The sequence below is a fragment of the Populus trichocarpa genome, chromosome 10 (assembly GCF_000002775.5).
Source record: "Populus trichocarpa isolate Nisqually-1 chromosome 10, P.trichocarpa_v4.1, whole genome shotgun sequence".
Taxonomy (NCBI): domain Eukaryota; kingdom Viridiplantae; phylum Streptophyta; class Magnoliopsida; order Malpighiales; family Salicaceae; genus Populus; species Populus trichocarpa.
In genome coordinates, this window is record NC_037294.2 from 12,975,370 (window position 1) to 13,083,325 (window position 107,956).

Here is a 107,956-nt window from a genome sequence, read left to right on the forward strand (position 1 = left end):
AAAGAAGAACATGCTTAAGGAAGGAAGGATATATATATCAAAATTTTAAAAAATATAAATTTAATATTTATTTAAATAAAAAAATTATCAGATAAAGTTTATGGATATAAATATTGAATAGTCTTAATTTATTGTTGTTGTTATTATTAATATGATGAGCCGATGATAGAACAATAGCAAGGCCCATCGTTTATTCTTTGATGATGCGGTGAATCTTTAATGAGCTGTTGTTTTGGAAATTTGGTGGAATTAGAAAAGGTTAAACCGGGTTGTTCGGCTTAGGATCTAACCACCGGGTTGATCAATTATTACCGGAGGTGGTACGTGGTTCCTGTTGAACCCGCCCGGTTGAGTTTGATTCGACAACTTTGTTCGGGGGAAACGAGTTACGAAGGAGGATGCAAATCATTCTATAGCAGGATAGAACTTGGAAGTGCCGGTAGTGTTAAGAGAAACAAGTTATTATCAGGTACCTCATATTACCGTGAAATTGAATCAGCTGCCCTGTACGATATACAAAGCCACAAATACTGAGAATCTTGTTCCATCCTGTTTGGTAATGAGGTTATTGTTGTGATTGTTATTTTAAAAAAATTATTTTATAAAAAATATTTTTAGTTAAGATTGATTTGAAAAAATATATATTTGGTTAAAATTATAGTTAAAATTGAGGCTGAACAAAAAGTAATTTAATTTGTTTGGTTACAAAAATGCTTTTTAAATTTGAGGTTATAAAATAATTAAAAATATATTTAATTTAAATATTATAGATTTAACAACTGTTATTACATCATGAAATAAATAATATTGATATCAATTTTTTTTATTATTCCATTAAACTATATGCAATGTCATCACATACGAAATCTATCAAACAATGACTATATTTTCCATGGTTTCTTAAGCACGCAACAACAAAAATTTAATTTTTTGTTACGTCATCAAGCGATTTTCTTCTAATTTTTTGAATGAAACACAATTAAAATAAAAATAAAAACTGAATTCTTTTTAACTGGGTCGGACCCGGTAAGAACATAATTGGAATTGCGATTAAATTCCACAAATGTTACGTCATCATGCGATATCTTTCTTATTTATGTAGTGTTATTAAATAATATTAAATACTAGTTTTTCAAGTAAAACTCAATTTTTTAATTTTTTTTTTACAATTTCATTGTGTATAAAATTCATTCGACAAGAATTACAGTTTTCATGATTTTTTACGTGTGCAATAAAATTAGATAAAATATTATCATGAATAAAATTGAGATTACAGTATAAGTAAATTTAATTTTAATTCACCTTAAATTAATTTTTTTAAAAAACAAAAAAAATACTATTCATATTCACGTTCACGTGAACAGTGCAAGTGAATTAATTCACTCGCACTAGTTTTTCAAAATATATATATAAAAAACTAAATTTTTCATGTGTACAGTGTGAGTGAATTTTAATTCACTCACACTGATTTTTTAAAATAATAATAATAAAAATTATTCATGTAAACACTGCAATTGAATTTTAATTCACTTGTAATGTTAATTTTAGTGAACAATACGACAATGAAGTATGTACACTATTGTGGTTCGTCTCTCACAAAATGCTGCTTTTCCAAAACATCCGGTAACATAGTGAGTCCAACCAGCAGTTTTTTCTTCTTAATCAAATGTTTTTAGTGTGGCTGCGGGTAAATTTACCCGCAACCACGTTACGGGCAAATATTGGTCAGGTGCCTTTTTCGGCTAAAAGAAAATTAAACCATGAATGCTCAATTCTCTTCCCGTTTTATAATTTTTCAATGGAGTTTATTTCATTTTCTAAACGCTGATTTTTACAAAGCATAGTAAATTACTAGTTAATCAGCATTCGTTCGTATCGGTCACATAAATAAAAATTTAAAACATAAAAAAATAATATTAAAGCCATGGGAAATTCTTAGGTGATGTTATTAAACTTTATTAAATGGATCAATCTTGAAAACTTTTAAATTAACTCAAGTTTTAAATTAAATTATATGAGAATTTTACTGGCATGAATTGGTTAATTTCACGAGTCTAAAATAACCTGAATGACTAGTAAAAATATAGTTTGTTTATTAAAACAATTTCAAGATGACAATTCTATTTTTAAATATTAAGAAAACTATATATTAAGTTAACCTCAGTCACCCAGTGACTTGGATCATGGATTGTACAAGGTTGAAAAACGTTGTTTTTTAAACTTATTTAATTTAATTATATATTTTTTAAAAAAATAAATGCTTGTAAAATTAAGAATCAATCTAATATTGAGATATTTATTTGTTATTGGGATAACCTTATAAAAAAATATCAAAATATCATAAAATTTATTTTTTTAAAAATAAAATATTAAAAAATAAAAAATAAAAAATAATTATAAAAAAATATGGACCCAGAAAAAAAAACACAACAAATCTGATGGGCTTGTCCACTGGGCAAGCCCATCTTATTTCCTCCTCTTTTTTTTTTTTTTCTCTCTTTGCTTCGATTTTCGTGTCTTGCTTACGCTATTCCTCCTTCCAAGCTTCGATATTTTTCTATTGTTCAATGTGAGTCCATCCACTCTCGATCTCTAGAGACATGAAGAATCCAAATAATATATCACAAAAACACTCACCGATTTGATGTCCAGATAATTACTTGATATAGTGGCGAGTATAGAAAAATATACCAAAACAAATTATTAATAATAAAAAAATTCTAATCAACATAAAAGACAAAAATCAAATAATTTTTTTTTAAAGAATGAAGCACACATAAAAGATGAATAGCAAACTTGAAAAGACATGTATTTTGTTGAAACATAAGGTGCTCTTTTAATTTTAAATTTTTTAATTTCATGCCCTTTTATTATAGAATTTGTTAAAACAATTTTTTTTTTATAAAACAAATCACTGATATATTTTTTTATATCACAATAACCATATAAAAAATAAATTATCAACTCAAAACCCCAACCACAATTCAAAAACTAAATTGAAAATAAAAAAATTCAATTTGTAAATATTACTTAATAAACACTGGGAATAGTTAAGATGCTTGACCGTTGACATGCGATGAACAAATTGATTTAGAGTCAATTTATTTTTGTATTTTAAAAATATTTTTGTAAAATTATTTGCATTAATTTTTTTATTATTTTCAGATAGTTTTGATATACTAATATCAAAATTATTTTTTTAAAAAAAAATATTATTTTAAAAATACTTTGTGAAGTTAATGATGTGTGAAGTTGCCAGAACACTTGCTAAAAAATGTACATCTCGATCTCTAGTCCTATTTCGCTTTCATCCTTATAATTCGACTCGCCCCACCAATCCCAAAATTTGTAAATGTTCTAAAACTACCGTTCATAATCACATCACTAATGGACTCTATCTACATGGTTTCCTTCTTATGTGTCGCTTGCTATTCCTGGTCTCATGAACTCTCTTTATAATTTGTCAATAATCTTAAGATATTCTATCATTTACATGCACAAAAACAAAGGGTGAAATGAGAGGTCTAGGGTAAAATGAGCCCTTGTTTCTTCTTTCCTCATTAGCCAGGGACAGTTATATTTCTTGACAATAATAGTGAGGGTGACCATTTTGCACACCACTAAAATCATCCTCCTTAATTTACATTGTGGAAATCAAGGGTGGGCTGAAAAGTATGCAAGTAGGCCTACTAAGGGAGCATTGATGTATGTCGTGGGCTCTGACTCTTGAAAGAACGGCCTGGAATCTGGAAAAGCATCCGTGACGTTAGGCCCACCAACAACCGCACCAACATGCACGTTGGGGTTTGCATTTGGACTCAAGAAATAGCGAGACCCCTCTTTGCACCTAATGCGAGCAGGGTGCGCTCGCACTGATGGCAACGAGCTGCCCCTGTGGTGGATCCTCTGTGGATAACGTGGACCATATCCGACCATGTATGACATCCTCAGTGGATTATCTCCAAGAATATAGTCCACCTGCCACGACACACAGGAAATGCATTATCTGTAAAAGGTCTTCCCTTACTATCTTGCATTTTCTCTGATGACTAAAGCCAGTTTCATGGATGGACAGACCGTCCCAAGAATTATCCCAATACAAACTGATCTAATGAGGATGCGAACTGGACATTGGGGCCTTTTCTTTTTCTCTGGTTAATGGAGAACGAGGGAAAAGAAAAGTTACCTGACGTTTGGCCAATTGCTTGAGGAGGGCAGGGGATGCTGTCTTCTCACCACATGGCACGGCCTTATTGGCATGGCTTAGATAATTAGAATACGCCAGAAACAGGAAAGACAACGACGTTACATGCTGCATGTTACTCCCTCCAGCCTTGAAGATCAGCCCACCTATTTCCATTCAGACAGAATAATTTAATAAGCCGCAAATACCTTGCTGAAAAGTGACATTAATTCTCTGGCTATTGGACATAAATGACAAACTTGTTCATGTGACAATGTTCTTTTTTTCACAGAAAAGGAGCTAGTATTAAAGCTTAAATCTTGTGTGTTGATTGGGCAATAGAAATTGTGATTATATAATATTGCATACATTTATAAAAATGTGAAGAGAATACCTGGAGAATATTGAACTTGAGAATGAGAGATCCCAGGTAATATAGAACAGATAAAGCCGTCTGCATTGTGCTTGAAAGACTCGAAATATTCTGCTCTTCCCATTAAAACCTCCTGTTATAAATAAATTGAACAGAAAACTTTAATATTGTATCTAAATATTAAGTTGTCTGATATTTTAGGCTCTCCATGAATATCGCAGCTTTATTTATCATGTTACGAGAAAATTCATTCATGAACACAGATATATAAATCTTTTCGTTTCCTCCAGACTCTCCAGTCACCTAATATTCAAAGTTCAGCTAACAGAATTACTAAAAAACCTACTTGACCGAAATAATGGAAATCTCTTGTCAAAGAATTGTCACTTTCATTTTCAGGAAAAGCGGACGTCGAAGAGATAAAATGGCTCAGAGTATGGGACGGACATAGACCCAGCCTTTTGGCACATGCTCCCGCCAGGAAACTAGTGATTTTGGGACCCACGAACAGCTCAAATCTTAAAAACCGGACACGTAAACTTTCAGGGCACTTCACGTTGGCACCTTCCGACTTTGATTAATTGTTTTTGAAAGGGATTTTTTATTAAAAATATTTTTAAATAATATTTTTTATTTTTAAAATTTTATTTTTTATATAAAAAAATATCCAAAAACATGATATCAATTTTTTTCAAAATTATGATCAAACTGCAATTCCAAACAGGTTGAAGAGAGGGACAGCACCACTCTGATGAATTCTCATCGAGATTATTTTATATTCACTTCACATGAAATGGTGCAAGTCCACATGAAAACCAGAACCAGATATAATCATGTGCAATCATCAAAATTATAAAGCTTTTTATCATTGTTATCAAGATTATTTTATATTCACTTCCCATCTTTTCATATGCGCACAAGGATCTAAAAATAGCTAGCAGGGTCACCATTATAACGACGACCCCACAATAACATGGCTCAAGTTTTGCAGAGTTCATTTCCCTTTGATCTAGGCTTTTATCTAAGCCAAACGTATCTAGCATAAGACTTTAAACTGTTTCTAGTTGATCTGAAACTATGGGTCCAACAATGTGCCGAATCCACACTACCCTGCCCCGCTCTAAACATGTTCATTACTTATCGTCGCGTGATACACGTAGATTTTCTACTTTATAATTCGGTTCTGGATAAGTAAACATTCCCCACATACAAAACAAAGACACAAGACAAGAAGAACAGTAAAGCTTAAGAAGACAAGAAGGTTCGATAAGGAATAAGCAGGCATATAGAAGCATATATGGTCCATAAAATTATACAATTTTTAACACCTCCATAAAATAAGATGATACAAACATATTAGTAGTATGTACGAGCTAATGTGAGGAGCTAAGAAAGTTGAAAAAAATTTACCTTGGAAATGAGGACGTTGATGCCAGCGTGCTTGTTATCCCAACCAAACTCATTGATGGTATCTCCAGCATGCAATATGACCTCGTTTTTCACTATGTACTCTCTGTATCTGCGCCTGCGTGAAGCCTTGTGCAACCACACTGCTCCCCAGAGCAACTCGTCCTGCAATATTATATTTGAAATTCACAATGAACATCAATCTTGGTCCTTTATTTATTCTCAATGCTTATCTAATGCGGTACGGCGGTTGCTTACCTGGTAACCATTCACGTCACAGTAGAAAGGGCACACTGCAGAGTGCAGGCTACTACTGTACGCACCCCGGTGGCTGTCAGCAAAGTCGAAGACCTACAAAGAAACCGTTTCACACGAATACACACGACACAACGGTCAATTTCTCAATTCTCATGATATATATTCCAAAATACGCAAACGTCTAAAATGACAACCTGCTGCCACAAGCCTTCACCAACCCGTAATTGGATAATTTCAAAACAAGTTCAGGATCAATGTTTAAAATGGCAATTGTTTAATGTTACTAAACCACCCGAGTGCCTCATTCTCAGATAATAAAATTAAAAGAATAACCTTTTATTTATTTTTTTACCAGCACAGGAGAATATAAATCCCAGTGCCTAAGCAGTTGTGCATCATATAAACATACAAAAAAATTATTGATCGTACAAGTCTAAGCTCACCCCCTTAAACTATTGTCCTTTTATTTGTATCATTTTTTGGTTTGGTTCCACATTATCATACCACCGATCATTGAAACGTATAGCAGGTACAAATGCAATCAATACACAACCCAGTTCGAGATAAATTCTTTTTCTTAGCCACATTAATTTGTCTTAATTATTTAATCTCCACCTTGCTTAATTTTCCAAAGGAAACCAATTGTTGAATAGCTATGTCACGAAAGATGCACACCACCACTACTTCTAAAACACTGTGTGATATAGACTATATCTTATAGAAGGTAACAATTATGGCATGTAAACAATAGTAGAGAAAACCTTTATGTGAAAACCACAGAATAATTTCAAAAACAGAAAAGCAAAACAGCACCAGGTGAGAAATCTGGAATCGATAAAAAATTGAGCAGAAAGTGAAATATCAAGAGGACAGTCTACAAGCACTAGAAAGCGAAAAGAAGCCAGGCGTGAAAATGACGTACCCTAACGGCCCGATTGAGAAGCAACCTAGAGTAAGCAGGGTCACGTGAACGAAACACAATGGACGCAGCGGCCAATGCAGCGGCAGTTTCACCTGCAACGTCAGACCCTGGGTGAGACCCATCGATTTTATACACCGTTCTCAGTGTATCCATGTCCTCTGGCCTCTCCCAGCAGTTATGATCGGAATACGCGTCACCTAACTGAACATAAACGACGTTAGGCACCGCCGTTACTTTTAGTAAGTAATCAGTCGCCCATTTGACGGCCTTAACGGCGTTTTTCAACTCCGGTCCCATGTTCCTTCCGAAATCGATAATGCTCCATGACAACAACGTCGTAGTAAATGCCATTGGGAATCCAAACTTTATGTTATCCCCGGCGTCGTAGTATCCTCCCGTCAAATCCCTCTAAAGAAAGGTAGAAAAAATGAAGTGAATTAACCCACTGATTAAAACAATGCAACAATGCAAGTTAATTGACGAGGAAGTTGTTATGGAATGAGAGTAATTACGCCAACAGAGGACCCGTCGTGCAAGGCGGAGTCGCGGCGCCACTTGACGCGTTGATCTGGAGGGAGCTTGCCGGAGCGCTGGCCTTCGAAGAAGAGAATGCTCTTGCGGAGAGCGTCGTGGTAGTCATGGCCGCCGCCTATGACTTGACGAGAAGTGAGGAGTAGTAATAAGAGAAATGCAGTGACGCGAAAATTTCCCAGAAAAGTGATTAGGGGTTTTCGCGCCATTTTCTCGAGGGTGGAGCAAAGATGAAAGGTGAAGAAGTGTTATGGGTTTTGTAATCGAAACAAAAGAAGGGTGTTGTCAATGGATTCAGGATTATGAACTGGTGAGTTGGCACCACGTGGATGTATATTACTGTATGGAATTAGAACTCCGATGCAAAACATGCTTGACCGGGTCAATTCGGGTTGTCGGGCAAATGGTTGCCCGAAAAAAGCCTCTTAGTAGGTGCTCTTAAGAGGTTCGGTGGGGTCACTGCGAAGCAGGGATTGATAAAATGGAGTGTCCATCGGACCAATAACGGTCGACACGTGTATAAGTGAAGGGCGGTAACCTTTCTCTATTTGCTAAAATCATTTATTAACGTTTAATTTATAACTCGTCCGGAAAAATAATTTAAAATAAAAAATAAATAAACAAATTTTAATTTTTAAAAAATTACTTTTAAAATTTAAAAACAAATAGGTTATTAATGTGATTTAAAAAAAAACACATATATTTTAGGTGATTTTTAGCCCCACTTTTTTAATCGACGGTAGATTTATCGAGATATAATTTCAACCTAATATTTTGTTATTTTTAGCTTAAGAGAAGTGTTATTAAATATTTGATTGTTCTAATAATCTAGGTGGTGCCCAGTGGTAAGAACGTGAAACCAAGAGGTTTGCTTTCTCTGTGGTCTCAGGTTCGAGCCATGTGGTTGCTCATATGATGGCTACTGGAAGCTTATATAGTCGTTAACTTCAGGGCATGTGGGATTAGTCGAGATGCGCGCAAGTTGGTCCGGACACCCACGTTAAACTAAAAAAAAAATATTGGATTGTCTTTTAAAATTCGCTTAGATAGTTATTAATTTTAAAACTATAAAATTAATATTTAAAGTACTAAATTGGTTTAAATATTCACATTAATAATAATAATAATAAAAAAATTGTTGATGAATTCTAGGTAGGTTGTAGATAGCAGAAATTGTTCCAACTCAGCAATCAAGATTTATGGGTTTGGTCGTATTTAAAAATAAGAAAAACACCTCCACTGAGTTGTTTAAAGTCCAGTGGAACTCGTATTGGACAATAAAAAAAGGAAATAGAAAAAAATAATAAATGAAATCGCTTCAAATAATTACAAATTTCCTCCAGTTTTTCATCGAGTATCAGACACGCACTCTTAACTTATAGTAGTGTTTCTTCATAGTTAATGCCATGAATGAAACACTTAAGAAGATAGGGATATAACTAGAATGATGGCTGGCGTTTCCATGGACTCGGAAAATGTTTTTTAACAAGAAAAATAATAATGCAAGAGCGCTGCTACTGTATTGTTTTAAAAGAAAGAATCTATATTAATTTAATTATATAATATAAAGAAATAGCGACAGTAAATAAACCGAATGTTAAAAAAATATGATAATGATAACAGCAAGGAAGAACAATTGTCATTAGAAAAAAAAAAATGAATTCTAAGATAATCCGATATTAGAGCTGGACAAGAATGAAAAAATAAAAAACAAACCAACCTAAGCTAATATATGAAATTCACAATCCGGGCAAGGTCAATTCTTAACCATTCAAATATAAAAGGTTAAAATAAAAATATAAAATCAATCAACAAGAATAAACATAAAAAACTGAACAAATGTAAATTCGGGTAAAATCAATCACCAACAATTCAAATGTAAAAGATTAAAATAAAAAAATAAAATCAATCAACAAAAACAAGCATAGAAAAATTAAACAAATGTAACCCTGGGTAAGGCCACCAAACCTTATTAGTCAAACCATGTGAACGAGATAATCTAATAAAAGATAAAACTATAAAAATAATAAAGCTTGATCTAAAAAAATATAATTTTAAATAATAAAATCAGAAAAAATATTAAAATGTAAAAAATACCTGAATTAATTGATTAAATATATTATAAAATTAGGATAATCGGATTGAAATGAAAAAAAAATATAAAGACTGTTTTTAAAAATAAATAATGTCGAATAATGTAACTTAAAAAAAATAAGTAGAAAAGAAAGCTACTGAAAGGAGACGTCACCTCACATGAAAGGATGGACCAGCTACTTTTTATTTATAAAAATTATGTTATATTTATGAAAATACTAAATTGCCCTATAACCAAATCCATTATAATAAAAAATGAAAAACAGGGCGAAGAAATGAAGGCGTTACTGGATGCCAGTTAATATTTTTTTTGCTTCTAAATGTAACCATGTCATTTGATATTGCTTTGGAAATCAGGAAAATTCAGGTAGATTTTTCAAACTCTAAGTTAATTTCTTCAATTTGTACTATGTGAAAATTTTAGATCCGCTCAATTCCTTATTAATATTAAAACATAAAATCAAAAAAATAATAAAGCATTACCTTTTAAAAGCAAGCTTTGTTAAAATTTTCAAGAAAAGAAAAAATATAATTATATTATTTTAGTAAATAGTTAGATACCTTTTGTTTTCCAAGTAATGTATGAAATTATATGGATGATTTTTTTATTTAAAAATTTATTTTTAATATTTTCATTACTAAACAATTTAAAATTATAAAAAATAATTTAAAAACTTTTAAAATATGTTTTCGATGCAAAAATAAAAAATTAGTGTTAGAGAGTTTTTGTAAATGTAGTCACAAATTATTTTTTAAAGTGTTTTTTAGTTATAAATATATTACAATAATAATTTTTTATATTTTAAAAATTATTTTTAATATTTGTATATTAAAATGATTTAAAAAATATTAATTTAAAAAAAAATATTTGAAATATTTTTAAAAGTAAGGGTGAAGGATGTGTAGGTAGATAAAGATGATGAAAGGGAATGATTCCAAGGCGTCAGATAGGTTGACTGTTGGAGTTTCGGGACTGGGAAACATGTGGGTTTTCCGTTGGAAAGTTAATCTGTCAATCCATATAAAAAAAATAAATCCGTGAACTGTGAGAAAAAGGGAGATAAGTGAACGGCGCCGTTAGAATCCCTGAGCTTTCGTGGAAAAATAAAAAATCAAGGTCCCAGGTCATCTCTCAAACCATGATGAAATTGGAGAAAACACATAGTTAATCACTGGTTGCCCGCGCTCAACTACGAGCTAGACCAGTTATTTTTAAACGTAAAAAAAAACATTTAAAGATGTGGATAATTTTTTTAGTAATGCTTTTAAATTCAGGAAAACAGGAAAAATTTAAAATTCAATTTATTTATTATTTAACACGAGTTTTCAATTAGACAATATAAAAACTAACTCGATATAAATTAACAAAAACATGGATCAACTTAAAAAAATAAAAAAATAATATTTTTAAGTAAGTTGATATTAAAAGAATAAGAATTAAATTTGATAAATTAAAAAAATTAAAGGAAAATTCAATTAAAAACAAAATAAACTTTGAGAAATGAATTAAAATAAAAAAATAAAGTAGCAAATAAAAAAAAATAGTTTGAAAGGTTGATGTGAAAATGAGAGTAGCAAGCACAAATTCACAAGAGGAAAGACAAAATAAAGAATAGAGAAAAATAAAAAGATATCTGAGATGCATCGAAAATTCAATGACTACATGCACTACACAAGAAAAAAAAAGATCGAGATGACACGAATAACGTGACGGTATAATATTTTTTTATCTCTATAATCTACTGCAAGTATCGACAATATTTTACTTTTTATTTTTGAAAAATACTACACTTCTACTAGGACCAAAAGATTATTATAAAAAAAATACTGAAATGAAGAATTAGCCTCACAAGCCAATTTTTTTTAAAATCTAATCAAATAGTAATAGAATTATTATATTATAGCAAAAAAAATATAAAATACTCAATAAGACCCTAAACCATAGTTAAATAATTATTTATTTTCAAGGATAATAAATTATTTCACTGTATAAAAAATAACAAAAAAACTAAAATACCCCTTAATAATTCTAAAATAAGAAACAAACTAAGTAAAAAGACTATTTTATATTAAAAAAAAAACAATCTATCATGAGTTTTTTTAAACAATGAACCACCAATTCATTATTACAATAAAGTCATGTATTTTTCCCACATGTAAGGTAGGTAGTTATTGTTTGGCCGGAAGGATAAAATAACCCAGTTATTGAGTAAAAGAACCTTCGTATCCTGTACCCCCTCGACTTGCCCGTTTCTGGTGCACGCATCCATTCAATTCAACTCGAGCAAGCAGTTATGGCCACTCTCACTAGTTCCACGACTAATAAAATGATCCGAACCCTTGAATCCAACTCGAAACAAAACTTGACTCGTGCCCATGCCACGCGTGTTCGATGACTAGGCAGTGAACAGATAGTCATCTTCCCATCGTAGAAATAGTGGCTTCGTCCATCTGGGATGACTCCATTGACACCGCAAGACTAGTGATATATGCTTGAGCCACCAGCGATTTTCGTCCCACTTCTTCGCATGCAAAGTACAGCAAGCAAGCTTTTCTGGGGCGTGTAGCTTATTACTCATGCCACGCCGTGTAATTTTTTAAAAAAATTAATGCGGGTGTTTAGCTAATTTGTATATATCCCGACTAATTTTATAGGTTTTAAAATTAACGATCATGTAAGTCTTCAATAACCCTAAAATTTATAAAACTCGAACCGGTAATCTCTATAAAATAAAATTCAGGGTTTGACCAGTTAAACTACACCTTTCATAATTATATAATTATTAATACTTATCTCATTAGATCACTTAAAAAGAGATAGATAATGAAAGTAAAAATCACATCTCAAATCACTGAAAAAAATAAAAATATCTTAGATGTGCTAAAATATATATATATATTTTTATGTTTATCTCTTTCTCTACAGTTACTCGTGCAACACTCTAAAAATTTCTCCAACCAGCCTCGCATTTCATTCACATAGCAAATCTTATTGCGATAATAATTCATGATAAAATCTGATACAGTAAATTTTAATCGAAATTAATTTGAATTTGAGTTCGGACTGTATCATTCTCATGTAGATCTCTCTCTCGTGGAGCAGGCGTTAGTATTTACTCATGGAACACCCTAAAAGTTCTCTTTTATTTATGGGCTCAATCCAAATGGTATCTACATATCTGTATTTATTTTACTCGAGGAAATACCAATTAAATGTTGGGTGGCATTCAATAGGGATTTTAAATTCAAAATTAAATTAAATCTAACAATTTTTTCTCATGTTTTTCTCTACATTTTAGGAATAAAATGAGAGAATACAGTCGCAAATGTATATAGGAAAGCGTATAACTGGAAGAATTTGATAGAATATAGCACCACATGGAAGAAGAAGGTCTAGCTTGTAGCATCGACCAATCAAATGTTTAAGATCTAAGAGGATGAGTTTCCTATTTAGTCATTAAAGTTTAAATCTTAAACTTGTAATAAGAAAATAATTTCCTGAGAATGAGATAACATGACCCTAAGGAGCTGCAGTGCAAGGCTCTAAGTGGGCCGCTGTATGACTGTATAGACCATGGGCGTAATTAACAACGGCGGCAGAAAAGGCCCATCTTACACGGGCCATTACCCATGGGTAATTGCCCTGTGATGTCTCCGAGTTTACAGGGCGAGCTGAGTATTCAACTCCAAAAACTGAACCAAGGTCTCAAAATATAGTCATTAACTGTCATAATCATTATGTGAAGACAAATGACAACCAAAAAAATATTGTAAGTGGCAGTATTAAAACGCGACAAATCAAAAGTGCTAAGAGAGTTGTAATAAAATCAATTTTTTATTTATTGAAATATACCTTTTATTATAATATTAAAAACTCAAATAAATTACGAGTAAATTTAAACAGTACAATTTTGTATAGGAAATATTGATATATGTTCAAAATAAAGTATCATGATGAGGTGCTCTAAACCCTTTTTATTTAATAAATCATGAAAAAAATAAAATCATATGACAATCAAAATACAATATCAACTGTCATAGTCTTGTTCAATAAAATTAAAAGAGAGAGAGAGGACATTGTCGTCTGGCTCAAAAGCTAAAGGCAAACTATCTACTGAAAACTGAAGCTGTTCCTTGTCTGCAATATCTGGCTTCAACGCCACGATTGTATCCTTTCACTTTCAAAACTCTATTGCAGCAAACTATTTAAGAACACGAGTCTAAAGGAGTTATGTTTTTTTTTTTTGAACTTTATTTGTCTTTTGAAGAGCGCTTAGATAACAAAGGAATAATATTACCAGGGTTGATAGTTCGTATCATTACACTATTAATACTGAAAATGAGGAATTGTTCACAGTATATACACACGAGACTCAAAATCAAATAAAATTGAGATGATCAACACACAAAATTAAAGCTGTTCGGCGTAGCGCTTAACTCTTGAACTAGCCGAGTTAAGCACTCAATTTAGCAGGCTGATTAGGAAATCAGGTACACCTGAACATGGAGTTCCCATCCTATCCAGCACAGCCCATTACTGCTTTCTACAAACCTGTTAACAAGAGTGCGTAAGTTGCTCATTCATATTAATCCCTAACTTCCGCAGGAGATCTTTAATTAGGGCAAACTATTTGGGATCTTCTTGATCACGAATCCAGGAAGGAGTCTAAAAGGAAAAGGAAAAGGAAATTAAATCTACAACTAATCATACGCCTTTTTTCAAATGTATAACTGTTAAAAACCGTGGACATGTCCCCTCATTCACGGAGTCGAATTCGCCCCCTCTTTTTCTTGACAATGATGTTGTGGGGCATTTGTGCACAGAGTACCAAGGGACAGCTTTTCGATAACATCATGAAGGAAATGCGTGGTCTCTGTATTTTTACAACAAAATCTCAGGGGTCTTTTGAAGACGAGATTGTTACCCTTTTTGAAAACTTGAACTTCAGCCATTAGCTAGACCAAGTACCAGGGCCCCAGATGGTTTCATTTCACATCCTAATGAATTCATTACATTACATATGCTTTTAAGTGAAGATTATGTTTCTCCTCTTCCTGTCCACACATCATTCTCATCAGTAATGGAGTGTCGAAATTATTCTGAATCGAGTCAATTGCGCCGTTTCGCCCGTGACAAATATGTATTTTCAAATGATCTGGTTAACATCCTGATTCCCCACCCCATCCTTTCAAAGCTAGCGTTTAACTTACACAGAAATGAAACTGTTCTCGCAATAATTAGTTCATGTGTTCGCAGGAAAATAGAAGTCAAATCAAAACCTTGCCTACATGCGTAAAATCTCTTAATAGTTCTCAACGAGGAAATTATTTCATCACGGAAACCCCTTTAATTACCCATTGAATGAGATTCCACCGCCATGTTTATCAAAGTCTTTATTTGGTTATAACAAAAAAGAAATGCATTTTTCAAAGATTTTGGAACAATTTTAACATATTTCTGAAACATTCAATCGATCATGGCCAAATCTCTATGCATGGGAAAGCCATTTCTTTGGTTTTCAAAATAAGATGCTGTCGTAGTAAAGTGGTTAGCTAGAATACACATCTATCAATGTAAATTTAATTGTAAAATCAACTATGCTTAACTAAATATCTCTATTTTTGCTTCCTAGTCCCACCATCCGGCCGGTAACTCCTAATTAACATCCCTTGCAATTATGTATGCACGTCTTGAAATGAAACCTTACAGCTCTAGAAATGAATAAGATCCTAGCTAATTAGCTAGCAAGGTAGAATAAGTTGAAATATATAGATCAGAAATTAACATCTGTGCATGTATATAAATCACGTGTCAAACCCTTTTGCTTGCTTCACCTGAACCACGCTGTATGTTTCAAAATCTAGAGGAGCCATGCTAGAGTAGTGAAGCATAATTAATGAAATAAGCCTTGTTACCCATGCAGCACAGTGCTAGAAAATATGAAATTTGCCAGAGCAGAACTTTCACAGCATGAATTCAAGAATTTGTTCTCCTTTCCTTCCTTGACTGGTCAGGGTAAATAAGAGTTCTGGAAGTTGCAAATTTGCTTTAGATCATAGCTCCTAAAGTCACTGCTTTTGACCGTCTCTTGCTCAAAGCAGAAATGAAACACCAGGCACATCGCAATGGAGTATGGGACCCACCCACCTCCACAAAAGGCACAGGAAAAGTGCACGCTGCACACTAATTGACGGATGGGCTGGTAAAAGGTTCCCAACTGCCTAACCACCAACCCATGAAGTTAACCTCCTGTAGAAAAGCTGGTCGGCTAAACCGATTAATCCCCCATTAACGCCAGCTACTGTGACTAATTAAACATAGCAGCACACCAAATTAATACGTAGTGGTTTCGTGGACCCAAACCCAAACCTCTTGATTCCTTAGATATGATTGCCTATGCTAGTACTCTTTGAAAATGGAAAAGAAAAAACTTCTTTGTTGTTGGGATCAATGTTCAGCCATGGTTGAGCGGTGGAAAATATAACATAGCCAAACCACCCGAACCAGGAACACCGGTGAGTAAAAACAGAAACTTCTGGTAAGACTAGTTTTGCTCCGAACAGAATTATACGTAATTCTTCTCCTCGATTGCAAGTGGCTCCGATCTTTCCAGGATAAGCTATTTACTTGTTATACAAGTAGCATCTAAGTGGACGATAGCAATAAGGTGTACTCCATTAATTATGTTCCACTCAGCGGCCGCAATCCTTGAGCTAATGGAAAATAATCTGCCATGCCCACCACACTAATGCTTTCCCACTGCACGCGCGATTCCTTGCCTTCGTAGATTACATTAAGAATCGCCTCTACAAGATGGACCTCCTAATTTGACTTAATTTACCAAAACATAACTGATCTGTGAATGCAAGGCAAATTTATCAGGCCCAGTTTCCAGATTTTACGTCACAGTCTTACCCTTGTTCACACACGCAGTTCAGCGCTTTGTGGTCATCTATCAGGTATATGCGGGCACCCTTCAATAAGCCAAACTTGCAGCAATAATCTTGTTGATGGCGTAGAACACCAATAAAAACCATAAAAGAGGGAAAAAGGAGAAAAGGCTGTTTAGAGTTAAGAATAGAAGAAAAGGAAATATAGGTACGACCGGCTCATTGATTATCAATTAAGCAAGGGTGAGTATGGTCCATGCATATATATATTTTTTTCAAGTCATATTTTTTTTTAATTAATGTTGGTATCCATATTAATTTGTTTGTACCTCCACGAATTTTAAAATTAATAACCCTACAATGGAAACTAAGAGGATTCTAACTCATGAAAGTCATATTAATTAATTTTAGTCATACTAGTGTATGCTGCTATATTACAGGTACATGATTTATGTCATTGCTACCTACTAATGTCATGAAAGTGTACAATATGATGAAATTTGAGTTTAAGATACACATACTATACCTCTGTCTCCCCGTCAATATCAATATTTTTTTAACGGGAAAAACAATTGCCAAAAGTTGAAAAAAAAAATATTCCAATTGAAAAAGAAAAGAAAAGAAAGCCATTTACGACATACCATCGCCACCCAATTATTATATTCTTATCACAGGGAAGAGATGTGTATTAAACAAACACTGGCAATTGTGTGATTATTTGAAAGGATATGGTCTATATGGACACGCATGTAGTTCCAGACTCCAGTACTACACTCGAGCCTATTTAAACATCCAAAAACACCAATCAACAGAGACACACTTCCCTCTAGTCCGCATGCACTCATCCCTAGAAAAAACAAACCAAACACTCTCTGCTCTCAGGCCTCGAAGAGAAGAAACTAAAAAAAATGCCAACACAAATGCAACGCTCTCTGCTTCTCCTCCCTTTCTTCCTAACAAGCCTCCTTCTCTACTGTCAACCAATCTCAACCGTCGCTTCTCCGGACCCTACCTTTTCTCCATCCAACGGCACAGATTACATCCGCTCAGGCTGCGGCGCAACATTATACCCCGAAATCTGCTACGCCTCCCTCTCTCGCTACGCCAGCGCCGTACAAAATAGCCCCGGTCGCCTAGCTCGCGTGGCCATCAAGGTCAGCCTGTTAAGAACAAGTCACATGGCAGCCTACGTCTCCAACCTATCCCGCCAATCGGACTTCGGAGCAGACAACCGCGCCGCCGCCGCCCTTCACGACTGCTTCTCTAACCTGGGAGACGCCGTTGATGAGATACGCGGGTCGCTTAAGCAGATGCGGCAGGTTGGAGCAGCGGGGCCGTCGACGGAATCGTTTCAGTTTCAGATGGGTAACGTGCAGACATGGATGAGTGCGGCTTTGACAGATGAGGATACGTGCACGGATGGATTCGAGGATGTAGGGGATGGGGAGGTGAAAACTGAGGTATGTAACCGTGCGGCGGATGTCAAGAAACTTACAAGCAATGCTCTTGCTCTGGTTAACAGCTATGCTGCCACCGGAACGCCGTGATAAACAACATGTTTTTTTTTTTTTTTGAAGTAAAACTTTTTATTTGGATATAGAGTTAGCGTGTGAGTGAGTGTGTGTGATACATGGTAGGAAAGGAGGGAGGAGCTTTATGGTTTTTTGAATGTTGACTGGGAGGAGACTGTTTGTTATGTATATGTGGATTAATTTGCAATTAGTTTTGTTATCAGTAATTTAATTGTGTATTGTAGTGCATATACACACACACAAGCCATTCAAATCTGCCTTCCTATTAAAATCACTCGTAATTTTTTACTACAACAGGAAACCGAAGTACTGTATTATTGAGTCAAAAATTACGAGTGAGTATAATAGGAAGCCAGATTTGCAAGGCCAAAGACAAGATAACGAAGGAAAATTAAGAAACCAGGAGCACAGTAATCCAAATTCAGCAAAAGTGGAGGTGCAGCTGACAGGCATCAGAGTAACAAATTACGACAATCATTTTATAAAATCATAACTGAGTTTTTGTTACTCGATGCTATTAAAAATAATTATTTTAATATATTAAGAAAAAAACATTTTGAAAAGTTTTTTTTTATTTTAAAAGATGCCCTGGTTCACATAAACCAAGTGTGCCGAAATTCAGTCATAATTTAATCAGCTATTTATGGAGTTGTCCTAGCTACCCTCTCAATTAAGATGTTTAATGTATAAATATCCTTGGAAATTTCAGGAATTGGCGAGAATTAATGGCTTTCTTTTTAAAAATAAAAATAAAAATAAAATGTCCCTGTGATTTGTGATAGACTGAAGCATCATACTAAATAAATTTAAGAGGGCTTAACCACTGGCTCCAGGTTATTTATTTATTTATTAATTATAATGATATGATTAATCATGATTATGATGGATGCAATATGCGCCAACCAATTAGCAGGAGTACTGAAGGGCTCCTGTGAGCAAGATTTAGTGGGATATGAAAGTGATCCGCATATGCGTTCACATTTTATTCAATAATGATGTTTCTTCAGTTATTGTTATGACAGTACTTGAGACAAATTAACAAGGAGAGATATGCACTGGCGATATGAATGAGAACTGGATAGATATCCGGCGATATGTTGCGTGCTGAGTTATTTTTTATTAATAGAAAAATATTTATGTGATATAATATTTATGTGATATATGTTGCGTGATGAGTTAATTTAGTAATTAAAAGAGATTTCATATGTTGTCAGAGTAATTATTCAAAAAGTAAAAAAAATAAAAAAACCATAAAATAGACCTCTCATGCTTATCCTCACACAATTAATTTAATTTAATTAAAAAATATTTTTAGCCCTTTTAGGGTGGATCTGAGGAGACAGCACAATGAACGTATTAGGTGTTTCTCAAGGAAGGAAAAAAGCAGAGATTTGCAGTCCATATAGGCCAAGTAAAAAACGATCAGGAAAACACACACCCGACAATTTCGGCAGCTAATAAAAATTAGTTCGATCACTTAAGAAACCGGAACACCTAGTCCACATGTAAAAGTATTGTCTTTTTCTTTGTGTTTTTTTCGACGGCAACCGAAGGATGCTGGTGGGTTTGACATGCAGGGCTCAAGTTTAAGAAATCACGAAGCATTAAAAATGAGGCAAGAATCAAGAAGCGTCAAACCAGGCATGGCGTGCAGTGCATGTGAATGGTCCATCACAGAGGCCTCCCAGAACATTATTAGAATAGGCAAATGATTAGAGCGACCGGAGAAAGATAATGATGTTGCATCAATCTCTAGGCCTCGGCCTGTAATGGTGTTGGGTTTTGGATTTATGCTAGGGCACGTGATCAGCCCGTGAAATGAAAAGATCACAAGGGAGTATAAGGACAAAATAGGAAGGAGCGCCATCGCTAACAGGTCTTCTGATCATGGCCCCTTTCAGGTTTCCCGAGATGCAATCTCATTTGCTTGCCACCTGGTCTATCATCCATGTGTGTGCCTCCCTCCCAGGAACTCCAGGGGGAAAAACTGGTTTTCATTGTATTATACAGTAACATCCACACTTAAACGTTCTTAATTATTTGCCATAGCATCCTTCTATGCAAAAATAGAGGTATAATTTATTAAAATTGTTTGGGGTAAATTAAAATATAAGAAACTAGAGAGTAAAACATGGAGCAATTTCATTACCTTCACGTACGTGATCTGCCATCAATAAAAAGCAGAATAAGTTTTTCTATTAACGGTTGATTAGCTCATTAATACCATAGCAATCATTCAGGTCTTGTAAATAAAAATAAAAAGCATTTGATAGCAATGAATGTATAACTCTCCAGACATATGATTTCCTATTACCAATTTTCATGCACAGATTTTTCTGTTTTAGACTTAAGAATGTATCTAGCTCTTAAGATTGTTATTTGGCCTCTCAAACCAAATATAATTTAGGTAGTTTCCTTTTGTCACTTTTAGTCGAATAAATCTACGCCCTCCGAGCTATTTGATCTATCATGGTCATATTCGGTAAGATGGAAGCCTGTTGGGTTGGTCTGAGGTTTCTAAGCACATCACGGACAACACCAATGAGATACAGGCTATAACTGCACCCGCCTTTAATCAACTATTTATCAGAAACTACACACGTTCGATGCTGTTTCGGCTAGCTGGGGACAACCTATTCTACTTTAACTCCAAACCCAAGTAGAGGAGGCCTGTTCTAATTTACAAACCCAAGTAGATTAGGATCCCAATCTACTTGGGCTCGGAAATGGTCCTAATCTACTTGGGTTTGGAGATTAGAACAGGTTATATACCCAGTACTTAGCTAGGAAATCGGAGAGAATTGAGTTAAAAAACTTGATACTCTCGAGCCCTAGTTACGGAGTCTGCTTAAATTAATTCACAAGCATCTTAACATATAAAATGAAAAAAATAAACGAGAAATTAATTGAACCAATTTATGGCAGGGAGAGAATCGAAAAAAAAAATCGAGATTAGTGAGACATGAAGGATATATTTGTCAACTCAGTGAGTATGCTCTTAAAATCTTTAAATCCAATAATACTAAACATTACTGAAATAATTTGGAGGTAGATTCTTGATTTTTCTGTTTTAAAGGGAATACTCAAAATTAACTACAAATCGTTTCTTCAATCTAATTCCCAACACGAAGCATGTCGATCCAAACACTCCCTAATACTTTCAACTTGAGGGTTAAATGCTGGTGTGGTAATATCTCACGATACGTGGGACTCTCGAAGCATGTTTTTGCTATTAGTAGAAAGGCATGTAAGGCTGGCAGCATCACACGTGTACATAACGGTTGGTGTTTGTACGAGGCTCCTGCCAGATGTCTGTTCCCATCAGACCACGTGGCTCCACAACAACATGGATCACAAGTTCACAACTTTTCTGCACCTAAACAAAAAGCAAAATACGATCGTAATCAATGTCCAAAACATTCACGAGTCATTTCGTGTGCACTTGGAAAACTAAATCCATGCGTTTTTTTATTTATTTATAGATTTTCGATAAATTTTGGAAACCTTCTCTCCCACAAGATCACTTCCAATTTTTTTACGATGACAAAAATCTCATTTCATAATATTAGAAAGTGTATGTATGTATGTATATATATATATATATATGTGCCAATAAATTTGTGTCAAAGAATTGCTTGTCCTTTGTATTATAGTCTTTCATGCATAATCTAATGTTATCTTCACCACTTTCCTCTGGAGGAGGTAAAGAAATGGAAAAGGAAAAATGTTGCAATCCAATGTGGTGATCGAGCCTGCTCAATTAAAATCCCAAGTGGCATTCAAGAACAACCATGAACTTTCAATTTTTAGCCACCAACTCTAAAAGATTCTTTTTTTTTTTTCACGCAAGCATCATGCATGGCCGGAAACCTTTAAGTCGTTCAAATATCTTGCACACGCAAACCCCCGGTTTTAACTGTAAATTAATTAATTATGTCACTGTTGAGATTTTCTAAGCTTATAGAATTTTATTTAATTAGCTTAGTTGTTTTAATTAAGTGCAATATTTTCTTTAGATTCAATTTCTAGAATTAGTGAGCTTTGTTTAATTTTATTACGTAATTAGAAATGATTTTAGGATTTATTTTATTTTATTCGGTTTCCTTCAATAGTACTAGGGTTTTTTCGCTCTTATATGAAATGATACAATTAAGCTGTTTATATTGTTTAAGGGTTTTGACGTGGCGTCAATCTTGAGTCCCAGCACCCACAGCCACGAATTGTAATCATGGCAACCAATTACTCAGGTTTGTGGCCTATAAATACAACGATTATCTTCGCATTTCTTTGATCCTTCAAGCTAACAAAAAAATAATCAATATCCTCCGAACTCGGGTCTCCATGGATAAGCAGCAGCTTGTTCTTGGCTTTTTGAATGCCTATTTTCTATTTTATTCACTTGCCCTTGTGCACGGTGACAGTGTCACTTCGTGTGACCAGACCCCATTTCCTGAAGCATGCAACTATTTTATCGACACCAATATCTCTAAAACCCCACCGTTATTTGCATTACGCGACCAATCCTTGTCGATAACTATGAACAAAGCCATAGAAGCTCACCAGATGGTGTCATCTATGGAGTTGAGTTCATTTAATCAACAGGCCAAGTTGGCATGGGATGATTGTTTAAAGCTATACGAGGATACGGTCGATCATGTTAACCGTTCAATGAGCTCTAACAATCTAGCTGACTCTCAAACTTGGCTAAGTGCAGCCATTGCCAACCAAAGAACATGCGAGAATGGCTTTATTGACTTTAACATTGTCTCTTATTTAGAATCCCTTCCAAATATGCTACGCAACTTCACCAAATTGCTTAGCAATACACTTTCCCTAAACAAGGCCATAATCTCCTCAACACCTATACTACTTGATACCAAACAAGATGGTGGCCGCCGAAGATTGCTTGTTGATGGATTCCCATCATGGGTTCCGGCTAGTGATCGAAAGCTTCTGCAATCAAATGGCCGGGCTGCACCAAAGGCTGATATTGTAGTTGCCCAAGATGGGTCTGGTGATTACAAAACCATATCCGAGGCAGTGGCTGCATCTGCTAAGCTTAGGAGCGGGACTAAGAGTAAGAGATTTGTTATATACGTGAAAGGGGGTGTTTACAAAGAGAACGTGGAGATTAAGAAGTCGATGAAGAATTTAATGTTCGTTGGAGATGGAATTGATGCTACAGTCATTACTAGTAATAAAAATACCCAAGATGGCACCACAACTTTTCGCTCCGCAACTGTTGGTGAGTTTTCTTTACTTACACCATCAATTATTAGAAACCAATTAAATTATAATCATTTAGAATTGAAACAACTTTCATACAAAATTGTATGTACTCTTCAATTTTGATAAACACCGGATCCTCTATGCTATATATGTATGAACGTACGCGTGCTTATGTAGATTTTGATTATTTATAATATTCTTTAATTCACATATATAGTACTAGATCTTGTAAAGTATTTTATTTTAAACGTTATATTGACGAATTTAGAGCTCAAAGCGCGCATCTAAATCTAATAGGTCAACAATCCAAAGATCGAGGAAACAAATTCACTTTTGCAATTGACCTCACATGTATATATTATCACATCATTGGAAAGAAAACTTGTTATTGGGGATAATTAATGTATCCACCATAAATTATAATTAACTATATTTTTATTGCTTGGCTAGACAAAGCACAATGTTGAAAAAAGAGAGAAGAGAAACTTATGATGATGTTTATTGCTCACGTTGATCTTCATGACTGATCCCAGGTGTTTCTGGTAAAGGCTTCATTGCCAGAGACATAACATTTGAAAACACTGCCGGACCACAAAAACACCAAGCAGTAGCCCTGCGATCTGGTTCCGATTTCTCAGTTTTCTATAGCTGTAGCTTCAAGGGCTACCAAGACACCTTATACGTGCACTCCCAGCGACAATTCTACCGGGATTGTGACATATATGGAACTGTAGACTTCATTTTCGGTGATGCTGTTGCTGTTTTGCAGAACTGCAACATATATGTTAGGAGACCGATGAGTAAGCAAACGAACACTGTCACTGCACAAGGAAGAACTGACCCTGATGAGAACACAGGAATAGTAATTCATAATTCAAGGGTTATGGCAGCTCCAGACTTGAGACCAGTGCAGGGTTCATTTAAGAGTTATTTGGGGAGGCCATGGAAGAAATATTCAAGGACTGTGTTCTTAAAGAGCAATATAGATGGACTTATTGACCCTGCAGGTTGGTTACCATGGAAGGGTGATTTTGCTTTGAGTACTCTATATTATGGTGAGTATATGAGTACTGGGAGCGGAGCAAGCACCAAAGGGAGGGTTAAGTGGCCTGGATATCACACAATCACAAGCCCACTGGAGGCTGGAAAGTTCACTGTTGAGAACTTTTTGGCCGGGAATTCTTGGATTTCGGCTGCCGGAGTGCCCTTTGAGTCTGGTTTATAAGAGAGGAAATTTGTCAATTGTGATTGAACAGTGACCTCAAGCTGGGGCAATTTCCACGTATAGCTAGCTATCTAGTGGTATAGTTTATGTGATGGTTTTTCCTTTGTATTTATGGATATGTGATATCAATTATCACAGGACAAGGATATATATATATATATATATATATATTCAAGACGATTAAGCCTTGATACCGTTCTATTTCCTGTCATTATTTAGCGAGTCCTCTTAATTCTCTTGAATCTTTAACTGACTATTACTGATGCACGAATTAATTAGTTTTTTTTATATATATATAGCATATCGTTGGATCGATGTTAGGTTTCAAGAGTTATATGCAAGTCATAAAGTAAATTTTATCTCAAAAAAACTTAAATGAGACATCCATTCTAGATTTTATATGCCAGTCTCTTTTAATATTTTTATATTCATTGAGATTAGCTCCCTAATATTCGCTCGTTTAATTATTCGAAGTGATAATGATTTCTCTTTTCTAATAATTAATTTAGAAGACTATTTTTAAGAATTAAATTAAACAAGCATGTCTGTAAAAAAAAAAAAAAAAAACCACCTCTCCTCACGTTTTGCGCTCCTTATCATCCAATTTAATTGATACTGTTTTCCTATAAAGTTAGGTAATAATTAAAATCTGAATTCTTTCACGAAGTCTCTCTTTGATTTAAACATAGAGTGAGGACCAAACAAACTCTAAACCAACTATGGGTGGGGTGATTCTCGAACATCAAAACAAGCCTCTTGAATACTTAGATAGTTAGATACGCGCGTTTAGATATACATAACGTCGTCAATGCAAAGCCCCCACTAATTTTCATAAAATAGTGTACCTGTGATTACATACTACATATAGTAACTCGATCTAACCTATATGAAATGTATCAATCAGGTAAATAAACTTTGTTGTGCAAAATAATTCATATGAAATACAACCAATTTATTTGTCGTAATCAATTATTGTATCTGAAAAATATTTTGATTATATCCATCTATGTAGACTTTCAAGACTAGCCGATGCATGATCATGGAAGCACAAACATATTTGGTCTTCATAAAGTTCAGCATGCCGCATGTCCAATGAGATTGGAATCGGATCTCTTAGTTGAATATCGACTACTTTTATTTTAATGGATGGATTAAATTGTTGAGAGAGCTAGGGACTAATAATAATAATAATAATAATTCTCGTCCTTATCTGTATTATATAGATGCCAAAGCAAGCAAAGTCACATGAAAAACCCTGGAATTAAAAGCAAAGCGAATCGGGGGTTATAAAATTCCGTCAGCCAATCTCAATTAATAACGAACTACGTCAACAGTAGATAAACGTTAATTAAGAAATATTGAAGGGGGGTAATAACAGAATTATATGTTAATTGAAATTGAGTGGCAGCAAATTTATAATTTGTGAGCTTATAAGAGTAATCCTGTAGCCATATATATACATATATATATATATATATAGAGAGAGAGAGAGAGATAGGGAGAGGTCTGTGGACAAAATTGAATAAAAACTAGCTTTAGAAGAAAAGTGATCTTACGTCATCAAAGAAACTTAAGGAGCGCAACGTGACCACGGGCCAGCAACAAAAATAATAATTATTAAGTTTGTATTATCACTATTTTTTAAATGATAAGTCTCCATTATTAAAATGTTTATTCGAGCTTGGTTCAAATCAGAACGTAACGCGTGCATACTCGTGTTGAAAACCGCAGGTCAAGACATCAACAGGCATCTTTCATGCTTACAAGCTCCAAAACAGCAGGGCACCACATCAATGACAGCCAGTTTCCGCATTAATCCCCATATTACATGTAGGATAACATGAGAAGAGTTGGCTTATTTATTTTGAACGTCAAAACTTTGACTTCGGTAAGGCAAAAAAAGGTAAAGCATATTTGGTATACTTAACTGGGTTTCTTATAAAAGTTTGATCACATAAAAGCACGGCTTATGAAGCATGCACTTTCCATGTTCAAGGCGATCAGTCCCCACCGCTGCGCATAGCAGTGAAAATCTATGTAATGACAGTTGGTGCAGATCGGCCAGTGAATTCCTGCATCTTAGAAAGACCAAGAGCAACTGCCACCTGCAAAGAGGCCCATAAAAATCAGCCTCAATAACCGATGAGATGGGTGATGGACAATAAACAACAGATGAGATATGGGATAATACAAGAGGAGCAAGTGCATCTTGAGAATCTCTTCCAGTTTTTGATGGATCTTTTTCGTATTGCTCAATGTAGAGCCTGATGGTTGCACCTTCTGAACCAGTTCCTGAGAGGCGGAAAACCTGCACCAATGTTCATGGAGAGGATGGATCAGTAAATTCTTTACTTCAAACAGGAATAATATGTAACGATTAAATAATTCGGGGTATTCCAGGTTAATCAAACAAAAAATACTCTGAAATGGATGCCTGAGCTTCACAAAAATTATTAATTCCTTAGAGGTACAACAACAAAAAAGCAAGAAATTGCAATGCAAACTGCCAAGGATAAACACAATCAAAAGTAGACTTCAAACAAAAGCACATTAGCTCAGTCCCATTCCAAAGACCTTACTCAAGCTGAAAGCTTTGCAAACAAGAGAATTATCTTACCAGTCTTGAGCCATCCTCGAACAAGTATCGAATACCCTGGTGTTTTGAAATAGAACCATCAATAGGATCTTTGTATTCAAACTCGTCAGCATGAACAACCTTCGACACATCTGATCGTATCCCACCGACAATCCTGTATAGATAAACAGCTCAGCCTCCTCAATTATTTGATTAAAACAAAAATATCGATGATAAATAAATTAATCATTATTCCTTTTGGTTTGTATCATTTTTTAAAGATTAAGCTATTTTGAAAAAACTTCGGGCCATTAATTAAATGATATTAGGCTCTTTTTTCCTTCTCTTGAAATCATTATAGATTAGTAAAAAGATAAATTATTCAGGAAAAACTGACTAAATCAATTTAGTGATCAAGTGGGCAGCAAAAGAGTGATTCGAATTGAGTACTAATGCTAAAAAAATTCATCAAATCTAAGTCAAAGGCAGTCTACTCCAGCTCCACTTATGTCAGAGATGTCAGCTCCACTTTTGTTGCGAAGTTTCTAGTCCATGTCACCAACAGCATAGTGATAACCACGTAAGACATTTATATTTTCTTCAGGTTGAGACAGATATAAACTCCAGATAACGGGCACAGTGGCACTGGTAACCCTCCATTGGTTCTTCTCTGCAGGGGCAGCACTCGTGTGCTTTGAGGTGGCCATAATCCCCACCCCTCACCAAACAGAAAAACTGGGTTAAGCTCTAGCTCCAACCCTGCATCTCTACAAGTTTCCCCAGCCTTCATCATCTTATCATGGCCACGTTAACCCCATAATTTGTGCATTTCTCTCTCCCTTCTATTGCTTTTAGCCATTTAATGCACCGACTCCAAATTTATTTAGAGCTTTTACTCTCTTATTTTTCATAAACAAAAAGCCTAAAATAATCATGTTTTTTATAACTAAACCAAGTTTGTATAAATAATTAACACAAATCATGCTTTCTTCAAAGTAAAGTTGATTAAAAAACATGCAAGGTGGCAGATCTGAGAACAAAACTAGTCACCAAGAGGCACACAATATACATCCAATGTGTCGGCCAGTGTGCATATATACACATGCATACTTGGCATGCTGACTCTGATCTACAATCTTCATCAATGTTATCTAATCATTCTAACATTTGAGCCCACAATTTATCTATAGCGGAGCCATAGCCAAATTGTTGACCCTTGAAATTACACTATAAAAGGTCTGGGAAAATTATAACCAGGACTTGGCACCTAAGACTGTAGGCAAAACCAAATTACAGAAAGTGAAAGCATTCAATATGTTCAAGCCCAGGCTTCACATAGCTAACAGCAACTCAATATAATATTTAAAAGATATTATTCCATACCTTGAAGCCGAAAAAAACCAAGTTAGAATTTTAGCACTTAAAATACAAGTTGGAAAGTGCTTTAGTTGGTATCTTAAAATAAGTTAGGGCAAAATAAAAGGCGCTCAATAGAGTAGTTGCATCCCATTCCTTAAAAGGATCAATGGAAATGCTAGTTTAATAAACTAAGCGATTTAAATATTAACAGACATACTCGTTAACTTCAGCAAGGGAAGATTGCAGCTTGACTAAGTATGCCATTAGTTCCTTTGCTGCACCTGCATCAACATTCTTCAAGAACAATGTACCAGTTACATGGCAATCTGAGATCTGTTTCTAGAGATAGGATGAAACATCAAGAAAACATAGTACCTCGTAGTCATATCGAGTATAGTAGTGGCGACCATAGGTAGCCCAATGGTTGCGAACTATATCTTCAACTGTTACAAGCTCTCCACCACCAAGATTTTCTTTATTCTTGAACGCCAGTATGGATAGCCAAGCCAGAACTGCCCAAATTCCATCCTTCTCGCGTATGTGGTCTGAGCCTGTTCGCAGATGCCATGACAACAAAACAGCCTTACACAACTTATTAAGAATTCCAAATATAAGATGATTTACTGAACATACAGAAACATCAAAGACTAACCAGTTCCAAAACTCTCTTCCCCGCAGATTGAACATAAACCAGCATCCATCAAATTACCAAAAAATTTCCATCCAGTTGGAACCTGGCATTTGAACAGTGAATAACCAAATTATATGACCATACAGTAGCAAAGGAAGACCCATATAAAAAATTAATCATGGCATGGCATACCTCAAAAAACTTTAAGTTTAGATTTTTTGCCACAATGTCAAGGCCAGAAGAAGTTGGCATGCTCCTAGAAACAGCAAATACAGAAACATTTTACAAAAATTTCTGAAGAAAAGGCATCAAATAACAAAAATATGTATCACCCAGCTGTCGAAATGTGGCCTATGGTCTCAAGATATTATCAAGAAGTTTACTGAATCATTAAGTTTTTAATGATATAGAATGCAGGAAGCAAACATGAGATATAATTGAAGCACTTTAAGCCAGTTGACATATACCCAAAACAAGAAAAATGTTACACGGCACATGACATGTGCACATACAAGCTTGAAAAAGAAAAAAAAAGTATACATATAATTTAGTGTTCCTTCTCATAACTAATTACCTTGAATGATTCTCAATAATACATCTTAAAAGGAAGCTTTTTTTAATGAAACAACAGCGTTCATAATTTATACAGCTAATACAACAGGCTACTAATACAACCCTTAATCTAATATGTTACCTATCATCCTATTCTTTTTACTCTTGAACCTTTTCTTCTTTTAGACTCCATCTTGTTCTTTGACAACTTTTGCAATGGTAGTTACATGGAATAAACAAGCTTTGATGTCTAAAAAATTAATATATCAATGTTAACTACTAGCTATGGTTTTGCATGTAGAATTTCAAGAAGCTTTTCCACTCTAAAGATGATAATAATCTAGTTTGACTGAGAATATTATGTCAAGCATGCCACTTTTTGCCCTGCATATAGAGTATTAGTAGTTAAGGGGCATGTTGTCCACTGCATCCATTTAGATTTACTAGTCTAACAGTGAGCAAGTAAATACCGTACATACACACAAAATAAAGAAGGTAAGCAGAGAAATGTATAGAACCTTGCAACTCCTTTTAGACCTGCAGAGAAATATGGTATGGCCTCCACTGCATTTGCAGCAATAATGGAAACAGAATCTGATGGAGTAACAAAGAACCTGCCAAAGTATCAAGAGTTGTAAATGAAAGAATTGGTGTGAGAGTAACTTTTCTAACAAAAAAGAAGAAGAAGAAGAAGGCTGGTGATACCTTTTACCAAGGATCATATTGCGATCTGCATCACCATCAGCAGCAGCACCAAATTCTGGCGGTTCAACTTCAGAGTTAGATTTACCCAATCCCATGCGAGCAACCAATTCCTTTGCATATGTGAGATTGGGATCTGGATGCCCTCCTCCAAAGTCCTCCTGTTTGCATTGGCCAAGCACAAGCATGAAAATTCAAATAAATAATAAGCACTCACGGTGAGAAAGTGATTTTATTAATCATTTATCCCGTATAGTATCACAAACTTAGCAGCACCTTGGGTACACAGTTCATTAAGGAACTCTCTTGTGCTCCAAGCTCCTCCACAAAAATGCGTTTTGCATAAGCCCCAGCAACTCCATGTAGCGCATCATAGCTATAACATGATGACCCAAGGAAAGTCATCATCGAGTTGACAAAGCATATATGAGAAACAGAAATTTACAAATGATGCAAATGAGACCATCTAGATACCAGAAAGTGAAATTTGGAGAGGAAAGGAGCTTCTGGATGGACTCAAAGTCAAAAATCGACCTGCGCAATTGTTAAAAGAAGCATTCAGTATTTTGAAAGAGAAGACAACATGATCAATTACAGCATGAAATTTTGAATAATAAAGATCACATGATCATCAAACAGCCTATCATTCATACAAATAGAATGGAAAAAAAACTTTGCATTGTCCATCCTGCAGAGCAAGACAACATCATACCATAAGATTCTACAGCGTATACAGGAACTGATTGCCTTGTAATTATTGGTGACATGTATTATGCCAAAACCCATAGACTTTTGAGAAGAATATTTCACAATGTGCATGACTCCTTGTTTCTATCAAAACATAAATTTCTGTAATCGTACAAATTTCAATCAAATTAACAAAAACAGGTCATTATGGTTTCCTTTTTTTCCCTTTTATTTTGTTTTTAAGTGCATAGATACAACAATTAATCCTTCATTCATACTTTGTTTTTTCAGTAAATACCATCAAGCGAAAATTAATACAACGCTACCATGAAAACATTAACGACTACTTATCATGCTAAGCATGCCAGAGAAGACATGGTGCAAATTCTTGAAGCTTGACTTCAAAGAGCAAAGGGGCTGAGGCAATTTTGACAATGATATAAAAATCACACTTTGAAGATTAAAAAAATTCATTTCATTTCACTTTTTCTGCATACTTTAAATGAGCCAAGAAATTCCTAATGGGCATGCAAGGAGTATCTCATATTTTAGTGTATTGTTCTGCATCATATATCAATTCCAACAATCATCATGTTTGGATAATTCAGTAAGCTAAATAGCAGTGCATAACTCAGAAGTAAAGAAACGGGAAGACAATAAAAAGCTCATAAAGTTTGCTCACAGTTATGCAAACAGAAATATATATACATATATATATGTCTGCATGTTATTGTATATAGATAAATAAATAGCATCATCAATCATATTCAGTGAGGACAATTCATAAAAACACAACTACAGAAAACTAGCAGTTTAGACAGGAAACAGCTTACTTCATCAATTTGACATAATCGCTTGCCGAGTCAAAAACCTCAACATCAAACTGTCCATCAGGCCCACCAAAGCTGGTTACACCAATTGCTGTAATATCCACCTGGATGTAATTGAAAAATCATGGCATACAAACAGAAGTTAACGAAACCCTGGTAGCAGTTTGACAGAAAGACACGAGTCTACAAGGCAAATGACACATAAGGTGGCCAGGTGAAGGGTATACATCAGGCAGATCTGCAGTTAAGTACTCCTTTATTGCTTTAGTGTTCTCATAAATCTCATCTGTTATTCCCTCAGGAGCAGGTCCACCATTTTCCATGTTATATTTGATCCCAAAATCCTGCAATAAAGGGACAAAAAAGAAGAATGATTTAGATAACATGCCAGGGGATTCCTTATTTCCACAAAATAAAATAACTCCCAGCCATTTGTTATGAGATAAGAGTAGATTCTCTTGCATCCTTGTGCTGCCATGCTCCAAATGATTTTAACATGCATCATTAGCTGATATTTGGCAAGATTAGGCTGCTTTAGTTTTTAATTTGTTTGTGTCAAGCTCCCATAGATTGGAAGCTGACCCTCCATTTTGCAATTGTACTTCCACTTCTTTCAGCATTAATACATTATCTTTTGTCAAAAGGAAAAAAATAATAACAAATCTGGCCATTTTATTAGTTACGGCAGGATGCTAAATAATCATTGATACATATCAGCATTCTCTTTCTGTTCTCCACCTTGAGGAGGCATCATATCCCATTTCCTTTCATCCAAAACATAGGAAAGATAGAGGAGCTTTAATTGCCACTGTGAACCACAATCCCAGACAAAAAAGAAAACAGTTTCTAGTTACCTCATTTGGACCACCTGGATTGTGACTTGCTGTCAATATAAATGCTCCTGTTGCTCTGGATCCCTGATATTCAAGTTCAGGAGTAAAAAACTCATTATGCATAAGACTATACCATCACTATTGTCGAAGGAAATGAGCCTCGCTTATAGAGACAAGTTGAGAACTTACATCTACCCCAACTCTTTCACGTATTACAGCAGACACAGCAGGAGTTGAAAGCAGTCCGTTCTGACCAACCCAGACACGTCGTACTCCATTTCCAGCTGCCATCTTCATAATTATCTGCCAATCGAATGATATAAATTTGGATCAGATATGGCTTTTCCATCGAGGTTTTGATTGCATGGAACATGCAAACTATTAAAAGTCACAAACAATAAAAAAAAGATGACTGCATAGACTTGGAAGCAGCTCAATATTGAACAGTCTGCTGTGTGCAGGAATGCATAGCCATGCTCAAAACCAGAAGTCAACAAAGAACTTGTAATCAAGCATGCAATACAACACAGCTGTCAGAGATACTGTCCATGCATTCCACAAAAGAATCACACAGATAAAGGAGATGCTAGTTTATTCAGCTCACTTAAAACTCGTAAAATACCCAAGAAAAAACATATTTTAGAGCTTATACTACACAAAGTAGGTTTAGGACAAGTGATTCAGAGAGTTCGTGCCCATATTCAATAAAGAAGTTGTTATCATGGTTCACGTGACACAAAAAGTCAGGTGTTGATACATTCAGTATACAAGCCTTTTCGGTTGGAACACTTTAGTTAGGGAGGAGTAGAAATGAAAGAACATCAAGTGTAAATTTCAGCTGAGATTTTAAACACCTCAGCCTACTGCGATGACCTCCAAACCAGTATTAATTGAAAGAAAATTGCAGACCCAATCCGATGACAGAAGATTGAATTTGTAGCTCAAATGCTTCAAGGGGTAATGGTGATGATCAGAAAAGTTATCATATAATGTGTTGGTAGGCGATTAGATTCTTTTGCTCATTAAAGAGCTTAAGAAAGGTATTTATTCAGCGCAAAATGTACAGAATACATGAAATCAATCCATAAAAAATCAACAAAACTTGATGGTGAATCTTAGACCTATCTATCCATCTACAGCCCAATTATAGATATATTCCAAACTTCAAACAAAACTATACAAGTCTGCAATGCAATGTGACTGCATGGCGAGGCGAAGACACACAGATAGACATGCATGCAATGCGCGTGCACACATACTCAATAGAGCTGGAAGAATTTCAAAAACATAAGCTCTTCAAGACTGGAAATAGTTCTAACAGCTTGGTAGCAATAGTTCAGCCAAAAAATATCATAATCTGGGAGAATTATAACTGCACCACATATTACATACAGTACCTGAATGGCATCCTTTGAGAAATAGCGACCATCACCAGAAACAACAAGTGTGGCACCTGCTTATAATGGTAAGCAAAAGGGATGAAAAACAAAATATCAGACATAAATTAAGTTGTCCAACAGGACACGCACAACAGTATTGCATTCGACAGACACTGTGGTGATCAAATGTCTCTGACTGTGGGAATGCATGCAAAAGAACAACAATGGATAGTTCAGTAACCTTGAAAAACTTTTAATTAAAAACGGAACTTCATATTTCACATTTCATGCACAGACATGGTTAAAAATTAGAGTCCGGTTAGCATGACTAATAAAAAGTAACTTTGACTTTGAATCATGATTCAAAATTTAAGTTATTTATCACAGATCACTTATGACAAAAATGAGTTAAGTTAGAAGCGTGTTTGGCAAGAAATGACTCAGAGCAACTTTTCTGAAGAAGGAAGGTATTATAGGTTAGAATCAATAAGTTACAAATTTTCACATTAAGTCAAAGGTTATTTCTAGCCAAACATATTTATTACTTTCCTTTGAGTCAAAAATTAAAAAAAATACTTAAATCAATCAGCAAAACTGATTGATACCAAAACAGAACCTTATTGAATTTGTGAAAGTTTTAAACTACATCTCTTGATCATTGTCACATCACATCACATCATCAACTGTGATATGGTTATCAAGAGTACAAACTTTTTCAAGAAGTAATGGAACAATTTACACCCCTGCTGAAAAATGAAATACAAGTCCAAAAGGAAGAAAGCTCATGCAACACCAGGCCATTTTGTTCTACCAATTAAAAATTGTTTTATATATCCAAAATTTAAGGCGCACGAGTTTTTAATGACAGATCAAGTTTCAAAATGCAAGCCATTCTTTCGCATAACTGACAGATCAAACTTCACCTCTAACTTTTTGTGGAGTAAGTGCATTGAAGGTTGATTGGACAAAATTCTCCAGATAATTAGGTTGCTTGAACACCTTCACCTGAAAAGAACCAAAAAAAAGGAAAAAAAGCAATTGTAACAACTGCAACAAACGCGCAGGAGAAATTCAACAAAAAGATAATTCAATCGAATAGGAACAAACAAATAAAAAATGAAATCAACAGACAGAGATCGGATTCACAAATATTCAATTCAAATACAATAAATATAATCTAGAAAATCAAAGAAAAGACTCGAAAATGAAATGCGACAGATCTGATTGCAAATTGAGAATAACAGAAAACGAATAAGAAAAAAGAACCGAACCTTCTTGCGAAGGCCAGAAGTTCCAGGTTTCTGGCCATCGAAAGGCGTAGTCTCCACTCGTGAAACATTGAACAGCACCATTTTTTTCTTTTTTTGGTACAGAGAGAATAAGAAGAAGAAAGCGAAACGTAAACAGAAAGCGTCTGCACTACAAAATTCTGGTGCTTAAAAGAAGAGTTGAGAGAAAGGAAGGATCTATGACGAGGATTATTCGATGTGGATGGACAATTTAAACCCCCCACGTAACTCCCCACGTAACCTTCCAAGTTTGAAACCATGTCCTTTATGATTCAGCTGGCTCGATGGTTAACAGTGGAGCGGTGTCTGGTAACCTTTCTGAGAGTGACAGTGAAGCAAAAGACCGATTCCCTCGGGGTTTTTTTTTCTTTATCTTTTTGAAAACCAAAATTTTAGTCTCCAAGCTATATACTTATTGTCGATTGAGTTTCAGAACAATACTAGATTGGGGCAAAGCTGCGAACTGCCCAAAGTTTCTTCGACCTTAAAAAAATGCTAAGATAATGTAAGCATTAATAAAAATGCTAATATAATCTTAGACATGAAATTAAGATATTCTCACATAAAAAACAAAAAAATATGAAAACTAATTTCCTAGATAACCATGACACATTTATTCTCCAACTAAGACAAAAGAATAAAGAAGAAAAAAATATTCTTTAAAGCTCAACCATTACTCCAACAGCTACACATGATACCATTAGAAATAACACGTGTAATTATTTTATAATATTTAAAAATAAAAATATTTAATAAATATTACATTTTTAAAACTTAATGCATCAAATTATATTATTTCATTATTTTTTTTATTGTGGTAATTGCTGTACTTATCCAATATCTTTACATAAATTATGAGGAATAAAAACCACAATGAAAAAATGGCCGGGCCTTTAAAAAGGCCAGGCTAGCATAGGCCCAGATCCAAATTTAAACATGGTCTAAAATGAATCGACTAGGAGGTTGGTCAAAACCATGCGAACATACATCACAGCTGCCCAAAAAATGCAAGAGGGAATCTCGAGGCTCCTTTATCATAGCCTCTGGCACGACTCACGAGCGAGGAGCAGTGACCCGATCTCGCAATGAAATTTCAAAACCTGCCATAGCCCGCCTAATTTTTCAATTGTCCAATTATTCAAAAGAAGAAAAAATGTATAACGCATTCAATCCTGCCATCCAAAAGGTATCATGCTGGTCATATGCTGCACCAAACATGAAGGCTGTAAAGGTTCCACGCAATTTATTTCTTTAGAAAAAAAAAGTAAAAGCCCACTCAAATGGCAAACATTAAAGATACTTTCACCTGCCACTTCCAAATGTTGCTTCTTTAAAACACACCAAAAAAGAAAAAAAGAAACCACTTAATTTCGAAGCCTTGATAAATTAAACAAGCACCATGAACAGTACACACATAAAAAAAAAAAAAGCAAGCGCGAAAAAATTATAGCGAAAGCGAGTTCTTTTATACCGCATTTGAAAATATGATAAAGATTAATTTTTATAATAATTTAAAATATATTAAAATAATATTTTTTATTTTTTAAAATTTATTTTTATTATTAATACATCAGAAAAATACTTTCAATAACTTTTTTGTAAAACATAAATGGACGGCAAAAACCAATACAATCTTAGTTTGCTTTTTTTTAGAGAGAGAAAAGGATAGCGATGATAAAGGGGACAGATACACGGCGGCTGATCAAATTTACAAGGCAAATTAAATTAAAATTACAGGAGTCGCGTGATCCAACCCTCCCCCTTCAAGCTCCACATTACAATAACGCTAACCCCCATTTTAATTTAAACTCAGAAACCCAAGAGAAAAAAAAATAGAGCTAAACTAAAGCTACAACATCAATTAGTAGTTCTCTTGTTTACCTAAAAAAAACACGAAAAGATTGAAGAAACTAATTCCTATCTCTACTCCTCACTCACTCTCTCTCCCTCTCTCTCTCTACTCCTTTAAATCCACTCAACCAGCGACGGGGGCCACAGCCGGCTTCACCTTAGGCGGCCTTCCCCTCCCTCTAGGCACACCGCTGGGCGGAGCAGCACCAGAACTCACAGCGGGAACCGGCGTATTAGCGTTCTTTGGTGGACGACCGCGTGGCCTGCCACTTCCAGGACTTGCCGTCTTCTTTTTAGGGGAAGCCACAGGTGCGAAAGGATCCCTTGGTTTGGGAGGGCGGCCACGTGGCCTGGGAGGTCCAGCAACACTTCCAGGTGGGGTTGGAAGCTTAGGCTTGGGAGGGCGACCTCTACCTCTCTTTGGAGGAGCGTTAGGGTCAGGCTTCATGTAGTTGTTCTTGACCAAGACCAGCTGACCACTCTGCTTCAACTTGTTTAAATGGTGAGAAAGTAGTGTGCCGTGTGCAGGAGGCAGATCGGGGTGTGTTGACTCAATTTGTTTCGAAATTGATGTCTTGCTTGACCCTTCTTTCTCGTTCAACGCCTCGACAGCTGCCATAATCATCTAAAACCAGAAGGAAGAAAAAACACTACATTATAAAGTAGTCAGAAGTAAAAAGTAAAACAAAGAAATAACATCGATTGTCTTGTAATGAAATGGTCACCTCAGGGTACTGAGGGATAGTGGAGGATTGTTGCTGTGACTGTTGTTGGGGTGGAGCTAGTGCTGGAGGAGGAGGTGGAGCTACTGCTGGAGGAGGAGGCTGGAGGTTATTAGAATCTTCAGTGGTGGTAGCCATGGAAATTGACATTTGTTTTCCTCGGGAGAAGGAAATGGAAGGAACTGTGTTGTTTGGTGTGGAGAGGGGAGGGGTAGGGGGGAGGATTTAAAAGGGAGGGGTTTTGTTGAGGATTGGATGGGGAGGGAAGCGAAGGGATGGAAGACTAGGCGCGAGGAAGGATCTGACGGTTGGGGATTGTGTTTTGGGGTTTTGATCGGTCGGGTATGGTTTGGTTAAAAGGGAAGGACTCGGATTGATGACCTGGTCAAATTTGAATTTACGGTGTTGTCCCTGTTTTTTGAATTTATGTGTTTGGACAACATTGAGGTGTTGGTTGCCTGTGATGTATAACGTGGGAGTTAAGGACGTGTTGCATTTTTATTGGTGGTAGAAAATAGAGATGGAAGTCGCTGGGAAAGTTGTTAACACTAGTTGAATGTTTAAGATTTTTAACGTTTTTTTATTTAGAAATGTATTAAAATAATATTTTTTATTTTTTAAAAATTATTATTATTAATATTATCTCAAAAATATTAAAATATCAAAAAAAAAATTATAACAAGAACAAAGATCGAATTTAATCAAACGGCCAAACACTCCCTAAATGAAGCCCACGTGATAACAAGGTTCTCTGGTTATTGGTATTCTAGGACCCAGATCCGGCATCCAAGTGCGGGAAATGGGGTCCGCTTTAGTACCGGAGATAGGTGATTCTCTGCATCTGAGACGTACGTGAGAATCTCTAAGAGATCGAATAGTGGTTGAGCTTGGTGATGACTTTGCATAAATGACCGAGCTTCCTCCACCGTCAAGGATCAGCGAGCTCTCACCGCTCGAATTCAACGATCATTGTTGATCGTACCATTAAGATAAAAAAAAAATCTGTTTGTTTTTGTGATTTTAAACCTGTCAAGTTTATTGGATTAGATTAGAGAAACTAATACAAGGTTTAATTTTTAATTCATGCTAGGTAAAGAGTAATGTTGGGAAGTTTGAAGATTGATATGTTGTCAAGTCGATTTTATAATAATATTAAATATTTTTTTATAACCTAAACATTTTTTATATTTAATTTTTTTTTATTCAAGCCATCGGGTGGCACGGTCCTATAAATTAGTATTAAGCCATATACTAAGAGAACTCACGATAAATGCTACGCTCGATTAAGAATTTATGGAACGGGGATAACATTATCCCTTTTTATTTATTTATATTTTGATGTCCATAGCATAATTACCAAGCCCAACCTTGATTATGGATTTGCCTGGTCAGGTTGTTTCAAATTTTTTACATATAAAAAATAACATAATATTATTTCAAACAAAAGTTAAAAAATAAAAATTAATAGAATTGACCCAACCAAGTCTCATCTAATTTAGTTAGGTTATTTAAATTAATACGATTTGATTGAATTAACCGAGCTAACTTAATCTAACCAAATCAACTTTCAAATTAATTCAAAATAAAACTCAGTCCGTGATGACCTCTTTGATCAACATGTTAAATACCATGATGGACAGGTAACTATATATTTATGTGTGGATTAATATTTAATACCTATATCAAATACAAATTTATAAATAAATTAAGATATATCTAAGAATAGAAATCAAATATAAAATACCACGCGTCATTAAAAATAAAATAAAAATGACAAGACTTTAAACTTCCTCGCATCAACGAGTCATTATAGCCTGGACCGACCGAAAACAAACTCATCTCTTGAATTCTACTTATAGCTTTATTGTTTTATAATCTTTCGGTAGTGTTTGACATTATGTTTTAGAAGTGTTTTTTTTTTAAATAATTTTTTTTTTTTTTTTTATTTGTTTCAAGTTAATATTTTTTTTATATTTTTAGATCATTTTGATACGTTAATGTTAAAAATAATTTTTTTAAAATAAAAAAATATTATTTTAACATGTTTTAAAATAAAAAATATTTTTAAAAATAACTGTTATCACGTTCTTAAATATTATTTTACTGAAGACCGTTTTACAAGATTGCCACTTCCATTATTACCCTCCCATCGCGTTTTTTAAAGTAACTTTTCTCATGATTTTTTTCCATAAAAAAAAAAATCGATGACGATTTGATAATTTAGGAGCGTGCCCATGACTACACCCTTAAATCCTCCTATTTTAAAGTGCGCAAGTTAATATTTTAGCTTTTCGCTTAAGAAAACCATTAATTTATACATGTATGTGTGTGCGTGTGTGTGCGTGTGTGTGTGTGTGTGTGTGTGTGTGTGTGTGTGTGTGTGTATATATTTGCTTGATTAAGAGTACTTATAATTTTAACTCCTCTCCTTTAGTTAAATACTTAAACGTAGAAGATTCATATTGAGTTGCGGTTTTGAATCTCACATCAAAAGGGTCTAATAATGTGACTCGTTCACCTAATTATTTATGACGACTACAATACATATATGCACGGGAATTTTACAGGGACTTGTTTGTCGTTCAAGTCATTGAATGGACTAGTAGCATTATTGATTATCTTTCAAATAACAAGTAATTTTTCTGGATATATAAAAATAATTTTTTATCTGTATTTTTTTAGTATCAATGAAATTTTTATTTATTTTCTCTACAAAAATATCATTTTATTTCTTAAGCACTTATACTTTATGAATTTTTTAATTCAAACTCTTGAATTATAGAAAATAACCTTTTTTATTATGGTGCAAGCCAAGCTCTTGTAAAGTATCGGAAGCCAGTCGTGAGGAATAAAAAAAAGGTATAAAAATAGGTTGGTGGCTCCTCATTGTACTAAACTACTAATCCAGTACAAAAATTGCGCTCGTCAAGAATTTTTTTTGAAAATTAGCATACTGACAGGGATAATTTTTTTTTATAAAAAAACTATAGTTTTTATACTTGACCCGGTTCAAGGTTCGGGTCTCGAGTTTTGACCAGGTCAATTTTTTTTTAATCAAAACGACGTCGTTTTAATAAAAAAAAGCAAAAGTTAACGGATCGCAATCGGGTTTTTAACCGGGTCGCAACCGGGTCACCCGTCGCGTCATGCTGGGTTTTTCCTTCCCCTATTTTTATTCAACCCGGCTTCGTTCCAGTCCTAGGTTGGCCAGGTCCCGGGTCGACCCGCCGAGTCAGACCGAATTTCAAAACTATGATAGTTTCCCCTCGTAAGTTTTTTAAAAACTATATTCTTGCTCGGTGAGGTAAAATAAAATTTAGTAAATTGTTTTTTTATTTAGAATTATTTTGATGTATTAGTGTATATATATATATATATATATTTTTTTTTTTTTGAAAAAAAATAGGTGAGACAGGTAAAGAACCGTAGATGAGAATTGCGTTTTTCTTTAAATAATACAGTGAGTTTTTGTCTTCTTTTTTTAATGATACACTTGAGTATTTTAATTTATTTAAATACCGTCGTTCTCAACCGCAGCTTTTTGCTTCTGTACTATTTTTCAAAAATAAATTTCCCCGGTGGTATTTCCATTGTGTTTGTTTGGAAAAACACCGCAAAGTGTGGTGGTATATTTCTCATGCCCATCTCTGTTTTTCCCCGGGGAGATGTACGGAACTTCCCCTGCTCGTTTGGTCAGCTTCCTGAGCAAGTGTCCTTGTGTACGCCTTCTCTAGAATGAGTATGCTATATCCTGATGAGAGCCCTAAAACTTCCAAGTATGCTACAGTCCTTTCGTTTCAGCAAAAGACCATCTTACTGCCACAACAACAACGCAACATTCCAGACAGACGTTCACAGGAATTTGACTCAAATCCTCATCGTCCTCCCTTGTGATACGTTTTTTGTAAGGAAAAAAAAAGGCCAACTCTTGACCATTCTGTGAATGCCCATCTTCCCTATCTAATAAAGTAACAAGGAGAACTGAGGTTCCACAATTGCTTCTATTTAACCACTAATTTTCCGTTAATATTTACACAGTAAAAGACTCAATTTTATACCTCTATGCTACAAAAAGAATAATAATAAAAAAAAAATCATATTCGAATTTGCTTAGCTTTCAATTGGACGTTTACCATGAGGATCTAATCTGGGGATTGTATGAGCTGAGGTAGATGCAGTGGCAGTATTAGTATTTGAACTCGAATCAAATGTACGGGAATCAGATTCACCAAATGTTCTAGCAGTATCGGATGTTCCAGCAGTCGAAGACATTCCTGCTGGTCTACGAGCTCTCCTATATCTAGAACCAGGAACTCCAGGTCTGGTTGGTTCTTCTAGACTGCAAGTTTTCTTCGACAACAGGACAACAATACGCCGCATATCTGGCCGTAACTGTGGGTCACCTTGTGTGCATAGCAGCCCTAAATGAACACAAGTTTTTACTTGTTCAGCAGCTGCTGAGGATGCTAGTACTGGGTCCATAATCTCCAGACTCCTATTTTTTTTGTGAAGCTTGTATGCCTGCACCAACAGCAAACCAAAACTTATAACCACGCGAAGGCTGGAAAACACAATAATAGAACTATACAATTCCCCAAGTGCTTATCCCAAGTAGTAGTAGACACCAGCCATTTCAGAACAGACATGTAAGGTTCTCCCTAGTCATAAATAAGGTTGCACACGCAAGTTTATTGAAAATGATTTAGGCGCCTCAACTGGAAACAATTTCCCAAAGGCAGCTTTACCATTCCATTGAGCCTTTAGGCAGGTCTTCCCACATCAACGCAGATATACTATCCAATGCCACGTGGATTTTATAGCTCTTTCCAAAATCACACAACGTTTACCTTTTATTTTTCCTGGTCTAGGCTATCTTTGACATTTTCATTTATCAATTTATCTTAGCTTCAGGTTCACCAAAAAAAAAAAAAACGACCAGGAGTGGTGAGCAGAATTTAGGAATAAGTTCATTCAACCAACTTGCTCAGTACTTTTGTACATGTCCAAAACAATGTTTACTGGACATAACCTTAACTCAAATGTAGACAACTCATCAGCCAAATTTTTGTTTCCACTTTTCTCCTAAACCAAATTAAACAAAGGCAAAAGAGATGATTGGAGTCTCAAACCGAAAGCATTATTAAAATTGATAAACACGAGTAAAAATGAAACCTAAAACACCATAAAGCACCATGATATGAATTAGTTAAATGATGAATCATGTCCTTACCCAATCAAGTAGATTCTGTGCATCAGCATGCTGTTGACTAAATGTTGAATTTCGCTGGCCACTGATCAGCTCCAGAACCAAAACCCCAAAGCTAAATACATCTGCCTTCACTGATAAATGTCCATGCATGACATACTCTGGAGCCATATACCCACTGTCACCAATCATAAGCGTATTATAATATCATTCACAAGCTTTATCATAAGCACTTGGACTCTGTCCAGTGATAAAAATATGGCCTATATTATTGTGGTTGGAATTGAAAACATACTTGGTACCAGCAACACGGGTGTTGACATGTGTTTGATCTTCAGGGAAGAGACGGGCCATGCCAAAATCAGCAATCTTAGGAACCCATTTATCATCCAGTAAAATATTGCTTGCCTTGATGTCACGGTGGATGATGCAATTGTGTGAATCCTCATGAAGGTAAAGCAAACCCCGTGCAATGCCAATTAGTATATCATATCTCCGATTCCAATCAAGCAGTTGTCTTTTATCAGATTCTGCATGAAAGTGATCACAATGACTTTTTTGTTTGGAAGGACGGTAATGTTAATGAAAAACCCAGTTGAATGGGGCATACATGTTCAAAATCAACTTTAGAAATAGACAAGTCAAAACCTCAAGAACTGTCTCTCTAACAAGGTGAGCTAGCTGACAAAGACACAAGTTATTTATGAAACTACGATGGCAACAACATTTTTCTGGATTGAGTTCACGATGTTGGAATAGGTGATGAGCAAGGAAATCATCTATGCCTTACAAATATTTAATTCTGAAACAAGAGATCATGACTGGAAGCTAATTAAACAAATCAAAAGAAAGGTTGGAATGAACATCATAAATAAATTAGAAAGAAAATAAGATCAGCTGAAAGTAAAACTTGTTTTTTTTTTTGTTTTTTTTAACTAACTATTGTATTGTTAGTTTCTTGGCACCAAAATTTAGATCATGAATGTGCCACTAATTCTGCATCACAGGTTCTCTGGAAAAAAATACTGGTCGTAAAGGAAATGTTGGATTAATTTAATTCAGCCAGGCAGCTGAACAGATCACATTGCTTTACAAATGAACACATATTACATGATCCCTTTTAATCGAAAAAAAAATCACAGGGCTAAACAAATCACTTGAAAATATAGAGCCACTACAACTTTCAAAGGTCCAAAACTCATTAATAACCCCAATCTGAGAAAGAAAATCCAAGTTCATTATATTAAGTTTTGCAGAAACATAAATCGGCTCTGAACAATTGTAGGAATTTAAATTGAAACTTAAACATGCTAGTGTTAGTCAATTCAACTTCATTCAGCTTATAAAAAACAAGTGCAAAATAATGAGACAAAAACATGAAAAAGGAAAAGGAAACTTAGAGTTATAGACTTTTAACTGGTACTTACTGAACAGAAGCTTGTCAAGGCTCTCATTAGCAACATACTCATAAACCAGTAGCTTTTCCACACCATGTGCACAATATCCTAACAAATTAACAACATTTCGGTGCTGGACACGTGATAATAGCTTGGCCTCATTCGTGAATTCTTTCTTCCCCTGATTTGAGCTATGGGACAACTTCTTCACTGCAATCTCTCTCCCATCATCCAACTTCCCCTATGTAAAACATTCCAGAGTCAGAAGAAGGTTCACTTCTTTGGCTAACAAGAGAACTAGGAGCTTTTGCCTCATCAAGATTGAATTCAAGATCAGAGTGTCTAGAAGATTGGGTGAAATATTTGATTACCCTGAAGTGCAATGGAATAGCTTACTAGCAGGCAGCAGCAACATATACATATGGCTTTTCCCTCAAACAAGTTATAAGATCAAAAATGTGCTCTCATTAACTCTACTACAGAGTGATGATCTCTCATTAATATGAAGCTCCTTAAAATTACTAGAACTTAAAAATTTACTACCCAAACATTTGTTTACACTTGCTTCATACAGTTGGATTATTAGGTTGCTTACATCTTCAAGGCTAGAACTTAATGCACATGTTATTTTGTTATATGTCCCTCAGATACCAATGGTATGCATGAATGAGATGAGGACCCAAAAAAGCAATTGCAAACAAAATTTCTAAACACACAAATAATGATAAAATGATACAAATAACCATCAATTCTTCATCTCAAAAAGGGGGGAAAACCCATCAATCCTTGAAAAAAAAAATCAACAAGATGATAAAACTTCTTCCAGTTCTTTTAAGAAATTTTCAAAGTGACCAGCAGAATTCGGGGTTCACTGCTACACCCAATTACAGAGAAATAATTACCTTGTATACAGGTCCAAATCCACCTTCACCAAGCTTGTGAGTTAGGTGGAAATCTTTGGTAGCAGAGACCAGAGTTTCAAATGAAAACTGCTTCTGTTCCCGTGCAGCAATAGTCTCCATGTCCTCCTCTCCGAGTCTCTCTGGGCAGTCAAGTGACATATCAAAAAATCAAGCACAAAGATCATAAACGGGTTATACACATAGCATCTCAGAACTTACTCCAAAAGAATGCACTGGATTTCTTAATTACCTTTGCTTGAATTGAACTTGAAAGGCTTCAGCAGACTCTTCAAGCAATTCTTGAGCTTTGTCATAGTTTTCAAGAATTGCTAAAAAAAAAAAAAACAAGACCATGGGAAAGTACTACCACAGAAGATAAGCTCCGAAAATTTCAAGTGAAAAAAAAAAGTGATTTTGATTGGTTTCTGGGTATTCAAGTTCTTGAAATTCTTGAAATTCTTGATTGCAATGGGAGAGGTGACTTGACTGTTCGTGGGATTTTTAATAATAAAATTGTTTTACGATTTTTAGGTTTTAAGATGTTTTGTATTGCGGTAATTTAAATTTTTTTTAAATATATATATTAAAATAATTTTTATTTTATTTTTAAAAAATTATTTTTAACAATCACATTTAAACAAAAAAAAATTATAGTAAACGTGTTGACCCTTTATTGACTGGCCTTGATTTTTGTAAAAAGTACATTTATTTTGCTTTGTTATTATTATTATATCCATGCGTGCGTGCGTGCGTACATACATCTTTTATTTATATATATATATATATATATATATATATATATATATATATATATATATATGAAGTCCCTGCGGTCCATATTCTGGTTTTGACATATGTATATCAGCAAGAGAAAAGTCAAAACCAAAATAGGGAGCAGGGGAGTTACCGAGAAGAGGGGGTTCATGTTTTAACCGAAACCAAAAGATTGTGTGTTTGGTGTGCGAGATAAAGATAGAATTACGTGTGCATTTTGGTTACCTACGAGATAAAGACTTTTCCGCCCGAAGCAAATTTGCTTCGGCAAGCAAGTAGAGACAGGTTTTGGTTTTTGTCTGGGCAGCTGGATTTAAAAAAATAATAATAATTTACATTAATTTTTTTTATATTTTATGCTGATATAAAAAATATATTTTTAAATAAAAAATAATTTTTACCAAAATATCTAAAAAGTGCCGTTTAATACGTCTTCTTTTAGAAAGAGAGAAAATTTTCAAATTTCCAATGATGCATGCCTTTATGCAAGATTTGTCATGTGTTTCCTTTTGAGTTTCAATATGTTTTTAAAATGCTTTTAAAGTGATTTTTTCATGATAAAAAGAACTTGATGCTTTATCATGTTGATATAAAAAACATATAAAAAATATTTTTTAAATATATTTTTAATTAAAAAATATTTTTATAGAATTACCTTGCATTACAAAACACATATTAATATTATGTTTGGGGATTGCAGATGCATTCCCAAATAAGTACTAAATCACTCATGCAAACTTTTTTTTGTTGGTATTAATATTTTTTTTTAACCAGTGACATTTATTATTCTCAAAACTCATTTTTATTTAATTTTACAGCTATTAAAATAAATACTTAAAAGAATTTTATCGATTTAAATTATAGAATAAAAAACATATTTATTTTGTTAGAATTTATCTTTTTATTTATGCATTTTTTTTATTTGACAGTCATTTATTTTACAAACAAAATGCTTTTTTCATTACAATCTTAAAGCAGATAAAATAGAAAATTTATAAGAATATAAAAGATTTAAATTTAGGAAATAAAAATTTATTTTTTTACACAAAACCCCCTTTTCATTGTTTTTTTTTTTTTTACAAGATAGTGCCTTTTTTTTCCCTTCATGATCTTGGTTCTTCATGTAAAATCTATCATGGATTGTAGAGTAGTTTTCAACCAGTAAACATAAAATAATACCTCAATTATTTTTATATTATTGCGTGAGGTTAATAAATAAATCAAAATTCATATATAATTATTTATAAAGTAATTATTAATGTAACTAGAAAAAAACTTTGATCTTACTTGGAAGCTATGTCATAGCTGTATCATTCGTTAAATATTATTTTAATAATTTTATTTGAGAAGGATTTTATTATAAAATTAAATAAACAAAAGGAACAAGGCCATTAAAAAAATCAACTGTGCACGTCAAGTTTGTTTTTTAAAATGAACAATTTGGCACGTTAGTCTAGTATTTTTTAAATAAAATGGACGACAAGTCCACTAGTATGTTTTTTAATCATATTCGATGATTACAAAAGCAAGTTCTGAATTTTTGGATACAAAACAATTTTCAAAATGTTTGACCTAAGTAATTCCATTTACAACAACAAAACACCGTGACATCACTCTAGAAATTAAAAATCAAATAAAAAAAATATATATACAAGTTTAGTCTACTTTTCATGACATAGTTTAAGAGCAAAGTTGCTTTCATTAAACTTCTTTTTTCAAAGATAATTTACTGCCATAAGAATTAACCTTTTTTATGGTTGGTCAAGACCTTTCTCTATCCTTTTATTTTTTAAAAATTTTCTCTCTTATCTTTTATAATCCAAGGATTGGAACGTGATGAATTGAAGTTTAAGGATTAAAACATCAAAATATAAAACTACAGGGGCCAAATATGTAAAATTTGAAAACTTAAAGGACTAAAGTATACTTTTCCACACACTAGGAACATTAAAAAATGAACAATTCCCCTGTAATGCTGTCCATGGTAGCTTTGACCATAGGAATTACAGAATATATTAAAAATGCTTAGGTAAAACACTATATCAATCCACGACAACCCTTTTTTTTTCCATCTCGTCAACTTTATTTTTTAATTGTACCCTTCTAGAACTATATTATTAACCAACTTGTTATAATTTGTTACATAAGAATAAATTCAATAAAAAAAAAGACCAAAGTGTAAAACAATGATAAATCCCTCAGCCATTCTTTAATTTGCTAGAAAAAGGTTGTGTTTTGTCCACCTATTTTCATTTTTGTTCCCTCACGGTCTCTATAGTTCTGTAAATTTAATTTTGATTCAAAAAATCATTTTCTTAGCATTTCATACTCTAAGTTCAAGAAAGGAAAGAGAAAATAACAGAAACTATGAAAAATAGAGGAGGTTATTGGTTTGGTCACATTATAGCAACAGGAAAGATTGATGCCAGTGTTAACATGGTTTCATTCAACAAGGGGTTTCATTTAGGTGTTTTTGAATTTTTATCTTGTTTTAAAAAAATACATCAAGATTGAGATAGAAAACTTCTCCCCTAGTTTAATTTTGTATTTTGGACAATTTTTTGGGGTTTTATGGATTGACAATTTATGTCCTTTTATGTTATAATGGTGTTTATTATGTGTTTTTAAGAAAGTATCAATTGAAAAATAAATTTTTAAGAAAAAAAATAATTCCCTCCCAAATTTGATGGGCACCAATGTAATGGTTAGATTCTGAGCATGGACGACATGTCATCTAATTTTTTTTTAAAAAAAAGACAGACAAAGGTGTAGGTGTGTGGGTTTAGGCTTTGTTTCAGAGGCCCATACATGTTGGGCCACTTGGGCTTGTGCTCACATGCTGTTAATTTATTTTTGTTTTTTTTTTTTTGTAATTTCACCTCTAATGTTGGGTTTTATATTGGATTTTTTTATATAATTTTTTTTTAATATTTGATTAATTTTGAACTGGTCTTCATAATTTATTTTTGTTTGCTTTTTATAAAGTTATCACAGCCTCAAACTAATATCTCAATATTTTGTTGATGTTCAATGATGTGAACATTTATTTTTATTACCGTATAATTAAACGAAAAACTATTTTATAGAAAATAAAGTCTTTAAACCTAGTGGAGTTTATAACTTGAATCGTTTTCTTTGCATGTTGACTTAAATTGACTGAGAATTGAGTTTTGTAATTTATTTTGACTTATTTTTTATGGTATTATTGTAATCTCAAATAAACATTTAAATATTGTGCTAGTACTCGATTATACAATTATTTATTTTTGTTATTGTGTAATTAAATAAAAATAGTTAAAAAACAATTAGTAAACCTAATGAAATTCAATTTGAATAATGAGTTTGATGGGTTAAACTGTCAGCACATGACAATTATTTAGCAAGGCACGTGGAAATAATGAACCTGGATCAATAAGTTTATTTTATAATTTATAATATTCCTTGACTTTGTTAGATTTATCCAATCCCTCCGTCCCAAAGATTGTTAACATATGCTAGGACTTAAAATATAAAAGTGAGAGATTTTATAGTAATCACGCTATAATTACAGGATATTTATAACATGGAAGACACAAAATTTAAAAATAATCTTATAATAAAAGAGAATTATTATCATTTTTTTAAAACAAATATGAATATTTTTTTCAAGTCTAATTATCCCTCACGCTGCAAAGATACAATAACAAATAACAATCTTAATAACAACAAGCGTTGAGTGCCAAATTCACTAAACACAGTTAACAAAATCGTCAACTATTTGCATGTTTCTCATGTAATTTCTACTTGAAAATGAAATTGGCGAGGAATCTTCTCTTTTAATATGGCGCGAGAAAAAAATACGTGAACGAATATTAATTAGGGTTTTCGTTTAAAAATTTCAAGATTTGAGATTTTATAGTTCAGCACATGACTTATTTTATTAAAAACATGAAGGGAAACTCTCTTGATTTTTTTTTTTTAGTGATCACGTTCTCTTAATTCTTTTTTTTTGGCAGGGATCACGAACATGATGATATTCCACGGTTTTGTTAACTATATATAAAAAAATAAATGAATTAAAAAAAATCTTTAATGATATGATTAGGGGTTTAAAAAAAACTGACTAACCAATTAAAAAAAAAAACCCAACAAAAAATTAAATCAAGAAAAAAAACTAAAAAAACTGATTTAAAAATCACTTGGTCTGGTTTAGTTTCAAAAAACTCAAAACCAATTGAATTAGACTAACCTAGATCGATTCTTCCATAATTGAAAAAAAAAAAAAGAGGTATGGATAGTTTGAGTGCACAATAAAGACTTTCCTAGTAATTGAGGGGTAAATTTAAGAGTTGCCCTTTATTTTTTATTTTTTTAAAAAAGAAAAGAAAACAAAAGGGAAAAATATATTTAAAAAAAGGGAATTTCATCAATAATGAATGTAAAGAAAAGAAGAATTTTTTTCGAGCAACAACAATAAATCAACCACCAAATATGTACATGTGAACCCGGATTCCAACGAATCTGTCTCCCTTCCCTGTTATCTTTCCTTCTCTCCCTCCGGTTGTCCTTGACCTTCCTTCCATTCTCATCCTCCCCACAAACAAACTTAAGACTCCAGATCTCATGCTCACCACCACCACCACTTCGGAATCAAACCCCGACCCAACGTTGGAGTAGTATTTCTCCATCGTAGTGATTTAATCTCCCATATCCATAAGTGTTTTCGTGGCTCGAATTGGGTCTGACAATCTGAGTTTTCCATATAAGCAATTGTTTTCTGGGTAGATTATCATCTGGGTTTTTTTGAGTCCAGGATACGAGTGGTTTGGTGGATATGGGGGTTGTGTTGACTGGCGGCTTGGGATTTATTTGTGGCTTGTGATGGTTGAGTGGTTTTGTTTTTAATTGTGGCGACTGTAGTAGTCGCGTTGCCTGTGGTGGTAGCCGGGATGTCTGGTGGTTGTTTAGCTGTACGGATGTGTTGGATATCAGGTGTAAATCGCGGTCTTTAAATTTTGAATTATATTTTTATTAAAAAAATTTTATTTTTTTTATATTTAGATTGTTTTGATATGAAAAATAATTTAAAAATAATAAAAATAACTTTTAAAATATTTTAAAATAAAAAATATTTTCAATTACCATCACCATTGCAACCTTAAACAGATGAGAAGGAGGGTATTTGAGAGATCGGTCACACTCTGCTTTTCAAAGATTTTAATAGTTTTTTTACCTTTTAATTTTTTTTAATGTTTGACTTATTTTTACGTTCATACATGTATAGAGTTCTTCTCTTTCTAAATTATCTCTTCAGAACTAAAATTAGTACAAAAAACGTGTCATGATTTTTATGTGCCACCTGTCATCACTTACCTTCCGTCAACTCTGCTATCCTGGATGGAGAGAACTATTTATATAAAGTCTGTTTGGTATTGCGGTGGTTATTATGATTGTGGTTTGAAAAAAATTGTTTTATAAAAAGTACTTTTAGTTGAGATTGATTTAAAAAAATAGATGTTTGGTTAAAACTGTGGTTGAAATTGAGTTTGAACAAAAAGTAGTTTAATGTGTTTGGTTAATAATGGTTTTGAAATTGAGGTTATAAAATAATTTTAAAAAATATATATTAATATTGATGGTTTTTAATTTAAATATTGTAGATTTAACTATTGTTATTACATCATGAAATAAATAATACTTTATATAAAATATTTTTTATTGTTCCATTAAACTATCTACAATTCCATCACGTATAAAATACATCTAACAATGGGTCATTGAATAATGTTAAATACTAGTTTTTTAAATAAAACACAATTAAAAAATAAAAAATAATTTTTATTTTATTGGGTCGGACCTGGTTCAATGCATTTAAAGTTTTGAACCGAAACCGGTCCAGCCGGAACCGGAACAGTGTATGCTACACTGCGTGAACAGTGTATGCCACACTATTCATGCTAATTAATAGGCGTGAATAGTGTATGCTACACTGTTCATGCTAATTAATTAGCATGAACAGTGCGCAAGAAGCAACATTTTGCTGCTTCTTCTTTTTCTGTGTCCCGAACGTAAATTTACGTGGGATCCATACACAGTAAACTGTGTTTTTTTATTAACCAAACAGGTTGCATCTGCGTTTTAAATAAAACGCAGACGCAGCCTCGTTAACAAACGAACTCATAGTCATCAAAACTGCTTAATATAAAAAGGGATACAAGGTAGTAGATTATCTAGTCAACCGAGTTAATTATTTTTATTAAAGCGATATTATTTTTATCTTTTATAGAGTTAATTATTGATAGGTTTTTTTATTTTTTTTCATGTAGATCCGTGCTTGATAGAAGGAGTGAGGAAGATTAGAGAAAATAAGGCAGAAGAAAGAGAATAAATGGTAGGTTAATGGTTAGCTTTGATGTTTTTGATATGTATGGGGTATTATGATTATTTTATCAATTTGTAAAATTTGCTTTGATACAGGATGAAAGTGTAATATTAAAAAAAATAATTGTAAAGTGAAAAAAATTAAAGGATTATACGAGTAACTTTTTTGTTATAGATTTATTATGACAACTAAATGGAAAAAAAAGTTGAAGCGTGGTGGTTAGGTCACAAAACCTTTTTTTTGTTTTTAAAAAAGTTGATTTTTTAATTTAAATTAATATTGTTTTATATTTTTTAATTATTAATAAGTGAGAATGAAAATAGTGACTCAACTCGTAAAACAATACTGTTTATATTTACATTTTAAAAGTGTTTTAAAAAAATTAAAAATTTTTATTAATTTTTTTTTGATGTTTTTATATCATTTTGATGCATTGATATTAAAAATATTTTTTTTAAAATAAAAATATTTTAATACATTTCTAAATAAAAAACATTTTCCGTAACTCAAACCAGCTACCCCGAACCCTGTACGAAAGCTCTACCCTGCGTGTGATGACGCTTCATTTTCATTCACCTGACCAATACTTTGTTCTTCAGCAGATAAATGCCTTTTTTTTCTTGTTTTTATTAAACAAGAGTTGAATTCGAGATCCACTTCAAAAGAATGCTTGCTGATCAAGCTTAGAAAAGATTATACATGAATTCGAACCAACAAAATCAACACTTCTCCTCTCTGGTCAAGAAGATGAGCTAAGAGGCAGAGTCAGCCAGCCATTTGTTTTATTACATGATTCTCAACCTTTGTTTGCTAAAATAGAATCAACCTCCTTGCCATCATCAATTTTTGTTATTCAAACCGTATATTAAAAACTTTAGTTTTAAACCATCACACCCACATAGAACTAACACGTGTCACCGACGCCAGCTTATTCAGGGAGAGATCAAGGTTGATTGGGGATGCATGATCTCTTAGCTCACACGAGGACCTCCCTTAAAAAAGAGACCCTGATAATCTACTCATTAACCCTAGCTAGGACCATAGTCTGATCTTCTCAAGTTAAGTAAAGGTTGGTACGTGAACATGGGGGCATCTCTGCATCACAATTGATGGTATTAATCAGAAACATTATGAAAGCCACCAAACCTTGACTTCTTTGTTATTAATGTTGTGAAGCACCGCCGAAAGTTGTTGAAACATGGTGAGAAAAATGATTAGAGCAGCTGCAATTCTGCATCTTTTACTTTGAAACAAAAAAGAAGAAGAAAGAAAGTGAAGGAAAATTGGTTTTTGTAAGAGAAGGCTGCCTTCATGTAAACTAAACAAATGATAGCGCACGTGGAAAGAATATTAGGGGAATGGCTGCAGACTTGCACTACTGTTAAGTGATATAGATGTTCAATTAACGAATTAAAACATTGTTTTACACCGAATTATGAGTGTTTGTGAATGTGGTTATTTTTTAAAATGTTTTTTTATTTTAAAATATATTAAAATAATATATTTTTTTATGTTTTACAAATTATTTTTGACATTAATATATCAAAACAACACAAAAACATAAAAAAATAAATTTTAAATAAATTTTTATAGAACGCTGGCTGGATGGAATTATATTATCTCGGAATAGCTAACAGAGAAAAATTGATTTCTTTAGATAAAAAGAAAAGAAAAGAAAAGAAGGCTGTGCAAACAGCAGCAATTCCCTTTTAATTTTTGTCATAAAATCGAGGTCTGAATCCAAAACCTCCTAGCCATAGGAGGATAGAAGAAGTGCTGGTTGAGCAATGAATTCATTGGAGACAGGTGTTACAAGCATGTAATTGATTTGGTGGGATAGATTTAGAATGTGATTCGAATAGGGGATAGGATTTTTAATAGGTTAGGGCAGCTCAGGACAGATTATAAAGGACCTACTTGATTAACATGCTGGAGGACTGCCATGGTTGCTGAGCATTTAAATATAATGTCCCTGGCGGGTGATCCAAGTAATCATTTCAGCTTACCTCTAAATCCGACAACAATGATGATTTCCATGCATATGCATCTAGGGCTTTCCTCTGACACTGAATGTTCTTGCTATCCAAATTATTTTTTTTCCCTGGTTGTTTTGCAGGCCTGTGGAGCATTTTTTTCTGAGTCCTAGCTGTGATTCCTGAAACAACGTAGGGAAAACCATCTTTTTTTTTGGTTGAGAAAAAAAGCCTTGTTCTTCCATGCACTCATGGATCCTTGAACTCCTATACCAATTCAGAGAACTCAATTTCAATACCACAGGTAAGCTAATCCTGCAAGATTTTAACAAAAGCAACAAGTCTCCTGTTTACTCAAGTTTTGTTGGCCTGTACCTTACCAAGAGGTGTTTGATGCTTTAAGCATCATCAAATGTGAAAGCAATCTTTGCTTCTTATTCTAATCATCTACTAGTTTACTTCCATATAATTTTTTAACACACGTCTCTGTCAGTCCTCATAACAAAGAATATACAGCACAAGGAAACTCCAAAACAGAGGAAACACCCACTCACTTTATGTACTTTACAAATGGATACATTTAGTATACAAGTAACTCAACTTAGCCCTTACAAATAATAAACAAAACCCACATGATGAAATGATGCAAGGCTGAGAAAGAAGAGAGGCTGGCGTTGCTTACCCTTTTCCTTTCCTTCCCAAAGATATTAAAAAAACTGACAGAGTGTTCTAGTCCTAACTGTCTAATAAACTAATACCTATGCACCTGGCACTGGAATCTCTGTTGATCACTCCAGCTTTGCAAGCCAGGCCCTTTCTCAAACATACAAATGACAGCTTGGCTTCACTTCACTAGCCTACACACACATGCACTCACCATCCTCCTTCCCCTCAAAAGGGGATGATAAGCTGAACCCGCCAAAAAATTGGGCTTACTTGGACATCAAAAACTGTTAAAAGGAAAAAGAAAAAGAAAAAAAAAAGAGGGCAGACTTTCAATTTCATAGTCCACCAAGATCACCAAAAAGACCATCGCAGGAGCCTCCCCCTCCATCGAGGGGCTTCCCACATGAAATATTTTTCTGAAAATGTGGCATTGCACTTGGTCGTATCCCTTGAACAAGAATGTCAGGGCTCTTCCATATTGAATTTGCAGCTATTGATCAACCTCAAAAATTCAATCTGCATTACCAAAACAGATGATAAATCAATCAATTTCTATCCATCTTGACTACACATTATAGTTTTTGAAGAGAACGTGACACTAGAATTTGACTAAGGCATAGCAGATTTACCTATTCTCTTCTTTGATGAGGCTGAGAACAGTTGCACTACAGAGCACCGTCTTCTAAGTTCCTCACACGTTGTTCCACATTTCTTAGATCACGAAGATGTTGTAAAATCTCTTGCAGCAGCTCTATCCCCTTATCTCCTTTCCTCAAGGAGGTCATGCAATGCTTAAGAAACTCTCTATCTGCCTCAAGTGCTTGTAGCCTTTCATAGACATGATCCACCTCCTCCTCAACAGCGAGCTTCTTGCTATTCATGTCAAATTTGTTAACCGACTTTTGCAATGCAACAGAATCAAACCCCTCCGAGTGCCCATTTAGTATATCTTCACTTTCTGTGTCAATGGCATCAAAAAGTGGGAGAAGTCTCTTTGCCTTTGCACCGATGTTTCTTCTTTCTTGATGATGCTTTCCATTCATTTCCTTGTGTTGACCATTTGCAACTCCATTTGATTCACTGCTATAATCACAAATCTCGCTGTAGCCATTGCCATTCTCTTGATATAGATGCTCAATTGGTTTCATGTCCTCGAAATGTTGCTCCTCCTCATCACTCAGCATAAAAAGCTTCTCCTCCAAAACCTTAAGTTGTTCTACAATTGATACCCTCTCCTCCTCGAAATTAGCCAACGATTCATCCAGATATAGAACTGCGTCAACTGGAGTATTCGGGTGACTACTTTCTTGATGGTTATCAAAGCTTTCAATTACTTCTTTCCCTTCATGATTCAAGTCGACAGATAGTCCATCAGTATCCTCGGCATTGCTACAGGAAGGCGAAGTGGTTACACTTGTTGTGCTACCATCTTTCCTTCTTTTCAACATTATCAATTTATCTTTCATCTCATTATCCTGTACCTTCTTTCGATATACTTCTAGCTCCTTTTCTAGCTCTGCTTTCTCTTTTTCTCTCTTTACCACAAGTTCGCTCAGAAGCTGCATAGCTTCCTGGTCATACTCTGATTGCTCTTCCATCATTCTCTGATACTGAAATGCTTCCATCTGCATTGCAGCCTTCTCTTCTTGAAGTCTATTTATCATTGCCATTGTCTGGCTGGCTGCCACTGCAGAGGCGCTTCTTTCTTCTTCTAGTTCTGCATATAAAGCACTTAACGTCTTCCTTTCAGCTCTCAGAGCTGATTTCAACTTCTCCATAGTCAAAACTCCATCACCTGCTTCTATGTCACTAATGATACTCCCGTCCAAAGACTCCTCCGTACCAGATTCTCTTCTTTCAAGCAGTAGCAGTTTCTTTTGTAGGTGATGAAGACTATCCATAGAAGTTGGCGTATCGGGAATTTTATCTTCCTCAAGCTCATTGCTCTCTGTATGCAATGATGGCTCGCCAGTCTCCACAGTTATGGTCCTAAATTCTATTGCATCTTCCTCAGCTTGCTTAGAGCCTAATGCAATGAACAATTCATCTAAACTAAATCAAATAAAATCATATGCACATACTGTAACAATTAAGTTCTGAAATGATAGTATAAGGAAGTAAGCTTACCATGATCTTCATATGCATGATAATCGGCATCACTAGTTGAAGGGTCTTCCTGCATGCAAGAATATGAAGGAGAAACTTCTTCGACATAATGAACGTCATCAATTTGTTCCTGATCAGGAATTTCAGTTCCTATCGAGACATCTGCTTCTATTTCATCACTTTGCATTTGAAGTACTTCTTCAGACACTGCACATACTACGAACTTATCAAATGGGAATTCAATATGGAACACTAAGTAAAATTTAGATTAAACAAAATTGAATGCGTACCTTGGTTGTAATCTGAATCCACGTCCTCTCCCGCTATCAGTGCGCTTTCTTGAGCATGATTGCCATCATTAGAAGGGGTATGAGTTGGTTGAGCAGTGGCAACGTGCTCACATTCCTCCTCCACCAAATCCAAATCTGAATGCCTACTTGAGGAGCTCTCTTTCTCGAGTATTTCCCTCGACTCAACCACTGCAACCGAAGGTTCCTCCTCATTATCATCGACCGAGAGCAATGGCACTTCCTCTTCTAAATTGCTCCTGTCCTCCACAACCAATTCATATTGTGTTCCAACTTGCTTATCAAACTCCAAAACGAAATCTTCATTGCCACTGTTTTCCTCCACTCCCTTCTCGTGTCTCTTTGGAATTTGTTTCTCTGTGGAATTGAAACCGATCAGTTCAACTGGAATCAAGTGACAATCATCTTGATCAATGTAAAACTCTAGATGCTGAGGTTGAATCTCGGTAGCCGTGTCTTTACTGCTACCAGCTTGAACCATCGCAGGCTGGTCACCAGGTGGGTTATCCATTTGCACATTCAAATCATCCTTCTTGACCGGTTCTTCTTCTTTTTTCATAACCATTTCTTCTTTTTCACCGTCATCAGCAACCACTTCCTTGCAATAAAAATTGGAAACAGAGCATGAAAAATTCTGCTTCACTTCCTCTTCCCCGTTTCCAATCTCAATTCCCCGGTTCTCACCAATCCCCTGTTCTCCTTCACAAAAATCACTCACAAAATCCGATCGTTCTCTATCAGAATGATCATCTACATCAACTGTGTTATCAACCTGATGTTCCAAAACCAAATTTCCTTTCTGGGTAAAATCCGAATCACCCCAATAAGAAGGCTTAATTAGATAGTAATCATCACAATATAGTTTTGTGTCCAAGCAAACACCACAGCAAGAACACTTCAAATCCTCCTCACCATTTTCACTTACCTTATCACCCCCTAAATCTTGAAGGACACCAAGTTGAGTCATCCAAGGAAAGAAGGCAAACTTGCTCAACGATTCACCATGCGATGATGATGATGAGCAACCCTCACACATATCTTGCGATTCAGCAAGTTTTCTATGACTTGAACAATAGCCCAGTTTGGAAATCTCTTTAGCATGATCATCACACACAAGAGATCTATAAGAATTCTGGAAATTTGCAGGCTCAAAGAAGTGATCAAGCCTAGAACACCAGAGACAGGGTCTTTTAAGGCCAAAGTAATCAGCAAATTTGATAATTAAATAAGAAAAAAGAGAGTTTAGGAGGAGGAGAATGATCAGAATCCATTCAAGGATTGCATAGACTAGAATAAGAGTGATCTTATTGGTGTTTCTTTGAAGCATGGTTGCAAACTTGTTACCAACCATGGTTCTTGCTATGTACAAAGACACAGATGGAGTATGGTAAGATATCAAAAGATGAAGCTAAATGGCTTCAATATACAGAGAGATATTGAGGATTATCGAAGCAGAATGTTATCAGACAAGAAGACTGAAACTGTTTTCAATGAGAGAGAGAGAGAGAAAGAGAGGGAGAAGAAGTGATGAAGTAGATGGAGAGGTGATTTTATTTTACAATGTTGAAAAGGCGGTTTGAATAGGAAGGAGCCAAACCAAGACTCAAATGCCTTAATACAAAATTTATTTTATCATGTTTGAATATAAAATTTGAAGGTTTTTTTTTTAAATAATAACATGAATATATGTTGAATTTAAATGCTATAATATTTTTTTATTTTTAAATTCAATATTTTTTCTGTTAAAAAAATTGTTATTGTTATTATTATTTTTTAATTTTTGAACATCGGAACTTCAACATCCAAAGAAGGAGAGAGCCATGTGTGTGTGTGTGTATATATATATATATATATATATTTTTTAAAAAAATAATAATAATAATAAAAAAAGAGAGGCCATTTCTATTCCCCACCTTATTCTTCGGCTTTCTCTGGGTACAAAAATGGGGTGGCCCACCCACCATACAAATGAGTTGGTGGACCACTCTCGAAATAAAGTAAGGGGCCCAATCAGGACGCCAAGATGCTCCAGTCCATTATGCAGCTCTGTTTTCTCTTATCTCATGAGGTTTCTTTGTTTTTATATGAATTTTTGTTTTCTTCTGCTATTTATTTCTCTGTCTTTTAACAAACAACGCCACCTTTAATTTTAATATGATAATAGTGTGATAGTAATTGTTTTTTTAAAATATTTTTTATGTTAATGCATCAAAAAAATTTGAAGCAAATAAAAAAAATTTAATTTTTAAAAACATTTTTAAAATAAAAAAACAAACATGCTACTAAATTTTTAATTTGCTTGGGTTTGAACAACAAATTTTTCTGGTTTAGATGATCTTATCGGTGCTCATTTCAACTTGTGTTTTTATCTTTTTAGGGATATAGTAGTGTCTTAATCATTAAATTAACATTTTATTGGTGCTCATTTTAACGTTGAGCATGGATAAATGTTTCCCATTTTCTTTAGGTTACGTTTATTATGTTTATTAATAAATTGTAGCATAAACTAAAATTTGAAATGACACTTCAATCACCAAAATCAACGACGATGGAATTGTCCAAGGCAGTTACCCTCACATAATATGCATTAAGGTGATGGAGATTAGGCAGTCTTTTATTACAGATGCATTTGAATTATAAGTTATGTGGCTCTAAAGCCCAGAAACTGAAGTTTCGAATTAATTGCCGATTCCAACGAGAATTTTTAGCAAGAATTATATGAACGGGAGAGTCTTTGATATATTTACAGTTTTGTTTCAAACTTTTTAGAAACAGAAATAAAAAAAAAAATTGTTTGTTTTATATATTTTTCTTTTAAAATAAATAAAACCAACGATTACTGTCACGATTTTTTAAACCATTTTATTTAGCGTTCGAGATTTTTAAGAATCAGTCGTCAGTTTTTCCCTCCCTTTCAAGGAAAAAAAATAACTAAAGACCAATAACATATTCATTTCATCAAAATATCAAAGCTATGCATGGTAGATAGTGACAGCATTGTCCTCTGCTATGAGAATTCAAATTAAAAAAAAAAAAAACACACTAAAATGGATTAGGGTTTCATTGTATTTTCGCCTTGGATTGTAAAGATATAATTATCAATTTATCATTTTTAAAAAAATCAATAGTAATATGATTTTTTTGCAAGGTTTATTGGTTAGGACAACTTGGTATTTTTATATTTCTAATGCAAAGTTAAATGACTACAATAATTTTAAAAGCAAAAGTTATTTTACCATGGTCTAATGGTTTTTTTATTTTAATTTTCATCCTCGTTTTTTAGTTATAATCAAGTTAATTGATGTCAATTTAATATTTTAATAGATATAAAATATAATTTAGAAACCAGAGATGGTTAACACATGCAACATATGCGCCCGTGGATGGGAGGCGCCACGGTCTTCCAGCGACATGTGTGGTGTTTTCCGGCATTTAAACGATAGCTTTCGCAATGGCCTAGGAAAGGCCAAGGTGTCTTCTTTAGTGTGGAGAGACGTGTGGCGTCGTTTATCGATAGTGTGTCACTGACAAACTCTTATCTCTTCTTTTTTTCTTTTCTCTCCCATCCTCTCGAAATTTGTGTTAGTCATTCAAAATTTCAGAGTTGTCCTCTTATTTATTGATGTTTCAACTTTAATTCTTTTTTTTCTTGTCTTTTTTGTCAAATTTCAATTTGCTTTTAATTTTATCATTTGATCCATAATTGTAATTTGTTATACTTTTCAAATTTAATTCTTCTTTTGATTTTAATCTTTTTTGGATCTCTATGTGAATTCGATTTTTCTTTTTAATTCCTCCATTAATTTAAAATTCTAAGTTGTCCTCTTGTTTATTTTTATTTTAAATTTGGTTCTCATTCTCTCAATTGTTATTTCTTTTTGAATCCTTTTATATAATTGATTTTGTTGCAATTTCATCATTCAACATTTGATTTGTTGAGAATTGAATTTTATGATTTTTTTTAGAAATGACGTTTTCTATTTAATGATTATTGTGAAAAGTTGACATTATTTTTTTTTTTATTTCATCATTTGATATTATTTTTTCTTGAAGAATGGACTTCATGATTTTTTTTTGTTTTCTTTCAATCAAGTTATACCAATTTCATGATCTGAGTAATATATTTGATCGGTTAACCCGAGTATTTTTTTGAGTTGCTTTATTTATATATATATATATATATATATAGTTTGGTCCATCAATCTTATTTTAAATTAAGCTTCACTATTTTTTCTGTTTTGTCTTTTATTAAATTAACCTGTTTACATGATTTTGACTCAGGAGGTTCGGTGGAAATTCGAATTTGAATCGACCATTAAAGTTCCGTGATCTCTGTTTTTTTTTTTTTAAAAAAAAAGGGAATTAGGTGATCTCTTTTTCGGTCAGTTTTTCTGGAAATAATTACGTGTTGACAAAATAAACAAGACTCGTGAATTCAGAATACTAATAAGTAGGTGTTGCTAGTTGGGTTGGGGTAGGCTGAGGCTGCACCGCCACAAACCGACCACCCCCATTTCATCATACTTTCCAGATTTTCATAATTATCATGCCTAAGCTCTAAATTATGCCCTTGTCAGGACAACACCACACGTGCCAATTGCCATGCAGCACTTACCAAACAAATCTCCATCTCTCTCTCTCTCATGTTTAAATTTATCAAATTCAAATTAAATAAATGATTAGATCTCGATCCAGTAAAAATCATAAAAATTTAAATACTTATTTTACTTATTTTTCTTTTTATCTCGTGAAATCCAAATCATGTAAATTGATACAAAAACAGAAAAGGAAAATGCTAGCTGGAATTGTTTTAACATAAAATTTGAAACGTTTCGATGTTATCATTGAGTTTTTCCCCAAAATAAGATACTTTTAAAACTTTATTACCAAAATGAGGTACTTTTAATTTTATTTATGAAATCATGGTATTTTTTCTGTCATCTAATATCTCATTTGTCCATGTCATTTTCTTATTTGATATTTTTAAAAGTAAACAATCATTTTCCATGTCATTTTAATAGAAAGCATTTAAAAAATTATTTGATTGAATTAAAAAGAAAAACAAACAACAAAGATTGAGATTGGAAGCTTAAATCGACAGAGAAACTATATAAAATATAAACCATCTTTAAAAAAAAAACTCCCGTTTTGATTTTAAATTAAGGAATCCAATTCTGTTTTTTTTGTTTTGTTTTGTTTTTTTTTGCGTTACCCATCCAAATCGCTTTTGCTTTAGTCATGTTTACACCAATAATACTCCGTGCTTCGATTTTGCTATACTGATCACATAAGCATACTAAAATAATTTTAAAATATAAAAAGATAATTAGTTTAAAATTTAATTTTTCACTTAGAATTAGTTTTTGTATATCTTTAAATTATTTTAATATATTAATGTCAAAAATAATTTTTTTTAAATAAAATAAAAAATACTATTTTAATAAATTTCTAAATAAAAATTATTTTAAAAAACATTTCAAACATTTTCAACTCTCTGCTTTTGTTCAAACATATAGATTTCTGGTTGCCAGCTCAGAACTATATGATAGGAGTTCGAGTATGAAAGGTGTCCACTGTCCACACCCCTTTTTTGCAATTTTTTAACCAGCTAACTTACGCAACTTTGAAATATTATATATGTGCGGGGGAAAAAAAAAAAAAAAACCTTGGAGAGCTTTTTTGCTGGATTCATCCCTCTCTGTCTTTCCCTTTTAACTTTAAAATTTTGACCAAAAAGACAATATTCTAATCGCCATGAGAGTCACATTATAATTTTCAAAAGAGGAGCTAAAAATTTCTTCTTTCCATACCGTTTTGCAATTTAAAAAGGCTCCCTTCAATATCCAAATCATCATCCCCACCCCCAATATTTTGTTTGAATTTATTTTTCTAGAAAAGGGTCCGTGCTGGTTCAAAAAATTGCTCACATATTTTGAAATTGGCATAGCATTGGCCCACATTATTCTCCATGGTCCAAGATTACGTGCCTAATTCTGTAAAAACTTCAAATCTGATGTCTAGAGTATAGGTACGAACACAAGATTGATCAAATCAAAAGGAGAAATGTTGCTGGTGCCGACCAATGCCGTGGTCTCAATTAAATGGAGGGGCCATAATCCTCATGGCCTCGCGTGGCTGTAAAGATATCACCTAGCAAATAACAAAGTATTAATTTAGCTTAATCTTTTATAATAATTATACACCCTGTTCTCATTTCCAATCATGACCCTTTAACCTTAATTTTAAGCATTCAATTTAGCTGGTCAAGAACAAGGGCCATTGCTATTTAGGTCACGGTCACAAATTTTGTTTTCTATGTCTTTTTTTATTGTATAGTGTACAAGAGCCTTTAAAGTGCTTATATTGTAATTAGTAGAATTTTATTAATCAACATGTCACGTCATCGATCTTCTAGTTTTAATGTGGATACTCATGAAAGGAAGGCTTGATATCGGTAATCAAACCTTAGTCTAGAAAGAGGATCCGAATAATTAAAGGAGAAAAAAAAGTTAAGAAAATTATGGAATATAAATTTATGATGTTTTTCAAAAAAATGTAATTATGACTAATAAAATATTAAGATTACCCGTGTAAAAGAAATCTCAGTTTCCAAAAAAAAAATTACTGAAAATAGAAACATAATTTTAAAAGTAATATGAATTATATTAATTATTAAACCTCCATCTAGGTTTACAACTTTTTTTGATGAGATTATAGAGTATGGTTATCGACGAAGAATGAAAGGTTTGTAAGCAAGGGCGAAAACAGGAGGGCTGGCAGGGTTCTGCCCTGTAATTTTTTTTTTCCAGCCCCTCTCTTAGTAATATTTATATTTTAATCTAAATAATAAAATAACTAATATTTTGACCCTTTTTAATTTTATTTTTTCGCTATCCATATTAAGCTTTCTTTTATAATCATCTAGATCAAAGCTAGAATAAGATTTGCCTCTACATATCAAGTTTTTATTTTGTAATTATTCACATCAAAACTACAAAATTATGCTGCATATTAGTTAATAAAACTAAGCTATACTTTATAAAATACCATAGTTACAAGTACATGAAATTCTCAAGATATGTAGTAATATGGCTGTGCAAAGTATGCACGTGTATTTATTTAAGGTGGATTAAGGTTTGAAAGGGCTGTGTAAGAGATGGATGACCGCAAGATAGACATCATATTTTTTGTCAAAGCTTCAAAGAAATCTATTTCAGTTGAGATAAGCACTGATGATAGTTGAACTGTCAAATCTACATGGCCCGGTCCCCGGTTCTTCCTCCAGGGCACTGTTTTAATCTGCAAGGTTTTAGGATGGCTAATTTTGGTTTTTAGCATATCTTTTCAGAGATATCCGTGAAATAATATAATTGACTAAAAATAGTTAAATAAAATAATTCACACTTATTGCTATTTTAAAAAATAATTTTTATAGCTTATTGCTATTTAAAATAATAATATATAGGCAGGTAAGAGGAGAGATGAGAGAAAAAAAAAAACTCTAGAGATATGTTAAAATTTCAATTATAACATTACCAGTATTTTTTTTAAAATAAAATAAAATAAAATAAATAATATTAAGAAAAATCATCAATCGTAGACTAAACTTACGACTAAAAATAAAGGATAAGCCACTAGTCTTTGACCCAAAAAAAAAAAGGGTGCTCTCGGGTCACTGTTAGTGACCTCATCTTATGTAGCGGTCAATTTGGTCCCTTATTTTAGTCCAAGCAAGCAGAGGTGTGATTCGGTGATGGTGTGGAGCGCCTGTAGAATTCAAGGTCATGAGGTCATCTCGTTTCCCTGCATAGCTACTCCCCCAGCCTTTAGGTGGTACCGGACCTATGGTTAGACAGTTAGTGCCGTTTGGTAAAGGATTTGCATAATCTGCGTTTCCAAACATATTATTGTTTGTTTTTGTATTTTAAAAATATTTTAAAAAAAATTTACTTTTTTTTTTTATTTTTTTACTTTAAATTAATATATTTTTTAATATTTTTAGATTATTTTGATGCGCTAATATCAAAAATAATTTTAAAAAAATAAAAAAAATAATATTTTCATACATTTATGAATGAAAAACACATTAAAAAACAACTATAATCATATTCCCAAACACACTGGCCGTTTAGAATTACAGTAACGATTTAAAAAAAATATATATATTAAAAAAATTATATTTAACTTTTTTTTAATATCAACATATCAAAATCATTAAAATACATAAAAAAATTACATTACTTCATTTTTTTTCAAACTAAAACACTTTTAAAAAATATATACAATCATAAGAAACCAAAAAAAAAAAAAAAACACTGTATCAAACACCTCCTAGGCTCCTAGTCTCCATTTAGTTCAAGGTGCTTGTCGACATTTAAAACGCTATCTCATAGTGTTCGGTAAGCTTTATTTATGTCGGTAAACTAAAATTTCTTTGTGGAGCATGCCCGAGCGCTCCATCAATCGGCAAAAGCGAAAGAACTCCATTTTCCGAGTCTTCATGCTTCTATATGCAATATCTTCATCATATATGCTAAAGTGATTTTTTCAATTATATCAAATACATGTACAATATCTAATATATGCATTTTAAATTGTTTTCAATGCAAATTTATTTTAAAAATAATAAATTCGAATGATATATCCCTCCTAAACTCTTTGTTGTGATGATGCAGTAGCTCTTTTTGCAAAGAAACTAAGCAAACATAGAATTTTGCAAGATTCGGAAACTCTTACCATCCTTTAGACATCAAAAAGGTAGGTAGCATAAGAATATTAATTAGTACAATACATAGAAGCAAGAACCGAAGAATAAATTACTAGTTTTGTCGGTCCTTTTTTTATTTTCTAAAATTAATTAAGTGTCCTAATCTGTGATCTTCTTTCCCACGGAAAAGGATCGAATGATTAACAACATAGGAAAGCAAATAATGACATGAAAAACAGCTGTGGATTTGTGATAAATAACAGGATACCACTAACCAAGAAAAGAAATGAGAAAAGAGGAAGAGAAGGTACAAGAGGAGCGAGAAATGAACAAAGGCAAATTCTACAATATTTATATCAATGGGGGCTGGTATGCCGCGGTAATGATGGTGATTTGAGAGTGTTTGAAGAGGTGGGACATGGGTTCCTTCTCTTTTCCTATGCTTTATTATTGCCCCATGCATGTTTCTGCTTACCTTACTCTCCTTTTGCTTTGTTGCTCTCCCCTTCTTTTGGCTTTGAAGAAAACCTGCACTTCACATGCATGCTTGCCTCTGATTATGAAAAGTAATGCCTCTTGGCTTCAGATTTTTCTAGTTCCATATAAAGCTGAAAGACAAATGTTTGCGAGATGAAACATTGTCTGTCCTGATTAAACATGCATTGCATTAGATCATTGGCCGACTCTTATGTTCTAATTCTTCTGTACAGGGAAAAACAGCAAATGGAAATTAAGCAAAGTGGTATCTTAGTATAAAGATCTTCAAGACCATGTATAGATCTTTAGTCGCTAATAATGACCTAATCCTTGTTTATTTACTTAAGGCTAAAACGAGAGGATGGGGGATATAATTGTGACTTAGATGCACGTGCCAGGATATCATCATATGAGCAGGGCCCCTGTCCACATAGATTCGAAATACGCATTGCACATTGCATGCTGCTTACTAAATATTAAAGGACGGGGATGATCAACTGCCGGCTCCAAAAGATGACGGTGAGTAGGCACCGTGCTGTAAACTTAAAGGTAAACAATCTCACTTCTTATATCATGTCCGGCAGGCTAATAATTTGAAGTTCCGAGCTGCTACTGTTTCATAACACAACTTTCTCAGAGAAGTCATCTTGGGTAACACTCTCTCTTGCCGGCAGCCTTTTCATGGCAATAAGCAAATTGAAACTTTTCACTTCCTCTCAATTGCCCGCGTGCTAAATCACAAGCTATCAACTAGCACGGCTTTAGGAACTGAGAATTTCCAAAGATGTACATTTTCATTATCCAATAAACTCTCTCATGAAAGAAGGAAACCTTAACTTGGTAACCTGATGGTATAATCAATGAAATTACCATCTACTTCGGAGTTGACTTTAGGAACTTGCTAGATGGGGCAGGCGACAGATTTAACGTAAATCAATATATATTTTGGTGAATGCCCTATTTTGTGCTTTGGACATCTATCCCATTAAAAAAAACAAGGAATTTGTGATTGCAAAACAGGAATGCAAAATAATATTAGGTATCCCACAAAACCTAAAGAAAAAGAGAGAAGGCTATCTGACCACCTTTGTTATATATCTAGCTCAAAAAGAACATTGTATACCTCATCAGATGCTCTGCGAGACATAAGAAGCTCCATCCTGGCATGTGGATTCGTTTCTTAATCCTTGCTTTCACAAATCCCAAATTCCTTTTCCCCTTCGGCCGATGGTTTCACAGAAGCTGCTGGAGCCCAGTGCGTCCTAGCATTCTTATCATCTCCTTTGCATCTCTAAGAGCTGAAGCCTTCAACTGACTACAACGGAACAACTTTCCTAGAACTCCATATGATTCCTAGTGTTGTCGTTATTCAGTGGTCTGTATAACAACTTTTGTACCCGAGGTATCATTCAACATAACAAACAAACAATCACACTAGAGATAAAGTATCGGGTAAAAAAAAAGTCAGGTCAAAAGTCTACCGAGAATTCAACACAAGTAATTATTATCAATATATCTACAATCATGCACAAGGGGAGAAATTACAAAAATTAATTATGAGAAAATTGGGATCCGTATCAACTAGTTGTCAAATAATACACATCCACCACCTAACTTTCACAACCCAAACCAATGTAAGATCCATTCCGCAAACCGTCACGCTTGTGGGTGTCAGTAAAAACCCTATCCCACACTTCTTTTCTCATTTCCAGGATGTAAACCGATGCACCATCTATATCACACTCCTCAAATCTCCAAAAACAAATGATTACAAAAGACTTGTGCTTCCAAAGGGATTATTAGTCTCAGGATGGGCAGGAAATGCCCCAAACCCTGTTGTATCACCAAAAGGATTTGCATGGCTCGTCATCACATGTTGCTGCTGTGGCTGTGGGTAGGGAGGTTGATATGGACTGAAAGGATTGTGCGGCTGTTGAGCCATTGCTGCCATTTGGACCGAAGGAGGAGGAGCAATGCTGTTTGACAAAGCAAATGGATCTTGTACCTCAAATGGATTAGGGGCTGGTGCTCCATAAACAGGCTGCTGGGCAGCTCGATATGCTCCTTCATGGTATAAACTGTCCAGAGTGAGCGAGTCCAAGCCACCAGCCTGACATTCATAAAAAATAGAACACGATAGTTGAAGAGAATAACCAGTCAATATGCTTGCTATTCTTAAAACAATTTCAATCATATGCACAGATATTGTCAATAACTGAAACAAAAATACCAAGCAAAGTTCCGAAAGTGTCAAGGCTCAGAGCTTCAGTTCCTCGAGACTTAAGATCATTTTATACACAAGGCAGACTTGAAACAATCTGTCTGAAACACATTACATTATGCAAAACAACCCCAGCAAATACAAAAAAGCCTATTTGTCTGCACAAACATTTACACTCAAACAACATGGGAACGCATGCAGCATGTCTAAGTAGCTCCTTAAGCATGGAAAATAAAGCCTTCAAACTCCTTGGCTCCTCAATTACTAACTGATGAAAACTTAATAGAAACTGAAAGAAAAGGGTATGCAGAGAAGCAATCATTTTCTACCTATCTGGTCTAAAATATTTTTCCTCGTCAATGCTGAATTATAATGGTTTTTTGCAACATTAACATTGTCGACATGCCTACCAGAACATCAACAGAAATAATTATATCACCATGCATTCTCATGATGGCTAACCAACAAAGAGAAAAGACCATGGACAATACATGTATGTATGTATGGAAACGAAAAAGAAAGAAAGAAAGAAAAGAAGGCCTACCAATTGCCTCTCATTAGTGGCAGAAATATTGCTGCTTGGAGTGGTGACCAGGGCAAGTTCCCATCCAGTAGGATCAAAATCTTTTGCTTGACCAGCAGCAGAATTGAATGTGGGTGCAGCATCTGTTAGATTAGGAGTTGCATATCCCAGGTTAACATATGCAAGCAAGCAAGCCACCAGGAATCATAGAAGTTGCTCAAATGAAAGAGATCAGAAGAAAAAAAAGGGAACAAGTTTGGTTACTTGATTCAGATGGAATTATAGCCAGAGCCAAAGCATTGCTTTCCTCAATGGAAGATGCATCGGGAGCTGCATAATTCAATCCCTAAAAAACACCAAAAAGGGAGAAAGGTGGTGTTAAAAAAAATGGAAGAAATAGGGTTAGTTCTCAGAAATTATCAATCAACATAAAGTTGACTGACAACTAAGAGATTACCAGCAAATCTCCAGTGTCTACGCTGTTCTGAGGAGGGGCTGTAGAAGCAGGAGGAGCAATCTCAACATTGGAGACAGCAACATCATCTGAAGGGGGTGGCTCAGGTTCATCACCGGATGATTTGGCATCTTCTGAAGGACCTTCTTCTGGTCTGTAGGTCAATTGAAGCTGTTTGAAATGACCGCATATTAGTCCTATAACATTTAACCTCTAACAATGATATCCCTTATCAAGGAAGAATGAGCTCACATGCACACATCGCACGAGAAAGAGACCAGATAGCATAACTGAATATGCAGCACTGTACATCCTTTTCTTCTACTTAGCCAAGTTGAGAGCTATTTTCTTAATTAGCCAAGCAAGAACCATAATTCCATTTTGCAGCAACATCCTTGCTATGGCCACATGACTCATTCATTTCCTCCCTATTTTGGCTCTTATAAAACCTCCAAAGAGATTTGAATCATGTATAGTGGGTGATGTAATCGGGCTTCCATTTCAAACAACCAAATCAATTACAGTGTGTTTCTCTCATCTTACCTCCACTGACATTCATTCCAGGAATTCACATTTTTTTTCAATAAAATCTTTTTTTTTTCTATCATGGCAGGTGCAGCTCATCCAATCATGACATTTTATCTTCAGCCGTGCTTTCTTTATGAAATGTTCTTTAAGCCCAGCATTCAAATCCCATACTGAATAACAGGGCCTAGTATGACAGCTATTCCAACAAAATTCCATTTCACCATAATTGGCATGGACTGATCCATTGCAATCTAGAGGCACTCGTCCAACTGATTATCAAATTATAATTCCGGCTACAACATAGTATTAAATATCTTGCTCTTTGTGGGTAATCAATTCTGTGCACAATAAATGATCAAACCTTAGTATCTCTAAGACCTCTTTTCCAACATCAAATCCTCTCTCTATTTTCATGATTGGCTGAAATCTAGTCCACATACTCATCAAACTTGACCCATTATCCCACCTGACATTCTAACAAAAGAAGAGGCAACGGATTGACAGCCAAAAATCCTGGGCTTCTGAAGGCTAATCAAATATTAAACCAGTAACAATATAACAAAAAAGACATTTGATATGAGGAACAAATCATAAATTGAAAATGCATTGGACATTCTTGTGTAGTAATGGCACTGACCAATGGCTCGTTTGGAACGGAAACAACTCTCGGTGCCTCTCTTATGTACTCTTCCATGGTTGTAAGAAAGGATTGTGGAGGCTGAAAAAGGTCGGGACAATAAAGTCATAAACTAATGCTATTGGAAGGATGAAATAACTAAACCAGTGAAAACTCTAAACCTGCTTCATAGCATCAAATACCTCTCTCAAAACAGGAAACTGGAAATTCCTAGCAAGTTCCAATCCTTTGCATAGTTCATAGAAATCAGAAAGGTTACCAGCCTGCGGGAATAAACAATTTTTTTTCAGCAAAACACCATGTCTAGCAAAAAAACTTTTTAGTTGTGGAGACTTCAGTCCTAAAATGAATGTTACAACATTAACGATGTATTAATGAAAATTTTAGGAGTTGATAAAATGAAATAATTGATGGACAACATGACCTGTTGGCCGGCTCGTTTGTAGATATCAAGGGCTGCAATAGCTTCGTGTCTTGGCATCTCAAAAAACTGCAAAAAAATGAAAGATTTAATAACAAATGCAGACAAAACCAAATGCTTGCACAGTGATGAAAACTAAGAGCAATAGATTGCCTTATCCACAAGATTGATGATCCCATCATTAACAGAACAGTATATTTTAAAGCTCTCCTTCAATACCTGAAAATTGCATGTAGCAAAAAGGTCAGCAACCACTTCATAATACAAGAAGAGGAGGCATAAATGAAACCTGTATCTTCCGCAATTTAAATCTATCCTTTTGTCACTCAGTTGGCAGGTTAAAGGACATGGCCATATTAAGTGTGAAAACTCATGTAGAATTGCTGCAGTTTAATAGGTGGATGTAAATAGGAGTTTTTAAAGTAGCAATTAAGTAGATAAGGGGAGTAATTGATCTAGTGACTTTTGTGCAGAGGCAAGCCAGAAAAAGAAGAATCGGATAGAACTACACTGAATTTTCCGCAATTCTTTTCTTGCTATACGATACTTTAGAATAACTTGTGAACTTCATAAACCCAAAGCAATTAACGCAGTATAAATACAGAAAAGGCAAAATGGAAAATACAGAAACAAAATTCTTGTGCAAGACAATAATTACAGCAGAGAGAGGCAGGCTTACCAGAGCCAGAGCATACTGTATAATATAATTTCCAACTGCTGCACCTTCTGGCTGTAAAAGAAATTTATATCAATTTTTGTTCTACTTAACATTGCAGAGTGTTCAAATAACAATTTACCAATGGATAGAAGAAGTTCCATACCCGACAGCCAACAAGACGATACAACAGCTGCTGTAAGGCAGGCAACTGTTCCAACAGTTCTTCACTGTCCAAGTCCCTAGTCCGGCTGTGGCCCTGCTTAAAATAGGCAAAAACCAATTAAATGCAACATTACATATCAATGAAAGCCAGTCTCACCCAAATATTTCAGCAAGTCAATAACCAAATCAACAAGATTCCACATCAGCTTTAATAATTTGCTCCTGCTTGCATATTCTTGTGGATAAAATGTGAGTTTAGTGAAAGAAATTCAAAAAAACACCAAAGCCAACAAAATAAAAGGAAAAAGAAAAACAAGCTTCCATTTATGGACTCCCTAGCTGTTAATCAATCACAATCAATTTTAAAAATATAAAGCCATCCAATCAGAAACCAAGCCACGATAGGGCAAGTTCAAAAGACCCTTTGTGAAGGCCTGCTGATCTTGATCATAATGCAATGCCACTTTTTGACTAAATCACATCCTCAAGTCTCATCAAATGATTCCTAAGCAAATAATGTGCAGGAGTTATTTTGCAACCAAAGGAACCACAAATCTGGTGTTTCCAAGATTACAAAATACAAAAGATCCGACTGGTCGGGACAACCATGTCCTAAACCTTCACTGGCTTCTTCTGTTCAGGTCTTCTAAGCTTGGTCTTTCTAGAACCTTGTACTCTGAAATTTCAGGCAGAATGCATCCTTTTATTTTCTCATAATTATGAGTTTGTTAAGACCTTTTGATTAGGAGCATTAGGGCTTCTTCGGTATTGTTGTACCGAACTGTCTTGTGCTATGTCGTGCTGCATTGTCTCTAGACTGGACATGGTCCAAATTTCAATGAAAATCACCACATGTTATATCACAATAAAAGCCAAAATTGTGGAAGGTTCAAGGCAAAAGAAAACGCTTGCACCCTCCATGAAAAAAAGCTGTGCGGGCATTTAACCATTTGATCAGTCCATGTAGTAGTGATTGACATTTCATAAGGAGTCTCCTATTACTGTAGTGCTTTGAGGGCTTTAGACATGGTAATTCTTTCGAGGATCTTGAAAGATATTATTATTTTTCATCAAAATAACCAAAAAGAGTATTTTAAGAAAGGTAAGACTAAAAGATCATGGAGGAATCAACAAATACCGAGGGAAAATTACAATCAGCTCCGTCCTTGCAGCACTACTGCACAGACTTAGCAGTTCTTTGTTCCAAAAAAAAAAAAAACAGAGAGAGAGAGAGAGGAAGAAAGAGTATGACATTTGCAATTACGCACGCATTTTAATGAGATTGCAACTCTTTTTAAAGTAACAAAAAAATACTAAAAGATGCTGAATAGGGAAAGAGAGAAATTAATAGATGATAATACTTTCAATAACTAGAGAATCTTGCTGTCTTCTATGTTCTGATATTTCCTCCTTTTATTAGAAAAATAAGAATTGCTAATCCTGGGACATACCTTATCCTGTCCTTGGCCAGGTCTTGGAAGACGCTCTGCTTCAATGTCATACTTCAGAATTTTGAAGCACTCAAGCCGTTCCTCCAAAAAAAGTGCATATGTACGCACCCAAGCAGAGCAATCCCAAGCTGAAGAAGAAGAAATATAATGAAAAAATAGAACTATAAAGGTACTCAGTTCATGAAGAGCAGTTAGAGGCCAATGCTTGTGGCCCGAGAGAGAGATAGAGAGAGCAGTATCAAGTTACCAATAGGACTTGAATCATCCTTGAAATTAGAAAGTTGGAGGATGTGTCCTCTCTGGGAGAAATTCAGAAGTTCTTCTCTGAAAGTAGGATCGCCCTCTCTTAATAATCTATGGATCACAATCAGTATTTTCAAAGCTACCTGTTAAAAATGCAGCAGCAGTAAAAAGCATGATACGAGCATCTTCACCGGAAAAAAAAAAAAGGGGTGGGGGGGTAACAACAAATTCTAAACAATCAATTCCAAGAACTTCACATAAAGTACTCGAACAAAGGTGTAATATATCAGCGAGAAACATTTGAACCACGTCGAATAAAATTGAACTTTGCAACAGCAAAAACTTTCAGCATCAAAGTTAGATAAGTGCACCAAGAAAAAACTGGAAATTATGTTGCATGGGATACAACAGTACATATAACATGAGAATCTGAAAACAATATAGTTAGGTAGCTTTGTGAAACCCAGAAAACACCAAAGAAAATAAAAGCAAAAAATGCAAAGAAATTACAAATATCAAAACACAAGGGTAAATGCATGGTGAACTTCTATGAATTTGATAGTTGAGTGCTGTCAAGCTGATACAGTATAATAACTACGAAATTTTACTGCCAATAAAGAAATGGTAATGCCACTTACCCTGTGTAAATTACAGTATGTATGAAGAGAACAGCGACCTAAACTAATAGTTTCTTATTAGAAAAATAGTAGCTTTAAACAACTCCACGAAAAAAAAACGTTGTAGCATTGGATTGACAAATGCACATATCGATCAAGCCAAACCCCAATTCATGAAATTTTTTTTTAAAAAAATGAATTAAATCAACGAATGAATTAAGTCGAGATCTATACCGTCCAACTATGAGTTTTGGCCAATCGGCGGGAAAGAGCATGAATGCAATAAGCAACATCAGCTCGAGGCCGAATCGTTGACGTGGCAACCAAGATTTCTGTAACAAACAAATCATTAAAAAAAATAACTATCTGGAAAAAACACAAAACTGGAAGAGCCCCTTAAATTAAAATCGAAGAGAGAGAGAGAAAGAAAGAGTACTAACTTCTAAGATGGCGCTCTTTTGGAGGACACTCGACGTGGTTAGTTGCTTTGACTACGGCCACATCCAAATCCTAATTTTTTTTAAAAAATAAAATCCATCAATCAATCTAAAAATAGAGAAAGAGAGAGAAATTCGATTAGATTTATAATAAAAAGGAAGAGAAGGAGAGACGGACCGCATAATCACTATTGACATGAGCAAGACCGACTTTGGTGGAGTCTTTGAGAGCGCCATAGGCTTTTCGCCATGTCTGAAGTGTACCCATTATCTTCGCTTACTTATTTTAATTTAAAATAGATATCGATCAGATCTCCTTCCCTCTCTGTATCCAATCTAGCAATGATATAGGGACGTGGTGATCATGCCCTATTTCTCTCTTCTCCTTTTTATTTTCTGGGAGGGAAGGGAGGAGAGAGAGAGAGAGAGAGAGAGAGTTTGTGGGTGGAATTGATCAACGAGAGATTGGAGAGAGGAAACAGAGGATGGATGTGCTGGTTTTTTTCATTTCTGTTTTTTTTTGGGTTTGATAAATTAATTATTATTAATAAAAATATTTCGGGTCTGACTAAACTAAATATTCATACTTTCTTGGCTGTAAGTTTGCCAACCAGTGGCTGGTTGGCTCTTGGCGGGCCCCCTCGCACGGTGCGCCATCATAATTGTTTAGTATTTCTTACTCATAACTCTGCAAAAACGTTTTCTCCGAATAGGTACCTAAATTTTGAAAGTTCTCAATCAAGTCCCTTCAGTAAAAAGATAAGACTACAAATAGTATCATTATTCCAGCATCAATTACGCAATCACTTTCGTTCCTGAAATATAAATTATTTATTACTTATACGAAGATTTTATTTTATAGCTTATAAGTTTACAAATTAATTATTATACAAAACTTTAACATAAATTGGGTTCGAGAAATTTTATAATGCTAAAAAAATAATTAGTGATATTTTATTAATTATTTTTTATGTCTATTTTAAAAAAATAGATACAAAAATTCTAAGTAGACATAGTTTTATATTTTTTATAATTCATGGGTTTTTTTTCTTCTTATGTTAAAATATCACTAATTACTCCTAAAATACCATAAAATTTTCCATTCCCGTGCGTGCTCCATAATGAAAAAAAAAATGTAATGAGAATGGCATAAACTTAGAGATTGTTCAACGTATAGCAGAAAATAATAACCAATGGCCGATTTATACATAAAAACGTTAGACTGCACAACAGTGAGTTTTCCGTAAGCATTCTTGAACCCAGAGAGTAAAGACCTGTCTGAAAAGAACTCTGGACTCAAGAACTAGATCGAGTGTTGATAAATAATGGGGGGAGGAGGGCATTTGAGGTGTTTCACTAGAGCGCACAGTTTCAGTATACTTTTCAATATTTGATTAATTCTTGTTTGAAACAATCCATGAATGATAAAACTACAGTGAAGGACTTGTGGCTTGTGTGACAGGGAAAGAACAAGTTCCACTGTTGATCGCAGTTCTGTCCCCACATAACATCTCTCTCCTTCTTCTCTTGTCAATGCCCAAATGAAAGGGTCAGCTGAATGGATGGATCAGATCGTTTTCCAAGCGACAAGCTTTAAACAACAACAACAACTGAGATCAATCTCACTTTTAATTTCACGTGACGATGGAGAAAAGAAACAGGAAGAGCAGAATTTGCTAGAAAAACTCTTCCATTAACAAGGAGCATGAGTAGTGAAACTCTTATCTTCACTTTGTATGGTAGTCAATGCATTTAGTGCAAAAGAAGAAAGAAAGAACCAAAAAGAAAACCTTTACAAGAGTAAAGCACCTTTGTATCTAAAAGCAAATTAATGGAGGGAGAAAATACTGCTGAGTGGTTAATTTGACCTAATGATATTGTGAGGATGTTGGGGGAGTGCGGTAGTAATCGAACCCAACTAATATCGGTGATATTAAGATTTTCATCTGTGCCTGTGAAGGGTCAACTTTTCGGGCCTTTATGGGGCGGCGTTTGTTCATATCCTCCATTTAAAGCAGTCGTTGTTTATTTGGCAGGAGATTCTGTTTCTTCCCTTATAAATTTAAACATAATTAGTGTCTTTTTCTTTCTGTACAGATAACCTAGTAATTGTGTTTTCGTCTGTATTTTTTTTTTTTTACTAATTAAACTCTCTCGAGTGCTTTTTCACAGAGGTTTTACATCCCCATATGGTATCATAAAAGCACTTTACAAAAACAATTTTGATAGTTTAAAATTTGATGAGAGAACTGGATATTCTATCTTCATATTATCATATATATCCCATGTATCATGTATGTACGTAAATTTGGCACTCCACTTTGTTTTTTTGTTGATATCAATAGCAAAAACTTTATCAAAAGCGAAAAAAATATATCAATAGCAAATAATTTTTTTGGCTTAAATGTCTCTGAAAGTAATTCCAATCATCTTGATATGAAAGCCAATCATTTTTTAATCATTAAATAATCAATTGCTTCTTAATAATTAGATTTCTTTTCAATGTAGAGTTAATTATTTTGTTAAAAAACATTAATTAGTCATGACATCTATCGTTTTTTACCCGGATAAATTAATCTCAGATGCAATAAAAAATCACGTTTATGATCAAGTTCAATCACCATTTATAACAGAGATTTTGTGGAAAAAAAAATTTAAAAGTAATTATGTGTAAAGCTTCCAATTAATATTAATTCAATTAATTTTTAAATGAAAAGAAATTTAAAAAATACTTATAATTTAATACCAAACATGCTCAAATAAGCCAAATTCAAAGGCAAAGGGAGCATTTTTCTTTCTAAGAGCATCTTTAAGAGGAGTTCTTTTAAAAAAAAGTTAAAAGGAAAAGATAAAAAAAAATTAGCTTCCATCCTTTATTTTTATAACTCCAAAAAATTGTATCGGAGAACCAAAATAATATTTCTAATTTGAAGAGTATATGTTGATGAAAATAATTAAAAGTTTGTTTAATATATTTTTATAAAAAAAGAGATTTTGATTGAAGTTATATTAGTTAGTTATTATTAATAAATAGTTTTATCAATATCAAATATATAAAAATACAATTGGCTTGTTTAAATAATTTTTTTTCATTAAAGTAGATATATGAAAAAATGTTATATTTAAACTATTTAAAAAGTTATAATATCAGTTTAGCTCTTGTAAATAACTTATCCGCTTGGAGATATTCTAAGAAGATTGGTGTACTGTTTGATATTACGGTCCATCATGTTTTGGAAATTTTTTTAATTTTTTAGTATTAAATTAATATTTTTTTTAGTGTTCTATTTTATTATTTTGTTGATGTGCTGATATCAAAATTAATAATAAAATATTATTTTAATATATTAAAAAAAAAAAAAAACTTAAAAAACAGCCTTGATAGCCAAGAGTGTGTTTTCTTTTGGTAAACAGAAGTTGCAATCTCAGTAGGTATTACTACCCAGTCACTGATATCTTAAATATTTTGATGACAGGAATTGCAAGATAAATTAAGACCAAGTAGCTAACATGTCCTTGGTTTCTTCCAACTTGCAACAAACATGCAGCATAAAGCTATTTGCAGATTCAATTCACCTGTCCAAACTCATTCTGGCACTCTACATTATGGAATTTCAATGGCTTGATGCACCTGCTTACCTGCAGGTTAGCCTTTAATTTGAGCCTTCCACATTTAAATTGATATCTATACTGGCAGGAAAAGCTGGAAGGTTTGTGCACAACTCGGTAAAACTCTCAAACTAACATTGCAAGCACAGTGATCTCAACTGATATTGTTACATGAGCAGATCATCAAGAAATTGTGAGCTGAAAGGTAGCTTTATAACTCCAGAAGCCACAAAGACCATAAAAATATAAAGTGGTATAGCCCACTTAAAAGAGAACATTAAAATCCTTTTACCTGCAAAAGAATAACACTCAGCATCAGGCCAATCACATTAAGTTTTTGATTCAGTAGCAAATAGAAGGCAGATTCTTGGCTTCTAGTGAACTAGAGTAAAAACAAAAATACAGAGATTTGTTTCCCAGGCAAACTGTCATATGCTGCAAGATTACATGAAATAGAAAGAACAGTTTATCTCAACTCAATATGTTATGCTTGTCATATAACTAATTTTTTTCGATCGACTCCATTGTTTATAGAATCAGATGCAAGTGAAACACTGGGTGTCTTTATCAAGGAAAGCACTCCAGTTAAATCCCAAAAGAGTTGAAAGGGAAATGGAAGGTTGAAAACAGAAACAGAAGCTGATGAATCTAGCTAAAAGTTGATCAGACCAGGTCCAGTGATCATACAGTTTGAGAGATACAACTATCCGCAAGCAACGAAAATAAAGCCCAGGTGACAACACCCATTTACATCAAACCGTACTACATTGTTCAACTGGCAAGCTCAAACTTTCAGCTGGTGATAATCTCTTCAGCTTATAAGGTGTCAGGAGTGATTTTGTTGGTTGAAGCCAACGTACAAAATGAGTACATAAATGACAAACTAATTACTAGACATGATATTCTATCGTGTCTCTAACAGCAGAATAGTGTAAAAGAAGTAATTTTGCAGACTTGAAATAAGCCCAACACGATTTCATTTTTGGAAGCTAATCCATTACGGGTAACGAAGGTATCCGGAGTTATTTGAGCATCCAAGCAAACCATTCCATGGGTATTTGCATCCCTTCCAGTCCAACAAGACACCAATATTGATCATTCAATTTCAGGGTGGCCAAGAAAAAAGGTTGTTGTGTGATGTGATTCAAAGTCTTGCTAAGTAGCCTCAAAATATTTGGTATGCTGTGAAACTGTCAAAATCTGGAGGAATAGTTACTTCTTAATTAATTTCAATTATATGAAACATAGGATAGCCAATTGGTTCAATTCCAGATAAAACAAATTAACAGGGAAAACAACTATCAACCCTCTCTCAATCTGCAAACACATGAATTTCTTCTGATTGCCATCTGATCACTAGCAAATTATATCCCGTTTGTTGCTTGAAGTGTTCAGGCCTTAAGTTATCTTGATCGAGAATCACATATAGAGAACTCATAGAAGGATAAGGTTCCCTCATTTCTTAGACCATAAAATATTAGAAAGAAAATTAAATGTAACAAGAAAAGAAGTACCATTGGAACGAAATCCTCCTTCAGTTTTGGTGGTAACCCACTCTCCAGTCTCTCGGAGCTTCTTCTCCACTGGTCCCTCCTCCATAAATCCAGACATCTTCTTCTTCTTTTTCTTCTCCTTCTTCTCTTGGTCACTTATTACCATAAACATAAGAAATGGAAACACGAAAGCAGTAAACCCATCAATATATGTCATCCATAGAAAGAAGAAAGTAAAGAGACACTAGTGTTGAGAAGGGAACATACATGGGTTTCTCATAGTCACGATAACTGCCAGCACCAACGACACGTTCAATATTCATAAGATTGAGCTGTTGTTGTAGCCTGTCTTGGACACTTTTCTTTCTTGGTAGTGGTAGAGTAGTGGTGCTTTTGGTTCTGGTACTTCTTGTTGTCGTGGGAACTGGAACTGGAAGTGAAGGACGCTTAGGATCAGTGTTGGATTGTGGGGATGGAGAGTTTGTGTTTCTGGGAAGAGAAGCAAATACTACAAGTGTTTTGGTTATGGAGTGGCAGGATAAGCAAGCCATGCCCCTGATATTTTTGTGTCTCTGTTTGTTCCTCAGTGTCTGACTCTGTTAGAGATAAACAAAATTTTCTAAATTAAATTTATAGTTATTTTATGTCACACTCAATGTTTCTTTAATATGTTCAGTAATTTATGCATATATTATAAATATATCATTTTATTTATTTGTTTCTCTTGTTCGTAATTTTCTTTAATTTATTTAAACTTTAAAAATAGGTCCTTGTTGAGCCTGGGACTGGCAGGGAAGTGGGCTTATCTTTTTTTTTTTTCGCTGCAGTGGAAATATCTTTCCAAATGCAGACATCTCTTATCCGGATTAGAAACAAAATGCTGAAGTAACAAAAGTAGAGCGGCAAAATGGGAGGATAAGGAAATCAAGTTAAACTGCACTACGAATAGAGGCCTGGTATCACCAAAGCTTAACAAGATCCATCGAAGAAATGTCATCTTTGTAGATTCATAAATTTCATTAGGTGATTCTACAAAGGGGGTAAAATTTTATCAAGAGTCATATACGCATTCAATTCTTTGCTACTGTCTCCCGGTAACTATGGACTTCAGATTTTTGTCTAATCATGTAGGCAAGTTCCTCAGCAAACGCAAAGCTCGTTTCCATTGTGACCTTTCTGACAGTATAATTCTTCTTAAGGGTGGCACTGCCCCAGCAGCTATAATTGCAGCATGATTTTCGCTGTCCATGCTCAGATTATATAGTATGGATAAGGCTGCTTCGACGGCCTTCTCACTTCCTCCCTCTATTAGTTTCACCAATGGAAATATTCCTCCTTCAGAAGCAACAGTTCGAGTGGCATCTACCATTCCCTCGGAAATTATCCTGTTGAGTTCTACAACTGCAGCTTCTTGTGCTTCTAGAGAGAAAGCAGATCTGATTTGCTCTATTAGTCTTGGTATCTTCTCGTAAAGGGTGACTTCCATGTCGATCGGATTCTCGAATTCCAGGATGGAAATAGGACCATACAAAGAGTCGATTTTAACAAGACAAGCAGCAACCCAATCTTTGTACCGAAGAGGAATGTTCGATTTCAGGATTTTATGGAGCAATTTAGTGAAATGGGCAGAGTTTATAGCGCGCCGAAACTGCTCCAAATCAAGAAGTTTTGTGAGTAACCGAGAAGCTGCAGATATAGCAAGACCAACTTCTTCAACTTGAATGGCGTGTATTTCTGTCTGCTGGCTCTCAACATCAGATTCCAAATCTGCCAAAAATAAAATAACAAAAAAAATATCATAATCTGAAACATTACAATCAATGACAAATTACACAGCATACAGCAAAGTAAAAAAACGAAATGTGATCCATAACAATCAAAATGCGTCAATATAGTTAAGGGTTTCAATTAAACACATTTTTTGTTATTGAAGAAACCAAGATCGTTTTGTAAACTCCCCCATACATGCAAAATTGGCAAGGTTCAGACAAAATCTGGAATGTTTCTGAAGTCAAAGAAATAAAAGAAAGAAAAAAACTCGAAGGTACATACAAGTTGATTTACTTTTACATTAATAAGAATCATTATTTCCAACAGCTCATTTGTGCCTAACGCTATATTTTGTGGGTAAAAGCAGGAAAATCAAAGCAAGACACGAACCAAAAGATGTTAAATTCAGGTTTTAATATCTTGCAAAGTTTCAATCAAAACGAGATAATAAGCTCAACTTACACCAATTTGCAAGTTTCAAGCAATGTTTAAGAAAAAAACATATTTCAATAAAATTTTGTTTCTATTGCAGAAACAATCATCTCACATACCATTCAATTCTACTTGTTGGAAGATAGCAAGCAGACCAGATTCAATATTCGCTGAGATGATTGTGTCCATGATTGACTCACTGATTGCCACAAACTCTAGGACAGAAGCTACTTTTCTTTGTAGCTCTAAGGATGGATGCTTTAGCATATCAACTAGCCGAGCAACAACATCGAAGGCCAACACATCTTGTCTGCCAGATGTGAAGGTCAACACAAGTGTAAGCATGCTGATTGGTCATGCATGTAGTTAATCACATGATAGATCACTGCACTTGGCTCAACAAATGCATAAATTGTAGACCATTCACGGAAATCAAAATCCTATTTCCAGTTAACTCAAAAAATTTATCTTATTTCCAGTTGGCAACCTGTCTGGATATCATCTCCAAGGCTGACCTATTATATATCCTATCTGCCAATTTCTGTTATATTTCCTAGGACAAATAAAGCGGCCTACGTATAAATAATTAAAAAGCCCGCATTTTTTTGTAGAAGCTCCACCAAAGTATAGCTGTCATGGACCGTTATGACAATTATGCTATCAAGAAAAAAAAAAAAAAAACAATGCACAACGTCAAGCATTTCAGGAGGCTGGGACTAAATAATAAAAGGCACTGGGTAAAGCATGTGGCAACAGTTTTATAACTCCCCACAAGGAATGTCTGTGATCTGTATGCTGTGACAATGCTACAGTTTTATAACTTCCCACAGAGAATGTCTATGATCCATATGCCATGACAGTGGAAGAAAAGAGATCACAAGTTTGATCTTATGAGCATTTCAGATTGTAAAGGATGTTTTAATAGCAATTGAGAACTTATTTCTTTCTCAAGAATAATTTGGAAAGCAAGAAAAACATTGGAGTAAATTTCAACCATAAAAATTAGCATGCTGAATTAATCTTGTCCAAAATCACTCAACAATGAGTAAGGGAGACAAGCTTGCATTTTGCATCCCATTTCCACCAAGAAATTGGCAACCGTTACAACTTTGTGCACTCCACAGCAATGAACTGTGTTCATCACCCAAATAAAACATTTTTGCAAGGACAAGTAAGAAATGAATGATGAAGAAAAGACAAATATGATTTTGGGAAGAGCATAAAAAAACAGGAGATAAAAGAAAGGATTACCTGGTATTTTTTTTTGAATCTGGCATTTCATAAACTTTTCTAGTTAATCCAGTAGGATCATCATCGCCTCTTGCTGCATCCAGTTCCTTTTTAAATCCATTAACTGGTCCATCATAAAACTGCAACACATTAGGAAACCTGGTAAGCAAATGGAGAAATATAAGCTTTCACAATATGTTGCAAGAAGCAGGCAACTGACCTTTGATTTCTTTTTTCTATTAGGGTCTAAGATTCGAGCCAGTAAATTCAAGGTCTGCATTACAGCATTTTTCACACCCAAAATAAGCAAATCATAATGATATACATGAAATTTGGGGGCAATAATAAAATTAATATATATAACTACCTTTTCCATCATGCCTTCAGACGTCTCTGAGTTCTTTAAGATTTTAATTAAGGGAGCCATAACACCTTCTGCTTCGATTGTCTGACAAACCGCATTGCTGAATCAAAAAGATGCATATAAAAAAAATAATGAGAAGTTGCATGCACCAAGAAGATGACAATAACCATAAATGTAAGGTGTGAATAAAAAAAGGAATAAAACTGAACATGACATCGAGGATTCCCAGCTCGCAGCTTGAATGTTACTTCCACCCGAAAAGGAGTTTGTTCTGACTTCCTAATGCCTCTAGTAGGCAGTTCTGACTACCTGAGCAAGCATATGAAACCCTAGACCAGACCAGATGACCATGCTGTTCAGACTTAACTGGTCTTAATTCTAGTTTTGTATAGCACCCATGTTTAATCTCTGATTCGGTATCAAATTTCCAAACTGCTGACATAGTTCAACTCAGTTTTACCAGTTCTCAGTCCAATTAGTGAAGTGAAAAAAAACTGTTTTCTTCCGACTCAAAAGAGCAGAGAACCATGGTATACTGCAATCCAACCAAGTGATTAGGGGATATCGTGCTGTTAGAATGTATTAAAGGCTTATTCGGATGGTTCAAAGGATTTCTCAACCCTTTGTTTTTTTATGAAACAACAACCGCCATAGTCTCGCTGCCATAGTCGGAGATTTTATCGAATGTGTAAGTCGCCCACAATCTTTCTATTTATTATACCTAGCACCAAGAAAGAGCATGACTAAAACATGATGATAATGTCAAATCCATCTGGATATTGACCTTGCCAATAGTCTGACCTTTGACCTCATGATTCACGTGGAGCGACAGCATTGCCAAAGAACAAAAATGTTAGTTTCCAATGTTATCTGGGATGCAGAGACAGATTCAAAACATGGGAGGTAATGACAGCACCTGATAGATAACCTCTCCAAAGCACCAACAGCCGCAAATCTGATAGCATCATTGTTATGGTCCAAGAGCTGAATTAGATTCTTGACTGCTCCAGCTTCCTTAAATGAATTTCGCAAATGTTCATTGATAGATGCATCAGCAATTGACTCTGCAGCTCTGCAAATGGCTGACTCATCTTCAAGTTCAAGAATTAAAACCAATCTGGCCACACCATCCATCCATGGCAAAAGTGTAAATTTCCTATTTTTAGATAATTCATTTTGAGGCAATTTTGTGTCTTCCACTTCTATAGCCCCGCTACGAGCAAGAAATTGTTGCTTAGACCGTCCAATTATTGCATTCATCTTAGCTTCCTCAAGGTTTGCGTTCTTGTCATCAATATTTAATCCGAGGAGCAATTCAGAAGCACCAAACCTTGAAGGACCTTTAGAAGTACGTTCAATTTTTGAACCATCAGGTAAGCTTGGCCATGAAAGCAAAGATGGAGTAAAGGATCTATATGCAGCTATGCCAATTAATGGTACAGGCACTAGACCTTCCTCTATGACAAGGATTCTATAGTATTCATTCTTAGAAAGTTCAACCAGAGCATTTCTTGCTTCCTTCCTAATGACCTTGGATTCTTCTTCAACCGCAGATTTTAAGAAATCCGCCTGCAGTCAACACCAAAGGAGATTAGACTTCTTAGAATACTGGAAGCAAGCCTCAAATGAAGGGTACACTAGGATGTACTTTTAAGGGTGAATCGCTCCATAAAAGGCTTTTATATTACAGGGTTTCTTCACGCTTGACAGAAATAAGACACAAAAAGCCAGATCGGCAAATCCATCTATGCACATCAAACTTCGGAAAATGCAAATGTCTTCATTGATGTGCAACAAACTCTTAAGAGCAGCACCATGAGGAAAGGAAACTATGTGGAACTTCTCACAAGTTAAGCACATTTGAGCAATGTAGTTTTCTTCTGGAGAGGCATGAACAGCCGGTTCAACTTTAACAAAATTCAATCAGTCAAGAAGATGACATGAAAAAGTCTCTCCCATTTAGATCAGCACAAAATGCTTCAATGTGTCAGGACTTTGCCAACTAGATGACCACCACTGTGTCTAAGATATGTTGAACAAGAAGGGAAAACAACTGTAATCACAAAATCGAACTTCTAACCAAAAGAAAATAGATCAACTACTTTTTATTGTTGCCCACTCAAAAAAATCTATTTCAAACTAATAAAAAGAAATGCAAAATAACCAATTGAAAGAGCCAGTCACATCCATTTTCAGACTTTTTTCGGTTGTAGAAGCTTTCCATTTTAAAAGGTAAATCACCACAGTTCGATGACATTAACCAACACCAAATTCAACTTCTATTCTTCCTGGTTTAAAAAAGTGACAGAACTCTCACCAACTTAGGAACAACCCCCGCTTCCACCATGATCTTGTGGTTGGAGTGAGTCAATGTCAAATTTGCCAATACTCCTCCTGCTGCTTCCTTCACTCTCAAGTCCTCATCTTCCAGGGACTTAATCAGTAAAGGCAGGATATCAGGGTTAGCAATTTTCACCCTGAGCTTCTCATCCACAGACAAGTTCCAAAGAATACATAGACTTTGCTCCATAACCTGAAATATGTTCACACTCTGCCTCAATGATCCAATTTCCAACAACCAAAGGAGAGAATTTCATTTGATGAAATAATTTTCTGATACCTCAGGAGTCAAAGAAGGTTGACTGAGCAGACCAGTTATCTCTTCTATTGCTCCACTTTCTGCTACCACGTCTCTGTATACATTAACTGAAGATATTGATCGTAGGAGACCAGCAGCTGCTTCACATGCAGAACTAGATTCAGACTGAAGAAGGTTTACAGTGAGATTGATGCATCCCTGAAACTGCATGATGTTATCAATGCACTTCTTTCCTCCGAGCGAATATTGCCACAGTGCCACTATCGCCTGTTCTCTATCAAGAGGATCGTTATCTAGCCCAAGCATCCGAACAAACAAGGCCACATAGCTATCACCGAAACTAGATGAGCTACCTTTTGTTTCCTCAATCTTCTGAAATTAGAGAAAAGATGCATCACTGTTTAGCATGAAAAGAGGAACTTTAGTCATCCCCTGATTATTATAACCAAGTGCTAATTTATCGTGTTACCACTCAATCAAGCCCAAGGGTTTCCAGAAAGAAAATACAATAGAAACATAATAAAAGAATTGCCAATTCTAAAGAAAATACTAGAATCACAGTTGGCTTCTTCGGAAACTTTAGCTAGTTAAAGGGATAGGTAAATGACCAGGAATTTATCGTAAGACACTACTGATAAGGGCTCCCTATTTTATTTTTTATTTTCGTTGGCTCCACGCTTACACGTACTTGATAGAATCAAAACGAAAAACAAAAAACAAATAGAAACCTATAAATTCTTGGCCAGAACTCCAAGATGCTGTCATCATTCATCATAAGCAAGAAAAACCATAAAGAAACACCATCAACATATCTGCACGGCCTAAATAAACATCAAGAAACCATTGCTTGGAAAAGCTTCTTCAATCAATATACACGATGCATTGGCAGTGAGTAGACAGTGAGAACCAAACTTGGAAAACAAAAGGCAGCTTGGGAATCACAGAACTAGCCTTTTGTTGCGGACTGGCATCAATGGCACCACTTCCACCGCCATCACCACAGACCCTGGTAAGCACTGTACGGTTGGAGCACAATTTGGGGTTGGAGTTAATATGAAAATGGGAAGAGAGTGATGATTTTCTTCTTGTGGGTCTGGTAACTTCCAAGAGGGTATTGAAGGGAGTGTAAAGGAGAGAAGGGAAATTGAGGTTGAGCTGAGCTGAGATTGTTGAAGCCATCATTTTTTTTCCGGCTAAAACTGTAAAAGAAAAGGAGAAAAATTCAGAGAGATGATAGTTTCGAGAGGGTTTAAGGGCTTATGTTGTCTGTGTATCTTTTACCGTGTCTGAGTTCTTTAACTCAATCTTGAGAGGGAAAAAAGGTCCCATGCTCCCACATCAGTTTAGCACCGTACAGAGTGGCAAACAAAGAGAAAATGTTGCGGTAGATAACTTTTAATATATCACAGGTATCAAGACCTTTAAGTATTATTATTTTATTTTTATTAATGATAGGGAATAACCAATCCCCAAAGAATTTAATAAATTCTCTTAGACAACATCCTCAATTCCTCATATTTAAATTTAAAAAATTAAAAAAAAAAGCGTTATTTACTATCAAAACAATTCATTAAAGTCAAACAATAAATCTTAAATTCCTGAAGTCTCGCATGTTTTAAAATGAGGGGTGGGGAATTTGAGATGCCAATATTCAATATAAGGAGCCAAGGACTGGATGGGCACCAGCCCAGCCGAGCATACATTGATGATAAGCTCTCTCCCTCTCTCCCTCTCTCCCTCTCTCTCTGTTTTTCTTTTTCTTTTTTGATCAAATTGATTTTTTTGTTGTGTGGCAGACAATGGGTAGAATGGTACAAGAACAATAAGGAAATGGCGGGTCAATGGTGCATTTTATCCTTTTAGCCCTTGAGTCCATTATCATGTCCTCAACTCTTCATTTTTGTACTGTATTAATGCCATCCTTCATTCAATTACTGTTAGGGGGGTGTTTGGATTAATTAAGTGACTATTTTTTAAAATATTTTTATTTAAAAATATATTAAAATAATATTTTTTATTTTTTAAAATTTATTTTCAATATCAACACATTAAAATGATCTAAAAATATATAAAAAAATAAAACAAAAATAATTAAAAACTTGCAAAATTATTATTCAACCGAAGCCATTACATGTCCAAAAGTAACAAGATTTGATATTTATTTATCTTAATAACTTTGTATTATGTTTAATACGAGGATCAAATGGTTACAAAAATAAAGATCTGGGAATGTTATTACTTATTAGCTTATTTTGTTAAAAAATATATATATAGTAGAAGGACTAAATTGAAACAAAATTAAGAGTAGGTGGATCAAATCCACCATTAACCCAACAATGGCCTGCTTAGATGTTTACCAATCCTTATGGTCGAGATGGATGGCCAAAAACAGGCAAAAAGGCCTACACTACTATCTTGCTAGATGATCATAATCCAGTCGAACTTCTTGTGGCCTTGAATGAAAACACGACTGATATTTGAAGTTCTATTCATTGGCCTTTCCTTTTTCTTGTTTTCTCTACCCTGAAAATCCCTGCCTCAAGGAGCCCCGTTCATCCTATGCCATGAAACTGAACGCTTAAAAAGGATAAGGAAACACAGATAGAGCTCTAACATGAGCTATTGTTTCAGCTTCCAAAGCCCCAAGGCTTTGCCTACTCTCTCTTCTCAGCGCAGAAGAACTTCTCTGTGTACTACAGCTAAATACAAACCATTCCACAATACCAAGCTTGTTAAGGTAGACTATTTTCTTCTTCTGCACTTTAAATGTTCTTACATGTTTTTTTAATTTCACATCCATGTTTGAGAAAGTTCTAAGCAAATTAAAAAAAAATACTGCACATCTCCTTTTGTTTAAAGCAGAAAGCTACAAGCGTTAACAGAAAGCCTGAAGACCACGATCAAGCAAAGAAGTCTAGCCTGGCAATTCAGTTTGCTGCACTTTTAGCTACTGTAAGCCTTTTCTGTCTTTAACCCTTCTTTTTTATGCTTATTGGTGTAAATAAAAAACCTTTATCTTTCATGAGAATTACTTAGATTAGAACAATTCCATCAGATTGAGCAGCCAGCATTTGCCATCACTGGAGTGAATAATCCTGAAGATTTGACATCGATTTTGATACAATTGGCTATTGTTACCTTTTGTTACTTCATTCTGATGCCAGTGAGTGAATTCCTTCATTTCCACTCTTTCTCTCGATAAATCGTATCTTTTTTTTTTTCCTGGGTACTTAATTATTAAATCTCATTTTCTACTTTTTTCTGTTCGGTGCTGAATACTATTTATGCGTTTTTCTTCTAATTTTTATGGTAATTATACGGCAGCCTATCATCTTCAACTGGCTTTGGAAAAGACTGTACAGGAGAAAGCTTTTGGAGACGTATTTGCAATTCATGTGCATCTTCATTTTCTTTCCAGGGTGAGTTGTATTTTCTATTTTAAGCTAGTATACTGTAAGTTCATTTCACCTAGAATAGTGTTCATCTGACACATGGAACTCTTTTCGCCTATGTGCAGGATATTGCTGTGGGCACCATTTCTGAACTTCAGGAAATTTCCTCGGGATCCATCCTTGCAGTACCCATGGTCCAAACCCGAAGATCCTTCAAAAATCAAGAACGATTATCTTAGGTACCCCTGGGCTACACCTGAAGATTATGATTAGAAAATTGCAGAAACAGCGGGCCCTTGGCAAGCTTGCTTGTACCATATATGCTAAAGGGGTCTGTTACCTGAACAATTTACACAAGCATTTGAACTCCAGTTGTTGAAATACATATTTGCAAACTGGTATTCTCCTTACCTCATTCCCTCTAAGTAATTAAAATATATATTTTGAACATGTAACATGAATTTGATCTCCCACAACCTCAAAATCGAAAAAACACAAAAAAACTAGTTTCGATCCACTTGTTTAAAATAAACGAGACCCATCGAATGGTTTTCCACCTCGGACCCATTGTGCTTTTCTCGACATTGTAACTGCCTAAGTTCTCATGCCGCATGTGATACACCAAACAAGGATCCTAAATGGTTTATCAAAAATTTTGGCCCTTCTTCGTTAAATATAAAGAGTGCAAAATTGAGGAAAGCTAGTATCCTAAAAAGAAAAAACAAGTCGATGCTTTGCACCAATGGTTGTTGACAATCATAAAACTCTCTCCTTAGAAAGAGAATTGAGAGCTAATAAATACAGGCAACTCCTTCCAATCCCAGGACTCCATGTTTGATGACATGATGGCAGCACCAGCGGCCAATGCGATGACAGCAACAGCCATACCTTTAAGGCAACCATGGCCGTGCGATAATTTTCTTGATAGTGTCTTGCAGTGCTTATCTGCCTCCCTGAAGAGTGCTTGACGAGTAGCATCAGCTTCAGGTTCCATTCCTTTCTCATTCTATAAGAAAAAATCATAAACCAAGAATTACAAAAATCGCTTCTCATAAACCATGGATAGCACTTTTACAGGGTAAGAATTCAGACACAACATGCATCTGTGATGGGGAACAGCTTTTGCATTGAACTTGTATTACAGACACCAAATAATCTGAAAATGATAAAGAGAACAGAACATGTAAAAGAAAAGAGCAAGAAACTACCTTCTGTCTATAGTTCTTGATAGTTTCCCTCATAGGATCAAGAGGAGCCAGTTTCACTGAAAGCTCCTTCCATTCCTCCAAGAGTCTTTTAAGAACAGCAACACTAGCTTCTAGATTATCCTGGTAAACCTTATCCTGTTTCTCCAGTTCATGACAAGATTAGTTAACATAACATGAGGGAGGGGCGACAATATAAGGACAACATAGCTAGCACCTATAAACATAAAACTCATTATTAAAAATAAAAAATAAAAAAACAAAGGAAACAACTTACCCATTGCTTATAACAATCAGCATTTTGGGTCAAACACCAGATGGAAATGCCAGCTGCTTCCTTAGATAACTCAGGAATGCCTGTTACAGATAGCTTATATGTCAGCCTCAACTTCAAGACTTGTCATTTTCCCTGGATGGGGGAAAGATTACAGAATGAAAATACAATCAAATCAAGTTCTCATACTTTCTCCAGCTGCTTTTAGAGCAAAACTCAGTATCTGCTGTGATACTTGTTTCATTGCTTTGCTTCTAGGAGCACCGGCAAGAGCCACCTCTTTTAGGGTGGGATAGATTGCCCCAAACCTTTCAGTAGCCTGCATGAAACACCACATACAAAATAAATTAAGAGCGCTGAACTATAGCATCTCCAATCACCAATACTACAAGTGCCCAGATAAAATACCCACCTTTAGTCTAGCTGAAGATGAAGGGAAGGTAACTCGTAACAGTATTTCAAGTGCAGAAGGTGGCAGCAAGCGCTCCCCCTTTCTAACAGCACCATTTACCAATATTGATCTAGCTTTCGGGGCAGCCAAAATTCTACAACCAAATAGAATTTTAAAAAAAATTAGAGAGTTCAAAGCAGAGGAGAGGTGTGGGGGTGAAGGAAAGGAGGATTACAAGGCCTACGTACTTCTCCACTGACTGCAAAATTATATCCCTGGACTGTGGATTAGAGCTTTTGCCACTCACTATAGGCAGAAGGTTATGACCCCAAGAGTACAATCCTACTGCCAAATCACCATGAGAGGCCTACAACAAGAAGATATGCAAAGTTGAGCTAACAATGACTATAAGTGCTCATATTGCAGACTGCTGAAGTCAAACAATCATTCAGTTACCTGTGCTATCATCCATACAATAACCACAAGTTTGTCCTGTCCTTGATACTTTGAACTTTCCCTAAGTGTTGGCAATACATTAACCAAAGCATCAGGTTTTCGTCGCAACACCATTGCCAGAACCACAAACATTGCGACCTGTCATTTCATTTATACATAAACTTCATAGACCAAGTAAAGAGTTTTCAAAAACAAATCTATCCTTGATAAAAGATATAGAGAAAAAGACAAAACTCAGTTTGCAAGTAAAGCTATTACCACTGAGGTGTTGGAATTAAAGAGAAGCTGTAATTCAGAGAGTAAAGGAAAGCATGTCAAGTAGACTAATCTGGTTGTAAATAGAATGGAGAGAAGAAGAAAGTTGTTACAAAAAAACCTAGATAATGGATCCTGAGAACAACCATGGCTCAACATTAGCCAAGATGTGCTGAGTGTTCATAGTTCGTATGTGCCCTTTCATCAACAGATGGCTATACACCAAATTAAATGTCCCAAATTACACAGGCCGCAAATGTGTCTGAGGGTCTGGGCAAGTGCCTCATTATTATTAAGAAAAAAGATAAAAACCATGTTATCAGCACATCAGACCTTCTGGATTGCTGAAGCCAGAACCCAGGAGTAAAAGCACCAATTCTAGTGAGACATAGGTCAGAGCTCAAGTTTAATCATGGGTATTAAAAAAAAAGCAGGCTACTACATGTTGGCTTGTGGATGCTTCAACAAAGAAACAGATGGATGCATGATCTGTTCATATTCAAATAAATCATATGGTAGGTGCTCAAATCTCTCAAGGCAACACACATCGAAGCCTCATCAAGAAGGAAGAAGAACGAAAGCCTTGCTAAGCCAGGCTATTGTGGAAGAAAATCCAGATTTATTTACTCAAAAACCAAATTTTTGGCATCCAAGAAGCACCTGAAGTTGTATGTGGTGTATCAGAGTCCATTTTGTTCATAAAATCACTCTACCAAGCTCTGGACATCAAAGGCATGACACCATTCTAAAAGAGAGTGTAAAATATATGAATATATCTCCAAATTGAACCAAGAACTTTGTAATATACACAAAGTAAACTCTATATTAGTGTACCTGCAGAATTAGCCTAAGTGCAGGGAACCTCTGAACATTAATGCAAATCAGAAAAATCCACAACTCGATAATGTCATGCATCAGACCAATGTTCAAACAAGTGTAAGACACAGAGTAGAAAAACCACAGTAATATTTCCAGCAATTCACCTGAGATTTTGATGATGCTTGCTGAATGCCCTTTTTAGAGCCTTTAGAACCACCTTGCTGGCTTGCCAAGTCTGCAAGAATGCTGTCTAAACACCATAGTACAAATGAACCAAGCGCTGCAATGGACAGTTGGTTAATCCAGTCAGCGGCTGTTTTATAAACAGCATCAGAAATATGAGACAGTGGAATCTGTTGAAGAATACAACAGCCAATAATTAGTTTGAGAACAATGGCAAAGAAAATCAATAATTTCTTAAGCTTTCAGACTAGATATCTACGATGATCGAAAGAATACATGGGAGACAAGCACTAAAGATAATCAAATACCAGAATGTACATCAAGTCACATACAAAACACATGATGATGCTGATATCAAATTCATAAAAATGCTCTCTCTTTACAAATCAATGCAATGCTAACAAAGCGAGAATGCAGTGCATATAGACAATCCATACTTCACAACTTAAATTCAATCAAATTGAAGTTTTGAAATCTGTTATACTAGCCTATGACAGAATTTGATATCAATTCTCTCAATAAACTTATTCGTCAAATCAAAACAAACAAATAAATTAGAACTCACATCGGCGAGCTTGGCCACAGTATTCTCCCTGAACATCTTAACCCAAGGAAATTGCGACGAATTCACTGCCGAAAAAGCCCTCCCAAAATAATCCGCGAATCGCATCAACAGTATCTCCTGCTGACCCTCATATGACCCCTACAAAAAATGGAAATTGAAATTACCACTTCCTCAAAATAAACCAGATCATTCCAAATTACAGACATACGCCTACCGATATGTCAGAGAGAAAGGCAGCAAGATCGGCGGCATCAATTTTAGCGGCGGCATCAGCTACAGTCACTTTAGGTTTCTTAGGCTTCTTCTGCTTCACTTTCTTCTCTTCAGCCTTGGCATTCTCCTTGGAAACTCCAGCATCATCGCTTTCGTAATCGTCGTCGTCGTCGTCATCGGATCGGTGGTGATGCTTCGATCTCGATCGAGTATCAACAACGGCGGCGGCATCAGCAGCGGCGCTCTGAGATTCGAGAATTTTACGGCGGCGGTCTTCGGATTGAAGCTCAAGAGATCGGAAGACGTTGTTTGGCTTGTTGCTGTCATTGGCGATTGGATGAGAATTATTGGCGGCGGAATCTGCAGCGGATCTCTGCTTTCGCTGGCGCTTGGGGTAAGTGACTTTTTGCCAGCCGTGATCGTTGGCGTTTGAGTGAGAGTTGCTGTTGCTGGCGATCTGGTGATTTTCGTTTGATTCAGAGGAATCCATGCTCTTCTTCTTCTTCTTCTTCAAGTATTGGATTTTTCTTTTTTATAATTTGCCTCGCTTTTTTTACTTAGAGAGGTAAAGAGATGAAATGAAGGAAAGGAAAGGGAAATTTGTGGTTGGAGAGACGATTCTAACGAGTTGACTTCGCTCAATTTGACCTCCAGTAGGGTAAGATATTACAGTGTCGCCATTCCCAAAAAAGCTTACTATATCCAAAAAAAAAAACCTCAGTTCATTAACCTTAATAATCCCCGATTGATGGTACTTAACTCAGTTCTAAAATATTTTTTTAATTAACATAAAAAAACAGACACTTACTTGATAACTCATTACAATCAATTATCATTTATTATTTTTACTAGTACTGTTTTCAATTTACATGAGAATTTGGCATGATATAACAAGATGTAACCGTCCACCGGCGTCGTTTTGCTTTGTTTAGTATTATTTAAGCCAAAAAATATTTTTTAATTAACAAGATATATATCTCACGAGTACGATCTCCAAGCACATCTCGCAGCAAGCGTCATTCGGGTGGATTTTTCTAGGATTTACTGTAAAAACTAGTCAACGTAAAACTAAAATTACTTTTCTACTTCGCACGTCATTGGGCTTTATGAGCAAAAGGTTCGTGTTCTTAGAATATGCATTATTTTTAAAATTGTCATGTTCTACTGAAAACTCGGATCATGAATGATCGCGTTGATCCCTGTTTTCTACTCATTTGCGAACATAAGATGTTGTTGTTGGTTGAGAGAGATTGGTGGTGTCTCTGTTGAGAGAAGGAGATAGCATTGCTGATTTTTAGCCAAATTGGGAGCTTATGGGAAGATGTGGAATTTATTTGGATCTGTCCTCTTCCAGGGCTGTTTCCGCTCTTCGCTGATGATGCTGCTAGGGCTGTTTTCATGAGGTCATAGGCACCGTTTGTATTTATTTTTATGGTGTATAAATATTTTTGAAAAAAATATATATTTCCTTTGAAATATTATTTTTTTATATTTTTATATTATTTTAATAAAAAAATTTATTTTCATGTATTTTTAAATAAAAAATATTTTAAAAAACAATTACTATCACTTAATTCTGGTTTCTTGTTGTCCTCTATACCCAAAGGAACAAAAAACTTCAATTTTCTCTTTTATATTTTGAGTTATATTTTTAAATTGATTAAAATAGTGTTTTAAAATATGGTATTTTTCACTCGAAAATACATAAAAATAATATTATTTTCTTTTTAGAAAATTATTTTTCACATCAATGTGTCAAAACTATCTAGAAACAAAAAAAATAATTTCAAGTAAAAAAAATATTTTAAAAAATCACGAATAGCCTTGGATATATATAACTTTTGACCAATCACACCCAATCATATTTAACTTAAGAGTATTTTGGATCAGACCATTTAATCTAGGAGAGTTTTAGATCAATCAATGAGAATAGATATTGTAGTATATGATTAGATATTCCTTCTGTTATTCTATATGCAATATGCAAGGAGGCGCTGGTTGAGCATTTCTAGTAGTACTTGGTCTTTATGAAAGTATCCCCTGACAGCCTCTTGTGGTGGCATTTTATTTCCTTTTTACTAGAACCACCCATGCTAGCAGCGGATTGCATGGTGTATCTCCCAGAAAAAATAACTTCAAGAAATCCGGACGGCTAAACATATAACAATCTTCGGATTCTGAGGTCTCTAGGAAAGGCAACAAGGATGGTTCTCTTCACAATCAAGGAAAGGTAAACATGGAGAAATATATCAACAAATTTTCGGGGATTTAATTTCTTCAAGCAAGGCAAGAATCCCAGGGAGGGTTCTCAGGCGAGAGTCGAGCCAGTCAAATATTTGTAAGTGGACAAGCTACTGTTTGATGTTCGAGACAGAATTCTTGGACTCTTGGGCTTTTAGTTCGAGATGGATGAGAAACAAGATTCGATCTTTCCAGTTACACTTTGGACCTAAGTACACTTATGCGCAAGACATGTTCGGCCCCAGATCACTTTGCTTCCAGGCTATGAGATAACCAAATAGTGATATGCTGCTGCGACTTCATGCTGTGAAATAATAACATCCCAAGATAAAAATTATTTTTTAAAAACATCGAACATAAAATAAGAAAATAAAGAAACTTAAAAACCTTGTAAAAAAACAAAGCAATAAAAAATCAATGTATTAAAGAAAAAAACAAAGAAAAAAAAAGTGTACAAGCCTAGCCCTGATGGCCCAACACTATTAAGCCTTTTAAAAAAATCTAAAAGCATGAGCATTCCATGGGCTCCAGCCCATTAGATTTTTTTTATTTTGTATGGAATGGTTGACATGTTGTTTGCAACCACAGTTTTTTTCCCCAAGTAAGTGATGCATTACCTCCTGAAAACCAGAATTCAACCACAATCGTCGTAGTTAAAAATTAGGAGGGAGGGTTTTTTTTTCTTTTGCTAAAAATTTAATTTTCAAGCTATTTTTTTTATAAAAAAAAAACCTAAAAAACAACATAAAAATCTTTGTAAACCATCTAACAACCCTAAAATATCCAAGAACCACCCAGAAAAAAATCCAAATCAACCAAATAAAAAAAAAACTAAATTGATCTCATGGGCTCCTGCCTATTAGACTTTTTTTTATTTTATATGGAACAATTGACATATTATCTGTTTTTTTTTTTTTCCAGGCAAGTGATGCATCACTTGTTGAAAACTAAAATTCAACCACAACCATCATGGTTAAAAATTAGGAGGGGTTTTTTTTTTATTTTTTTGCTAAAAAATCAATTTTTCAAGTTATTTTTTACCTAAAACAAAACTTCAAGAACATTGTGAAACCTTTTACAAAGCACCTAACCTTGGAATACCCAAAAACCATTGAGAAAAAAAATCCAAACCAACTAAATAAAAATAAAAATTAAATTGAACTCGATCTCATTTCTGTATATATTTTGAGATAAAACCACCACCATCAAAACTCCATTTAATTAATAGAGCTCATTAGTACTGAAAATAACAATTTTTTATGCTAAAAAGTGGCAAAATCGATGACTTTTCCTTTTCTCTTCATTTTCATGCAACTTTCCCTCTCCGCTCTCTGATTTAGAAGCTAAAATTCAAAGAAAATGAGTATTTTATTACCAAGATTGAAATAACAAAAAATACAGGGAACGTGGAGAAAGAAAAAAAAAAGTATGAGAGTGAAAAGAAACTTTCCCCTAAATTTTAAATTGATCATGGGCTTTTTTCATGTTTTACACTCTTCCCTTGTTTCTCAGTTTTATTTATTATTAATAAATTTTGACAAAGTGGTCTTTAATTTGGGCTAGCAAGGGGGGCCCAAGGAACGTTAGGCCTGGGCAAGATTCGAATTGCAGTGCCATCACAACTTGCTTCAAATTCTGGGCTCGAAAGAAAATTTGCAACCTGCCTAGCTTCTTCAAATGGTCTCACTTTACTCGGCAATGAGCCCAGCTACGACTCCGTTTTGGGCACAGAAATCTCAAGGTCACTAATCTACACACCTCTAGTTACTAGCCCAGATGCCAGAGGCAGCTCACAATAATATTTCATCAACGTGAAGTCCATCAAAATTAATGGCAAACGGCTGTCTTGATTTTATCATCAATATTCTTCAAACAGTCTTGATTTTATTATCACTGTTTCTAGTATTGTGCTGTAATTATAACGTTCTCATCCGTTTCTATCTGTGTCGCTGCATGGATGCTCTTCTTCGCCAGCTGGCTGCCCATCTCCATTTTCTTTTACAATCCTCTCCGAATTCCGATGGACCATAGGCTCTATCTAAAATTGGTTTCGAAGATTTTTATTTTTATTATTTTTTATTTTTTATTTTATTTATTTTTTTGGTTTCGAAGATATTAACTCGTATCAGCAAAATCCATGTTAGAAAAGGAGCTTTGAAATTTATTACATGCAACTTAAACTATAACTTCTAAAATTATTCTTAAAGATAAAATACCCTTGGAAATCCTCTAATTGAATGTCGGTCATATCACTTTTTCAGGGCGACACCGCAATCCTGCTCCCATTGCACAGCGAGCACCTTAACAAAAGCTGAACCGCTTGGGATCATTATGGCTTCACACACTGATTGTTACAGAGTGTTACCGTGAATTGTTACAGTAAAATTATTAATTTATGTTCGAGCGGCTTAAATTTTAGCTTCTAAACTAAGGGGTTTTTGGTTTTTTTTTCGTAGTTCAGAGGTAATTAAAAGATTGTCTGGGGTGTATATATTTTTTTAATTTTTTTAATATAGTAGAAATATTTTTCTAGCTCTTAGAATCAATAAAATTTAGAATTGTTAACCAAGAATTTTCTTGACTTTTCATAATATTCGTAACAGTAAAAATATATTTTTGCTTCTAATATAAAAAAATGAGTTGCTGGATAAGGATGTTTTAGATTTTTTTTCAAATTCCATGTACAATAAAATAATGCTTGTAGCTTTAGAAAATATTTTAAAAAAACTTTGATTTTGAGGGTATTTTGATATTTTTATATGGGTATTTTATGTATCTAAGAGGACCAGGAGGTGCTTTGGTATTTTCACGTTTTATTTTTTATTTTTTAATTGAAAAGTTGTTGGTGCGTGTTCCACAGCACCAGCGAATGAGCGGCGTCTATGTCATTCAGGTGGCACGTGTGGCGCAACCCGATAGCCAAACATGACAATCTGTCATCTCCCTAGATGAGTAATCGTGTTCTTTTCCATACGGTGTGGTGCGTGTAGACTTATAATGGTTGAGTTGTCTTCAATAATCAAAATTTTTTATTTCTTTTCTCTTTTCTGACAACTAAAATACATAATTATTCTTTTTATTTTATTTTATTTTAATTTCAGTTCTTATTCTTTAAATTTTTTATTTTATTTTTATTTATTTTATATTAGAACTTTGACATAGGTTAATTATTTTTAAAAAAAAAACCGAGAATGAGATTGTTAGTTGTGTAGCACATACCCAACTATGAATTTTAACAAGTTGTGCATGAAGTAAATGCAACACCTATAGAAGACGCATTTACTATTCCTATTTCTATGCTACTAAGAGTATAAATATCGTCGATGGTGAATACAACCAATCTCTCTCTCTCATATAAATATCTTCGAACTATAATTTCACAGCTATTATTTTCACAACTATAGTAGTTTGGGAAATAAATTTATACACTGCTGATATGGGAAAATAGTCCTACCTTTCTTCATTGCATTGATTGCTAACTGCTAGTAGTGTTTATCTTTGGATCTGGTGTGTCTACTGGGCGTGAGAATGGTGTCAAATCAGTTGCCCCACGTAGCAAAAAGAGATGACAAAACTCAGAAGGATCACCTGTAATTCCATCTCACACTTGTACTGCCATAGACCCCAATTAAATTTTAGGTGCGTGTACGGATCTTGATGGGTCTAATTGCAAACACAACCTCAGTAATAAATTATACAAAATTTTAATTGTTAATTTTTTTTATTAATTTTTTATAATTAAAATTATTTTTATATTTTAAACTTTTAATATTTAATTGGGTGAGAATTGTACTTTGTTATTTTTATAAATATGATATTTTCAGTTTAATGACTAAAATTAGGGGTTTAAAAAGTTAGATCGGGTTATCTCTCTTTATTTTTTTATATATATTTTTTTCAGTCTTCATCATCCGACATTTGTTTTTATTAAAATAATTTTATGATTTTTTTATTTTTTTAATTTTATTATCTGAATTACGAGTTTAATAAGTTAATTTGAGTGGTAATAACTCTTCATAAAATTAGTATACCATGAACGTCCTTTTCATATCAGATAAAATCTAACCTGATTTGTTACGTAGTGTGACTCATCAATTTAGTGTTTACTGGGTAATGATCTTTGATTCCTATGATGATCACACCGTGTACCCCGATGGCAATCTATTTTTTTTTTTTTACAGTAAAAGTGTTTTCATATTATCTCAATCGAAGCCAAGTAATTATAGACAATTTTTGAAACCCAAGATGAATCTAGTATATACTTAAAAGGAATTAAAAATGTTTTTTAATATTGAACACGAAGTTTAAACCCATAAAACCAAGGAATAAAGCAAACTTATTTTAGTTAGCTCAGCTGTGCTACATCAAATGGCAGTGCAACGCGATGGGGACCTTAATTCAATAAATACACGAGTTTACCTTGTAAATCCGGACCTCCAAGCAGACGATTTTTAGAAAGATAAATATAGTATTTATGCATAAAAAACGATAGAAGTATGAACACAGCTCCCTCCCTGGTCCCTATAAAGAAAACAAAAAACGTACCCCTGCAGATCCGTATTTTTAGATCCACCAGGAAAATAGCCGCGAAAATCAAAAGAACGAACGGCCTCCAGCTCCCGAGGATGGCTATCGTGGGCCCCAATAAAACAGGAATATAAACACCTGTGATGACCACATGGGTTGTGGGCCCCAGAACAAAGCTGGCACACGGTGAAATGGATTGCTACGTGCCACCTTGAAGCTGTTCTGGGTCTACACGTGCAGGAATCACGTGGTGATGCATGTCAGCTCGTCTTTTCTATAACGAATTTTTTTAAAAATAACATAGCTAGCATAAAATTCTAGGCGAATGACAAGGATTAAAAAATATTGGGTAAATAATATAGTTTAATACAACTGCTGCTTTAAATCACGATTTTAAAGGCAACCATGATTCTGAATCGCGGTCTTGAAGGTTGCCTTCTAGAAAGCTTTATAATGTATTTTTGTGGAAAGGAAAGGAGCTGTGTTGCCTTTCCAAGGCAAGAAGTGGGTTGAGGCCGAGGAAAATCAAGAAGTAGTGGAATGTTGCTTGTGCTGTAAAAAAATCCACGGAGTCTCATCCTGCAATATTCTGCTTCAGCGTGGGTTTCTTGTTATAGATTGAAAAAAGGGTATACGGAGCCTATTGCATGCAGGCGATGTCGTCTTTAACTAAAAAACTCTAAGTCAGATTAAATTAAAAATCTTCCGAGTCTTGATATAACTTGCAATCATAATTAAAGGTAAAAATCATCTCTACCGAGTTATCAATCTAAAGACTTAAAATTGAACCATTTAGGTGGTGAGCCAGTGGTAAAAACTTGGGACCAAGAGGTTTGCTCCCTCTATGGTCTCAGGTTCGAGCCCTGTGGTTGTTAATATGATGGCAACTGGAGACTTACATGGTCGTTAACTTCAAGGCCCGTGAGATTAGTCAAGATGCGCGCAAGCTGGCCCGGACACCCACGTTAAACTTAAAAAAAAACTAAAAATTGCAGTTATTAGTAGCTAGAATTTGACAATTTAAGAGCTTTATGTCTCTTTTCTAGTGAATTTCAATGTTTTCTCTTGATATTGGGGGACTAAAACATAAAAAATAAACTTAAGGATCAAATCCCAAGATGCCTGAGGAATAGGGACCGTACATGAAAAAAGTGAAATCAAAGGGGCTAGATTATACATTTCCGTGTCCTTTGAATAGTAAATGCATGAAAGGGTTCTTTTTTCTTAAATGTCAATTTTCATCCTTGATTTCTTAATTTTAATTTTAAAAACAACGTAAATTTTTTTTATGTAAAATCAGCCTTTCATTTATCATGGAGACTAGAGAGCATTCGAGACCATGCAAATCTAAATAGACAATAACAAATAAAATGATGTCAGTATAAACTATAGGGATATAACTAAAAATAAATAAAGTTTATAGATTAAAATGTTAATCAAAATCTCAAGGACAGAAAATAAAATAAAAATTGGATATAAACAACAATCTAAGGAGGAGCTACTGTTAATGAAAAGCAAAAACTTCGAAATATATATATAGAATCACGCAAACATAATTTATAATGTAATTGAGAAAATAATAATAATCCAAATGAAAAATACTAAAAAAAAATTAGATACCAAGAATGAAAAATTTTCTATCAAAATTGACGTGAAAATAAGATGAGAGAGTAGGTAGAGAAAACTTCGGGTGTTTTAATTTATTTTATAATATAATGTTGAGACAAGGCATTGTAAGTATATATTTATTTATTTATTTTTAAAAAAAGAGAAAATATCTCAAAGAAGTTCAAAAGTAGTTGCTCTTGGATTGTGAAGATTACGAGGCACAATCAAATTATTAAAATAGGAATGCTGCTGAAGGCTTTCATGCAATCTATGACTTTTTTAAAGAACAAGAATAAAAAGGTGACGAAAAGAGGGCTGGACGTGACGGCGAGGCCGTTTTAGTCAAATGGTCTTCCTCGTGTAGGGCAGGCCTCTGACATTTGAGTTTTAATCATCTAAAGAGGATGTTTCTTCACGCGCCAAGCAGGTTATGGGATTTTCTCAACGGCTCTGCAGGCTCAGGCATCTCTAATAAGAGAGCAAAAAAATACAAAACTAGTTTTTTTCTTTTTTTTCGTTTCTGATTTTATAGATTCAATAGAAGAGCTAAGTAAAGAATAAAAATATAAAACTAGTTTTTTTAATCAAATAAGAATCATCCCTGCATGTTTATCAAAAAGAATAAAAATATTAAAATAAATTATTTAAAAATTCATTCTTTTATCAATTAAACTTTTCTCGATGGCTTTTAAAAAAACTAAAAGTATTAATATTAAATATATTAAAGTTAGCTGTTAAAGTGATTTTTTTCTATTGGAGTACACATGAAAAAAAAACATATTTATATTATTAAAAAAACTATATCAACGATCTGACTATTCTAAATATCTTTTGCCATTGAAAATGCTTTTATAGGTAAACTAACGCATGCATGTTCTCTGCATTCTAAGCGAGGACATTAATTGTGTGTTTTTTAATATAGTGCGGGGTTGTTTTAAAAGTATTTTTAATTTTTAATATTAATTTATCAGAATAATTAAAAACATTTTAAAAATATTAATTAAAAATATTTTTTTAAAAGAAAAAACCACCACAAAGCTAAATAGAAACAAGAAACGTTCCTCAGCCTCTGCATTCAAGTACCACGTATCCATGTTGAACTTCTTTATGTTTGCTTTTTTTTAAAAAAAAAATAAAATTAATAATTGTTTATATTTTTAAATCATTTTAATGTACTGATGTCAAAAATAATTTTTAAAAAATAAAAAAATATGTTATTTTGATGCATTTCCGAGTGAAAAACACTTTAAAAAGTAACCACAACCACGCTTCCAAACACGTACCAGTCTCAATTGAACTTCTGAATTATTTTTTTTAAAAAATAATATAACAAAATTACTTAGTTAAAATGACACGACTAAATAAGCATTTTTCAAGAGATAAAAAAAATAATGAAATGTGCCAATTTTTTATATCATTCTAATCGAGGCTTTATTTTGTTTATGTGTTGCAGTGTAATAAAATATGTGTTTTATTCAAACTATAAATTTTAAAGTATTTGTTTAATTAATATACATCAAAGTTTTGCATCAGTGTCACTCAAAATTCTATCTCGAAATCTTAATTAAAAAAAATATTTGTAGTTTCTTACAGTCTTATGTTTTTGTGATTTGTTTCGCGCAGGATTTAGGTTATAAATTTCCTTGGTCGTGTACTTGAAATATACAATCATTTGTAGAAGTTGTTGTTACACGCTCAATTTCTTTCAAGTTTTGTAACCCATTTTTTGTAATTTTACGGTAAATTGACGAACATCTCAGACCGGATAAAGCTTGCGACAAACCATGCAAGGTCTAGAAAGTGATTAGAAAAATCCGGTGCAAACTATTTTTTTTAATTTTTTAAAAGTATTTATTTTATTTATTTAAAATTAATATTTTTTAGTGTTTTTAGATAGTTTTGATACGCAGATATCAAAAAAAAAATTAAAAAATTAAAAATATTATTTTAATACATTTCCGAGTATAAAATATTTTTAAAAATAACTACAATCATGTTTCCAAACACCCTCTTGATAACAGCCTTATCACTGGCCTGGGCACTGGAGAAAAAATTACCCTTTCCATGTATTCCTTTGAATTTCTAGCCAGGTATCGATAATCAATTGCTTTTTCCGCTCTCGAGAACACTGGGGCGGAAACTCTTAAGTTTTGAAGTTAATACGTTGCTGAAACTACAATCTTACAGCTGGGAATCGCCATGGTGGTTAGCTCATATTGGACACGACATGATTGAAAATGAACGCCCTTGTTTTGTCAAATGGCGTTTTCACATTCAATATAATTTTGTTACACGGCATGCCATCAAAAACAAAGAAAAAAAGCAACAACCAAATCATATCAATGTCTCCCTGAAACAAAAGCAATGCGCACCCACACTTGACTGCATGTTTGATATGGTATTTTTTTGGTGTTTTTTATATTTTGATGATTTTAATGTGATGATATAAAAAAACTAAAAATAATTATTTTAATATATTTTTAAGTAAAAAATATTTAATATAATTTTTTAATTTTTTAGTGCTGGAAAGAAGAAATAATCATTAAAAAAAAGATGAGGAGAAAGAACTTTTGGAAGGACAAGATTCGTTTACAGAATATACCAATATTAATGTCAATGAATTTGACTTTGAAAAAGTTTTTGATTATATTGAAAAAGATAAATTAAAACACTTAAAATTTATTTTGATTCAGTTTGATTTTAGATTTTTTTTTTACTTATGTAAGGTTAAAAAATGGAATTATTAAGGTTTACATAATATTTTTTGAATTTTTTAAATAAAAAAAATTAAAAATTAAAAATTAGGTTCCAAATACCCGAGACCTGTTATTCTAGCCACCGTAATTTGCTACCAGGAACAACAGGTTATTTGTCTATGCAAACGAAACATTATCCACTTTGTTTCGTATAAAAACAAACTCACGTGGGTGATGTGTCATGCTCCTGAGTTTAAAAAGAAAAAAAATACTCAAGGTAGGGCTACGGGCTACCCTTCTAGGCCAAGCACCTCTGATCTGAATTCTTTAGGCTATGCACTTTTTTTTTCCTTATCTATTTAATTGTTTTAATATTTTTACTCCACCATAGAATTTTCTTAAAATAGAATAATTAAAACTCATCCCATTATTGTCTTACCATATTTCTATACAAATCTCACTAAAAATATTTTTTAAAAATCTTCATTATGAAAAAACTATAATTTATAGTTTTTTTAACCTATTTTAAAAAATTATGATCATAAAAATTATATCAATAACAAACATGTTAACTAGTTAACAAAAGACTAAAAAGTATGATTAAATCATGGTAGTAAAACTCACAAAACACTATTCATAGTGTTTTATGTTTTTTTTTTTTTGTAACTTGTTATTTTTTCAATTTCACCCTCCAACAACTCAATTTTTTATTTTATTTTATTATTCAATATTAGATTTTTTAGGAAATTATATTTTTTTTAATACGATTTATGATGGGTTGTACACCAATCTTGTAATTTTTTTCTTAATTTTAACTTTTAACATTGGATTTGTTGGGAGCTTCGTATTTTTTTATGGATTCATCACAATCTCGTTACTCAGGTTGCAGATTAACTAAAATTGACTCAAGTTATTTTTTTGTGCTGCTTTTTATAATTGATTTTTTTATTTCATCATTCAATATTTTATCGTTTAAAATTGGGTTTTTTTTAATTGTTTTTTATGGGGTTATCCCATTTTCACAACCTAGGTAGTGAATTTAGCAGATTAACTTTGGCTTAATTAATTTTTTTTGCCATTTTTTTATTGAACACGTGTGTTTTTTTCAATCCCCCCTCAACTTGATTTTCTTTTATTCTTTTATTATTTTTTTTCAATTTCACTATAAAATATTAGATTGTTTGAAATTGAGCTTTATAATATTTTTAATTTTCTTTGTATAGACTTATTCTGATCTCATGTATTTAGTTTTTTTTTTTCTTGATCTTAACCTTTAATATTTGATTTTTTAGGAATTAAATTTCATTATTTATTTATTATAAGGTTATCTCGTCTCGTAACCTATATATTAACTTAAGTATTTTTATGGTTTTTTTTATTCCATTCTTTGTTAGATAAAAATTGACCCTCGTATTTTATTTTAAATAGCTGAGGATCCACCTAATTACATGCTGAGAAACTTATGTTTAATCAAGTTGAATGCTACCGTAGGGCTACGATTAGAGTTGTGTCACAGTTATTTAAATTATATCATTAATTAAGATTGTAGTTTCTTTTTCTTAATGACAAAGAGCATCATCGGTCCAGCTTTCACACTTGAAATTGAATCCTTCTTGAACCGGATCTTGAACAATCTATCTACATCAAACTAGCTAGTATCATAAAAATTATTCTTTCAAGGTCTCCTTTGAATTTGAAACCATTGAATATGAGGCCTATTAATGGTTTATGCTATCTATACTTTATATGAAAAAAAGAAAAGAAATATTATGTTTCTCATTGTTATTAAAATTCTCAATAGAATAAATTATTATTCAATTTGTGGTTTTGATGGTGACTGAAACCTAACATTTTATATTTAAAAATCTATAGCCTAGTCCCTGACTTTTCCCTATTGTTGCTTTGTTAAAGGAATATGTTTTTTTTTTTTTGTTCTAAATTTTTATTTTACATCCCAAAATAATGCTTGCATTGAATATTAAAAAAAAAAAAGCCGGAGTGCTAAGTCACCTCATTCAATGTTCATAAGAACAGTGAAGGAGGTGGCTTTTGTTTTCTTGCATCCCTTTTATTTTAATGTCCCTTTTTTCCAAAAAAAAAATATTCATTTTCTTCTCATTCAATGTTTACTTAATTTTAATTTATTTTTTATAAATTATTTTAATTTGCTTTTAATGAGATTACCGTGGCAGGACTCGAATTATGAATTTGATGGGTTAAACAATGAATTATAGGTCGATTCAATATGTTGTCGTCTCAATATTAAAAAAAAACTATATTTATTTTTTTAAAAGCAAACCATACTTTTTACTAGTTGTCCGAGTTTAATTTTAAATTCGAGTTAGGCAAT

At 34.1% G+C, this 107,956-nt stretch overlaps 12 protein-coding genes across 17 annotated transcripts; 3 read left to right on the plus strand and 9 right to left on the minus strand.

Annotated features, from left to right (window-relative positions):
- Positions 1-3,525: 3,525 nt before the first annotated feature.
- On the minus strand, positions 3,526-8,098 carry LOC7459765 (endoglucanase 8). The gene is made up of 7 exons (XM_002315832.4): positions 7,656-8,098; positions 7,144-7,551; positions 6,222-6,314; positions 5,967-6,128; positions 4,578-4,689; positions 4,187-4,350; positions 3,526-3,978 (listed from the first exon to the last, which is right to left on the minus strand). The coding sequence occupies exons 1-7, from the start codon at positions 7,881-7,883 to the stop codon at positions 3,655-3,657; spliced, it is 1,491 nt and encodes a 496-aa protein (XP_002315868.4). The 5' UTR covers positions 7,884-8,098; the 3' UTR covers positions 3,526-3,654.
- A 9,359-nt stretch (positions 8,099-17,457) lies between these two features.
- Positions 17,458-18,402, plus strand: LOC7459766 (21 kDa protein). The gene has a single exon (XM_002314759.4). It carries the CDS (start codon positions 17,568-17,570, stop codon positions 18,204-18,206), a length of 639 nt encoding a protein of 212 aa, XP_002314795.4. The 5' UTR covers positions 17,458-17,567; the 3' UTR covers positions 18,207-18,402.
- A 4,092-nt stretch (positions 18,403-22,494) lies between these two features.
- Positions 22,495-24,856, plus strand: LOC7475290 (pectinesterase). The gene is made up of 2 exons (XM_002314760.4): positions 22,495-23,436; positions 23,954-24,856. The coding sequence occupies exons 1-2, from the start codon at positions 22,533-22,535 to the stop codon at positions 24,643-24,645; spliced, it is 1,596 nt and encodes a 531-aa protein (XP_002314796.1). The 5' UTR covers positions 22,495-22,532; the 3' UTR covers positions 24,646-24,856.
- A 1,393-nt stretch (positions 24,857-26,249) lies between these two features.
- On the minus strand, positions 26,250-35,867 carry LOC7475519 (phosphoglucomutase, cytoplasmic). The gene is made up of 18 exons (XM_002315833.4): positions 35,465-35,867; positions 35,117-35,198; positions 34,212-34,267; positions 33,004-33,117; positions 32,836-32,898; positions 32,209-32,325; positions 31,985-32,085; positions 30,939-30,998; positions 30,741-30,840; positions 30,468-30,625; positions 30,281-30,376; positions 29,403-29,466; positions 29,232-29,313; positions 28,955-29,130; positions 28,797-28,873; positions 27,263-27,395; positions 26,837-26,953; positions 26,250-26,750 (listed from the first exon to the last, which is right to left on the minus strand). The coding sequence occupies exons 1-18, from the start codon at positions 35,543-35,545 to the stop codon at positions 26,679-26,681; spliced, it is 1,749 nt and encodes a 582-aa protein (XP_002315869.4). The 5' UTR covers positions 35,546-35,867; the 3' UTR covers positions 26,250-26,678.
- A 1,314-nt stretch (positions 35,868-37,181) lies between these two features.
- On the minus strand, positions 37,182-38,286 carry LOC7459767 (HMG-Y-related protein B). The gene is made up of 2 exons (XM_002315834.4): positions 38,059-38,286; positions 37,182-37,958 (listed from the first exon to the last, which is right to left on the minus strand). The coding sequence occupies exons 1-2, from the start codon at positions 38,203-38,205 to the stop codon at positions 37,458-37,460; spliced, it is 648 nt and encodes a 215-aa protein (XP_002315870.2). The 5' UTR covers positions 38,206-38,286; the 3' UTR covers positions 37,182-37,457.
- A 3,199-nt stretch (positions 38,287-41,485) lies between these two features.
- Positions 41,486-46,071, minus strand: LOC7459768 (cysteine-rich receptor-like protein kinase 43). The gene is made up of 7 exons (XM_052456103.1): positions 45,811-46,071; positions 45,561-45,700; positions 44,689-44,899; positions 43,557-43,791; positions 43,286-43,439; positions 42,189-42,576; positions 41,486-42,015 (listed from the first exon to the last, which is right to left on the minus strand). The coding sequence occupies exons 1-7, from the start codon at positions 45,872-45,874 to the stop codon at positions 41,837-41,839; spliced, it is 1,371 nt and encodes a 456-aa protein (XP_052312063.1). The 5' UTR covers positions 45,875-46,071; the 3' UTR covers positions 41,486-41,836.
- Positions 46,072-55,203: 9,132 nt separating this feature from the next.
- On the minus strand, positions 55,204-59,318 carry LOC18102549 (myosin-binding protein 2). 4 transcript variants are annotated; one of them, XM_024610251.2, is made up of 4 exons: positions 57,731-59,318; positions 57,462-57,656; positions 55,964-57,381; positions 55,204-55,850 (listed from the first exon to the last, which is right to left on the minus strand). In XM_024610251.2, exons 1-3 carry the CDS (start codon positions 59,097-59,099, stop codon positions 56,000-56,002), a joined length of 2,946 nt encoding a protein of 981 aa, XP_024466019.1. In that variant the 5' UTR covers positions 59,100-59,318; the 3' UTR covers positions 55,204-55,850; positions 55,964-55,999. The 4 variants fall into 4 exon arrangements, with proteins under 4 accessions (XP_024466019.1, XP_024466021.1, XP_052312287.1 ...); XM_024610253.2 differs by having other exon boundaries at positions 55,964-57,360; positions 57,731-59,317; XM_052456327.1 differs by having other exon boundaries at positions 55,964-57,360; positions 57,462-57,647; positions 57,731-59,316.
- A 9,092-nt stretch (positions 59,319-68,410) lies between these two features.
- On the minus strand, positions 68,411-75,807 carry LOC7459770 (putative clathrin assembly protein At2g01600). The gene is made up of 15 exons (XM_024610460.2): positions 75,463-75,807; positions 75,288-75,357; positions 75,082-75,179; positions 74,235-74,373; positions 73,988-74,115; positions 72,538-72,630; positions 72,396-72,446; positions 71,870-71,935; positions 71,720-71,785; positions 71,478-71,558; positions 71,296-71,376; positions 70,134-70,301; positions 69,941-70,022; positions 69,698-69,819; positions 68,411-69,042 (listed from the first exon to the last, which is right to left on the minus strand). Exons 1-15 carry the CDS (start codon positions 75,550-75,552, stop codon positions 68,701-68,703), a joined length of 1,677 nt encoding a protein of 558 aa, XP_024466228.1. The 5' UTR covers positions 75,553-75,807; the 3' UTR covers positions 68,411-68,700.
- Positions 75,808-78,666: 2,859 nt separating this feature from the next.
- On the minus strand, positions 78,667-88,211 carry LOC7475569 (uncharacterized). 2 transcript variants are annotated; one of them, XM_052456554.1, is made up of 12 exons: positions 88,063-88,211; positions 87,733-87,980; positions 86,803-87,153; positions 86,500-86,715; positions 85,099-85,751; positions 84,186-84,282; positions 84,039-84,092; positions 83,840-83,958; positions 82,708-82,898; positions 80,654-82,153; positions 80,408-80,541; positions 78,667-79,185 (listed from the first exon to the last, which is right to left on the minus strand). In XM_052456554.1, the coding sequence occupies exons 2-10, from the start codon at positions 87,961-87,963 to the stop codon at positions 81,510-81,512; spliced, it is 2,556 nt and encodes an 851-aa protein (XP_052312514.1). In that variant the 5' UTR covers positions 87,964-87,980; positions 88,063-88,211; the 3' UTR covers positions 78,667-79,185; positions 80,408-80,541; positions 80,654-81,509. The 2 variants fall into 2 exon arrangements, with proteins under 2 accessions (XP_052312514.1, XP_052312513.1); XM_052456553.1 differs by having other exon boundaries at positions 87,733-88,158.
- Positions 79,061-80,937, minus strand: LOC7459771 (probable NAD(P)H dehydrogenase subunit CRR3, chloroplastic). The gene is made up of 3 exons (XM_002315837.4): positions 80,654-80,937; positions 80,408-80,541; positions 79,061-79,185 (listed from the first exon to the last, which is right to left on the minus strand). The coding sequence occupies exons 1-3, from the start codon at positions 80,935-80,937 to the stop codon at positions 79,061-79,063; spliced, it is 543 nt and encodes a 180-aa protein (XP_002315873.1).
- Positions 88,212-89,160: 949 nt separating the features above from the next.
- LOC7459773 (NAD(P)H-quinone oxidoreductase subunit L, chloroplastic) lies at positions 89,161-90,583 on the plus strand. Of its 2 annotated transcripts, none has more exons than XM_024610828.2 (5): positions 89,161-89,518; positions 89,641-89,733; positions 89,837-89,944; positions 90,106-90,200; positions 90,299-90,583. In XM_024610828.2, the coding sequence occupies exons 1-5, from the start codon at positions 89,396-89,398 to the stop codon at positions 90,444-90,446; spliced, it is 567 nt and encodes a 188-aa protein (XP_024466596.1). In that variant the 5' UTR covers positions 89,161-89,395; the 3' UTR covers positions 90,447-90,583. The 2 variants fall into 2 exon arrangements, with proteins under 2 accessions (XP_024466596.1, XP_002314797.1); XM_002314761.4 differs by having other exon boundaries at positions 89,163-89,518; positions 89,644-89,733.
- Positions 90,584-90,663: 80 nt separating this feature from the next.
- LOC7475520 (uncharacterized) lies at positions 90,664-95,169 on the minus strand. Its single transcript, XM_002315838.4, has 10 exons — positions 94,536-95,169; positions 94,322-94,459; positions 93,738-93,926; positions 92,500-92,637; positions 92,292-92,410; positions 92,065-92,197; positions 91,842-91,971; positions 91,656-91,735; positions 91,382-91,516; positions 90,664-91,179 (listed from the first exon to the last, which is right to left on the minus strand). The coding sequence occupies exons 1-10, from the start codon at positions 95,022-95,024 to the stop codon at positions 90,946-90,948; spliced, it is 1,785 nt and encodes a 594-aa protein (XP_002315874.2). The 5' UTR covers positions 95,025-95,169; the 3' UTR covers positions 90,664-90,945.
- Between the last annotated feature and the right edge of the window lie 12,787 nt (positions 95,170-107,956).

Bases quoted from the DNA above. Each gene is read 5' to 3' on its own strand.
- LOC7475519 (XM_002315833.4), bottom strand. From the start codon at position 35,545: ATGGTGCTGTTCAATGTTTCACGAGTGGAGACTACGCCTTTCGATGGC. The intron at 32,899-33,003 runs GTAAGTTCTCAA...CTTGAATATCAG, and splicing joins GTGAAAGAGTTGGGGTAGAT to GGATCCAGAGCAACAGGAGC. The intron at 26,751-26,836 runs GTATTATCCCAT...GCCTCTTTGCAG, and splicing joins AAGATGCACTTGCTCCTCTT to GTGGCAGTTGCTCTTGGTCT.
- LOC7459770 (XM_024610460.2), bottom strand. From the start codon at position 75,552: ATGGGTACACTTCAGACATGGCGAAAAGCCTATGGCGCTCTCAAAGAC. The intron at 71,377-71,477 runs GTATTTGATGCT...GACCTTTTTCAG, and splicing joins AGTTTCCTGTTTTGAGAGAG to CCTCCACAATCCTTTCTTAC. The intron at 69,043-69,697 runs GTAGGCCTTCTT...TATGAATGTCAG, and splicing joins CCACTAATGAGAGGCAATTG to GCTGGTGGCTTGGACTCGCT.
- LOC7475520 (XM_002315838.4), bottom strand. From the start codon at position 95,024: ATGGATTCCTCTGAATCAAACGAAAATCACCAGATCGCCAGCAACAGC. The intron at 94,460-94,535 runs GTAGGCGTATGT...CATTTTTTGTAG, and splicing joins CCTTTCTCTCTGACATATCG to GGGTCATATGAGGGTCAGCA. The intron at 91,972-92,064 runs GTGGGTATTTTA...TGTTTCATGCAG, and splicing joins CATCTTCAGCTAGACTAAAG to GCTACTGAAAGGTTTGGGGC.
- LOC7475290 (XM_002314760.4), top strand. From the start codon at position 22,533: ATGGATAAGCAGCAGCTTGTTCTTGGCTTTTTGAATGCCTATTTTCTA. The intron at 23,437-23,953 runs GTGAGTTTTCTT...GACTGATCCCAG, and splicing joins TTTTCGCTCCGCAACTGTTG to GTGTTTCTGGTAAAGGCTTC.
- LOC7475569 (XM_052456554.1), bottom strand. From the start codon at position 87,963: ATGATGGCTTCAACAATCTCAGCTCAGCTCAACCTCAATTTCCCTTCT. The intron at 86,716-86,802 runs GTATCAGAAAAT...AACATATTTCAG, and splicing joins AACCTTCTTTGACTCCTGAG to GTTATGGAGCAAAGTCTATG. The intron at 85,752-86,499 runs GTGAGAGTTCTG...TGTTGACTGCAG, and splicing joins CGGGGGTTGTTCCTAAGTTG to GCGGATTTCTTAAAATCTGC.
- LOC7459766 (XM_002314759.4), top strand. From the start codon at position 17,568: ATGCCAACACAAATGCAACGCTCTCTGCTTCTCCTCCCTTTCTTCCTA.
- LOC7459771 (XM_002315837.4), bottom strand. From the start codon at position 80,937: ATGGCTTGCTTATCCTGCCACTCCATAACCAAAACACTTGTAGTATTT. The intron at 80,542-80,653 runs GTATGTTCCCTT...TATGGTAATAAG, and splicing joins CGTGACTATGAGAAACCCAT to TGACCAAGAGAAGAAGGAGA. The intron at 79,186-80,407 runs GTACTTCTTTTC...ATTCTTTTGCAG, and splicing joins AGGAGGATTTCGTTCCAATG to GTAAAAGGATTTTAATGTTC.
- LOC7459767 (XM_002315834.4), bottom strand. From the start codon at position 38,205: ATGTCAATTTCCATGGCTACCACCACTGAAGATTCTAATAACCTCCAG. The intron at 37,959-38,058 runs GTGACCATTTCA...TTCTGGTTTTAG, and splicing joins CTATCCCTCAGTACCCTGAG to ATGATTATGGCAGCTGTCGA.
- LOC18102549 (XM_024610251.2), bottom strand. From the start codon at position 59,099: ATGGTTGGTAACAAGTTTGCAACCATGCTTCAAAGAAACACCAATAAG. The intron at 57,657-57,730 runs GTACGCATTCAA...ATAAGTTCGTAG, and splicing joins GGATTCAGATTACAACCAAG to TATGTGCAGTGTCTGAAGAA. The intron at 57,382-57,461 runs GTAAGCTTACTT...GATTTAGTTTAG, and splicing joins TCATGCATATGAAGATCATG to ATGAATTGTTCATTGCATTA.
- LOC7459773 (XM_024610828.2), top strand. From the start codon at position 89,396: ATGAGCTATTGTTTCAGCTTCCAAAGCCCCAAGGCTTTGCCTACTCTC. The intron at 89,519-89,640 runs GTAGACTATTTT...TTTTGTTTAAAG, and splicing joins ACAATACCAAGCTTGTTAAG to CAGAAAGCTACAAGCGTTAA. The intron at 90,201-90,298 runs GTGAGTTGTATT...GCCTATGTGCAG, and splicing joins ATCTTCATTTTCTTTCCAGG to GATATTGCTGTGGGCACCAT.
- LOC7459768 (XM_052456103.1), bottom strand. From the start codon at position 45,874: ATGACAAAGCTCAAGAATTGCTTGAAGAGTCTGCTGAAGCCTTTCAAG. The intron at 44,900-45,560 runs GTAATTATTTCT...TGTTTTACATAG, and splicing joins GATTTGGACCTGTATACAAG to GGGAAGTTGGATGATGGGAG. The intron at 42,577-43,285 runs GTAAGGACATGA...CTGTTGGTGCAG, and splicing joins CACAGAATCTACTTGATTGG to GCATACAAGCTTCACAAAAA.
- LOC7459765 (XM_002315832.4), bottom strand. From the start codon at position 7,883: ATGGCGCGAAAACCCCTAATCACTTTTCTGGGAAATTTTCGCGTCACT. The intron at 6,315-7,143 runs GTACGTCATTTT...GTTTCTTTGTAG, and splicing joins TTCTCAATCGGGCCGTTAGG to GTCTTCGACTTTGCTGACAG. The intron at 3,979-4,186 runs GTAACTTTTCTT...GTGTCGTGGCAG, and splicing joins AGCAATTGGCCAAACGTCAG to GTGGACTATATTCTTGGAGA.